The 125,829-nt window shown below is 36.8% G+C and overlaps 4 protein-coding genes and 1 long non-coding RNA gene across 7 annotated transcripts in view; 3 read left to right on the plus strand and 2 right to left on the minus strand.

The window, feature by feature from the left end:
- The window catches only part of LOC115920585, a 7,280-nt gene extending 4,619 nt beyond the window's left edge, over positions 1 to 2,661 (plus strand). Inside the window, exon 3 of the mRNA XM_030976629.1 lies at positions 1,958 to 2,661. Coding sequence (XP_030832489.1) covers positions 1,958 to 2,059 — 102 coding nt within the window. The 3' untranslated portion in view covers positions 2,060 to 2,661. The remainder of the gene's footprint in view (positions 1 to 1,957) is intronic.
- Positions 2,662 to 54,978: 52,317 nt separating this feature from the next.
- LOC115920619 lies at positions 54,979 to 60,920 on the minus strand. Its single transcript, XM_030976804.1, has 5 exons — positions 60,163 to 60,920; positions 58,946 to 59,088; positions 58,615 to 58,683; positions 57,894 to 57,989; positions 54,979 to 57,092 (listed from the first exon to the last, which is right to left on the minus strand). The coding sequence occupies exons 3-5, from the start codon at positions 58,671 to 58,673 to the stop codon at positions 56,828 to 56,830; spliced, it is 420 nt and encodes a 139-aa protein (XP_030832664.1). The 5' UTR covers positions 58,674 to 58,683; positions 58,946 to 59,088; positions 60,163 to 60,920; the 3' UTR covers positions 54,979 to 56,827.
- Positions 60,921 to 67,543: 6,623 nt separating this feature from the next.
- LOC574607 (amyloid-beta A4 precursor protein-binding family A member 1) lies at positions 67,544 to 108,334 on the plus strand. Of its 3 annotated transcripts, none has more exons than XM_030977363.1 (10): positions 67,544 to 68,960; positions 82,681 to 82,826; positions 89,923 to 89,949; positions 93,299 to 93,400; positions 94,636 to 94,830; positions 96,422 to 96,601; positions 99,303 to 99,515; positions 100,554 to 100,673; positions 102,192 to 102,332; positions 102,826 to 108,334. In XM_030977363.1, the coding sequence occupies exons 1-10, from the start codon at positions 68,723 to 68,725 to the stop codon at positions 102,895 to 102,897; spliced, it is 1,434 nt and encodes a 477-aa protein (XP_030833223.1). In that variant the 5' UTR covers positions 67,544 to 68,722; the 3' UTR covers positions 102,898 to 108,334. The 3 variants fall into 3 exon arrangements, with proteins under 3 accessions (XP_030833223.1, XP_030833224.1, XP_030833225.1); XM_030977365.1 differs by lacking the exon at positions 67,544 to 68,960 and adding an exon at positions 69,994 to 70,100; XM_030977364.1 differs by lacking the exon at positions 89,923 to 89,949 and having other exon boundaries at positions 67,545 to 68,960.
- A 1,628-nt stretch (positions 108,335 to 109,962) lies between these two features.
- LOC753210 (activated RNA polymerase II transcriptional coactivator p15) lies at positions 109,963 to 121,544 on the minus strand. Its single transcript, XM_001177085.3, has 4 exons — positions 121,307 to 121,544; positions 116,633 to 116,731; positions 112,944 to 113,052; positions 109,963 to 112,121 (listed from the first exon to the last, which is right to left on the minus strand). The coding sequence occupies exons 1-4, from the start codon at positions 121,361 to 121,363 to the stop codon at positions 112,039 to 112,041; spliced, it is 348 nt and encodes a 115-aa protein (XP_001177085.1). The 5' UTR covers positions 121,364 to 121,544; the 3' UTR covers positions 109,963 to 112,038.
- On the plus strand, positions 117,350 to 119,097 carry LOC115920610. The gene is made up of 2 exons (XR_004062427.1): positions 117,350 to 117,525; positions 118,640 to 119,097. It is a non-coding gene; the product is annotated as an uncharacterized LOC115920610 (long non-coding RNA).
- Positions 121,545 to 125,829: the final 4,285 nt, after the last annotated feature.

Below are 125,829 nucleotides of genomic sequence, written 5' to 3' on the forward strand. Positions count from 1 at the left end.
ATGGTTATCCGATATTTGCATTTGACAACAGTTGTTCCAGCTTGTTGTGTCAAAACTACAGGGTTAGTGTTAGGGTTGCTATTGGAATTTAGATTAGGGTTAGGGTTAAGTATAGGGTTGGGTTCAGGGTTGAAGTTGGGATTTCAATTAGTGTAGGAAATTATTGCAGGGCAACTGTTGGGAGGAGCATGTGTCGTACAACCAGTCATACCCAAACAAAGTCCAGGTGTTACAGGAACATGTGACATGTGCAACTTGAAATTAATCTCAACTCCTAGCTGTCCCTTATTAAGGTAAACAGTTGCGATTGATTTGAATCGATCGCCACTCTTTACAATACAGGGAACCGTTTTTATAGGAATATATTATGTGGGTAGTCATATTCATATCCTCTGATTCATTGTTCATCACCAGTGCAGAGTGCTAAATATTCTTCCCATTTGATCACTGCTGTACAATGTATTAACCAGAAACTTTTGTGATACAAACCTCACAATAATTTTATAAACAGCTTTTTTACGCCGCAAGAAACTTCTGTGAATTGCAAGAATCCAAATCTCTTGAAGGCATGAATCTTTCAAGGCTTATTGCATTTAAAATCTCTGGTTTACAGTCATCTGAGGGGCATTTACATCTTATTTTATTGTTCTCTTATTGTTCTGATTACATATTACATATTATACTGCATTTGAAAATGTCATGAGAGGTGTTCTAATGTTTTACAGCTTAGAAGAAACGTCCTTAATAACTCCCAGATATTTGGTACATGTAGGTTCTTTGTTGTATGCAGCTATTCTTTTTCATCCTGCTTGCCTTTCATTTATATTTTAAAAAAATTAAAAAAATGAGTTCTAGCGTTTTCCTTGTCATATGTGAACAACCCACAGGCCACCATTTTTTGGGACACTATCTGACTATTATGACATTGCCACCTTCTGTGAATTTAACATGTGTTTGGCTTTCACGATCGGGGAGCTCTTAATATAAAATTCATGGAATCCTGACCTTGAGCCTGCAGGATATGAAACCTATCTCTGTATAATTTCCTCGCATGTACATTGAATCATACACAAAGCTGAAATGCCAACTTTTCATATGATATGAATAATTGATTAGGCAATGATTCTAAAAGCATTTGTTTTGCAATGATATAATTTCAAGGGTATTTTGTTTCTAGATTCACGTGAGAGTTTGCATAGCCATTTGGTATTGTTAGACAGGAGTGCATCAACATGAGCTATATTTCATCATGTGATCCATTATCTGTTGATACTGTGTTATATTTTATTCGCAATGAAAAGGATCAATAAAGCATGGAATTAAAAAATATGATATTAATTTGTCTCAACGTCCATGTTGGAGAGGGGGGGGGGGGCTGGGGAATCACCCCCCCCCCACCAGCTGTGAGGTGGGCAAAACAACCTGTTTCCTTTTCAAAAGATTCTTGCAAAATGTTCCTCTCTAAAAGAAATTAAAATGGCATCTAATATCCAGTCATTTGGTACAGCTTATAATGATTTTTTTCTGACAAAGCGCAGGGGGGGGGGGTAGGGGGAGTGGCCCTGCATGAGCCGTGAGGTATCCAAAAACCTAGCTTCTATATGATGGAAAAGTGGAAACATGTTTCTATACAAAAAAAAATTAATGCTGATGTCTTTCCATCATTGCATATCCAGACATTTTATATTTCTGATTTCTCTTTTGATACATAAGCACCATTTCATATATCTTATCCTTATGTATATGATTATGTATGATCAGTTGACCATTATGAAACTGAACTGTTTAATGCCAAAATGTCAGGTCGATATGAATTGCAAGTCATTTCCTAACACGTCATCCTCAGATTATCTTGAGTTGACGTATGAACAGAAGTGGGGAATTGTAGGTGTTGTCAGAACGGATATTTATAATCTCTACTTTGACTATCTTTTCTATTTGTCTTTCCTTCTCAAAGGCTCCTGATTTGCCTCCCACGACGGGAAAAATAAGAGAAGGTAAGAGACGGATTCTTAATAATTCCAATATTACTCCCACGATGCTTCTATTATCAACATGAAAAATATGAACTTTACTGTTTATTGTGTCTGAAAAGCACCCTATTTGAGCATTCAATAATTCATTTTGTAATTCAGTTTGCTTTGATAATCCTCTGAATTTTCTAATTGACATGCATGTATTTGTGCGCTCTATTTTAGTTCCGCTGACTTTTAATATCTTTCTCCAAGAAAATGATATAGATTGAATATTATTTCATTATTGCTGTGTAGCATTTTCATCAACAAAAGAAACAAAAGATTCAATGTTTGTTTGTATTCACATTTGACATGAACAGACAGAATAATGTCAATTTTACATGCTATTTCCTTGTCGATTCGAATTTGTGAACATTGTCCAAGATATATTAGTTACATGTAAAGCCTGTATAGTGTCTTTCAATAGGTCTGTACTAGATATGTTCCTGAAAAATGTTAAAAATTTGAAGAAGGAAATAATTTGCATTAATTTTGTTTACATGTGTGAGAGAAATTATTTTTGTTTTGGTCAGATTTTGGTCACTTAAATCATGTCATTAGTGGCAATTCCTGAACTTTAAACCTACTTTACAGTTTGCATCACCTATTTATACATTTTAGGGATTTGAACCCAAAAAAGAATTTTGAATCACTGGAAGAAGACAAAAATGTCTATCTATCTATCTATGTCAGGACGCAGTAGCACATCAGCCACCCTCAATTTTGCACGACTTAAAAATTAAAATCATAAATTCTTGGCCTAATTAAATGAAATTTCACAAATGTCATGACTGATTGAATGAAGAATCGTGGGAATATGATTCAACAAACTGGACATGTCAAATCGTATTTCAACATTACCTTAATCTGCATTTTAGGAATGCATTTAAAACAACTGATTAAATGTGAAATAACAGTATTTGTCTTCATGCCAATTAAACAAATGCTAGTGTTGCAGTGCTTGTGTGAGTGAGTAGCCCCTCTGAATAGCACTGCATCTTGCATTTCAATAGTCACACTCTCTCTGGACCCAGCCTTTAGTGAATCCCCAACCTTTCCCCTTTTCAACAAATCCCCAACCCCATTCCCTCTTAAAAATAATGCAACTGTAAACATATTCACACATAGAAAGATGCATGTACATATATACACTAAAACTATCAATACTTCCGGTATGTCGGGAATATCACGTGAAGCATGAATGGGACAAGATTTATCATAATGTAACAAGTTAAATTTAACAATAAAATATAATTTCATGTTGATCTATTACTGTTAGAGATAATTGATTTGTGGAATTGAATTTTTTTTAAAATGATTTAATTCATAACTTTATGTCTAATTATTTTTAATATATTCATGTTTCCAAATTACCAAATGAGGCTGCAGTCACTGACAGTATGGTATCCTCAAAACATAATGACAATCAGTGTAAGGTTTTGGCCACTAGAGGGAGCTATGACATTACCACTGACAACCATCTACCAGTATGCACAGAGTTCGGCCAATTTGGTATTATTTGGTCACAACTTGGCAAATTTCTTTTGTTGTGTGCTTGCCACATGAAGCAATGTTTGCCATATTGTGCCCAACTCGAATCACATTGGCCCAACTCTGTATATAGTTGCCTTTGACCATGTGAATCATACATTACACCCAACACTTCATAATTACCAGTATCAATTTAATCGCAAAGGTTGAACACGGTTGAACACATGATACTGCATGACTAACCTTTGACATTTTGTCTGCAGTGATTGTTTGCATGTTTTGTATATCATTGCTCATTTTCAATTCCTTTTCCAAACATGTTCTCATATTAATCAAGTTTTGTTACACAAGTCGCAACATCATTCTTTGTAAGTAGTTTAAATAGCCTACATAGATGAAAGAATTTACATCCACTGAACAGCTGGAAAAAATGGAATATATGATATGATGCTGTACATCATTAAGGAAAAATAAATAATGTTATACAACAAATTTTGATAAAACAATAATTCTGTACAAAGTAAATAAAATAAAACAAGATGTAATTTATCCAATTCTATATGTACATGTACACATGTATATGTCGACAACTGAAATCTTCTACAATTTTAATCATTGTCATTCGTTCACTTGTAAAAATGATCCTCCCTTTCCCACTTCAATTTTTTATTAATTTCAAACAAATGGTGTAATGCTCCATCTTAATAGATTATTCGAATTTCTATTTAGTTTAAATCCCAACGTTTGAGTGTAAATTACTTTCAGAATGCTTGACTGTCAGTCTTAGCTGAATGCACAATGCACACTTTAACCATGAATTTTAATACTCCAAATGTTTTTATACATCTGAATTCAACTTGATCTTTCTTATAACGTTTCCTGACATTTTTGAAAGTTTGCCCGCCAGCCCAGAAGTATGAATGGTGCACCGCCCTGGCCGGGGCTAGAGAAACTTTCCCTTTTCCATCCATATTATCCCCCTCTGAAGGTACAGTGAATTGCACCACTTCAGTTCTTTCTTACCTGTATATATCTCTATATCTTTTACTTTTTACACCCTCGCTAAGTATCACTGAATAACTAAATCACATTGGCATGACTCCTGTACCATTCTTGTTTATTTTTCAGAAAGAAAAACATAGCTATTCTTAGCCGATATATGTAGTACACCATTGAACATTTTTTGGGTAGAATTGCCTCTCATGGCATGGAAAAGGTTAAGAACTGTTTTCTTTGATTTGGAAGTCTTGTATCCAACAATTTTTGGATTGAATGTATGTGTGCAAACCCAGGGAATTTTTTTTCTCAAAGTGCAATTATGTTTTGTAATCTTTATATGATTGATAACTTGCAGAAACTCTGTGTAAACATGAGATAATAGTTTGGCAGACCCATCGTGTTATGACAAGATTAATTGCCCATATATTTTACCGATGTCAAAATGAGGATCATTTCATGAACGATAAACATAGGTTTCCTTTTTTACAAATGTAGCTGTATATAAGCACATTATTTCTTTCCCTCTCTCATATTAATGTTTCCAGAAGTTACCGGTATGTATTTTTTTGTAAGGTGTAAAATCTGTCTTTTTAGCTCTTGCTTTAGAGATGTCTGTCCTGGATAAGTGTTTTTTATTTTTTATTTATTTTTTATTTTGTTTATTACTATTATTTAATTTAAATGCTTTTGCATATACGATGTATTCATAGGATTGATGTATTAGTCAATTTGTCAAATATACAGAGAGTTGTGTCAATGTGATTTGGTTTTTTTCATATTACAACACCTTTTTACACATTTCTTTTACACAGCTGTCACAACACAATATATTCCAGTCCTACTCTCTACACTTCAACTTTCAATGCCAGAATGGCATTATCCGTTCACTTTAGTTTCTTGTCCATTTTAAAGAAGAATTTTAAAGTGTAAGACCATTGTTATTTTATCCCGGCACATTGATAATACTTCTTTCATGTACATGTATTGTCTCCAATCAATTTGATGATTATGTCACAAATCTACACCAAAAGTGTTTTTAAAGTACCTCTGTATTTTCTTTCCTCTTTGTTAGTATCCCTTAAGTTTAGGTGAATTTGTTCAAAATTTAATAAAGTATACTTGAAAGGGAATTATTACTTTATTGATTGGATTAGGAATTTCTTCATATATCATATCAAAAATTCCAGTGCTGTTTTACCCAAGACACTCACAAAAATTGAAAAAAAATATAACTCCAACCACCTACCTAAACCTCAATATGTCAAACAGTTGTGTATGTTATGCTGCCCTCTTCAGTTCTGTACAATGTTAGCATTACTCTCTACACGCAATCTTTCTGCACTCACACTTGGTTTATCACTCTACATCATATACAATATTACACATTTTAATGAGATGTGATTTAAAAGATTATATGTAATGCTATACACCTGCAGCAAGAAACAAAACAAGCTCACATTTTCATTTTAGGTTTTGTTAAGTTCAAATGCAGATTGATAAAAATCTTGTATTTATTACATGTGTAGATGCAATCCAAAAAATATGAAGTAAAGAAGAGTCATTGGTTTATGATAGGAACATTAGGTCACAAACTGAAAGTACATGTAGCATTTTATATGTTTATATGTATACATGCAATGTTAAAAAGATATTTCACTATCCACTAAAGTATACTGATGTGAAGTAACACTTTTGTATTTATTTTCTTTACTTTTATCATGGAGAAATTATGATTTTTTTTTCCTCATTGTCGTTCTTCAGTCTTGGTTCATACATGTAGGTCACTTTTACTTGGTGTATGAGAGTGAATGTGAAGTAGCTGCATGCATGCATGCACGAGTACCCAAACCCTCCCCTTTCATTTCCAACTCTTTAGTGACCAACTTATGACGTGATTCCGAAAAGTAATGGCTTTAGAACCCCCCAGTATAAATCATACATAGACTTTGGAACTGTGATTGAATTTGAAGCACCATAAAAAGCACTACCGTTAGACCTGCACGCTACACTCTACACAAACTCCTACCTGCAAATGTCACCCTGAAAGAAATATGATAGAGTAAATAATGGTTTGTTACACGTTACACGTACACAGATGCAGAGATTAATTCCGTGCCAGCTGTTCAGTTTCACACAGCGCTTTTTTAGTATACATCCATCCACAGCTAATAATAATAAGCTGTAGCAGCAGCGAGGAAGAGAAAAGAAATACAGGGCCATAGACACCATATGATGTATGCTGTCCTGTATAGAAACAATACCACACGCTGCTGGCACCTGATAACAATGAAATTGAAATTAAATCTGTCTTGTGTGCTATTCGTCCGTCCATCTGTGCAATACATGTTGACATCACATTGAGATAAGGCCTAGCTGTCATGGAATATAGGAATACAAACCGACTGCCATATTTGCTTCCCGTGCTGCAGTAACGTCATGCATTGGATATGTTACAAACTCTCATGCATTAATTAACCATCTCATCATCTTTTTGATTTATTTATTTATCCGTTGACGAGCGAAGAACAGTCGTATTAATTTTGTCTGTGGTTCGTCTTTAACTGCTTACATTTTTTGTGCATATTTTACCCCCAATCTTGCCCCGTTCCTTTGCCATGTAAATGCCTGCGTGCATGGACTTACGTTCTATAATTGGTGAGTAACAAGACAAAGTTTGATTTCTAACCTTTTCAGTTTTGCAGAGAGCTATCTGTGTGCTTTGTAATCTTCTCTTTCATTTCTTTAATTATTTTTCTCATTATCACGATGTATTCAACCAGAACATTTAGTATGTCGCTAATACGTATTATAAAGCACTGCCTCTCATTGGTTTGGGCTTTTCTATCTTTTACCATTTTATGTTTCTGTTTTGAAATGTTTGTTGTTATGTATCGACTCACAAAGCTTGCTCAGTGAGTGTATTTGTACGTTTTTCTTGTAGCATAGAGAGATACATAAATATCACGCATATCATTACACGGTAGAATTTTCACCATTACGCAGCTTTTGTATACAAATTAGTGTAGACACAACAAGCTGTCACATACACACAATCACACTGTCAAAACCCCTCGTAAATCTCTGTACTTGTAATTTTCTAATGTGATACAATATAAAAACATGTAAATTCATTTACTAATTAGTAATTTTTGCATCAGGTCAGTTGAGTACCTGTTAGGAAATGAATTAAATCCCGATCAGATTACTGATTTCAACATGTATTGAATTTATATCATGAACACAATGATATATTCAACCTTGGAAATATTAGAATATTCATAAAAGGAAACAAAATTGTACTCTTCTTGTTCTGATTTTGTAATCATTTTTTAAACTGCCATATGGTACATCTCTGTCTAATTTTACATATAAACATCAGCATATTAAAAACACACCATGTTTTAACCAATATATATTTCTCCATCTGTCACTGTACACTTCTAACCAACTACCTCACCACCATTCAAGTATCTTTATTCAACACCGCCCTCTAGTGCCGAATCCTATATAGGCTCCAAGAGTTGATGGTGATCTGGTAGTAGTTTGATACACATGTTTAGGGATGACAGATAGACGAACACATGCCGACATCCTAACGCACAGCTTCATTGATCTTATGTGACTCTTGATAGTTTGACTGACGCTCGACCATGACTCATTAACATTCCCACTTGCTATTCTCCTCAAAGCATCCGTTGAAAATTCGCTTTCCAATCATCTTTTACATCTTGAGCTATATATTTATATATAGTTATATATACACTCGATGCAAGTATTTGTATATGTCGACCCATCTGGCTAGCACTTGGCGCTATATACCTTGGGATATATATATAGTTTGGATTTACTAACATTGTGTGTGATGTAGTAAGGTAGTGAATGTGGCGAATAGCCCAACTGCATTGTGGGATATGATCAAGTTCGTTGGACCAACTATCAGCGTGGATTATGACTTCAAGTTTACCATTGACAGTAAGTACAAATTTTTCTTGTTTTCCCAGTGTGTGTATGATACAGTGATGCCGCTGGTAGTGATGAAATATGGTGTTATATGAGGTGTACGTATGTCATTTTGTGTGTGTATATGGAGAATCTTCTCAAATGATGTAGAGACATCTTAAACATGTTTTTATCAGGAATGATGACATTTTGTGCATTGATAAATATATCTTCAAAATCATGATAGAATCTAGCTATATAGGTGTACATTTCACTATGTTCGCCTAACTTGGCAAACACAGTCTATTCATGTAGACTAATGTGAATGTAGTGATTCAAACGTATGTATATTAAAACAATTTGCAAGGAAAAGAAGTCATTTATAAAACATATACTGACAAGAATGAATAAGTGTGTTAACCACTTCAGGAGATAATTTTCTGCATTGGTTTAAGCTTTATTCTGCCACTCTTTAAAGGCTTTTATTATGGATTTGATTTGTAACAGGTTACAATATTCCATAATGAAATTTCAGAGTATTGTAACATAAAAACCATTAGAAGTCATTTCATTAGACAAATTTGTGATTTATAGGGCTTGAAATGACTTGATTATAAAGTTTATGATGTTGACTCTTCCCTCATGTTTCATATTAATCAAGGTTTATGGTTTACTCTTACGGCAGAGGTAATTGAGGATTGAAGCCATTAAAAACACTTTTTTCCATGAAATTGAATCCATCTACCGTACTTAAAAAAATAAAGAAAAAGGATTATGTCTGAAGACAAAACCCAAGATTTCTATTACAAATACTTAAGGATTTTGAGGAAAATACATTTCATTTATAAAAGCAACCAAGTGAGATTCCTACATGTACTGGATAATTGACGTCATATTACAGAAATGAGCAGCATTAGGAGATGAAGGATATATTTTTTTAAATCCATGACTGTCATAGTCCCAGGTATTTTATTATTTGTTTTGTTTTAACACTGTTGCTTCTGTTGTGTTGTGAATTGCAGGAGATATGATTATATAATCTAAAATCACCTCGTCGTGACATAGGACCGCTCGTATCCCAAACGAGAATCATACCATTAGACCGAGAGGTCCCGGGTTCAGCTCCCTGAGAGGCCCCAATATGTTGCAATGAGGTGATTTTAGATTATATAATCCAATCTTTCTGCACTTCTCAACACAATGGCAGCAACAGTATTAAAACAAACTAAATAATAAAATACATGTCACTATGACCATTGTGGGTTTTTAATAAAAATCCCCTTCACCTCCTCATGCTGCTCATGTGCATAATTAACATAAATTAATATGTATAAGGTTCATACAGCATGTACATTCAATTTCTTTTAACCTGTTTAACGCGTTGCAATAATATGAACCGGGAGTTTCCCCTCCAAGGTCCTTGATGAGAAAAACATATTTACAGAAGAATATTCCTGATAAAAAAGAACTAGTTAATATGTCATGGAATAATTGAACTATCATCCAGCGCATCTAGATGTACACGCATCTTGATGCAAAGGCTTGTAGAAAGATATTAGTCTATATCTTCATATATATGAGAAGCCGGCCGACCTTGATGCTGCCGCCTTTTGTGGGGGAAGAGCCGCTCAATAGTTCGGTGGATCACTTGCGGTTAACGTGATGGATTTGTTTGTACGGAAGCCCCTTTCATGCTGTCATAGCTAGCCAGATATTATTCAGTCGTACTACTCAGCGAGGAGAGACAACCCAAGTCCTTTTCATTAGTCGGCTTCTTGTATTCACTCCCCTACTCATTTCTTCTCTTACCCTGCTTAACGTATTTTGATATCTACGTCTGTATTTTAGTCTTCAGCGGTTTTTAAGGTCATATTTTTGCGATCTTTGTGTTCTGAAAGACCAGGATATTTGAAATCGTGTGAAGCAAAGGAAACGATTAACAGCAAATATCGTTTTGATTTTTTTCTTATTTATTTTAAGGTACTATGCTGTTTGAAATAGATGTATTAAAATCAGCCCAAAAGATTATGGGAAGTCTGATAATATGGGTGGAAAAAACCTCATGGCAGTCTTTAGAATAGCTTGTTGACTCAATTCAAAGAAATAGATTATCCTCTGGATACTTTGTATCCAATAAGTGCAGTGATCATTGCATTTTATTTATAGTTGTCATTCTGACAGCTTAATCCTCTAGTAATGACAAGTGAATACAGCCATTTTCTTGAATTTGTTATTTCTTCTCCATTTCATGTATGTGTTAATGATTTATTCATCATTTTTTTTTGTTTCGGTAAAAAAAAATTCATGCAGTAAATTTCCGTCAGCGGCTTTTTCTTTAACCGATGCCATCAGCAGCTCCTCCATGCTCCTATTGCATGTAATCAAATTTCACCAGCCTGATAGACCCATTATTGCAACTGCGCTGCTCCAGTAATTTCTTCTTCAGGGCTAAGTGATTTCATTTTGAGCCCATCTTATTTTGTCCCTTTCCCCCTAAATATTGGCTGCTTCCTAAACGCCCTAGCAAGGCTGTCAATTTGGTATTCGCTGATAGGAGTGCATTGCCTTCGGCGGGAAATCTTTAATTAATTTTCATGTGAGAGACCTACAACTTGGCATTGTCACACTGGAATGTAAACAATTATTCATTCTCAGCACAGCGTATTGAATTTGCGTTGAAAAGGATGAAATAAATTTGAAGCAGAAAAAAAAATTTGGGATGATGATAGAGAGAGAGAGAGAGAGAAGGGAGGAGGGAGGGGGAGGGGGCAAGACTGAATGAGAATACAGATTGAGGGGGGATGGAGAGATGGAGACAGAAGAGTAGGACGAAAGAGGAGAGATGAAAAGAGAGAGAGAGAGAGAGGGGGGGGGGGGGGAAGAGAAAAATGTCAGAGTGCTATCAGGTTAAGATATGAATATAGCCATGTAGTAATGACTGCATCCAACTTTCCCTATTGTGTTTTAAAAATGTTGCATTTCCGTAGTCCTTGTTTGCAGTAGTAAATCTGTGCTCTGTAAAGAGATAGAGAGAGAAAAAGAGAAAGAGAATGAGGGCAATTTTATATTCTTTGTTGAATGTGTGGGTTAGATGTTTATTGAACATGGAGAATATTGCTACCAAGATGTAGCAAAGCTAATTTGGAGATCTTGTGGGAGGATTGGTAATTGGAAAGTACAAAGAAAATGAGTACACAATATGAGGAAACTGGAAGTTTGCACGAGGCTTGTATATGTACCTTCTAAGGCTTGTATCAATAGCTACATTGGAAATGTAGCCATATCTTCTTGTATTAAAGCCGGAGCTAAACAAATGGTTTTACGCAAGCAAGTGATGAGATGAAAATGTCAGAGGGGTTTGCCGAATGACTCCCAAGGAAAGGTCACTACTCCAATCGTGATGAATGTTCAGGAAACTCCCGCGAAGCCGACATGAAGAAGGAGAAGCCTTTGCGCCGAAAATAGTCCAAGCGTAATAAGACGTAGCAGGAGAAAGGGTCCTATCGATTCCACCCACCCTATCAGAACAATCAACTGCCGGGTTCTCTGTTTGCCGGGCATCTGTCATCCACCATAATGCCAGCTTGACGGCAGAGGTTTTTTGTCTTTAATCTTTACAACACCAAACTAGAATACACCATGTGTAAACATGCTTTAAGGAAGATGTATATCACAATTGTTACGGTAGATTCTGCATGATCTGGTTTAAGTGAAAATTAATCTCACTACTATAATTAATCTCATGACATCACAAGAAAATGCTAGTACTCTGCTAATGCAAAGTATAGTAAGTACGATATTACTTATTTATTTTTCATCCATCAATTGAAATATGCTACAAAATGTTTAGTATGACAAAACCTGAGTGTATAATCAGCTCATTATACACAGATTAGTTTACAATTCATGAATGAATCCTTTAGTAAATCCCTTCTTCCACTTTTTTATCAACAGAATGCTTGCAAATGTTTTGATAATTCCTCAAAGCATAGTATGAATTTACTGGTATTTTAGGTTTGAAATCAAATAATACTTTGTTAGAGGTACTTCAGGACAGCAATGATAAGCAGTAGATGTAGAAAAAGATCTTTGAAGAGTCTGGATTGGCATGTAATGTATGCCTTACTTTGCGGCTGCATTTTGAGTTACAAATCGATGATGGCAAGGCAATTTCTAGGCTCAGAGACCTTCTGAAGCATGCAGTTATACCTTCATTTGTAAGCCCATCATTTGTCAAAGGCTTGTTTGGGTAATCTTCAAGTGATCAGAGAAAAACAAAATCTAGCAACTTTCCAGGGTTAGTGGCTGTCAGGAAGCATTTTGACTTGTTATCTGTTTCTCTAAAGACATTGGATTTGTTTCTCAAAATGAACCTGATGTTTTGAGAGATTCACTAGTCTGTTTACTGAACATTTTGTGGTATTTTTCATGGTTCTTGCTTGTGTAGACATCTGTGGAAGAAACTGATATCAGCCTCTTGTCGCTGCTATTTTGAATATTGATTTTCTTTCACCATGGTTTGTTTTGGGTAAACAAAGGAAAATTGTTTTATGTCAGTTGCACCTGACAAGTAAAAAATAAAAATTCAAAATTCGTAAATTTAAGTGACATTTGAGATTTCATTTTGCATCCTTAGATAAACGTTGTTGATTGGAATTGTCCTTATACTTATGATTTGAAGACAGAACTTTGAATCAAAATTTTTAAACAAACTTGTTTATTCTTTATTGCTTTTGCCATGCAGCATCAAGGGCTATTCCAAGACGTGCCATTTTATCTCATGAAACTAAGTTCCTCCTTTCTCATTTTACTTCTGACATATCTAGAATAATCCTTCTCTGTGTCAAAGGATGTGTCTAAAAATTCCACCCCTCTCAAATCCAGCCCCCACCCCTGCTTTAAGAAAACCTTTCCCCCTGTGGTTTGTGTACGCCGTCCAAGCTGTAACGTATGTATCTGGAATATTGAACGCCTAAGGACCCATTTCACTCGGCTCTAGGTAATTGAATTTAAAATCAATAAAGGCATATATTATATGAGGCCATAGGACCCGTCTTCAATTCTCACATTGGAATGGACAATATTTCAAATGAGAGAAAGAGACGGAGAGAAGAAAGAGAAAGAAGGATATATAAAGGAGAGTGCAAAGGGAGATGGATTTCGATTTTAGGATGTCGGATAGTTGTGTGGACTAATGTACAGTGGACCTGCAACTCAAAAGATATGTCCATGGGCTATAAACACCTTTCATGTTCCAGAGGCGAGGAAGACGTTCATACAGGTCGTGGATTTCTTCCTCTTTTTAACAAAGTTTAACATATAATTGGCTCTTTAATAAAAGAGGAGATCTTGAATTCCTCTTCTGGATGAGCATCGTAATGTACAAATCATACTTCTTCATTATTTTGTAGATTGAATTCATTATTATGAAAGAAGGTATCAGTTTACAATTATCATATCCCAGATCAAAGATTAGATACAAAAAGAATTACAATTCAATCTTTTGGATGAAAAGACTTTACAGAGGAAATGTCTTTCATTTGGAAATACTGTTTGTGTATTGAAATGGGAAAAAACGTAGAACCAATATATATGAAAATGTTTATGACTCACCTGCCCTATATCTTCTGACCTACTTGTATCTTTTAGTAACTTCTTAGAAATATGTTTGTGGTCATGGAATTGGGTAATGTGGGATAACTTTTGATACCATGGGCATTTTGAAATGTTATTTACAATGACCTTTAATTTCATCCCACCCCCTGGCTCTACAACCGTGTAATGACGTGACTCGCATGCGAGATGCCCATAAAACCTCGTCTTAAGTAGTCCTTACCCTCCAAATGGGCCTTGATTGTGTATGCTCTAATGCCGTGCCCGGGCAAATAAGCTGATGAGATTGTAACACGATGCCTTCATCCCATCATCATCATCTTGTCTGGGCCTTGGAGTTGACTCGATCTCTCCGGTGGAAAAACATCCGTAGGCAAACATGGTGTAAACCAGGCAGGAAGGAAGGGTCGGTGGATGAAGGATAGTGAGACCGCATCCTTCAAAGTCAATGATCAACATCTCTCTCTACCGGTGTGACCCTCCATCCATGATGCGGGGGGTCTCAGCAGGCCAGTTTGGTCAGGGCCTGATGAGGAGAGTCAATGACTAGGAAAAGAAGCGAGATGGATGACGTTGATGCATGGCTGGAGATGAGGAGATTCAGATCTTTGTCCCTATTCTATTTTGAAATCACACACTCCGAGACGACTGCTCGTCAAATCTTGATAGATTGATGATTTGTAATTATAGCAGTGGGGAGAATCTTACATGTTTGCTCTTTGTAGAATAGATATTTGTTATATTCAGACATCATGAGATTATTTATTTTTTCCACAAGGAACATCACATGAGGTAGACCATTGATTTCTTATAACATGGTAGCAATCTTTCCCTTGATACTTTAATCCCTCTAATTTTTTAAACTGACAAATATGAAGAAAAATAAATTGACTGTGAACAAATTTGATTGCATTGGATAATATTAGAAGTCTGTTCAAAAATTTGAATTTACCATTTCCACCATTTTTCATATCACATCGATAGGTTTTGAAATTGGAAATAATGAAAGAGATGAAAAGTGAAAGGGAAATCTGTGGGAGAAGTCCTCTAAAAAAATAGGAAGAAACCAAACCTTGAAATAGTAATCTTCCTTCCAATTCTGATGCAAATCCCATCATGACATACAATTTGTTTTGGTTGCCTGAGGTATTACCAGTTATGTGTTACCTTGAAAGCATTTGCTGGCCTCTTGCAGGAAGTCATTCTACAAAATCCTCTATTAACCTAGTCTTGAAGTCGGATATGTCAATAAAACAAACGGTGAAAACATAAGCAGTATCCTAGCTCTCACCCTTACCCTGTTCTAGTTTCCGTAGCATGTGTCTCTAGGTGTTAAATGCCTTTCCTGGAACTTATAAGATTTGAGCTGAATCCGCTTGCTTGATTTGGTGCTTAAGATTGACAGTACAAAGGACTCTTCACACAGTCTTCATTTAGTTGATTCTCATGAATTGCTGTAGAAATAGAGTTTGCCATCATTAGATATACCATATGTTTTGCTCACTTGGAAGCACTTGTAAAATCGTTCCAATGACTTGGTGGATGTTTTGTGGCAGTAGGAAGTGCCCTTTGATGCTGCAGGGCATGCAAGTGTCTTCTTCTCTAGAGTTGTCACCCTGCAAGAGAAAAGAAGAGGAGAAGAAACCCTCTGCTTTATGGCATTTTAATGTTATTTTTAGGTCACCGGAAAGTAATGGGAGCATTTGGTAAAAATATAGAGTTAACATCACATGTGTGTTTCCTATTGCTGAACAAGGGAGAAGATTTCATAGCCCCCCCCCCAAGAAAAATAACCCCTCTAGAGAATTCAGCAAAGAGTACCATTTGACCTGTATCTGAAGTCTGAAGTCTATTGCCTTCAACAGTCAACATTTGCTCCTCTTCTCTTCATAAATAATGCATAGATATATTGTTACCTTACGTTTCCTGTATGTAACCCTCTCAAATCCCACAACATTGTGCATTAATAACCTGCTGTAAGGGAAAGGAAAGCAAGATCTGTTTTTCTCTCTGCATGCCTCCAACCCCACAAGCATTCGATAGATCAGATTGCATGCATACTTTCCTCCTAAACCTCAAAATATTGCTCTCATTTCCTTTGCCCCATAAGAGATCTTCCAACCATGGTATTTCTTTTTAAAGAGGCATGAAAATGGAGCAAATGAGATTTATCAGTGCTCATCATTTGGCGCCGTACGCTTCTCACGTTTCATACAAAGCCTCGGGAGTGAATTAGCAAGATGGGATTAAACTTGGATTACCCCTTGTAATTTCTCTGCGTTGAGTGGACTTGGTGTAATCTAAGCACCTTTATCTGTAAGCTCATTTTACCTGAAATGAAATAATGAGATCAAAAGTTTGCCATTTAAGATGTTCTAGCTAGATAAATGGAGAGAAAAGTTGAGAGGGAAAGTTCAGGAGCTGTTGGTCTTGGTTTAAAAAAAAATGATTATATGTGTTTTCTTGCCTGTAGTTAAAAACATTTACTGGTGGTGCATTAATCTGGTCTTGGCAAAACACTGCTTTTCTCGCCCTCATTTTAGTGCGTAGATTAATTATAAATCTCTTTTATTTGCATGCATCCGGCGGTACACTACAAATACATTCCATTATTTACTGAGTCATACAGCATTTGACTTGTGCAAATCTTGATAATTGAGATTGTGTTGTGATGCTAAGATGATGCTTTGTTTATCTTCACTTTGCATTTCAAATCATACTTAATCGTACAATTCTCTACATCGCATCAATAATTCTCGACCATTATAGGTTGACAGAGTGATTTCACAATAATGGTGGCAAAATGTAGCCTTGAGGCATTACTCTCTCTCTCTCTCTCTTCTCTCTCCCTCTTTCTCTCTCTCTCTCTCTTTCTCTTTCTCTTTCTCTTTCTCTCCCTCTCCACTGGGAATTATTGATTGATTCCATTTCCGGTAGGATTTCATCAATGAAAGGAAAAAAATGGTATCTTTGGTAAGTGGTGCTATTTTGGTAACAGTTACAGATTTTCAATTACAATAATGATTGATTATTCAGGATTTTATCCCTTTTTTATATCAAAATATTGAATATAGTTTATGAAGGACCCCGGTAGTAAATCTCTTTGGTTAATGTGAGCTTTTTTCAAACTTAGATAATATTTTATCTAAAAACTAATTTGTTAATGTCGTTTTTGCCCTCTAGATATAATACATTGATCAGATTTCCTGTTTATGTGTAATGGCATAGTTGAAGATTGAATCCAAAATCTTCCATTTGTTAATTGCTAAATATCAAAACTCTGTGCTTTGTGAATTGCCAATGCAAATGATTCTTCAAACCAATGAAAATTGAACTTAAGTAACATATATTAGTGTTGAAACAGATTGAAATGTCTGTTTGAAGCCAGAAGGGCGTTGACTTGTGTCTTTCTTGTTCCAAACAGATAGTACAGAGTACACAATGTGTTCATATCTTCTTTAGATGAATATTACAATAGGAACACAGCTTTTTTCTTCAAAGCATGCCTAACAAAGAGTAAAGGAGAGAAAGAGAGAGAGAGAGAGAGAGAGAGAGAGAGAGAGAGAGAGAGAGAGAGAAAGTGGGAAAGAGGGGAAAAAGAAAACAAAAAGGAAGTACCAATTTTTTTTTGGCGAAAGCCTGGACTTCCAAGTATGTATCTTTAAATCGTCTGTTTTGAAGGAGAGGAAGACATGCCAGTTGACTCTTCATACTACCACTGTAGAATGTAGCAATGTGATACAAGCCTGCTCACTATATACGTGGTAAAGAAGATACCCAACCTCGTATAGAACATACAAGTAGATTTATAAGAGCACACCACCACTTAACAAACACTGCCCACACATTCCTCTACAAACACTGCCTATAATTGCTCCGCACAAATGACAATTTATGCTTTGCCTGCTTGGCGCTGACTTGAAATAATCCTGACCAACATTTGGGCATCGATTGCCATCTCGTTGAGGATTGACTAATCTCGTCCTTGATGTCGGTTTCGCTTTCCTGAGAGTGATGAGGGCGGGAGAGAGCAGGGGATATCAGATCAGCGCTTGTTAGGGAAGAGCATCTCGAGGAAGGCATTTCATCGTCTACCTCAAATTGGAAGTCGAGATCAGGAGATGAGAAGGAATAGAAACCTGAGTAGATTCAGAGATGGATTGAGTTTTATCTACCACCTTGCATGCTTTACTATGTACACTGGTAGAATTTGAAAATAATACAGGAATCACCAGAGAATACTGTATTCCAGAAATTGTGAAGAAACTTATGGACATTTGATACTTGAAACTTCAAATTGCTTGCAGATAGTCAGTTGTTCATGTGTACGGATGAAATATTACTTATAAAAGAGATTAAAATGTTGATGAACATTATTTAAGTTTGTATTTTTATACTTATTAGGTTCCAAGAACCAAATTAAAGCTTTGATTCTATTGTCTGTTGAGAGCACTCTCTGACAATGTGTATGAGTAAATGGAGTTCTGGCTGTCAGCAGATGATATACTGTATATTCCATACTTGTAAACATGCAGTATGGGAGAGTGTGTAGTTGAGCTATAAAATTTCTGGGAAATATTGGATTTGGATATTACATGAACGCTTAACTAAAGCTCTAGAGGAAAATGTCCCTCAATAAGTTCAAAATAAGATTGTATCAATCTTGGCATTTGGGTAGAGTGAGCTTTTATGACATTGAAATGAAATAGAGAAGATTCATTCTATATCTTTGGCTTTTAGCTTGAAGTGTCATTTGAGATAAATATTCAGGATCGTATCTTCACAATTTGATGCGTTTATGATGGGCTCCACGACCTTCTCCTGTCTTTCTGTGTCACTCTGCATGACTAAAGATTAGGTGAGTATTGTGACATCACAGGGTTTTTAGCACTCAATGCTTCTCTTGAAATCACATCTTGAAAACGCATCTTGATGTAAAATACAAACCGAAGAGTGATGCCTAGTGAGTAGTGAGCTCTCTATGCAGGAAAGTAAAGCTGTAAAAGAATGTTGTATAAATAATTTTGTCGTTGAACTATTCAAGGGAGCTAGAGAATAAGAATGAGAGTGGACTTCTTTGGTTCTTTGGAAAGATGAAAGAGAGAGTGAGAAAGAGAGAGAGATAGATAAAGAAAGAGAGAGACAGAGAGAGAGAGAGAGTACGCTACAGAGCTGAAGAGGAAAACATTAATAGATGAGTGAAGTTAGGCATGAATCTTCCAGCTCTATAGAGAGGGAAATTATGAAAAGTATGAAATATCTAGAAGCCATGCATTGTCACTGTCAGACGTGCTTTAGCTTGTCATCTCAGCTTGTAGCCTTCTTGAGGAATTTTAATTTGATTTGATGCTCGTGAATGTGTCGATGTGAATGGTTGAATGAGTGTGAATCAAAGCACGCATTCTTTCCTTCCCCCACTTCCCCTGAAGTCTCTCATCCGCACAGGTTTTTTTTATTCCGATAGCCTTTAGCGCCATCCACACTGCTAATACCATTTCTCATTACGTCACATTTCCTATCCCATCGATATTAAAAATGTATTTAGAGAACGTGGATGAGGCATCGCATAATGTATATCCACAATGAGATACAAGGTTGGATGCAGGCGAAGTAGGTCATGTGTACAAAGAATTTATGGAAATGGGGGAAAAGCCAGCATATATAAAGCTTATTTGCAGTAGTAAAGAGTAAGGGGTCATAGCACTGTAAAGAGGTTGTACACCAATGTGAAGAGGGTGTGCATGTGTACAAGGAGACTTTTAGGAAGTGGGAACGATGTCGCAAAGCTTGTTTTCGTTAATGAAGTGTGAGGGGGCTTAGCTGTAATCTTCAGAGAAAGTTTCCTCTCGTGGGAGGGAGTCTTCCAGATCCTGACTGCTGCCTCTCTCCCACATTCATATTTCCTGACGTGGATCGATTCCAGTCACGTCCCCACTCTCCGTGAGGCATCAATGTTTACACTCACTCTCTCATCAAGGCCCGAGACATTCACAGTAATGTGAACAATGCCTTTATAAATGATAGCAATCTGTTTTATATTCACGAAGACATTACCCATTTTTCAAATGTATACTTCGTGAGTTAGATACAAAATCAAATGAGGACTATGTTACTGTTTGATTTCTGTCATATGGCAACAATTTCAAGTGTGTTACCTCAAGTATTACTTCATGTAATTCACCCATTGGGGTATCTTATAATCAAGTCACTCTTTCAATTTCTTCATATAGTCTATGCATAATTTCTTTTTCGATACTTTTCTGATAGGTTGTAATAATAGTGATTTATTAGGTACAAAAGTACAAATAATATTTCTTTTAAAAAGTGTTTCAAATGTTTCATCATATTCTTTTCAGAAAGTATGTAATATCTTAGAATTGAAATGTGTTGGATAAAATAATTATTTTTAATAGGAATACATGACACATCAAAAGGTCTAGAGTTGAGAAGAGCACTAAAGTATAAACCATGTTAAACCGCTGCAAAAAAGGCGTTGTTTTGTTAAACGTGTAAATGAATGGCAAACGTCCTACACATATTCACTGAGTTCTCTGTTATAAGATACAAAAATATGAAGTGTATTACACTTGGAAGTCATAAACAAAAAAGCTGCGGTTTTGCCACAGAATATCTGAACGAGCTTTTAGGCATAAACTCGACAGATACAAGAGTAAACTATTCTAGCAAATCATACTACGGACAGTCTCAAGTGTTGTGAGATTTGCATTATTCATCCAAAACTTGCCACTAACGCAGGCACACATGAACACACGCACATAAACCACCACGGTTATTGATTTCCACCATGTTTCTATTTTCTTGAAGGCGATAATGAAAATCCATACCGGACTTCCGCTGTTGGTTGTATCACTGTAAAGACCACCTGCCCAAGTGGGATTTATATGAATGAAATATGGGTGTGAAACTTACACCCCTTTGGGCTCCAGAGGAAGGATTGCCCTACAGTACCTGTGTTGTGGTAAACCTCAAAACAAGTCATTGGAACAGGGTTTTCTCTCCCCTTTCTTTTCCACTTGTTTACTTCCCTCTTTATTGGAAAGAGAAGATGTTATGAAAAATCAGTGATAATATTACCTGTTCTGTTGATCAATTTCTCCATTTTTACATTTCTTTGAGTTCCCTGTTTGTTCCATTGTAACGTGTGTGTTTCTTAGACATTGTTGCTTTATTCATAATGCATATGGTGAGGGCCAGGTATGAACATCATTCAAGAAACTAGAGGAATTGATGAGATTTACATCTTTTTCACTTGTCTAGTTGTTACATTCTTGCGTGGACAAGACACAAGTGTAAAAATGCCTGACTTGTAGACTTGGTCTGTTTGCCAGAAGGTTGTTAACTCATATCATTTTACTCATGAGTTAACACCCTTCTGGCTCCAAACAGACGGCTTGTTAGGTGAGAAAACCCTGCACCGGGACTGTCCAAATGTCAACCTAAAAGTGTGGGATTTAAAGACTTCACACGCTGTCTAAAGTAGGTGACACCCACTCTTGCAAGATGCATGCCGTACGTACCTGTGAAAGATTCATACAAGGCACCTCTGTGGTAGACTCTGTCATAAGAGATGGTGTCTGTCCTCCATTTTAACCCTGTATGTGCCGTACTGGGCTCTCCTACCGGCAACCCAATCCATCACTGCCACATGACAGGAAAGTCTTGCCTATATGTACCTTTAAAAAATTCCGCCCACGCAAGTATGAAGAAGTAATTTAAAATTCAGAATCTGACCATTTGGAATGAGAAACAGATCAATTGATTTCAAATGTTAGAGGTTCGATTTATTCATAATCTGTGAAAGAGGGTCTTGTCCCTGCTGGAAAATTCCCAGCTATTTTTTTTCCAGCTGGTTTTAAAAGGAAATTGTTTGATTTTTTGTAAATACATTGATTTTTCTTATAAGAATTACAAATCTGAAGCAACCCTGGTATCTAAGTTTCCATAAAGTATCCACATATTATTCTTTTCAAGAGAAATATTCTTTGTTGCCTCCTGTCTGTAATACTTAAGAATGATGTGCAATTATTTCATTGGAAAGTCATAATGTTTCCTTTAAAGGTAAAGACCAGTTATGGTCATGCGATTGCATTGTGAACGAAACGTTGTGGAATCGATCAGAAAAGGTTGATCATCTAGCATTTAGCATCTGCAAGGTTCTGGAATCATCAAAATGATAAGAAATTTGGCCCATTCTTCGTAAAGTTACAAGCACTATACACAGAAAGATGTATATGGGACTACCCTATATCTCTCACAGACCATGAGAGAAACAAATTTACCAAATATATGAATTAGTAGGCGGTTTCCCGGCAAATTTTTTATCATCATGTATTAGTCAAAACATATTCTTTCACATGATTGGTAATGAGAGCTTCCATTTCATTTTTTGAAATTGGGGCGTTTCCAATACTGGTCTTTACCTTTAAAAGGGAGATGAAAAAGAGGCTTATTATCCTTATGATTGATTAAAATTACTCATTGGCTACCTATAGAAATGTGATACTAAAGAGAGTTATGTGCTTCTGTGTATGATATAGTATTAATGACTGCTTTGAGAGAAATAGTTGTTTTATTACGCTCAAGGGAAGGTTAGAATTGTGCTATTCCCCGAGGCTTGCCGAGGGGAATAGCCCAATTGTAACCTTCCCGAGAGCGTATGAAAACAACTATTTCTCGAATATTAAAGCAGTCATTAATACTTTTATATGCCAAAAAAAAATAGACTAAAAAATAAAAAATAAAAAATATTTTTCATTTTTGTCGAAGACGGGATTCGAACTCTTGCGTACAACAAGAGGTGTACCGAAAACCAACGCTTAGACCACTCGGCTATCGCGGCGACGTTAACATGCTTGGCAGTTTTCTCCAATATATACATTAAAATGGATTGAAAACGGCTCCGCGTGAGGGATGCTTCGCAAAAGCTCCATGAAACGGACCCTTCTTTTACTTTTGCAATGCATATTGGCACGAACTTAGATCAAGATCTATCGGCAGATGTTGTTTTTTTGTTTTTGAGAGTTAATTTTCGTCTTCATGTCAACAATGCAAGATAAAATTGTCGGTAAGATCGATCGAGATTCAATTGTATTGAAATTGCCGACCAATTTTTCGCACACGTATGGTATCCTCCATCGCTCAAACCATTTTTTAACATGTAAACCTATGGGGTAACCATGGAGACTGACCTATTTTTTTAATAACCATGGTTATTAAAAATATTGAAATGTTTTATGCATGGTTACCGGGAATTTTACAGGAACAGTTGAAGTTTATGAATGCAATTCGACCAATCAGATGGCTGGATTTCTTAAGTGAGGTATATAATGCATGATATTTTCACTTCACTTTTACATTTGAGATATTCCAAAAATGATTGTGATGGTGAAGGAACTGGGCCTTAATTGGATAAAAAAGTACCTGGAAAGATTGAATGTCAAGGCCACCACAGACTGAACAGATCTATAGGTTTAGCATGCTGTAAATGAGTTCTTAGCCTTTTAAGGCATCCCTGTGGTAAATAGTTGTTAAGTCGTTTGAGACAGCCCTGCTAATGCAGTGGCTAATACTGGTGGGAATCTGTTCTGTGTGCATGAGAGAACCCAACTGAGCTGTCGTAGATGAGACGAAGCCGCTAAAATGGGAGAAGAAAAATTAATAATGGATTTTGCGGCAAATTTGAGCCGGTTTTCATCAGTAAAAGAATCTGGTTAGGTCAGGCGACAATCACTTTGGCCCCTAGCTCCAGCAGATTGTCTTTCGTGTTCGGTGTACACGACCTGGTAGCACAGAGGGGGGTTAGATTTCTTTGTAACGATGCTGCGTAGTGAGCAGGATTGCAGGTGATTTCATGCCCATGCATACAAGTCGTACGTTATACTCAAGATGGCTTAAATGGATTGACATATTCAAGGTTGTTTTATCAAACGGTCCATGCTGTAATGATTTCTTTCTTTCTGGTTAGTTTAGGTACACTTGGGAGAAGCACAGGAGATCATAGGATTCTTTAAGGGTTGCTAATTCAAAACATTGGTATATCTCTACTTCCCCCGATTAATTTCTTTTTCAAATGTTGTATAGTTATTGAATGAAAAAAATTATAAAGATACATGTTTGAGGATGTGTAAATATCAATAATTTTACAACACACATCTTAAAGATACATTTGAATTATAAGGTACATTCCTCTTTCACAGAAAAATATGAAAAACAGTAATGTTGGTGAGAAACGGCTTGAACAAAAGATGTCAAAACAGTGGTGAATAGCATTATAATGACTAGCTACAAGGAAAAAGTGAGGAAGAGATTGTATGCAGAGACAGATGGGGAGCAATTCAGGAATTTTACACAGATTGGACTTCATAATGTGTAGGAGACAAATGAATTGAGGTTACTTAATTTCTAAATAGATAAACACAATGGCAAAAAAAAAAATCAGGTTGTCCGGAAGTTGCCTTCATCTAGGATATTAGATCTCTTATGAAAATTGTGTGAAAGTGTAGGCATTAATTCACTTAAAGCGATGACGTATATTTATGAGGAGTCGACATTCATTCACCTAAGTATTGACGTATAGGTATGCAATGTGTGCTTTCCTGTGTGTTGACACCATCTCACATCTTTTGTGATGAGCTTTTGAGAATGAATGCCATGGCAGATTTCCAGTCTCAGAAATGAAAGATGTTGTTTGTATTAACAATGTCTTGGAATGGTGTATGAAAGGAGAGATAGAGAAAACAGAATATGCAAGAGAAAAGGAGAGAGGGAGGGAGAGAGAGAGGGAGAGAGGGGGAGAGAGAGAGAGAGTTGGGAGAGAGAGAGAAGAAAAAAGGATAAAGAGAAAGAATTGTTGTATGCTTCCAGCCCAATGATTTGATTTAGAAGGAATAATTGACAATGCCCTAATAGTACTCAGTGCTAGAAATAATCTAATATGAGTATCATTGGAGAGATTGTTATGATTGTTCGTTAACTTAATTATGTAGTTGAAATGCACTCCTGTTATTTTTACCGTAGCTTTATTTGAGCTTTATGTCAGATCTTCTCTGTTCCAGTGCGTATGATGGAAAGGGGTCAAACCAAGAAATGATGCCAATAAATCAACAACTCCATCTTCTTTAGAAACCAAATGCATCACACTGGGAATAAACATCTCTCTCTCTCTCTCTCTCTCTCTCTGTCTCTCTCTATTTCTCACTCTCTCTCCTTCAGGGTGAAAGAAAACGGAGGTCTGATTGTCTGAGGAATTCAAAGGGTTGGATTAGAATATTTATTGGTAAACTCGGCCTTTCACACAGTGATATGTTGTCATTTAAGATATATAATGTTTTTGATATATGAACAGGACAATTTAGTCCAATTATTAAAGCAATGTGCCAAGATCACCCTTAAGTTAAGTCTTTTATGCACTTATCATTTCACATGTGTAGGTTTCAATTTATTTTTTATTTTTGGTTTTCTTAAGATGTAAAGTGAGATAATCATAACATGTTTTTCATGAAGGAGATTATTCCCACTCTTTCCAGAGGCAATGGCATTAAACATGTACATGTAAGGGAATGAACATTTTATTTCTCTTAGATACTGGGTACAATTTTATTTCATTGGAGTTTGAAATGTTTTTACTTGTGTGTGGAATGTCATGATGAATCATCGGGAAAACAATGCACTCGTCTACTATTGGTGACGGAAAGGTATAGTAAGTATCATTGGCAATGAGTGGAGCCGAATCCATTGAAATCATTTTCATGCAAGATTTGGGCCATTGCTTTAACGAAAATGAAAATACAGGCCATGTTCTTATTCCTTCAAAATGCATGTCAGTAACATTGATCGTTTTTTCTTGGCTTTTCTGAGCTATCGTCAGTAATCTAATTTGATTTCAGCTATGAAGTTATGCTTGCTGTTAAATTCTCTTAACTAAATGTATCGTGCCTTTTACAGAATAAAAATAATAACCTCTATTTTCTACATTATAATTCTCAAGTCATTTCCCCCTAGACATGCATGCATCCTGATTACCCCCTCTCTTTGAGGCGTTTACACAAAATCTGTATCAAGTATTTATAAGTATTAATAATGATATAGACTTTCTGATGGAAACCCAGATAATCAATAAAAGGAATGGCCATTTCAGTACTTATTCGCTCACTAGATCAATATGTCAAATTCTCAAGGAGAAGTTTAATGTACCATGCAAAGTGGCATTGCCAGAACTGAATTGTCAATTGATATCGGTTGATATTGCATGAGTATGATTCTCGAAAGAAAGTAATGGGTATCGTGCTCTTGGATTATTGATAGCTTTGCTCTGTTTTATGAATGCTGGCCAAGTCCTTGATGACTGACTCCCTCGTCAACAAGGCAGGGATTAGCTGTATATATATATATATACTCAATCCACGCGTTTGCATAACCTCATCAGCAATGGCTGCGTTTTACGCGAGGGAGGGAGAGAGAATAGTCAAATGAAGTTTTCTTCCGCCCATATTTGTCCCTCGCTTAACAGTATGATTGAAGAAGTATATCATATTGCTCCTACTGTGTGCTGCATGCCGAATGCATGTGAAATGTACCAGGTAGTTATGTTTGATTGGTAATTTGAGAAATTCAGACTGAAGGAATGTAACTTAATGTGAAAGATACAGAAAAAGAATTAGAATTCAAGATTTTTGTCACAAATACTTCATTTCGATTTATGCTGCGGACAAAGTGTGAACATCGATTTCAGGTATACCTCTACAGGTGGTTTTTCTCTTATTATTTTGTTATGAATTTCAACATTAAATAGTGTCTGCAGAAAAGATCAAAGGTTTAGTTAAAGTGATAATATTTGCTCTCTAGTAATCTCTTGCAAGCCGTTTAATATCCTGGCCTTCAAAATGTCCAAAACATTGCAAGGATGATATATTTATCATTGCTTCTGTACTAGCAGTTTAACATCTTCTTGAGATTACAGGGGGGTGTTTCACAAAGATCCTAAGTTGAACTTATCTGTAAGTTGGACTTAACATTTATGGAAAGCCGTTAGCATCTATGAAAATATTTTGTAAAAGTTTTTTTTTAAAGGCATAAAATGTTGATTCAATTCATTCATATTTTACATTATCAGGGAAATGTCATGTTCTTGATGTGGAATTTATTAAAAGTCTAAAATAGCAGAATTTTCGTTTTTGAATACATTTTATTTTAAGGCTACAAATGGCTCTCCATAATTTCTAAGTCCAACTTAGAGTTAAGTTTGACCTAGGATCTTTGTGAAACACCCCCAGACCGTGCAACTGTAAATATTACCACTTATACAAATTAACTGGTACTTATCCTTCAAGAAAATTGATTTTAGGTTGTATTCTCCATTATCATGAAAACTATCCAACTAGAATGAAGCAAAATTGATTTATCCACTCTGCCATCTACACATCATCTATGGTTCTATATATTAGAAACTCTGAGATGCAGGTGCGTGCAATAAAAACGTCCCAAAATGAACTCTCAACTACATTCAAACAAAATGTCCTCTCCAGAAAACATGACCATGGTTTAACCAATTTTCTGACATTATCTTGTCTTCACTTTGTTCTTTTGATATTTACTGAACATACTCAACATCAAAAGTCAATGACATGAGCTACTTTTATTAGTTTTTCTAAATAAAGACTCAGAAAATCAGCTCTGCAAGCAGTCATAAATTGGAAGATGATAACCTCCTGTCTCTCATCGTCATATTGGATTGATTATTTCAGCATCGTCTTTCTTCTTACTGCTTTATGTTGTCTCCGTCATAATACATTCACTGCCCCATGTTTCTGCTTATCAATCCAGGCTTTCAGTATTTCGCCTTAGATGGGGAAGATATATTAACATTTTCTGTCATCGAAGAAAGCAAAGCTTTATCTATGAATCAAGGAGAATGTTTCTCTACTGAATTTGTCTGTTGAGAGCCAGAAGGGCGTTTATTCTGGGTAAAAACGTATGAGTATTGATTAAACGCCCTTCTGGCTGTTAAAAGACAAACTCATTTCTTCTTTCTTGCATGTGGTCATAGACTTGTGAATGAGAATAATGAAATAACATTTGTAGATTCGTTGTGAGCATTGTGTTGATAAAGCAAATCGCTTCTCCTTAGCATGATATCTTTGTTTCGTCTTGCTCTCTGATTTGGATCACCAGCAATTGCTCTCATTTTCCATGATAATGTCAGCATTGGCATGCCATATTTATCCCTGAATTCTAAATACGTTCACTAATATCAACAACAGCCAACAGAGCGATTGAGGATGAACATCGTGATCGTGGTCAGAATATGTCAAATCAGAAATAGAATGTTCCGTTTCTGCCAGCAGCAGACAAGGAGCTGGATTAAGAGCCTAAAATCAGTGATGTGGACCATTTCTAATTCTTCCCCCAGGGCATAAGATAACGCTGCGATTAAAACACACTGTTGATGGCCGTTAGGTTGGAAGCGTGCATTCACATGGATAGTGGATCACAACCCGGGCAGAACAACGCGACTCCACTCCTGGCTCACCCGGGGCTCCTTCCTTTATGACGCAAATGGCTGACTAGTCTAACGATTTTATCGTTTTATTCTAGTCCTTCAATACTCTTATCTTGTTTGTTATGATTTTCCTCTTCTCTCTCCCTTTTTTTCTCTCTCTGTTTCTCTCTCTCTCTCTCTCTTTTTTTTTCTCTCTTTCTCTCTCTCTCTCTCTCTCTCTTTCTTATCTCTCTCTCCCTCTATTTCTCTCTTTTTTCTCTCTCTCTCTCTCCATCTCCCTCCCTCTCTCTCACTCCTCCCACTCTCTCTCTCTCTCTCCCTCCCCTCTCTCTCCCTCCCCTCTCTCTCCCTCCCCCTCTCTCTCTCCTTCCCCCTCTCTCTCTCTCCCTCTCCCTCCCCCTCTCTCTCACTCCTCCCACTCTCTCTCTCTCTCTCCCTCCCCTCTCTCTCCCTCCCCTCTCTCTCCCTCCCCCTCTCTCTCTCCTTCCCCCTCTCTCTCTCTCCCTCTCTCCTTCCCCCTCTCTCTCTCTCCCTCTCCCTCCCCCTCTCTCTCCCTCTCCCTCTCCCTCCCCCTCTCTCTATCTCTATCTTTTTCCCAGTTTTCATCCCCCCCCCCTGCCTAATTTTCTTCACCCTTATGTCAAGCTATTTCTATTTCCCTCTCTAAGTGCTCTATGATATTACAAAAACAATAATAACATGTATTTTCTCAGATTGAAGTATTGCGGAGATAGATTTCACGGTGATTTAATAACAGTAATTTCCCTAGGAAAATAAGTGTAGTCAAGAATACAGTTTGAACAGTTGTGAATATGTTTGGAAATTCTGCGAGTGATAGCATAGTTTGATAACAATTAGATGTAATGTATCCAGTCTTATTACAGTAGGGAAGCATTATTCGTGCCTGGAGGTATTTAATCGTATGTATTTTTAGAATTCATTTGAAATAAGATAAACTTGAGAAAATTGGGGTTTCGAATGTGCCTTTTTGCCTTTTCTTAGCTCTCAATGAATTATTGGGAATGAGAAGAAATAGAAGTAAAGGAAAGAGATTAGACCCAGTATCGATTTGTGCAGCAAGTGGAATTTAATTAAATGAGTAAACTTAGTGTGCCAGAAAGATTTAAACTTGTAGGATAGAAATGCATACACTCTTTCATAAAGCCACAGGAAAATTTTTAGTTGTAGGATATAAATCGTCCCTGTTTTCACGAAGTGACGGTAGTGAGGAAAGTCGTCACGCAAAGTGAATGCATTTTTTTTTCACTACCGTCACTTCGTGAAAACAGCGACGAAATGTCTATAAAGACACATTGGAAGAAATACTCATCAGATTTGATGTATTAAACTGCAACATTTGTTCCATAGCAAAAATAATTTAACATTATAGAAAATAATATCATAGTTATACTATTTTCATATCCCAGACATAATTGCTTTACTTTGCAACCGTTGAGCTGCGTAACTTGCTCCATAGCTAAAAGTGTAAATACAGATTTGTTGTAAAGGCTATTTTCAGTTTCTTATGTATTATAGTTTCCAAATGCTTCATTCGTTTAAATACTGATTTCAATCTTCCTGTACATCCCCGCCATCTTTATACAGTTGTTGTCAATCCCTCTTGACTTCTTCCTTCTACAGCCATCCCATCTTTCCTCTATGTCTACTGCTTTCATTCCTGCTCCCTTTTCCCCTCCTTTCTCAGGAGATCAAGCTTGATGGTGTAATAGCAAAGGTTCTGCATACCCTGTCTCTCTCTCGAGAGTCTTAGCACATACATACTATCAGTGTCCAGTATAACTATTGATTACTGATGGGGTTAGCTTAGGGTAGCAAATGAAGTCTGGCCTTGCAGGAGGTTTGAGGGTTAACACAATCGCAGGACAAAATGAAGATGGTCATTTTGTTTTAATATGCGTGACAGTCTGGTGAGAAGTTGCGTAGTTGGCAATGTTTTTTCTGTAATTTATATCGATGGGGAAAAGAGGGATTAACTTATATTTGACTACTGTTTGTGAGCGAAAATGCTATTTCTGGCTTAATAAGAATGCGCTGCAAAGGGTAGTGAATAACCGGCGATGCATGATTAAAATAAGTTGTTTGTTGACAACAAAAACCTGTCAACTCTTATACTTTGTACATAATTAACATCCATGGCTCTTTAAAAAACAGGAATAATTTAAAGTCTCCATGGAAAATATTTCATACCTTTTATTGCCAATCATTTTTTGGCTGTATTGGCAAGTTGATGAACATCTATGGTTATTTTTAGAGGAGGGCATGAAATATAATCTTCACTTAAAAGTCTTTTAAATCAGTAAGCCAGTCATTCGGAATAGTGCAGTGTTTTGTACTTGAAAGCTGAAATGCGATGGCAGTGACTTTTGAGAATCCTACCTAAGGCAATTTCTGTAGCCTTGTCAATCATGTATTGAATGTGCGCACACGTATGTTCTGTAATCCAAACATGGTTTCTGTGGGGTACATAAAAGAGTATTGGAATTGCCCTTGAGTTGATTTCTTAAGCAGCTCGTGATCATGTTGTGAATGAATGGATTCAGTCAGCATGGTTTCATTGACAGTGTCTTAATGCTAAAACCTGTCTTCCCACGTACCCCCGAGGGACCCCTATAAGAGGATGCTGCTTGCTACTCCAGTCATAAAAGTCAGCTTGTCTCTCTGTAGATAGACCTTGCGTCATAATGCCACCTTTCTTAAACAGACTCTTGCACGGATTTGCAGAAAAACAGCCGTTGACTGGAGAAAGTGCCTCTAAGGTTGAAATGAAAGAAACTGAAAATGAAAATGAAATGAGACTTTAGAAATTCTCCTGTGTTTTGAGGCACAATGAAGTTAAGGGGTAATGAATGACAAGATCACAATATAAAACAACAATTTAGTAAATTGTCTTTTTAAAAAGTTTGAATGAAATGCATTTACCACATGAAAGTACAAAACAAGTATCAAAGGGGCTAATTTCTCAGTCCACGTACAAAACATGAGAATGAGAAAGAGGACAAAAACAATATGAAATTTCAATTGTCACTGCTTAATATTTCATTGGAATAGCTTTGCAATGGATTCGATTCATGTGAGACCTAATATGATTGAATAATTGAAATCGAGATTGCCAATTATCGACAGCCCAGTTGTTTTGGGGTGTCCTTCATCCAGTGAGAAAGCTCATGTTAGCTTGCGTGTACTCCATTACCTCAGCTCAAGTATTTTCTATTGTGCACGTAATCGGAAATGGATGAATTTTACTATTTAATCAAGCATGCTATGATCTCTGCATGTTGCCAGGTTTATCGCCCTGAGACAAAGTTTCATGGTTATTCAAGAGTAGCTGTTCTCAGAAATGTTTGTACGAGAATTGTGTGGTAAGGTTTTTTGTTTACACTTCTGAGAAAAATAAATTAACCAGAGGGGGGAAGGAGGAGATGGAGAGGAAGATGAAGAGGGAGAAGGAGGAAGATGGGAGAGGGGTGATGAAATCAGGAAGAGGGAGAGGAGAAGAGAGAGGGAGAGAGAAAGAGAGAGAGAGAGGAAAAAGAAGAGGGAGACAGGGAGGGAGGGAGGGAGGGAACTAGAAAGAAACAGAAGAAGAAGAGAGGAAGATAGGAACTGGAAAGAGAAATAAGTAGATGAGGAAAGATTGAACATTAAGTCAACATTCCAAACAGTTCACCTTTACGATATACTCTATACTGATGCATGTTGAAAATTCAATTAACTTGTCTTGTCTCACACCCACTGCTTTTCCTATTGATTTTCCCAGCATACTTTCTTGGGGTAAGGTGTTTTCCCTTTTCAGAGCACACTGGGGTGTTTCCAAGGGGCGATTGGCTATGATTCTCTGTCTCTCCTGTACTTCTACCAAGTTAGCTTATCCTGTTTAAACTTCTCTAAGACATCTGAAAAAAGGAGAGAAGATTCCCTGTGGTTAAAAGAGGGCATTGAAGATTACTTAAGGCTATTTGTTCTGTCTGTTACAATACTTGGTTAAGAATGTGCATTTTGCATAAGAAGACATTATTCTTTTTGAAGAAAAAAGAAGAATCAGATACTTGCATTTTGGAATTTGTGTGACTAATTTGATTGCTCAATCTAAAAATGAAACAACTGATTTTAAGGTGAAACTTTTGTAAAATATTCAAAATAATTTTTGTGCACTAATTACACATAAGGACGAAGGACAAAGATTTTTACTTTAACATGCTATGTTCTTTGGACTTTTTCTTTTTCTTTTTCTTTCTAGAAGTGGTGGCATATGAACATCATTTTTTAACTTTTTGTTTCCGGTGGTATTTATCATCTTAAATCCAAGAAAGAGTTGTGTACTCCCAAGGGGTGAATAATCATTTTGCCAGGAATATGAGGTTTTCTGTGAAAAGAATGCTGCTGGGTATGCGCAGGAATTGTGGTGAGGTTTGGATATACCTGGTAATTTCCCTGTAACTGTAAGATTGTTCACTTTCAAGAATTTTGCATGCCTGCTGGGTACGTGAATGATGGATGAAATGCAATAATTGTATTCCTCGTAATTGTTGTGTACCATTCATGGTTGCTGGATAATGCAGGCTAAATTAGATTTTAAGCTCTCAATTTATTTTGAGTTTTCAGAAATGAGAAAAGAATCCTGCTCAGAAAAGATATTAGAATAATCTTACAAGAAAAAAAATATAAAAAAATAAGGCAGACTGTGGAATATCAGGGAATAATTTTCCTGGTATCGCATCGCAATTTGCTATGCATTTTTGCATGACTGCTATACAAAATATTGTTTGTGTAGCAGTTTTCTTCCATAGAAATGTACAGAATTTCATTTGAAATATTTATCCATCAGCTGAAATTGCTAATCAAAATATTTGAGGAAAATTATTCCCTGGAATATGGATAATGTTTTATTTTCAAAATGATTTGAACAGAGTGTAACAATTACGTTTATATTCAAATGACAACTATGTCTAAAAATATACATATTATATGATCTGTTATATGTGAAATATGAAAGATTTATTGACATGAGATTATGGTTTAAAGGAGTACCGCTAAGCATTGTTAGTAAATGTGGCAAGAACTAGCGACAATGTAAAAATTAGAGTAAATGTAAATCAGCAAATCTGTGTAATTGAATTGAGTTTCCTCCCTGTTTGAGCTGCGCATATGATGAATGCTGAGTAAAACAGCAGCAGTCTTAGAGCAGAAAAGAGCGTGTTAGTCATGCTTAAACGTCAAGTTGAAACCATGAGTGCACTCGATTGCACAATATCAGACTTGAAATCACCCTAGCCTCGTAAATTTAGAAGAGAAGGAGAGGATTTAAGTGTTTGTTTTCGATTCGCAAACAATTTATCTTCTCAAAGGAGGGACATGAGATGAATTTTATTACCTGCCCCGCTGCGGATTGCATTGCGGTCTGAATAAATCACATCATAGCACAATTTGGAGAAATATTGCTCCGCCAAAATGGCAACAGCTTGATACCCTCAAATTCATCATTGCTCCTTGGGTGTGGAATGTTGATGGCCATGGACAGACTTGTTTATTCGACAATCATTCACGGAGTGTAGAGAATAAATGATAGCCTGGCGTTACTATTAAAATGTCATTATGATTCTCATGTGTGGGGCTTTCAATTCCTGTCAATTAATTTCAAGCCCTCGCTCGCTCGCCAGGCTGCCCGACCGACCAGCCAAACGCGCTCGTGTCTAGTTCTCTAAATCAGGTCTAGGTCTTGTTTATTTGAATTAGTCTGAGTCAACAGGGGAGGGGAATTTGGCCACATTTGCGACCTCATGAGACTTCATGTCATCACGTTCTTGTTTTTAGCACACATGTTCAATTCCGTCATATGACACCTCCGTGTTTGTCTACTCTCATTTTGGAACTTATGGCTGCATAATATGATGGCGCGGGTCTGTGGGTTTGGCATGCTGAATGGTTTGTTTGGAGTGCCTGCCATTATGATGTCGCATTTTGCTGCAGTTAGTTTAAGCACACCTAGATTCAAGTTTGTAATAGACAAAAAGAAGAGGGTTAGGGAGCGTCCATACTTCATGGCTATGTTCACATCTTCACCTGATAGCACTCTGATATTTTATCTTTGCTTCTCTCTTTTTCTCCCCCCTCTCCACTCTCTCTCTCTTCCTATCTGCCGCCTCTCTCCTGCCTCTCTGCCGCCTCTCTCCTGCCTCTCTCCCCTTATATGCCTTTTATACAATTGTTACACCTCTTTTTTTCCTTCTAAATTGTTCTTTCACACTCCATTTTGCCATATTTTACCTTTTCCTCTTTCTCTCTATCTCTCTCTCTCTCTTTTTCTATCTTTCTCTCTTTCTCTCTTTTTCTCTCTCTGTCTCTGTCTCTCTCTCTCTCTCTCTCTCTCTCTCCCCCTCTCCATTTCTTAATTCCCTCTCTCTCTCTCCCTCTACCTCCCAGCCCACTTCCACTCTATTTGTTTTCCCCCATCAACCGTTATATCCTCACACTATTCAAAAGTGCAAGTTGAGGAAATTCTTACTATATTAGGACAGACATTTGCAGCACAGCTTTCATTCCAATTGTCTCTACATTGTAACAAGTGGAGTGAGAAAAATGCCTTTAGGCTACATCCCAAATCAAGTTAAGTAGCACAAAATACCCCCCTCTCTCTCTCCCTTGAAAAGGTTTTCCTCGCTCACTTCCCATCATGCATCACTTCCCTTTTGATTGCACCACACTCACAGTTTTCATCTTCCCTGATTTTGTTAGGAGAATTCCATTATTTAATCCTTAAATACCCACGTCTACCGTTGCTTTTCTTTCATTGAGCTTTTAAATTTGTCTTTATACTGTCGTCCCCGTTTCCCATTGAATTTGACGTAACGATTTCTGTGATTTCAGTTTAGCTCCCCTAAAGATCCCAACTTCTATTAGGACTCTGGTAAGGGAATTTTGGAAGTAACTCTTCTGATTGTGCTCTATAATCTTAACCCAATACTGGGTTTAATGCTCAGTCTAAAGTAGAGTTTAATTAAAAAAATTAGACTGAGGTCTAAGTTGTCCTTTTTATTAAACGTGACTTCCCAGCTCCGGAGTTAAATGGATTAGTAAAATCAGGGATGTTGTCACTGCAGCATGTGTCTTGTAAAAAAGGGACTTGCAACTTTGACACATATTCACATTGTACTGAAACGCAAATTAACTCATTTAATACCTTGCCGGAAATGACTCGGACTGGAGTCTGTGGAAACTATGTGTCGTACCAAAATCAAATCATACCCAGGGGGTGAAATAGAAATATTCTTGTACTATAGAACTACATCATGTCAAACACACAAGTCTTGTACTATTCACTACCTCTTTTGTCACGAGGTAATCTTTCCTAGTATTGAGTTACTCCTCTTTTTTAATATCAAAAGCTCAGTCAGAATCCTAGGATAATAGAATGCTTCCCATGGTATTGAATATGTGCACTTTGCCTTTAATCATGGTCGTGAGTTGGTTAACGTGGTTCTTTGCTCGGGAAAGGCTGTCACATGGGGGAAGTGCTTTCAGCAAGAGTGCTAATGTTTGCCGGGATGGGAAGCGAGCCCTCGGGCTATACCCTGCTGTCGCCGGCAAGCAAGGCACATCCATGTTCTTCTTCATTTGCTGAGTTGATAGGATTCAGCGCCTTTCAGAGAATTGATCTATCGGGGTTGGTATTCAGTGAAGAATAAAGAGGTCTCTGTGATGAAGTTACTCTGAGACCTGCAGTGGACATCAAACAGAATCACTGTGTGGACGATATTAAAAGATGCTCTTTGACAAGATAGTGAAACGAAGATGATGGCAAGGATGCCATTTTCCATATATTTTAAAGGAATCACTAATATTAAAGATAGTGGAAAGATGATGGTTGCAAGGAATCCATTTTGTATATATTTTAAAGGAATAGCTAACCTTAAAGATAGTGGATAGATGATGATCGCAAGGATGCCATTTTGTTTATATTTTAAAGGAATAGCTTACCTTAGAATATAGAATATGATTAACTAGTACAAGTCAAGCAAGCTTTTTAGGATAATAGGATTGTGTGTAATGTATTTAAGTTATTCACTGGTTATTGTTTAACCAATTCCTTTAAATAGTAACAAGGAACGAAAAATGTCAATGCACTCATATCGCGAAAGATATCTTATTGTAAAAATCTTTGACTTGTTATGTATCAAATTGGCAACTCCATGCTTTCAGGTGTCAGCACCCAGTATGAGATATTCTTAATCATGTGGTTAAAAATGTAGGGATATTAGTGTTTGGAATATGCGTATCTTCTAGCAGATAAATAAATATCTCCATTTGTGGGTGTATTTGGAGAAAAAAATAATTGAAAAACAAAAGATAATTTCAGAACAAGAAATTCAAATTTTCCTTTAATGTGAGCATGATCTTAAGTAAACTTTAGGTGGAAAGAGAACCATGTAACCTTGAACTGAAGAAGGACTTTGTTTAGATGCACTATGTGGAGTCTCCACTTCAGATGAGAGGTGAGATAAAACATTAGTAAGGTTCACACAAGAGTCTGTAAAGTTCAAGTTTTTTTAAAAATTGTAAACTGCAAGCGATCAACTACATGATTGGTGTTATTAAAAATTGAGAAATTCATCTTTCTATGGAAAGATGGCGAGCATGACATTTTGGATTCCGTAAAGATTGCCAAACAGCTGATAGAGGAGGAAAGAGAGACATTAGATGAGGTATTAAGTAAAAAGAGGTACTTTAGCTTGGGGGTGATTATTAGCAGAAATCAATCCTTTATCAATTTAAAAGGAAATTTGAGATGCTTTTGAGATAGTGTTGAGATAAGGAGTTGTATATCAGATCTGATTTCACATCACAGCACTTTAATGGAATAGATATGCAAAGATGATGGCAGATTAGATTAATTACAGTTTTTCAAATACAGTAACTATTTAAAAAAAAAACCAGCAATCAACAAATAGACAGAGGGAAAGAAATTGCCTATTTTGTTCTGGAGGGAAAGTAGGCAAGGAGAAAATAACATGGTGAAAATAGTAATGAATTACTGCATTTGACTCTTTAATGGACTAGACATAAATAATGATTATAATAGTTAAAAGAAAGGTATTTGGTAAGGATTTTTCATTTTCTGCCCTCAATAAGCTGTTATTAGACTTTTTACTTTTACTTTGTGGTGGAGCATGGTCATTGAGAGATAAACTAAAAACACACCTTGTTCCATCGTCAAGGATATTGATTAAGAAAGCGTAAATATCAGGGTGATAAGACGCCGCTCAAACGTAGATTTGCCTTGACCTTTATGTATGAAGCGCAGGCTCCCTAGTCTATAAATATGACCCGAGCCCATCTCTCCATCTCTCTCTGTTTTGGGCAATAATTTCAAGCTTGAGTTATTGTCTGTCCCATAGTATTCCTCATTAAGTTGACGGTCGGTCAGTTTCACTTAAGGAAGATGTCACTCTGAAAGAAGCCCCATATTGAAGACCTACTTTAACCCTTCTCATACCATACTTTAACCTTTCTCATATCATATCTTGTTTTTAAACAAAACAGGTCTGAGATTGGTAGTAGAGGTGAATTTCTTTATAGAGGTATACATCAAGAAACCTCAATATCCTCTTTTTTCAAGGCTGCTGGATCCAATGGAATATCAATATTTTCCAATAACACTAGCTCTTAAGGTCTTTAAATACGACAAGAGAAAATATACCAAAGGCTTAAAAATATGAACCAAGAATTTGTAATGCAGAATGGTCTACGATTCATTATTAAACGTCTTTTGGGGGAAAATGTCTAAAAAAATCAGCACATTAATTCAAGGATTATTTATTGAATTAAATTGGTAAACCCGCCATATTTTCCATAAACTTGACATATTTTCAATAAACTGATCCTGTCTGCTGAAGTTTCCATACATTTTTTGTTAAAAGATATATCTGAAGTATATAAGCAATTGAATTCCCAAAACGATTGTACAATTAAATTGACAAAACTTGTCCTATTGTGAATGAACCACCTTGTGAGATGCTCCTCTCTGCTGAACTGTCCCTCGTAAAGACAGCGATACATGATTTGTACTAAGTAGGCCTGTCCTCATTAGCACGACATTGTCAAATAACCCGCTATTTTAACTATCCTGATCACAAATTATCCAGTTAATTTGCGTCTTCATCAGCCCTAAGCTGCGATTAGCGGGATTATTGTTCGAGATAATCATTCCAAGATATCTTGGGCTAGTTCGCAAAATATCCTGCTATTTGGCAAATTATCCCGTTGTTTTTCAAGTGCGTCTTCACCAGCCTGACGACTCGCACTGTGCGCGAATGCTGAGCAACACATCTCGAGCTAATTTCTCAAGCTCAAGTTTTGAGTTTCAAGGTCAAGTCTCGAGCTGATGAAGACGCGATTTGTAACTTCGGACTTATTTCCCAAATCAAACTAGCGGGCTATTTGGCAATCTTGAGCTGATGAAGACATACCTAAGTGTAGATGCCATCCTCCCATGCTGCAATCTATCCTCCGAGGTCTGGAGTTTGGATTAAAAGCTCTGTTTAAGCTGAAATAAGAGCCACCTATAATGGGAGCGCTATTGATTGACTGTGTTATCAAACAGGTGAAACAACAAGCTGCTTGTCCTGCGCTCTTCTGCGTTTTTCCACGCTCACTAACTTTTTTGGTGCATTCGTTAACTTAGAAGTATTGTACATGTTACAGAAAACTGTGTGTCAGTTTGCAAGAATATTCTTCAAAATCACAGTCTCCTCATTCAGGATTTGCACTCTCTCTTTCTGTTTCTCTCCATCTGCTTATCTTATTCTCACCCTCCATCCTTCTATCTATCCTTTTTATGATTTGTCTTTTCTTCACACTCTCTTTCTCTTTCTTTTCAGTCCATCTTTGTGTTCCTTACTCCTTTTTTACCCATTTTTTTCTTTCACTATTCACTTCTCCCCCCCCCTCTCTCTCTCTCTCTCTCTCACTCTCTCTCTCTCTCTCTCTTTTTCTTTCTCTCCCTATCTCTGAACTATCCAATATAATTCATCATTGATATCTTTTATCTCTCATAATTTTGTGATAATACCTTTATTTTCTCAATGTATTGGATGTTTACCAGCTAGGCTGATGCTCCATGCCTCCAACAAACCATGTACACCCACTAGAGGAAATTCATCTGATATGATCCGGTCTCCCCTAATGCATGAATCATGTGGTAGCAATCAAAGATGGAACATCATCATACCATATTTTACCCAAACTTAAAAGCATCTTTCCTCCCCCTCTATTTAACCCCCCTCATCCTGAACATTTTCACTGAATCGGTGAACTTTGACATTATCTCAAAGCTGTTTGTCAGGAAGATGTAAACGAGAATAGATTGTAACGTCATGAAACATGTAGCAAGCAAAGGTTCTTTTTATGAACCCAACTACTCACAGAGAGAGAGAGGAGGAGAGAGAGAGAGAGAGAGAGAGAGAGAGAGAGAGAGAGAGAGAGAGAGAGAAAGGGGGGGGGGGGTATATAAGGTCTTAAGTGACTTCTTGTAGAGTGCATTATATGTTGAGAAAAGAGGAGCCTAGTCCATCGATAAATCAGCAAGGCAAATTAACAAACAACAGACTGACATTTAAGGCAATGCCTTAAATCCCTCTCCTGTAACAGTGCCCAAAGGTGTAAAATGAAAACGTGTGATTTACTTGTGAGGGGCTTGAACGAAAATGGAAGATGTCTAGAGTATGACGTGATAGATGTACAATTCCACAGGCATGGGACATTAGTGCCAGTGGGTGACTTCAAGAATGAATCCCTGCTGTTTAGTATTGTGGACGGTTAACGATGGTTTCTATATAGGGGAGAATTCTAATTCAATATTCAACGCTATCAGATTGGAAAATTACGTTAGCCGGGTCCCGAATTGTAACTTTGACTGATTGCATATTCCATTGGAGAGGGTACACTAGAATGTGGTCAGATGTGAAGAAACACTTGCTTTCTAAAAGTCAGAATAGATTGATGTTCTAGCATAGTGTGAATAATGAAACGTGGGAGAAAGTGAAGCATCATTTTACCTTTTTTCTATTTTTGCGGAGACCATTACATTGCATTTGTCACGGTAGATCGTCAGCGTGGGATCTGGTTAGCTTGTGGTCGGAATAGGAATGAGGAGATTAAATGAGAGAGAAATTGGAGTAGATCGTTAAAGGTGAGAGAAATGTCATGCTACTGAGAGAGCCATAGAGAGCCGGATCAAGACGAGATGAAGACGAAGATTCTCGGTATACTGCAATTTGGGAGAAGGTTCAATTTGGGAAGGCATCCCGAGGATGACATGTTATCATCCATCGGAAATTGGGGTTTGAACGGGAGTAATAATGGAATAATTGCCTCCTGCCATGCCACTTCACGTCTTGGGCTTGTAAAGATGTCTCCCTTCAGAGGGATACTACCAAGTGACATCATATTAAGCAGCCAGTCAAGAGAGCAGTGCTAGTGGTAGCTCATCCAAATCTTGTTCTGATAATTATTATAATAAAAAGTTTCTTTTATAGCGCTATATCCAATGTAGAACTGATCAAAGTACTTAACCAAACAAATGAATCAATGAATTCAATTAAATATTTTTGCTGCAATAACTGTGTGTAACAAAAAAGAGGCAAATACAGATTTTGTTCACAATCCAACACACTTTCTCTCTCTCTCTCTCTCTCTCTCTCTCTTTCTTTCTGATCATTATGATAGAGTATGGAACAGAAATAAAGACACTTTTTTAAACCTGACATTTCCGTTTTGAGTGGGGTAAAAATATTTTTGCTGCAATAACTGTAAAAAAAAGGAGGAAAATGCAGATTTTGTTCACAACCCAACACACTTTCTCTCTCTCTCTCTCTCTCTCTCTCTCTCTCTCTGTCTCTCTCTCTTTCTGTAAAGCTCATCTGTGAAAAATAGTGCAATCACATCACATTTAATCACACTAGCGCCTTTTGGACAAAATCATATTCGTGTTAAGTAATTATTTATCAATATTTAAATAGTGAAAAATAACTCTCCATTCATAACTAGGGCAAAAATCAGAAATAGTAGCGCCCATTGCTCGGTTAACCTATTAATTAACCTAGTTTGAAATGACGTTCTGCTACATTCCATTTTCAAAGTTTTGTCGCAAATAATAACAATAATTATAAATGGTTCATTTATATTGCCAATCATTCTATATGAATATACTCTACTGCGCTGAATACAAAGTATTATACATGGGTAATGATTTTGGAATTATCCAGATAGAGTGCTACGAATGTACATGCTTGTATGTTTGCTTGGGAATGTTTGAAACACCGTTATAAAGAAATTCATTATCAAATGCCAAGGAATAGCTCAAAAGGAAAAGCTAGCAGATATAGGTACAATTATTCTATTTACAATAAAAGAGCAACTAGTAAGAGGGATTTTCTACAGAGTTTAAGAGTAGGGTCATTTATTATTTAGGGTCACATTCCATTTGAATACAATTACAAGGTATATGAAAACTTAAGAGGATATGAAGTTTTTTTCCTATTTGTGGAACAGAACAGAATACAGACAATTTATATAAATATGTACATATTGTAAGTGGCAAATGTCAAGATTAAAGATTTAATGTTCGATTGAACTGAAACCAAAGTCACAGTTTTGTTTTGATATCATATTTATTTATTTCTCCATCGACAGAAGTGATTTGAACATAAACCTGTCACCTTCTGCATGCATTTCCCATACGGCAATGGTCATCATCTCTAGTGGCTCAAAATAAATTCTCTTAGAAGTGAATGGTCATTGCGAGGTTTACACACTACGTTCTCCCTACTGGCTATATCCCATTGATGTGCAGGGTCTTGAACAAGTATCCTTCTCTTTCCATTGACCTGTTTGTGCTGCAAGTATCCACAGGTCACGACATCGAGAGAGAGAGACCAATCGATGGTTGGTTTGGGCTGCAGGGTGCCTGCGTCGATAGTGCTTTCGACCACATTCATTTTGGGTATAGACTGCATGAATAAACACCCTCCAATGAATTTTTATGAAACGGAGCCCGGTGTTAATGGAGTGGATGTGTTAGGGTACATCTAAGATGTGGCGTAGCCGCAGGGTAGATTGAACCCTTGGTCTCTCTAGGAGAGAATCGTGACTAGACATAGACCTGAGTGTGATGTAATCAATGGGTAGGATGTAGAGTTGTCACTCATACCCAACATGTAGTCTTCTATATTTTGATTATTCAATATTATTAGGCAGAAAAAAATGTCATTCTTTTTGTGTGTTAGAGAAGATGGTAAAGTGATAGGATTCACATTTCTGGGAGGGGGGGGGGGGGGGGTGGGATGGGGGAGGGATGGGTTATAGAGAGGCACATAGAAACAAAATATAGGGTAGGGAAATGGATGTACAGTCTCGTAACATAAAGAGAAGAGAAATTTATGAAGGAGGTATGTTAAAATGAAACTAGATGCAATGAATGGAAGTAGAGAAGTCTACAAGCTCTAAAGATAAATGAGAAAGTCAAATATATGAGATAGTAGCTGTTCTTTTCATTTGCAGAGATGATCACTCCACAGGGGAATGCTTAAAACATGAATGTCCTTTTCTGAGAACATTTGCTTGCAGCGATTAAAAGGTTAAGTGCCTAGGAAGATTGATCCTTGAAGTTACATTCTGTATGTGAAATTAAGGTATCATTCTGTCTTAGATTACAGCCACAAGGAGAATTATCAGATAATTTCTAGTACTAGCTTGAATATGATGTGGCACTCTTTGTGGGAAGCAAATCAGGAAATATACATCCATTTCATATCGCAAACGTTGGGGGGAAATCCCAACCTTCACAAAGGCAGGAGGCATGCATGCCACACTGCAATATAAGAAATCATATTTTGCTTTAACTGACGTATGCCTTTGAGTTACGGTAATGAAAATGTGGATGAGGGAGGAGAAAGAAATGCAAGAATTCGGTACTCGACGTCAAGAGCCCTTTGTCGCCCTCAATGAGTATGCATAGAATTTGCCTGCGGAGATGAGAGTGCACAATTGAAATTTTGAAATATCATCTTGAGAATTCTGTATGATTTCATAATGCTGTACTACACTATAGATTGCCCTCAAGCTATTTCCATAGAAATGCCATACTATACAAATTATTCCTTGTATACTTCTGACTCAAATATCAGTTTCACACTACTATATATTTTATTTCCTAACAGGAAATTATGACTGAAAAATAGATGAACTCTTCCTTTTGTAATTTTAACCTTGATATTTTTATGCAAGTTTGAAAGTAAGATGTTCTTGCAGTAATCTTACGTGGTTGTTCTTATTAACATTCCCTGGAAAAGAAAGTTCATATTTTGGACCCTAGTCAAAACCCAAATTTGTTATACGTCTGAAGAAGAAAAAAATGTGATTACTAGTGAGGTTCTGAAATAACTATAATATTTTGGGTTAATTTTTTAGGTAAGCATTGTACATGTGAACATCAATGTTTTCCATCCCATCATGCATTACACTTTGGGTATGCATTTGTTTGCTATTACGCCCTTTGTGTGTATTCGGGCAGTCAGTGATCTCGCAAACGATTAACATTGAGGTTTTTAGCTTGTGTGAATGCCTGCTAACCCATCGCTGTTTGCACGAACCGCGGTTCAAATCCTGCTTTTAATGAGGTTTTCTTTCATCACGTTTGATATAAAATTCAAACATTGACCTTTGGACCACGCGTCCAAACCTCAACTTTTCTCTACGTGTGAACATACCTATTACTGCATCTTTTATATCAAAGAAATGTCTTTCAAATACAGATCTTTCAAATACAGATCTATTTATATCAGGCTTAAATCACCATAGCAACACTGAACAGCTCCATATGGACTTTGTGAATTATAATTAAAAGATTTATAGAATTGCAACAAAATGAAAACTTGCGGGTGTGTGGGTGTTAACTGAATAATATATGGTGAATGTAGTCAATTCTAAACATTTTGAAATGATATTGACAAAATTCAGTCATTTCTTTCTTTGTCCACCCTCACTATTGGACTGAATGTTGGAGAGGAGAAAAAAAGGGTCAAGAGGTTGCTTGGATCAATGATGGCTTTTACTTTTTCTCTTGTGGCGTAAGGTTTAAAAGCTTGCTTTCAACCCTTTCCTTCAACTTTCAAAGAAAGAGAGCTTGCTATTGTTGTCGACATATGAGCCTAGAATCCTATTGAAAAATCATGGTCAAAGCTTTCGCTATGGAAGGGAGAAAAGGGCTATTCAAAACTGTGTTATTTTTCGCGGAAGAAGTAATGCGTTCATCCAGACATAATTAGCTTTTGCAATTTATTTTCCTCACATCTGGAGTGGATGTATGATTTTTGCAGGGAGCTCTAGTTGAATCATCTGTACATTCAATTTGATACAAATTTAGTATATGATATTATTATTATTATTATTATGTTGTAAGTAATACTATCCCCCCCCCCAATTTATGGACAATCTGTAATTGCCCCCTCCCCTTCCCTCCTCTCTCCTCTCTTCCTCCCAAACCTATCATAAATTAAATGCCTGTCTAGCGTCTTAATGTATGTTTTACTATCCCCATGTTCTTCTCTTACTTGCTGTCATCTCTAGTATGGCCCTCCCCTCCATCTCTCTCTCTCTCTCTCTCTCTCTCTCTCTCTCTCACACACACACACCCCCTCACTTGTCTGTCTGTCTCTCTGCCTCTCTCTCTTCTGCATGTTATCCATGTGAATGAACACATTTATTTTCATATGATGCGTTTGAGAGACATCACTGGATGAAGGGTTCTCATAACAGGTGCAACGTGCCGAACGTGCCCCGGTACGCCTGCCAACGTAGCATCTCTGGGACCGTGAATATGCACGGCACGTGCGTGCCGGAACGCCGCAGGACAAAATGGTCCTTTTCTGCGGATGATACCGGCAGCTGAGGCACACGTCCCTGGGGCCTCATAGAGAAAATTGAGAGGAGCGAGACAGGGGGGCGATAAAAAGAAGAGATTTCGGCTATGAATTTTAATTTTGAATTTGGAGTAATATTGATCAGAGTAAGCGATGGCTTGTCAGCTACGTATGGTATGGATGATATCAATTTCACTTCAAGAGAGTGGGTTTGTTGATTGAAACTTGATTGAAATGTAGACTATGCTCGTTTTGGAGAGGGATTACAAACATGAACTATGATTGGGTTAATGTGATAAGATAGAACAGACTTTTATTAAATTGACTCTGTTTAAGTTGGATACTAAATGAAAATAACCTGATATTGTCTCGAATGGAAAACAAACCATAGAACAGCATAACTAGTGCCACACACTAAAAGAAGTATGGTTGATTCATGATTCAAATGTCATTTTTATTGTGCCTTTTCACAAATTGCGAGTGATTTTTTTTCTCTTTTCCACTGACCACCCTTGCAAAGCAGATTTTGCAGGATTAAAAAATATTAATAGATGCACTTTTTTTTGCTCTTTGAATCTTAAGCCAAATCTTAGCCATATATAGTTTACTTTCATACATGAAAAAAAAGTGAAATAAGACGAAAAGATATTCTTACAAAATGTGTAATTGTCACTAATATCTCTGTCTGTTAATTGTTGTACAATTTTTGCGGAGTACTACATATAAATCAGAAATTGTCTGAAAGAACCATAAATATCTTTTAAAAATTGTGCTTTTATTGGAGTGCCCTTCTACTGCATTCAAATCACTTCTATTTTCATTGCTATTCATCATCATTTAAAAGAAACCAACCCCTAATTTACATGGTAGAGAATCTGCTTCATTTTCTCTACAGTATTAACCTCCAGATTATAGAAACCGTACAGTTGACTCTGATATTTTCTCTAAAGGGGAAGAACAGCCAACAGACAGGTCAAACCCAATGTTAGCTCAGCTTCTTTTCTTGTCTGCTGCCCTCTTGTGGCAATACTCAATCCTCCCATCCCCAATCCTCCTATCCCCAACCTGTAGGGGTGAAGTCTTATGTATCACCCGCATAGAAGTGTTCGTCATTTGAGAACATTGAAGTACTCCCGAATATTTTACAATCACAGAAGTTTATCTAACCTATGTTGGACTATGCATGTTATCAAACGACACATACAGGTATACTCATGTATTGTAATGAGGCTTGGAGCCAGAGTGCGAAATGTAGACAGGATAACATTCATGTATTCTTTTATTCTGCATTGGAGACAGACTCTAGTAAATCACATGAAAGTTGTAGCTCTCATCAACTTGATGTGAATTCGATAGGCACAACCTTTTTCATTTCAGTGAAATACAGATGGTAGTACAGAGAAGATTGATGTACCGGTATTGGTTTGAAAGAGATTGGAGTAGTCAAACTTTCATCAAACAGCAAAATGCCAATATAAATAATGGTATTTATTCAATAATCATCACCGCAGCTCGAGAGCTGAATTACAAATAATTTTACAATAAAAAGTGCATGAACTTAATTAAATACAAATTGTGTAAAACATAAACGAAATATTATTATTGGAGAAGCTCGCGCCTTTGAATGTTTTTTGAAACAGATATATGGTGCCATACAAATGCTGTTCATCATCATCATCATCTATCCCAAATTAGGCTTGAACTAAAGTGATCTGACAAACCATAAAAAGTGCATAATTTTGTGGTCTATTCTGAGATTGAATGGAGAGAGGGGGTGGGGGTAGAATGAGATGAAACAGAGTGAAATTTTTCAGTCAGTTTAAGCATAGGTCCATGGTTTAAGGATTTGATGTTTTAGCATGAATCGTCAATCTTAATTGCCAAGATAGCCATCGTTCTCTTCTGTTGTCCTTAGTGCACAGACTAAAACCAATTAACAAATGGTTGTTGTATGGTAGGACCGCATCTGATCCATTATGTGATTAGATCATTTTATCTGCTGCCAGCCAAAAGGGAGTTAAATCCTTTCCGATTACTATTATTACTCTGAGTTACGCCCCTTTAGTTCTCAACAGATGATAGTAATTGATCAGCCTTTATCAGCGGCGTAGATTGGGAAGTAAAACTTGTTTGGTTTATTTTTGCAGCTTTAAATTTATTTCCCCTGTAGGCTACATTCCTTTATACCCCATCAGCATATTTTATACATCTATTCTGATATTTTTAACATTTCCTTTGTGCAGAATGTAGATAATTTTTTTGCTTGTAACTTCAAATTTCCCCTTCTCTTTTACATCTTCTGCGTCCTAGTTCTAATTTGATTCTTTTATTCTTGCTTCCTTCACTTTCTGAAAACAATCTAACATTGTTTTTTTTTCTTGCATACATATTTTCGTTATTCTTGCCGCGATGTACGAATGTGTGGTTATAATAGGCTCCAGAGAATTCAAATCAATCTCAGATCAATGTTTGTGTGCCTGGATTTATGAGAAGATATTGATTATGACGTTAGTTGTCTGCTGTGTTGGCTTAACTATTCTGATAGAATTTTTGTTTGGTTGCACTGCTTTCCATCATCTTGTCTTATCATTTCATCCCTTTCATCATTATTTTATTCCTTTCCCTATCTGTGACAGTGGACATGGCCCTTTGCATTATTTTAGAACTTACTTTAGAACTATTTTTTATCATAATTACAATCCTCATGGGTTTAAATTCACCATCATCATCATAAAATTCATCACAATCGTCATTGTCATCATGATCATCATCACCATCATCACCTTCACCATCACTCATCACTATCATCACCATGCTCATGATCACTCTCATAGTCATCCTCTTCATCCTCATCATCATCACCACCATCTCTGCCATCATCATCTCACCGTCTTCCAAACATAATGAGCTCCTTCGGTGGAGATACATACTTCCTACAGCTTCACAGTTCAGATTTTTCAAATCATCCGGTAACACCGTCCCTAGTGGTCGTCATACCCCTTTCAGGCAGGCATCACCCCTAGCAACCTGTCTTGCTCCTGTCATCAAACTCCCATCTTCCTCCCGTAATGGTCTACCAGCTGCCTCTTCTGATCGAAGAATGCGATTCTGTTTCATCCATGGTCCCTAAAACTTCAATCTCCCCAGATCCTCACCGGAGATCATACTACGATGGTCTTCATTTCTCTTGGGGAAAAAAAATTGTATTGATTTTGGGCCTGGAAAGTAACCCGAGACGAGGGAAAAGTTTCATACAAGATGAAACATTATGCTGCACGTGCAAGGTGAAACATACTCAAGCCCTATTTTGTCAACGCAGGTTCCTATCTTCTGACTCTCAGATCCAGTTTCTAAACACATGTATATTCATAAATACTCCTGCAGAATGCAATTTAAAATTTAAAAGACAAGGTGGTTTTAATATGAGCATCTTAAATGGAGCACAGTTAAGCTGCCAGTCTGTTGCCAGTGACTGTGAAAGTTTGTCTGTCTTGTCCATTAGACAGAAAAAGAAGGGGAGAATTCGCAACTTGTGACATTTTTTGTCAGCCCCTTTACACATTAGAATAATTTAAAAGGGTTGTGAACATTACTTATCAAAAACACAATTTACATATTTGATCTTGTAGACAAGACAAGTTTTCTAAGTATGAAGAGGAGGGTTGAGGCAAAAGTGTGTTCTTGCGACTTCTTTACCTATTTTTCTGAAAGCAAAGGCTACTAATTTTATTTTATTTGAGAAATGTGGTAAAAAAGCAACAAATAGTCACCCTCCTGCTTTAATCCTGTCAGTTGATTTATTCTTAGACTTCAGTGAAGTAGAAGTTTCTGCTCAGCCGAGCTCGGTCAAGCTTCGGCATGAATATTTGCGGTCTCTCGCTCTGTTGGCATCGTATTTGAGGCTTGACCTCCCCCTCCACTGCTCTGCATGTATTTGTCAAGGAATTGAATTACAACTTCTGAGAGTCGCAATGTTCATCAGAACTCGTACAGATCCCAAGTGTTTCTAAGTATAAGTAAACGAGGTGTGAATTAAACAAGGTGAACAAAAGAGTGACATGAACCGTCTTTTGCAGCATGTTGTTCGTAATGGTTGGTGAGAGCAGAAGGACACTGTATAACAGGCACAGCCTTCTGCCTCGCTATAGATTGTATGTATAATAGTCAACACTGAAGAGGTATGAGACATCAAGTTTCTTTCCTTATGGACTGAACCATAGCTTAAAGCCTGTCTGCACTAGTTTGACCAGGAGGGATTAGACCTTCCTTTTCTGGTCACTGACAGGTGGTTATCTCATCAAATCAGCTCTCAATTAACATAAGAAAAAGTGGATCATGGGGGACCATCGGGTACCGCTAAGGCATTGTTTACTAGAGGGCGCAAGTAGCTACAAGTAGTGCAGCCCCGCTTTAGTATAAATATTGATAGCCCATAAGGTGGTAATTATACGCAGCTGCACCAGTATTAAAATATTGGGCTTATAAGCCTTGGCAGAATTAGAATGGATCTAAGATTATATAGGTAGAAAAGAAACATGATAGGGGTATCCCTGGTTCCTCTCTGAGGCATATAAATAATATTTGATCTATGAAAAATATTGTGTAAAGAGGAGGTCATTTGAAGCATCAATCCTCTAGAGATGTTAATTTGATTCAATCTATAATTCTCATACTTCATATCAATCTAATTGTTTTTGTTATATACCAGTGATCCATCACAGCATCTGTTGTTGTTTTGTCGGTTCATCCCGACTGCAGATGAATTACCATCCTTCTCATAAAATCCTGTTTGATGATTGATCACAATCATCCAATCATGGGTGTAACTTAGCCCTCATGTGATCATAAGAGGGCCTCCTCTATCCCACCTCGATCAAATCATTTGGAAAGCGATACCGGTAATGACAAGTTAGGTTACGAAACCCTGGTAAAAGTAACAGGAGGAGAAGGCGCATTAAAGTGTCACTAGGTATGTTTTCATCAGCTCGAGATTGCCAAATATAGCCCGCTACTTCTGATTAGGAAAAAATCGCAAAGTTACAAATCGCGTCTTCATCAGCTCGAGATTTGACCTCGAGAAATTAGCTCGAGATATATTTTGCTCAGAATTCGTGCATAGTGTTAGTCATCGGGCTGGTGAAGATGCACCGGACAAATAGCAGGATATTTTGCAAACTAGCCGAGATATCTTGGGATGATTCCAAATAACCCGCTAATTGCAACTGCGGGCTGATAAGGACGCAAATTAGCTGGATAATTTGCGATCAGGATAGTTAAAATAGCGAGATATTGGGCAATCTCGAGCTGATGAAGACAGGCCTATTGAAGTGCCACTGTTTGAATGCGTAGGTTAGGAATGCCTCCTCATGAAGCTAATTATAATTCTCTGTCTTGGCACCGGGAGAAGTTCCTGTACCTCCCTTGTATCAGCGCCCCGGGGATGCGGAATAAGTCTGATTGCTACTTGTACCCCACAGCCAAGATCAATAGAGCTAGATTAAAGAAGGTGACATTTATATCCTCTATTCATTGGTAAGTACGCATCATACGAACCTGCCCTAGCCTGGGGTTCAGAAACGTTTACCATTTTTCTCCCCTGACGTTGTGATAATTATGATACTATTTCATCATAGTTGCAGTAATAACTGCTCATTTGTTATGTCTTGCAGTGGGGGGGGGGGGGGGGGGGATAGATGGTTGTATCTAGGTCTGTATTCGTTGAGTTGTAATGATTGAGAAGTAGAAATGATGTTTGAGAGAGTGGATAGCCTGGAAGCGAGGCTGAAGATGGATGTGGCGCCACAAATAAATAAACCTCTTATTGCACTTTGATTGCCTTCAAGCGAAGGAGTGCGGAAAGAAGATAATGAAAGGTGAATAGGGGATCACATACACAACAAGAGGGTTAAGGGAAATTCTAGGATAGGAGAGAAATGGGAAAAATTGTGTTGATATATTAGTGTTTAAAAAAAATAATCCATCTTAGCTTTTTTCAAAAGTAAGCAAGCTGAATTTTTTAATGTTTTATTTTTTATCTCAAAATGTAAGATCGATCATTTGAGAGCTTTGTTAAAAAAATAATAATATAGTTTTTCAGAACTTGGTGTCCATGTATGTATTCCTTGCCTAAATTTGGTGATATTAGAATTTGTGTGAAAAAGTTGCATTGTATCTATAGTCAAATACATCAAGAATGATGTGGTTTGTAGCAAAGGATTTAGTATCCAAGAGGTTAAGATAGTGACTCTCATCAACACCTCTGTAAATTAGAGAGCTCAGCCGCTGAAGTAATTTTCAGCCCATCCTTGATCCGTTTAAGGAGAAAATTGGATAACAAACTTTGAGCTGCATATGGTTTGGGGTCAGGACATTCAAGGAGTAGACATTATCAGAATAACACGCAGTTATTGAACTTAGTTGGTATATGTACATATGAGACAATTTGGAAGAAAACCCTATCTTTTGGGGAAGACTATTTTGAACAGACAATGGTTTAGATCTAAGCCAATTTCTAAATCAAGTAAAATGAGGAATGGTGCTTAATATGAATTCTGCTAGGAGGAGTTAAGTTAAAGGAATAGTTGAGTGTTGGTCAATACTCACATTAGCGAACGAAACTATGATCTAAACATAAAAAACATACAATAAATGTCTAAGAATGCATCATTGAAGATATAAATCCGAAATATTACATTAGAGTGAATTTATATGCAAAAAACCTGTTCGACTGCAAATGATTTTATTTATCAAAAATTTTACTTTCGAGGCGTGTTCAGTGTAATTGTATAGCGCCACCTCTCGGTCAAGCGGCAGCACACCGTGAATTTTCGCCAAGACGACGATCGGATATGGGCGTGCAAGTAATATCCGAACCATGTCTATAGCGCGCTGACTGATTTATATTGTACACATTATGGTATGCGAGGCCTGCACATAATTGCATGGTCTGTGGTACTGGTAGCGCTATTGTTTTTGAGCGCGATATGCGAATACTGTATGTGTATGTAGTGCGAGTACGCTCGACCTAGTAGTAGTGTATGTGTATGTATTGTACGTCGTATGACCCAGTTGATTACTTCTACAGTGTAAAGAAAGTGGCTTACTCTATCTATCAACCAATATGTGAGACAACGCAAGGGCATTTTTGTATTTCGTTTGTAGGAACAAAGCTGTGGAATGATCTCCCAGATGAAATTAGATTAAAAACATCGAGGTTATCTGTCCACCTACCTTCTATGTAAATGACGTGGGCCTTCGTTTTTCCTTTTATATTACTTGTCTTCATTTTATAATATGTGAAGAGTTTCATTCCAAAAGGAGCCAAATCCACTTTGGGTACTTCTGAGTAAATTGCCTTTTTTATTTCTCCACTTTCCCTTTAGCCGTCACCCTGCATGGACCTGATTATCTGCCAATAATGATAAGAAAAAATCTTCCCTTCGGCTTTTCTGATGTTTACTAAATTTTTTGATTTTTATTTTCGTGGATTTAGCTCCTTTTGGAATGAAACATGTTATTGTACCTAAAAAAATAAAAAAATAAATCATATTTTCTCAATAAAGTCACTGAAATTTTATTCAAATTTAGCAGCAAACCTTTCCTTTTAAATAATAATAGTGAAATCACACATAAATATAACCTTTCGAAAAGAAAGTAAACAACATTATTACAGTTTCATTCCAAAAGGAGCTAAATCCATTCAATTCCAAAAGAAGCTAAATCCATGTTTCATTCAAAAAGGAATTACTAAATCCACATTTTTTTTTTGGCACATATCGCACGACAACCAAATGCCCTAAGATGTTGATACCCACTTTGATAGAAAAATAAGGTTTTACAAAATGGAAAAATACTAGAAGAGAAAAGGTAAGAAAGAGTAAAGACGGATTGAGGACGGTAAACCCCAAACAAGAGACTCAAAAGATCTACCCCAGAATCCTCTCACCGGCACCAGAGTTGCCTAGGCCAATGATGGCCGAGAAGATTGCGCAATGTACCGCGCCGGTCTGGCAGGAAGGTGCCAATTGCGGTGAGGGGTTTTCATGGACCAGTAGATCTGAGATTATATTATCCAAAAAAAAGAGATGAATATGAATTGACAAATAGTACCAAAAATAGAAGAAAAAAAAGAAATAAAGTGAAAGGCGTAAATATTCTAAAAAAGAATGAAACGCCGATAATACCAAACAACAACAACAACACAAAATCTAAAAATTTGATAGAAATCAGAAATAACTGGTGGATTTTTTGTCTTATCATATGTTATAGGTCCAGAGCGACACCTTTAACATATATAACAACATGAAGGTACATGGCTAAAGGGAAAGTGGAGAAATAAAAAGAAATAAATTTAAAAAAATATTAAAAATTGTTGTATCAGTATACTATAATGAATAACAGTAGTGAATTAATTTAACATCTTACTTGATTCATACTTGTCCATAATGCAGTGTTTTTCAGTATTCTTATTTTGGTACTGCATGCAATTGTAAAGTTTAAAAAAAAGAGTGATTGTAACTTCTTGTAAATAAGTTGTGTTCTACAGTGCCTGTGTATTGCATGACCTACGTCAGTACGTGATAACTCGTAAATGTGTAAAGACATAAGATTTTAATATAATTATAGTAATGCTAAAATGAAGATACATAACATATTTTTATGGTGTACATTGAAAGCTTTATTCGGCCATAACTAACAGTTAAATTTACACAACATTATTCAGATGAATACAAATTATACTTGCTGTACTGAAGGCAATATTTAAACGTGATGTTGATTCCAACCATTGCGTACAAACAGATCATGTGTATTAAAAAAGGCACATTTTTATTTAGCATCTATCGCTATGACAACTTTAACCGTCGTCATTAAGAAGGAGCAATATACTTTATTTGTATACCACCATGTCTTGTTACTTATTAGTTACTGCTTATTTATATACATCTTATCTTGTGTCTTTCATAAAAACTTGACATTCTCTATAGGCAATGTGTAGATAAGTTTACCAAAGAAAAGTATCTATAACAGTAATGTTTCTACGCGCTTGACAAATATACTATTACCCCGGTCATTTGATTCAGTGCTTGCCCGCACACAATGTTTTGACTAGTACGTGATCATACAAATTTTGCCGAGAAACTGCCTACTAATTGATATATTTGGTAAATTATTATATCTATTTGGACTTGATAGATATAACGCATGTGTCGCGCACTTGTGCGTAGTCCCATATACATCTTTCTGTGTACAGTGCTTGTAACTTTACCAAGACTGGGCCAATTTTTTTCGATGATTCTAGAACCTTGCAGTACACACCAAGACTTATATGCTAGATGATCAACCTTTTCTGATCGATTCCACAACAATCCTTTCACAATGCAGTCGCATGATCATAACTGGTTTTATCTTTTAAGTTTCACATCTTACTTTATATATAAATGCTTTAAAAATTGTCTGAGTGATTCTTTTCCTTAATGTGTACGAGTATACATGTATACATACTCCATATCGATCTCAAATCCTGAATCATATCAGTTTCAGCACAAAATTAAGTATAGTTAGGTACATACATGTCTTTCATCTTCCCTAATGCTCGACTATGAATATCACTTCAAGTGATTAACATCCAACATAAGGTTTTTCAAAAAAATAGCACAGACATTTCAAAACTGGTCATGTCCTATACGCACACAAAAGACAATTCTGCGTTGTGTGTACTGAGTTTCATATGAATCGATCAAACTACTTCCAATAGTTTGCTCACATACTTATTTTACACACTGCACATGCATTGAGTTTTATACTGTTATTATAATGCCTCATCAAAGATACCAAAACTATAAAATTGCTAAAACTTGGAAAGAATATGCTCCACAAGATTATTAAAACAAAATTGTATTCTTTGTGCAAAGCTTGGTTACCATGGAGGTACCTTAACAGACAGACACAACAAATGTGTCTTGCACACCCTCGGGTCAATCGGTATACCAAGTTTTATTACAATTTGCAAAAAAATTGGGAAAAATTTGACCCAGTTTTTTACAATAGACCAACAGAAAGACTCGCCTGCCCAACTGTATCCTTATTCCTTTATACACCCTTTCAAACTACAAAGTAGTTACAGGCAGCATATCTCTTGATGGTATAACCTTGAACCGCAATACTTTGGCGTTGAGCTGATTCACGTTCATTGATTCAAATGATGCATGAAACCAACTGTTTTGCTGTCTTGTGATCATTTCTCTTTTTCGCTTGCATTATTTTAGTCACATTGATTGCATTAAACAACAAATGAAGACTATTTACAATAAGATATTCTACAAATCTTTCTTCTGTCCATGTTGATTTTCAACAGGTTCCGAAGTATAGTCTTTTTCATGATCGACTGTCACCTCAGTTACATGCACAGTCACTAAAACCAAACACATTGTTGACTCATGGTTTGACCTCTTGGCTGTAAATTTTATAATTACTACCGTAACTTCTTCAAGGAATATACATGTAGGTTGCCAAATAGATACAAATTGAAATATCCACCATTTCCACATGAGCAAGCACTGATTTTATCACAAATTATGAATTGTATAAATCACATAGAGCTTTTATACACTGATGTCACAATTTGTCTTTTATATTCCTACATTTCTTCCATTTGTAAACTTGCCAACCTCTTATTGTAATACAATATACAAGTGCCAAGCATGGTGGCTAATCTAGCAACAATAATTTATTTCTGGTACATGTATATCATGTGTTATGTGATTTTTTTTCTCCAGATAACCACATCCCCATGATCCCCAGGGACACTCTAGTATCAAGTTTGGTGGTATTTTGTCAAAGGGTCTCTGACATATCAAGAATACATGCTCGTAATGCTAAGCCATGCAATCTTTCACCTCCGGACCACAAAATCATTAGCAACCAAATGAGTCCAAAATGTTAAGTTCCAACCAATCCTCAAGATAGCCTAAAAACATGCCACATGGACAAATTAAATCGAGGCGATTAAGAGTCTTGCATGCAATCATGCAACAATGAACCTCATTTGACCTTTGACCTACTTATGTGACCTTCAACTCCAGAATATCATGGAGGCCAATAAAGGGCATCTACCAATCAAGTATGGTTACAAACAGATGCAGGGTTGGAAAGTTAGCAACCCTAATTGATTTTTGCAGGTAAGATTTCACATTAGACTTCATTCAAATTTGTGTACAGTCACGGAGGATGGACGGAAGGACGCCATTTGGATCCCTTAGTCTCTGCTCGAAAAAAAGCAGTTCTCAAGTCAGACAATCCCAAATGTTCACTACAGAGGATTACATGGATTTCTCTAATCGGCCTAGTCTCCTGGCTAGGATCACATCAACTTGTGGTGGAGGAAATGGTGCAAGCCGGGGCCTTGTGTGTCTAGGGTCATCAGGGAGCAGAACAGCCTTCGAGAACAGTGGTCCTTGGTCCTGTTCTCTGCGTTCCAGTATCGCACCGATGAGTCCTTGTACATACATGTAGGGGTAGGTCTTGGGGACCTTCTCCTTCCGGGCCACGTAGTTGTTGGCACGCTTTGACCATACTGCAACATATCTGTATCATAAAATAAAAGAACATGCAAAATGTAACAAGTTGCATTATATGCACACTCATTCTTGTCAATTGGAAATGATTCATATCTCTTAAAGATAAACTTGAGTTCTGGTAAAAAAAGAAAATGAATTCTCACAGAATCTAACGAAACTTACACTGAATGTTCAAGATTACAAATAAATGTCATGTGCCAAACAATTTTGGAAGAAAATGTATACTGGCTGAGTAATGAGCATAGAAAGATAAGGAAATCAGGGTAGTACTAGCCCCGACAGGCCGACACCATGTGTGTTGTCCCATATACCTTTTTTCTGTGTAAGTGATTGTTACTTTACCAAAACTCTGCCAAATTTATGATGATTTTGATGACTCCAGAACCTTGCATTACACACCAAGTATATTATTACACTGAATCCAAGTCCGCATTTAGGGTCCAAAATCAGCAGCATGATTGACAAACCATCAGCTTACAGTCCGTCATCTACATAATTTAGATGTGCGTCGTGTACAGGGACAACTTCTTTAGATGACGTCATATTTTGGCGATTTAAAAGGGGCGTTCCCAGGAAGGACAATTAGATATTTAATAATTTCCCCAAAATTGATAAATTTCATGGGAAAGAACTGCCAATTCGGATTGCCCTGTCCAACTACACAGGGAAAACAAAAAATCATGTTTTTTTTTTTTACTCCACCCACTTTGGATTGCCTTGTCCATCTAAAAAAAAATGTACAAATAAAAATAGGAAAAACAAGAAAGAAAAGAAAACCTTTTTTTCTTTCTTTCTAATTTCCACTCACTTTGTATTGCCTTGTTCATCAATCTGGTCGGGCCTGTCCTTGTGTGCCATGTAGTCGATGACCGCAAGCAAATTCCTTACCCGGTTTGCTGGGTAGCTGGATGGATAAGACAAACAATTGGTATTACCACTACCATGATGAATGAATAGTAAATGCTTTAGACAAATCTCAGACTCATTGGCCCGTAGTCACAAAGGAGGTTTGTAGGAGGTTTGTACAAACCATGGTTTGACGATGGTTTACATCTATGGAATGCTGCTCGCATACCGTAAATTGTAAATTAACATTGTTAACAAGTATGGAGTTTACATTCCTTCTCCATCAGTTTACAAATGGCATTCCATAGATGTAAACCTTGGCCAAACCATGGTTTGTACAAACCTCCTTTGTGAATACGAGCCATTCACTTCAGTTCTGGATTTGTGTTGTAAATTATTGACTCTTAATTAAAGGTAGTTACATTTCCCTGCTACAACCACTCCAACTTGACTTAACATCAGGTACCGACACAAGTACGATACAAAGTCTGCTGTTTCAAGACTCTGCATGCATCCAAAAGTGATTTCAGCATTTATATAGATGTCATTCATAATTTCTCATTAACTTTGCTATTTGCTTCAAAATATGATATTGTAACTGTAACCGTACTGTAATGATATGTTTCAACTTTTCCACAGACAATCTTACTTCAAACATACAAAATGATACTAAAAATACTTACTCAAAGGAATACCGCTTGGAAGCATACATCAGTATATGGTTGTGGAAACACTCGAGCATGCTGGTGTGCCTAAGGAATTATGAAAACAAAATAAAAACTGATATAAATGATAGGGCATTTCATTATTTTCATACCACAAAATCAATATTGAAAATCCCATGTCATACACATGAGCAAATAAGATGCATTATCTTGACCTGCTGATATGTCCCAATTTTATAGGTCATAACCGAAAAAGAGCTCAATCTTGCAAACATGTACGTAATGAACGCATTCTCATTAAATTCCTCTCAATTTACAGAGCCTTTCGTACATGTATACAGAATCCTACCTGAAGCGAGCAAATCAGCAGAGTAGGCCAAGTTCTCCATGAATTTGCGGTCAAAGGTGACTTGTACTATTCACCTGCTAATTCCCCTACTGCTGCTTGGAATTTCTTCGCTGGGGATGGATTGTGTTGTCTGTTCTTCATATCTGTAAAAAGTGAAGAAACGAAAGTCATTCACAAAGTAAAAAACATTCAGATTTTAAATCACCAAAAGAAATTATTTTGAAGATGGCACTCTAATAATTATCACAGCTAGCCAGATTTGGAATTTGCATGACTAATAACTGATGCATTGGTTCTCTGTTATGTATGTGAAGTTGAGACACTCTTTGGTAGAGATAAATATAGATGAGACAGTCACATCTCAAGCAAGCTATAGTATAACCTTGTCGACTTTTAAAAAGAGCAGGATGTTTACCCGGTTGACTAGCCCTGCACGTCATCATTACAAAGAAAACTGCAGTTGTAACGAGGGACATTAAAGGTAGGGTCTATTACAAAGTTTTGGGAAATTTTGAAAATTGGGTGGATAGTGATTCTTTACAATTTTGATATATTTGGATGCCCCTGTGGAAGTATTATAAGCACTAGAAAATTTAGCTCCTAAAACACTTCTGCTTTCGAAAAAAATTGAATATAAAAATTTACCGGTGCTCCCGGTAAATTTTGATAAATTTAAAATAGCGCCTACGGTCGTACAACGGTAGCTGCTACCATAAAAATCCCGGAATATGTAGTTGTGATATATAATTTCAAAAAGGTAATAGCCAATCGGTCAATTGTAGCTTGTTGTAGACCCTATAGCTGAATTAATATATTGACCTTGAGAGAGAGTTATAGTATACCCCATAAAGAGATTATTATTTACAATTTCATCACTTTAGACTCGATTTCAACGCGACGTTCACTGAATATTGTAGGATCGCATATGCTTCCAATATTTTCATTTGAACCAAATTCATCCGGAGGTCTAGTGGAGCCAGACGTAGTCTCAGTGGAACAACCGACGATATAGAGACTGAAGCTTTCGGTCTACTGTAGACCTAGGCTAGACTATCAATATCATATGATTCATGAAATCTGAATTAAAAATCCAAGGCAAGAGATAACAAAACGTAATTTCTTAAATTTGCCGATTCCATGCATCTAGTCTCTAGACTAGATCAAATTAAAACGGTAGGCCTACCCAATGCAGTGGGGCGTATATCATTTCAACTTACCTCTCAGTGAGCTGGCATGTCTATTGCATCCTCTAGACTCGGCAACGAGAAGGCCGCCTGCAGCTCGCGAAGTTTCTCCGCCGTACCCTGGCCTTGTTCACAGCCACTCCCGCGCCTCCTCTGGGCCGGATGGTCGAGCTGCCATTGCTTGTTTCTCTCCTTCCTCTTACCGTCTTACTTAGTCTTATTCCGATTTAGCGTAGCCTTAGCCTTGTCCTTAGGCTTAGCACTAGCTGAGTCCGAGTCGGCCATCGTCCGTGACCTCGAGCTCCTTTTCCAATCTCGATCTCGTTATCGTATTTCAATCAAAGCTTGTCTGTAGCTGTCTAGCGTTCGATCGGCGCCGGTGATAATCTGATATGAGCTGTGTGTGTTATACTTTACGTGAAAGCAGCGTATTGGAATTGATCAGCTATTACTAGCGCGCGGTCGGATACCCGCCTGCTAGCTACCTGTAGTACTGTACGTACCAACGAACTCAAACACTCGTTGTAAATACGCTGGTTGTTAAATGACATAGAGGGAGCTAAACACGTAAATTCAAAAAATAAACCGTCGAAAGTCAAAAGTGATGTCCGGACGTCAAACACTTTTATATAATGTTTTGAAAGCAAATTGCACAACAATTAGAGCATTTGATTTGGAATTATTATCATCTCCCATGTTTTTTTCGATGATCTTTCATATGGTACTGAAATAAACCAAATTTGTTTTGGAGGGGCACTTTGGAAATTACCAATACTCAACTATACCTTTAAGATAAAAAGAATTCAACAATACGTGAGTCATAGAAAGTTGCGATGAACTTACAACAATATCAAGTGACTCATGGAAAGATAACTGATAACATTATTTAGTAAACTTTGCAAAGCACAACTGATAATATGTGGATCACAAGAACTATGAAGAAGTCAGAATAATATGATCTGAGGAAGATGCAACAAGACTAAGATTCTCCCATGGTCTATACTCAGTCAGTCAGCAAAGGAGGTGAATTCCCCTGGAGTGGGGTACATACGTGGTACCTGTCTGTGGTTACGGCTGATACTCGCAGGTGGGCTGCTTTGTGGGATACTTTAATCGCATTTAGAATTCCCTCTGTGGCTTATATCATCGTCACTGTAGGCCACCATGGAGCAACCAGGCATCCACTTTTCTCTCTAAGACAATTTTCCTTGTAAGATTTTATATTTTTATTGGTGGCGACGTGGTGAGATGTACGTGCCTTGTACCGCCTCGATGTCACAACCGTTGGAATACCTCGGCTCACAGGGATATGTGGGATTTACCAAGTGGTTTCTGATCACGTTAGAGCATTTCCTGTCTCCGTTCGATCTGCCTCTCCTCACTTTGATTTAAAACTGTGTATCTTTGGTGGAACCCTGATGCAGTGAGATGAGAAGAGATTATTCCAAATTTCACTGATATTTATTTTGGGAGATAGCATCTCGGAAGAAGCGGTGCATCATCCTTTTCCTTGTAGGTTTTTTCTTCTTGCTTTCTGTGGACTGTGAGTTGATTCTGATGGTAATCCAGAGGGGGGGAGGGAACTTTTACTGTTGATCAGCAGTATCTTATGTGACCTTTCTTTTCTGCTGACTGTCTTTTAGTGTCTAGGATATGATCTGGTTGCATTTAGGATCATTTGATTGTTCAATTCCTTATCCACTCTTTGGAGAAATCTAATCTTTCTCTCTTACGTATTGTTTAATCTCTTCATCGCCGCATATTGCTAGAGTATATTTTCTGGAACTGGTACAGAGTAATTATTCCATATTTAGTTCAGTGTTCATTTTTTAATCATTCTGGTTGATGATGAATCTTTGAAGCCACATTTTCCTTTGGTTCTGGGATGGTAGGCCAATACATGCCCCCTTTGATTAATAAAGCACTGTTTTTAGAAACCCAAAGCGTTGTGTTTTAAAGCCTGTCTGTACTAGTTTGGCCAGGAGGGATTAGACTACCCAGCGTGGTCACTGACAGGTGGCTATCTTAACAACTCAGCTCTCAATTATCATAAGAAAAAGAGGATCATGGGGGACCGACAGGCACCGATTAGGCATTATTTGCTATACAGAGGGTGCAAGTAGATATAAGTAGTGCAGTGGGGCTTTAAGCATCAACTATTCAGAAGTTAATACATGTACAGTGTTTAAAAGTCACTCCTGCACAAGTTCATTCAGTGGGCACCTCAGGATCTGATCAAGATAAGAGGACCCGGGAGAAAGAAAGGGTTATTTAATATTCTATGACTCACCATGAGTTGTTGTATAAGCAGATCATTCTGTAGCGGATTTATTCAACGATTTGTCATTCAGTCCCGGATCAAATGCACCCGCGCGTGCTTGTCTTAAATGTCTTTTAAACCCCTGGGAGAAAATAGCAAAGATTTGAGATTCTTAAACCTATGTTGATACGAGCACTCTGTTTAGCATAATTATGATTTATTATGGCTGTATCATCAGATTATCCTTGGCTAAATTCTGCCTTCAATCCGAGGAATGCACACAATTGAAGTCCCCCCCCCCCCCTCCCTCAGCAAAAGAGAAAATGAATAAATTTCAAATTTGATCAACATTTTATTGTCATTCAAAGTGTTGTTTTCTTGTATAGTGCATGTTTTAAGGATTATTTTTTTCTAGAACCAGAGCTCTGTGTAAGGGGGTGGGGGGGGGGGGGGGGGGGTCGGCTAGGCATACCAATTTGCAAAGAAATTTGCTGAAGATGATTTAAAAAATATATACAATGTATTCATGTATTTTCCATTTTTTTTTTGCAAACTATTTATATGAATTATTTACGTCACAACATCTACTTTCTTGTTCAAGCCAAGCAATGCACTGACCAAACACGATTTTGTTTGCAAACCAGGGGCATTCTATAGCGAGGGAAGGCTTGATGTAAAGGTTGACTGATTTCGTCTCTGAGTGTATTCTTGCGGCTTTCAGGGACTTCAATGTCATGCATGTTCTCCCCTTAGGTTGTGGTCCTGCCGGTTGTTATTGCACCGACTTTATTTGGATGGTAAACTTACGGCTCAGTGCTTAACGTGCTCTGTGGTAGATTTCTAGCACCAATAATATGTCAAATTGTTGACCATCTTGGGATGAAACTTGGCCTTTGTGGAAAGGTGCAGGCATCACTTTGTTCAATTCTATTGTGCATGAATGAACAGTTACCAAAGCATAACAAGCTTAGTTTCATCTTGCAGGAAGTCATTCATAAATCATGTTTTTTATGCAGTTATGCCATGTGAGATATGTATTTTGTTGCTGTAGTTGAAAAAATACATCTTTAATTGAACTTTCATTTCATGATTTTTGTTTTCTTTCTGCGAATGTCAAAATCTATTCAGTAATAATAATTAGAACAGGCAAAAGTCTAGTGTTGAAAAAGACATCATCATTGTGGTAGTGTACAAAACACAGAATGAGAGTGCAATATTTCCTTCATTTTAAGATAAAAGTAGCATTGTTTCCTTTAAATGACATCAACGTGACCTGTCTGTTATGTCTGCAGTCTCTCTTTATGGTTGTCTGGTATTGCACTTTAGCTGCAGTACATGAGACAAATTAGCCCGTCTTCCCAGTGGCATAGCTACAGGGGGTACAGGGGGGGGGGGGGGGGGGGGGGGAGAAAGAAAAAAGAAGCGAGAAAGAGAAAAAGGGAAAAGGAAAGGAAAAAAAGAAGAGGATGCCTGGATCATCAGCACCCTCCCCCAATCAGAAGCCTTGTAGAATTGCTTTTTATTTTCCAAAATCAGACCAATGCCCCCCCCCCCCCTCCAAAATCATTCCAGTGCTGCCTCAGTGAAAGGACTCATGCATGCTGAACTGCCTCTCCCGGAGTTCATTTTAAAGGTGATGGGAAATCCTGACCCTCTCTAAAGGTCAATCAAAAGCAGAGAAGAATCTTGTCTTGGGCCTGGATGAATGCGTGCGTTCCCACAGCCAGTGAAAGTCATCTTCCTACTCTGCTTATGTAACGCACACCCCCTTAACGGCATCTTGTAGCGTAACTTTGGAGCAGCAATTGTTTCTATACTATGTCCCTTTTGCAGCCAACATCAAATTCTGTAGAACTTTGCAGGAATTATGAATATGTCATGTATGTCCTATCTGTGAAATTTAAACGTTAGCAGTGGCCTAATATTCAAATTATGCAAAGAAACCTGTTTACTTGCTAGGCTTCACTGTCAGACACTATTGAGTGACTGACTGGTCTTTTTTCATTTTTGGTAATATCATACATAAAATGAGCTGTAAAGGGTACAAGAGCATTTGTCTACATCAATAACCCACTTCTTGTAATGGCCAAAATTAAACTGATTGAATCTTTGCGCAGCATAAAACAAACAACCATTCGGTACAATGGCGTAAAAATCAGACTATTACTTACTGGCTCAATAGCTCCTAAGTCGATTCGACAACTAATAGTTGTTACTTTCCCACTTAAAGACATTTTCAAGCCCCCGTTTTTTAGGGAAGTTCTAAATTAGTATTGTCATTCAAATGCCTTTGGAATTTAACCTTTTAATTTTTTGGGCCTGCAAATGGGGCATAGTACCTTTAAATAATGCTTTCCTAAGTAAATTGCATTAGATTTCTGATACTTCTACTAGTTAAATATGGAAGATGTTCTTGGGCTGCTGACATGGTCCCAACATTAAAGAAAAAGGCACAACAAACTAGATGCAATCTTCCCATGGTTTGTTATTTAAGATGGCATCGTTAGTGCCTACTCATTAGATGCCCCGCCCCCTTAAATTGGGGTCCTTATTTATAGAAAGAAGATACAATATACAAACGCTTTTATGGTCGAGGACATTAAAGTGGAAGTCTTGAGAGACCAATGCTTCCGAGCTTGTTGCTCTTATAACAATTGGAGTGCCTGGCATTTAATGCCTCCTTCAATGATCGTTCAACATATACAAAGCTGCTATTTGGGAGTGAATGTGCGACAGGATTTATGGCCTTGGAGATACATCATAGCTGCAGAATTATTTGGAGACATTACACACTTTTAGTAATGAGAGTGGTGTTGTAATGTTCAGGCAGCAATTAGACGAATTGATTTATAGGCATATATATCTTTCTTATATTACTTATTAGCTCATCAACTACTGTATTTTCTCATTCATATAGACTTTAACACAGGAGCCACCCAGCTCTGGTATGCATTGGGTTAAATAGTAGCAGGTTCTTTCGTTCAGGTTAACAGCATTTAAAATTAGAATAAAATATCAATCTCGTGGGAAATAAGGAAGGAGTGCCAGTGGGGCTTTACATCCTCATTTTTCCTTTTATTGCAAAGAAAAGTTTGTTTTGAAATGTGGTATCAAGTAAATGAGGATGGTGATGTTAGAAATAACCTTACCGTTGGATGGATGGAGCATTTTGTAGCAGATCGATGCAGCAGTGCTCATCACTGAAATTAATCTGCAGACTCTTGGGAATCATTTCATGATGATAGTGATGATGATGGAGAGATGCAAGATAGTCTGAGGCTGCAGAACATGAAGGTCAGGGGCCAGTTTCTCGAAATCGTCATAAGTCTAAGTTTGTGGACATCCCATAGAAACGTGTTTTAATTCTATAACACACGTTGGGATGTTTCAGAAGTTAGACTTATGACGGTTTTGAGAAACGGCCCCCTGATAGACATACCTATCTTTTAGTACACAACAACTTCTTGGCATTGTATCTTCTTTTGAAGTATGATACAAGCTTGCAAACCCCTTAGAGGATAAACAAGGAATGGGAACATTTATTTCATCAGGATGACATCTTAACTTGTCATCAGATCACTGTCTTCTGATACATCTGTCATTCCTGCGCCAGATGGGTCTGTTGGTATTTTGTCTTGAGTGCCACCGCCGCCGCCGCCGTATCAGATCAGGCATGTTTTCATGTTACACAAATAAACGTAACGCACTGGCTGTCTAGCCTTGGTATGAACTTGAGAGGAAGATTTGGGAGATGTCTTCATTGTTTATCAAGAGTGTCCTGAAGCGGTCTATTAAGAGTCATTATTCCTTGATTCAAAATTCCTGCAGCGATTGCTTTTCAATGATTGCTTTTATGATACAGGAATCCGCTCTCAGCAAAGTGATGAAGAGAGCAATCAAAAATGTAATGTAAATTGTAAACATTACTTTGATTTATGGCTTGGAGAAACAATTATCAAATTGAAATTATTGTGCTGTTCTTTTGATCCTACTGTGAGGCATTGAAGTCTGTTGTCAGTCAAGGGCTTCTGTTTTGGGTGAAAGAGCAGTTGTCCCATTATCCCCAAATGAATTGAGATTCATGTATCCAATGGATGATGGCTACTGATCTATCCAATTCTCCCCCTCCGCCCCCTCCCCCTCCCCCTTCATCCCTGCCCCCGTCCCTTGGCCCCCTTCGCTCCTGCCTTCCACCTCCCCCATCATCCTGAAATTGTATCGATATGATGCCCTTGTTTGTTGATGGACAAATAGAAATTCAGATATAAACAGATACAATGTTAGATGGAAGAATGTACTTCAACTTTTCAGAGGGATGAAGTGGTGATGATATTGGTATGAAATAAGATATTTTACAGAGTTGGGTCATATGAAGTTCAACAATGACTATGTTGATTGCCTGTTGCTGGAAGCAGCATCTTGTGTGGAAGTTATATTACTAAGTAAGAAAGTTATTAGGCCTTTCATGTAATCATATAAAGCGAGGAAATTGTTAGACCTGTAATATGTATTTATATTTCTAGTGCCCATTATCCCCCAATCAATCCCTTATTACCTTACCCCAAGTAATGTTAAAGTTCGATAGGTCAGCCATTACCAGAAATGTAATCATTAAAGCAGAATTGATCATCTGCACTCCTGTGTCTCCTGCTCTCCATGTTACATCTAACCTAGATCATACCCAGACAAGCTTTACCTCTACCCCCAGCCCTGTCTGCCATTTTGAGCAGAGTTGATGAAAGGTTCACTCGTACTTTGTGAAACGAGGTTGAAAACAGTGGTTCGGCTGGAGTGAAAGCCCCTCCGTGATCAATGGTTCCCTTTGAAGTCTGATATGGCATTGTTGGAGGAGGAAACTCATTATTTGCGCTTTCTTTTGAACTCCCTAAATTGATTGATTATGCTGCATTATTGCCCAAATGATGGTGGATTATATCACATTGGAAAGTCATTGATTTTTGGTTGGTTGACATCTATTGTTTCTAGATTGTCACATTGTCGGCCCATCAGGCTTCGAAATGAGTTGCATCAGCTCTCATTAATATCTGGGTGAAATTTTTATTAGTGGATGGAGGTATATTAAAGCAGTTTGCAACTAATCCATGTATACTGTGCTCGATGCTTGTCAATTGGGTCGTGCTAATGCTTTTCTGGAAATATTGATTAGAGTTTTCTTTTATTATTAAACTTGATTGGAAACCATTTTGAGTAATATTGCAGGAAGTAAATGCGAGGAGATGGGGATGCTGAAATAGTCGGCCAATTTCCAGGATACAGTAAAGTGATTTTCGGGTGAGCAGATATTAGCTCCGTCCTTCCTGCCTAATGCATTGCATTTTTCATCTTCCTCTGCTGGTACAGCTGTATTATTCATCAGTGACATTGCTAGGTACTCTGTAGCAATATGTCGCGATGCTCTTGGGCGGAGGCCAGAGCGATCGCGACCGGGAGGACAAATCTTGGGATGCAGTGCGTACGTTTGTGTGTGTGTCGGGGGAGAGTGTGTGAGTGAGTGTGGATGGGGGAACTCGTGTTGGGATTGGATAATGTGTTTGCTTAGCCATCTCAGTGCCGAAAGGGAAGGGGAGCACGATAGCTGGAGTGGAGCATCACTGCCGCCTTTACTCTCTCTCTCTCTCTGTGGAATGAGAAAGTGTCAATGCCTCCTTCTTTCTCCTACTGTTTTGGAATAGTCCTGGAGATATATTGGAAAGGATACTGTAACCAGCTTTGTTGCAATTTAGCTCGGATTCAAGGAGATTAGGTTCTTGGCGTGGATTCTTACCCCATAGCGGAGGTGATGGCAAAGGGAGTTTGCATAATATATAATGGAAGATATTCAACTGCAGCGATTTCAGCAGAAGTCATATTAGTTAAATAATTGAACATTACTCACTTTGCATTTGTGATGTTGCAGATTATGTTCACAAGGCTTTCTACTTAGTCAATCTAGCTCTTAATCTAGCTTTTGCCAGGCTCTTAGTTGGTATCATATTATTGTAGAGACGGAAGCTACCTCTGGATTTGCAAAGACCTGCACATGGAATTCAAGGAATTACTATTTGTGGTGCATCCATGCCAGGAGTAAGATGGATTTGAGGCATCAAGAAACTTTAAGATACCATCTGAATGCATCGATGTAAATAGATAAGCCATATGAAAGGAGAGATGATGCATGATTTCAACACAACCAGACCAAGGTGGCGTGAATGAGCAATGCACCAGCCACACTCAAACAATCAGAAGTAGAAAACCTCTTAGTGGAACCACCATCATCCATTGAAACTGCTGCCATAGCTATACAAAGTGGCAGCAACACAAAGTGGCAGCAACATGCCTGTGACAAGTATTGCCAGTACTCCTATGAGGGAGCTCCACAACAATAACAAGATGCGGCACATGCCCGACAAGGATGGGCCACAGGACGGGGAGAAGGACGGAGCGAAGAAGGTGGCCATGGAGGAGGATCAATACAGACCCTTTACTTGGCAGAAACCAGTGCCTTCCAAGGCTCTGAGGACTTCAGAGAACTACATGCTGAGGTACAAGTGCAGGAAACGGCCAGGGGGAGGTAAGGAATGATGTTTTTCAGAAGATGTTCGCCTGTATATCGTGAAATGTTTCAACAAGAATAGTTTGTGAAGAACATTATTACTTTTAATGACCTGAACTTTAAACCTAAGACCTACATGTATTGATAATAATAATATTGGATATTAATATAGTGCACATATCCACCCGGCGAAAGTATTCTAAAAAAGAATGAAACGCTGATAATACCAGACAACAACAACCCTGCAAGGTGCTCAAAGCTCTCCAATATTACCCCAGCTCTGCTAGGCTCACAGCATTAAAGGAATTTCTTCCTACCGGTTTATTGTATTCTTTTGCCAGTAAAGGGGTGATTAGATGTAATACTACAGCATGAAGATTAGCTCAGTATTGCAAATTCAAAGAGTAGCTTTGAACATAGAGGTACTGAAGCTGATCATTTGTTGAGAGCTTTTCTCAGATAAGTGCAAGATGAAAAACTTTAATGTCTTCGTTCAAAGCAATTCTAATCTTCTTTTAGTATCATGTCAATCTACAGTGCATTACAAGGATAAGAACAATGTCAACAAAAGTTCATATTCTTTGCTTACATTGAGTCCTGTCAACTTGTCAAGAACATTTACTTCATTTATATTACATAATTGGTAAGGGAGTATTGGGAAAGTGCTTTAGCTTGCCAAAGTAAACCCCAAGAATGCTTGCGTCAAGACTAAACAGGAATAACTATGAAAGGTCATTGCAAAGACAATCACATTCACTTCCTGTGTCAAATACAATTCATATAACCATTATAGTCTACTGTGTATTACAGAACCTTGGCAAGATACACAAGTGTTTACCACGTACGTAGAGATTAATTGTACTAGTGTAGAGTTGTGGCCTGATTTCTACAATCATATTTCCTCTTTATAGGCGTTTCCTGTGGAAAGGACAGGAAGTTCTCATAATCTCATAAATGAAGGGAGTTTTTCAACATTTCATGGCATGTTCTACATGTGTTTCTCGTTAAAGCAACAACTATAATAACGCCTTCGTATGAAGTCAACATGATATGTGTGATTAAAGATTGTGAACTTGTTTAGTCGGTATTCCAAAATGTTGAAAACAAGTGATAACTACACACTGAAGTACAAGACTAGAAAGAGGCCTGGAGGAAGAGGTAATGCTTTTAAAGGTTTTTTCTGTTCATTCGTGGGTGGATTGTAAGATTTATTGCTTCCCCAGCTGGTTGCCAGTCATCAAAGTCATTGTCAAATAAAACCAGTCAACATCTTGCCTGTCAACATACTGTACATAAGTTCAGTGGAAAACAGCTCCCCCGTTTTTTCAAGCCACTGTGTACACGAGCGCAGTTTGGAAGCGCAGTCAACATATTATATTTCACTGCATAGGGAGTGAGATTGTACTTCTATATAAATACGGGGATTGTCCCTTGTGAAATGTAGACCATGTTTAAATTATGGTTTGATCTAGTTTGATGATGTGAGGTTTTAATAAATGGTGGAGATTGTGAAACTGAAAGCTGGCCAGCCCGCTATATAAAGCCGGTCCTTTCTAAAGCTTATGGTAGTGAAAAAACACTTTTTAACTGGGTTTTACAGAAACTGATAGTTGATTTTCAGTAAATACAAGAAGAAATGTTTAAATCGGGGGAAAAAATCACTGATTTATATTAAATAGTCTCCATGTTCAGATGACGGAACTAACGACAACCCAAAATGCTATTTCTCTCTGCCCAATCTTCACACCAGCAGTAGAATTTAATCAACATGAAATGGCACCACTCAGACAGCTAGCTAGGCTACTATTTTGGGCCTGCATCTTGCAGCTGAGTTTGCCCTTTGAAAACAGGAAAGAGATTTTCCACTCCACGAGTTATCGTGGTATTCCAGCAAATAAATGTTATTCCATTCTCGCTTTTGGCCCTCCCAACATGCAGGTGACAGGCTTCCTGTTTGGCAGTGGGCTTTAATACAAACTTCACACATGCACCCAGACAAACTGTTGCCAATGTGGGGCAAACATATTTTAATCTCGCGAAGAGCATTGTATGCTTGCAAATTGAGTGGCCAGACTGCCAAGGAAAAATGTTATCCTTGCACACGCACAAAAAATGTCCTTCCCTGCAATGTTTTCTCAAATGTTAATTATAGGCATGTATAGTTTACTGCCTTATTCCTATAATGTACTGTCAGATTTCACACATCGCTGGGTGTAAGAAGGGCGCTAACTCGGTGTAAATTCATAGAAATTCACACCCTTCTGGCACTCGGCCGACCACTTTTATTGATTGAGCAATTTCCTGAGCAAGCTGTGAAGACACGTCCACGAACATCATGATCAATTATGTTAGTGACAAATTATTCTACATTTTAATATTTTGCACTGTACAGCTGTTTCTATAGATAATGAATGTTGTAGGCAAATGCATTTAGAGGTTATTGATTAATTTCAGATTGATACTTGATAGTTGATTATTTCTTTAAGTACCAAAAATAAATTGATTTATATCTCTGTGAATGAATTGAGAACATTATTACAAAAAAGAAGATCAGATGAATAATTACTGAGCATAACACAGACACAGATAAAGCTTGTCAGTTGTACGTGACAAAAAAGGATTTTTTTTTTCCTGGTGTGTGTAATTTTCAGTAGGATATCTGTATAGAAATCAACAGTATCATTAATAGCCCTCCTAAATAACCTGGCGTAATTACTATCCTTGTCCTTGCATGACCATATTCAAAGGCTTTGCATAATTAGATGTTAAAACCCATCTATGGTAATTGTATTTGGAATTGATATGTGCTATAATAGTAGACCATCATTTATTCAAGGCTTGGTCTCGGCTGGCTTATTGTCTGTCTGTCTTATGGGTTAATTAAATGAAATAATTGGTAGCACGAACATGAGGCTTTTGATATTTGTTTTATCTCTTCCAGTCTTTTGCCCTACTTCTTGAAATGAACAGGGTTAGTCTCTATTCCTTCATTATTTCATCCTAAGAGTCATATTAGAGTCTCAATATTCTTTGAGCATTTTCATGTTCGTCATATTGATATCCCTCATGATATTATTAAGAAAAAGTTAACTGATAAGTTTGAAAAATTCATTGAATATACAATATTACTATCATTATTCTTTTAGGCTCTTGCAGGACTCCATAATTGTAACCAGTGCTCCATGTGAAGTCATTCTCTGAAAGTATAGAGAGATGGTGCAGAGGAAATTTACAAGACTACAAATTCATTGTTTAATAACCAACATTGCTGCCCTTGTACTTACATTGAAGAAAATCCCAGGACATAATTTTCAGTTAATCTCATATCAATCATGATTCATATTTGGTGGAAGTTTTGAAATAGGGAAAAACATGAGCTTGATGAAAATGATGGTTCAGAAGGGATGAGAAGTAACATTCAATGAACCAATTACACAATGTCAGAGCAGTTAAATATTCCAACAGTATTGGAGAACATAGGAAAAACAGTTGCTCTGACCCTTATACAATATGATGATTCAGACTTGGATGAGTATTAACATTTAATGCATCCATTAAACAAATTACACAAGGGCAATTAACCTTCAAAATATGCAAGCCATAGGTTAAGGCTATATGGCGGCATACGTATGATACTATATGTCATAGTCAGGAATGTTTATTGTAATTGGTAGCATTAACGATGAGGCCAATAGGGAGATAAAATATCTCTCACCAAGCTAATTTAGGTAATGAAACATAGTTCCTTTGTACCGCATGATGCTTGATCATCTCAAGGAGGAATCGAAAATGACATTTCAGTATTCTTGATCACTTCAAAACTTTGAAATAAATGTTTGGAAGACAGTTCTAGCAACCTTTGCCAATTATACAATTATTACAAAAAATTACACACCCCTTCCCCTGTCTTCATGAGAGAGGAGTGGGAGATGGGAGACCTTCTCAAGATTTCTCTGAATGTCTTCCCATTCTCTTTATTTGTAGTAGAAGAAAAGGGAGAGAAGTCTGAAAGGAGGTCAATGGAGAGAAGATGAAATGGGCGGAAGACTGCAAGTCACATAGTATTTACTTTCACAAAGCCAAAGCCGTGTTTTGCCAAGGCCCATTACTATCATTTGTCTTGCGAGTTGCATATTAACAGCGCCCCGCTTTCCCTAATGGCAAACCCAAGTCGGTGCTCGGATCGTGAGCTGAATGAACTAGTAGTTGGTGCAGTTCTGTTGCTGTAGGGAAGGGGAGAAATTAGTCCTAATTTTATGGGTGCTCTAAGCGAGAATGTTACAGCATCAACAATCCTTTCCCTCGGAGCAGGAATGTTTATGAAGTAGCATTTTTCAGATGACATCTTGTACGGCAGATGACGGCGTATAGTCATAAATCTGACATTATATCAGTATGAATATGATGGGGTACCAAGACGAGACTTTTTAAGTAATGATTCAGAGAAATGTTTGCTAATGATGAACCTCTCATGGTTAGAATTTCCATCTTATGGTAATGTATCTGTATGAATATGATGGGGGTACCAACACGAGACTTTTAAAGTAATGATTCAGAGAAATGTTTGCTAATGATGAACCTCTCATGGTTAGAATTTCCATCTTATGGTAATGTATCTGTATGAATATAATGGGGTACCAAGACAAGACTTTAAGTAATGATTCAGAGAAATGTTTGCTAATGATGAACCTCTCATGGTTAGAATTTCCATCTTATGGTAATGTATCAGTATGAATATAATGGGGTACCAAGACAAGACTTTAAGTAATGATTTTGAGAAATATTTGCTAATGATGAATCTTTGTCAGTTTGCATGAGGTTCATCTCATAGTCACAATTTCTATCTAACGACAAGGATGATCTCAAGTAAACTAAAAAAGAATGTAAAATCATCTATATGTATGCTTTGTATTCAGTAGAATGAATCTTTCAGGTTGCATTAACATGCTGAGTTTATAGTAAATGTTAGATGTACTGTATATTCAACATGTGACAGTATTTGATACAGTCAAACTTGCTTTAGCGACCATCTGTATAGAAAGACCGCGTGTCTATAAATACCACATTCTTTGTTTCCTTTGAATATGCTTTCTAATTAAAACATGAACTAAAGGAAGCTGTACATAAAGACCACTTTTCTTATCTCCCTGGATTGGTCTTTGTATACAGGTTATACTGTATTCTTTTATTTGAGATAGTTATGAGCTCACATCACCAATGTAGCGTATTAACCTGTTAGTTCATAGACCTAGATGACCCTTGCAGGAGTCTATGATGAATTGACCCCTCTAGCTTTGTATTTAAATCTTCAAATCCTTCTTGAATGATGTTCACTGTGAATCTTTTGAAAAATATTCTAGCGCTCATCTTGCATATTTAGGAGCTGTTTTGGACTGTTACGGGGGAATCCCCTTAAAAGTACCAAAATTGAATCATGGATGATGGGTTAAGGTTTTGCTATGATTCACTCAAAAGTATTGGCTTAAACCTCTCCAGCTTTGTATCTAAATCTTCAAACCCTCCGTGAATGATGTGTGAATCTTTTTAAACGTAATTCAAGCGCTCATTTTGCACATTTAGGAGATGTTTTGGACTGTTAAGTGCCATATGATAGTGCGGTTTGAGCATGGAGCTGGAAACCCCAGGCATTGAGCAAACACCAGGATACAGGGGGCCATCAGGGTGCAGATAGAATTAGTACCGGTAGGCATCGATGCACCCGTATTCAAGGTGGTACGGTAGGGGGGAAGAAGGAGGAGACTGCATCTTATGTATGGATGAAATTAGGCTTTCATGTGTGTCATAAAGACTTGTAGGTATTTATACATGTACATTGTTGTAGAAAATTTGAAGAGACAGTACATGGCCGAATATATGAGTAGATGCATGATTGTAAACTAGGTAAATTTCTAAATGGAAAAGCACTCAATCTTACAAATTATCCCAAGCTTGAAACATGCTTTGCAAACTTTTGTTCGAGCTTAGATATATTTTTTGCACATACGTATTCCAATTTCAAGTTGTTTTTATACAAATTGAGATAAAAAGATTTAAAAACTAGGGTGGCCGCCTCCTCAAATGATATCAGCTGAAGCTCTCCCCAGCGCGGCAAGTCTAGCTTATGAAAGCACGAAAGGGCAAATCAGTACATGGGCAATGAATTGAGAGCTTGATTGGCAGTTTAATTACATTTAATTTGATGTTTCTTTAGCTGTGTCTGCAGGCTCTTCGTCTGGATTATGCACCCATGTTTACCCAGCGTGTGTAAGGAGGTAGGGGCCTGCTTCAACATCCCAATAAGAATGTACAAGGCGAGCTGAAAGGGCTTAGAAATGGGATATGAGATCAATAATCTGTCCTGATAAATGATCATCATGCAAGAAGATGATTGGGCTTTTGAAAATCAGAGAGGCCTTACAATGTACCTCATATACTTTAATAAACACAGAGTTAGCGCTCTTCTTGCCCTTGCATACATTTAATTGAATGGTCGAGTTAACCAACTTTGTGAATGAATTGTCGGGCAAAGTTGGTTTCTGGTTGGTTTATGCTGATATCTCTTTGAAGAGAAGTATAGCTCTTTGGAAAAGAATGATACATTTTTACATGGAACTGATTGAGGAGAGCTAAAAGATGTTTATATTGTAGAATCTATCTATAGATTATGCAAACCGGGAGATTTATCCGCCGTGAAATATAAGCTTGTTTTGAAATCACGTTTAGAAGTGTTGGCCATATCTAAGCCATTTGATCTGATATGTTATACCAAAATAAAGTGATCTATCATCAAAATTATACGGAATTATGTTTCTTTCATGCAGAATGGTCTAAAAAAAAAATTCCCATTTTCTGTCAAATCAGAGAAAAATGGTAATGGATACCGAATTGGACAGATTGGTAACATGAGAATTTAACATTTTAATTCCTTGCTTAAAGTTGCGGTAATTGTGGCGGTGGATGGTTTTGAAATTGAATTATTTTTGGCATCAAACCCTCATCACACTGAAATGTAATTGGTCTTTTGTAATTGGTTATTTGATTTCTCTTTGAGTGGGGAAGGAGAGAGTTAGAGGACACCTGATGTCCTTCCGATCAACAGCTCAAGCCGACATCCAAGAACTTCCTTGAGCCTCGTTCAGACACGATGGGTTAGACCGCCTCAAGACACCATGGTGGTGTGGGAAACCATCTTAAGGTCTATTAAAAATGAATGGAAAGCGTGGTGAAAAACGTAGCTGTGTGTAACAAGGCCCCGAAGCGTAATCAATCATCTGTGGTTTGTAAGATATGTCAGGCAAACTGTGCTTGCATGATTTTATTTTGGGTCGACCAATGACTGTTTCAGAGGTGATTAACCATGTCATATGTGAATGAGGCATTTTTCTTGACAGTCCTCTTCTTAAAAGGAGGGTTCTTGTTGATGATGATGCCTCGGGCTATTGGAAGGTCATGTTTGGAAGGATTTCCATGGAAAATATACCCACTTCAGATGGAGAGGGTAGGAGGAAGCCTCTCCTGGAACCGATCTTAGGGTACAGGAGGGCAATACAGACGTACATCTTGGTGACATTCATACAGACTCTCCGGGAACTTGAGCTTCATCCCAAGCCCATTGTCACGGTTTGTTCTGTATCACTGTCTGACATGTGATAATGTTCTGCCCTCTTTCTCGGCTCCCAGCGGCCCCGAGCGGCCCCGCATTGAAAGACTCCCAGGCAAACATCCCTGCTTTCAGAGAGGGCCAATTATGAGAATTTGCTCAAGTGGTAACTGGTTCGTGATCGCCGGGATAGCACCAAGCTTTTACATATCTCGCGGGCCTGCCAGGCCGTGCCATACTGCCAAAATGGATGTTTTGTCGCAGGAGAAGGCTAATGTCTTAAGCAATACAATTCTTAGAGACTCTGGTCTTTCCATCTTAAAGGTTATCTCTCTCCATCTCTCTCCTCTCTTTCTCTGTCTTCTATTTACTCTTTCTTTTACAATGTGTCTTCTCAGAAATCCAAGTCTTTTTTTTCTTCCACTAATGGGTATCTCTTGGTGTACTTTTAGATCAGAGCTGAAGATTTGCATTGGGTCCAGTTGACTTGCACATTACGGTGGTGGCGTAGAGAGTTGTAAATTTTGATCAAGGAAATACATCAAATACATACATCATAGCCTTTACATATATGTGACAAAGTGTCAGTAAATTGTTAATATAACAATGAATTTTTTTTTTAGTTGTAAATTATTTTTTGAAAGAAATTCTAAATCTAAGGAGTTGGATTTCAGAATTTGTTTGTTAAGAGCCAGAAGTGCATTAACTCATATCATTTTTGCACAGAGTTAATGCCTTTATGGCTCTAAACAGACAAATTAACCGATGACCTGTGTAGTATCCTATGTTGATTGCAAATCAATTACTTGATATCTACAGTAGATTTGACCTTTACACACTCTCAACATGCCTCTTAGGAGCTCTAATTTGTGAAGGTATTTCAACAGAAACTGTTTATATATAATTCAATACATGAAAAAGATAGTTGGCGTCTAAGTGTCCGTAACCCTTTTTCAATCTGTTTTAAAGATTCAACAATCTGGCATGTTACTTGTGCTGCACAGACGTTCTAAGGAACATTGGAATATACCACACTTTGGGAAGATGCTATTGATAATGTATGGATTTTAAATAGGTTGGCAGCAGAAGTTCTAAGGAACATTGGAATATACCACACTTTGGGAAGATGCGATTGATAATGTATGGATTCTAAATAGGTTGGCAGCAGAAGTTCTAAGGAACATCGGAATAATACCACACTTTGGGAAGATGCTATTGATAATGTATAGATTCTAAATAGGTTGGCAGAAGAAGTTCTAAGGAACATCGGAATATACCACACTTTGGGAAGATGCTATTGATAATGTATGGATTCTAAATCGGTTGGCAGCAGGAGGGTTAAGGTATGGTTTGTAATTGATGTCTTGATCTTCAGCTTATAACGCTCGCTCGATCGGCATGGTCACTCCTATCGAGTGCAGGCCCTAGGGAAACAGGAAAGCTCTGAACGTGATAAGAAATGATTTAACGCTAAAGAGGCATCTGCATTCTATTTTCCATCCTCCAGGGATGCCGCCAGTATTGCATGGAGTTTTTCTCATCGTTTATGGCTCATCTTCGCTTCCGTCTCCTCTTTCCCTCCTTCTCAGTCCTCCATTCCCAGTCCTTCTTTCCCAGTCTTTCGTAGACTTACTCTCAGTCCTTCACTCCTAGTTTGATTAAATCTTATTCTCATTGTATGTCTGGCTGTCACTTTATTTAATTACTTTTGCAAGTTACACAGATTTGCCATCAGCTGAAAATACTCATTGCAAGGAATTATCACCTAAAAGTGCTAAAACTTCAATTTTAGAAAATGTCGAGCCCACTCATGTGAAATGAATTTTTACCTTTAGTGAGAGAAACCTGTAGGTAGTAATTGTCTTTTCTTGTGAAGACGGTCTCCACTGTGTACTAATATTAGGGTAAAATTGCTGAGAGTTTGAATGTGAATAATGCTCAAAATCCACTCTCTTACACTATTTTGGTATGTTCTTTGAGCAAGAGTTTGAGCTTGAATTTGTGAAATTATAACTGAATACTAAACTGAAACTGAATACTAAGGTGAAACTGATACTAAGAGACTATTAAAGATGTGAAGGGAGGGAATACTGAATTATTAATCTCTATCAACTCACAGTGTACTGATCTAGAGCAAATCATATATTATTAGGGAATAGCTAGCGCTTATGAGTCGAGCCTATATCCCTCCCCTATGGATACACCCACACCTTCCTAACTCTCAATGGATATTAAAAGAGGCTTTGAGAACAGTGATGGAAGCACATCTTCAATTCTTGAAGGGACGAACCATCTTAAAATATATCACAGGAGTATCTTCAAATCTATCACCTGTACTTTTTTTTCAAGGATTGCGGAGGCATCGCTCCTCCAATCTCTCACCTCCTCTCGTCAAATCCTACCCCTGACATTTCATAAGTGCCTCCGTTATCCCGGTAACCGGTCTCTCTTTATATCCCCAAATGGTCTGGCTGTGAGAAGAGATACAGATGTGCAGATTAACCCTCTTCCTTCTCATGATTCATGTATGATGGAATGTACAGTACAATTGATAGCTTTGTTTGTGTCTTTGATTGGTGAGAGGAGAAAGACTGAGAGAGAAAGAGAGGAAGAGGTGGAGACAAACACACAAGACATATTGGCAGAGAGAAAGAGGGTCAAAGAGAGAGAGGGAAAGAGAGAGAGAGAGAGAGAGAGAGAGAGAGAGAGAGAGAGAGAGAGGATATTCAGAAAAGAAGAAACATTTCACGTCAGAATCTGAATTGTGTCTGCTGATGTGTACCAAATGCTATAAAATTGTATTAAAAGGCATTTCATTATATTACAGATCTTAATTCTAGTGAGATGAAATCCTTACATATATAGTGAAGGTCTGAGTTATGCTAATGGGTAATATATTATTCTGGAATGGAAACACCTTACTTCTCACCCCAAGGTAGGTTCAATTTAATGTTTAATTACATAGTGTGTGATGTGTGTATACCAAGATGATGTTGATGTTGAGTACTGTGTACACCACACAGGTATAGGTCTTATGTTGGTCTGCACAGTAACCTCTCAATTCACTGCAGATAGAAAGACATTTGACTGTATGTATGCATCAACATTAATGGTATTATGAGGATGAAACTGGACTCAAGTAGAATTACAATTTACCAAATTTTCAACGCTGGACTGATGTGCAAGGTAGGTGATGAAGAAAGTTTATCATGGATTTCAATTCAAATCTACTCATTCTCATTGTAGCCGAGTTTTTATTTTCTCATTATTGTTTTACATCTACCATAGATAGCAGGTGCAACGAACAGATAACACTGCTCTACTAATTGACTCTGACGCATACTACTCCTGGGGTGTGTTTCACAAAGAACCTTCGTCGAACTTAACTCTAAGTTGGACTTAAAAGTTATGGAGAGCCATTTGTAGGCTTAAAATAAAATGTACTCAAAAGCAAAATCTCAAGTATTTTTGACTTTTCATAAATTCCACATCAAGAACATAAAATCTCCTTGATAATAGAAAATATGAATGATTTGAATCAATGTTTTATGCCATTCAAAATATTTTCAAAGATGCTAATGGCTTTCCATAATTGAACTTACAATTAAGTTTGACTTAGGATCTTTGTGAAACACCCCCCCCCCCTTATCTAGCATCAGTATCTAACCTTGCCATTTAATGTATTTTCTGATGGACATTCAGATTGACGTATCTAGTCTTCTAATGATTGCTACATTCTCTTATCTTTCTATCTCCCTTGAGGTATCGTACAGCAGTGTTACATAGCATTCCAAAAATGTACACAGTGACTATTCAAATGCTGAAAGAAAACCATCTACATGTAAATGACACAGAATACGCCTCAATTATTTGCATTTTGCAATCAACTTATGAACTTTCGATATACACATTTAAAGCTTTTAAAATTTATTTTAGACACCATTACACATTTTAGATATTTATTGATCTTTTTCTTGGCCATAGGGAAATCCAATCCTGTATCCTATTATCTAAACAGAATTGAACTGCTAAATGACATTGCAGGCTTCATAAAGATTTTCCAAACCCGTCACATCATGATTGCTTTTGACAAACACTTGAAACCCCTTCGTCACCTTGCGTGTACTGTGTGCCTGATGAAGTCCAAGTCCTACCCCCCGCGACCTGCCAGTTTTCTGCATCGCGGCACAATTTCATATCCTTCACGTCATTCTCACACCCCCCAGCGGAGAATGAAAACCTTGTGCCAATATTTCCCCTGACGGTATTCACAGCCTGAGAGAAAATTTATGAAAAATCAATAAAAATGCATCAAAGTGCAAATGCATAACCCAGGATTTCTACTTTTTTTTTCTTGTCTCCTCCGACTCCATTATGTACCCTGTACATGCCTATACTGTGTGCTCAGGCTTTTAATATGTCATCACATTGAGAAAACATAGTACACCTTGGATCCTTGTGTATTCCCAAGGGCATTATCACCTTGTGCATATCAAATCAAGTTTAACAAACTGAAAACCTTCGTCATGAATTATGTCCACTTGCTTTCTTCCTTCCATCTATCTCATTTCAGTTTATTTGGGTTTGTTTAATACTTTCTGTTATCTTTTGTTATGCAATGTTTGATTTTTCTTTGTTTCTTTTCATCTCTGGTTATTGGTTTATTTACAATTCTCTTGTATGATTTCTTTTTGCATATTTGTCATATTAATTGCTTTGTTATTGTGTTCATATTTTGGTGCAGTGTTTATCTGTTTTGTATTTTTGATTTTGACATGAAACATATTCATGCTGTTCCATTTCATCTTTCAGTGCTCCATATTATATTTTTCGTATCATTTCTTGCCCTTTCAATTGTAAAATTGATATATTTTCCTCTATTTTGGCAATGATGTATGATTTTTTTTCTTTCCGTTTTTTGTTTCATCATTAGAGTGATAGAGTAGCAACAGAACGAATTATCTTCCTCTAGCTTGTTTATATATTGATTTCTTCTTTCTATCAATCATGTCTCAGTGTACTTTACTATATTTTGCTTTATGAATATGAAAGATAATACACAAATCATATATACAAGGATGATACTATAGGCCTATGTCATATTTAAATACAAAGTTAGCAATAGTAATCAGATCCAGGTGAATACTGCTTTTCTATCCCCGTATTTTGAGGAAAGACTCCAAATTGTAAAAAGTTGTGCATTAAAAAAAATTAAAAAAATCATCTTTGCTGCGTCTCTCAAAACATGACAACCAATGACGTTCATTTTCCTGGAGCGTTTTGATGCAACTAGATCTTCATCTTAGAAAAAAATGATATAATATCTGGAATATAGATTTAATGGATTGCTAAAAATGAGGCCGAGCACCTGTCACTGTTAATTGAGGATAGAACCCTGGACAGGTCATTGTTATAATTATCTGAAATGCTTTGTCTTTCTTCTGCAGTATTTAAAGGAGTAAAGTAAAATTTGCTTCAGAGATTGACGGCCCTATATACATTTCCTCATTTTTTGATTGCCAAAAGCATGCCAAATATGCTTCATTATTTGTATTTGGAAGAAGTTTTAATGAATCAAATTAACAAATTTGAATGAGTTCCTCTTCAATATGCAAAACAAGGTTTTCATCGTGCATAATGAGCTAAGAATCTAAACTCCCAGTTCTTTATATTATTGAAAATGAAAAAGTTATGGTATCTAAAGATAAAAATGGACAATTTTAGTCATTCAAGAATGTTTATCTTTCTAGTGTAGATTGGTAGTACATGTGATATCTTCTTTAAGAATGAATACCCAAATATATCTGTAGTGTGCTAATGGTCATCGATATTATAGATTTTTGTTATGCATGAGTTGGTTGCAGTGAAATGTCTCACTTTCACTGTGAGTTTCTTAAAGTGTTCATTCACTTACAATCACTACCTCATCACTACCTTTTCAGGGTATTTCCCTTTCTTGGTACAAGGGACTTCCCCTGATGATTATCTTGAGGACACACCCCCTTCAGCCACACCTACTTCAGCTTTCCCATCTATCCTGTACACCAAATCCACCTTCAAGTCTTACGTTGTCCCATATCTATCTGAGCTTGATGATTTATGGTCCCTCTCTCTCCATTTTGTTCTTCTTATCTGCAGCCCGTGGTCCTCACGATGAAACAGCTCTTGGACGAGGTATCATCTACCCGGCGGCGTATCTGGGTTCCACGCAGCTCGTCACCACCAAACAACCCACCAAGAAGGTCCGCATGCAACAGGCCCAAGAGGCTGTCAACAGGATTAAGGTATACACCTACTCTCTCTCCATCTCTTTAACCCTTTATTTGCTAGCACTGTCATACTAACACAGTCGCGTGCTTAACATGAGTGCCGATTAGCACAAATTAATATGAACCAGTTGGCACAAGTTCTCTGTGCATCATAAAAACTTTTCAAAATTAAAATTTACTGTCTTGGTTAGCTTTATGATGAGCCTTTTTATGAGCACCTGTATACATCGGTTTTGTAATTGAAATATCAAGAAGTTGTTGGTAAATCTATCCCATGAGAAATCTAGTTTAGCAGAGGGAGACTCTTTGAGTGAGTATTAAAGTTTAACCTCATGAATTGGCTAAAAAAAAGCCTGATGATTAGGTTCCATTAAACCACAGTTACACAATCATACTGACTCCAGACTGAGCAATAACTGACAAAATCTTGAAAAATTAAAAGTCATGTCATTTTTTTATTCAATTAATTGTTGGTCTGGTGTTAGTCATATGGGTGTGCCTAGGGCATTAGGATCAAAAGGATACAATATGCACTCAGAAAACACAATTAGAAAAAGCAAATTTTCCTTCTTACAAAATAAGTGGTAACCCGTAACTTCCAAATTTGCTGTTTAAAGTAGTTTGAAAAAGATTCATTTATAATTCAACCTCTTTTATTCCATTTCCTCAAAACCTTGATAGTATCTGTAGATTAAAAAATTAGCATAATGTACCAGGTTCAATTTGTGATGGTAATCTAAGAACCATTTACGCAAACTGCTAATGCATGTTATGCAATCCAAGGCAAGTTTTTAATGGAAACCCTGATTTGGATCAAATGTACTTTGTGGGTGTCTATCAAGAGACCGTACGTGTTGCCAATTGTTGTATAACGCTCTTGCAGGGATCCAAAACAAATGTCATTATTCATCTATTCCTGTTGCACAATAAGATAGTACAGTAAGAGAGCAAATTGATCAAGCTTAACCATCTGTAATGCAGCTAACCTAACCTAGGAGTAACCTGCTTTGTTAATCATGAAATGCAAGATTGGACAGAAAGGCTACCTCTTAATAAAGTCAGTTCTGAAAAGAAGGTCATGTCAAAGTCTGTATATTTTCCATGCTAACTTCTAATATCCACCCCATTCCTAGTATACAAAGTTTACCAGCAAAATTGCAATTTTTTTTTTTTAGATTCAGAAGGTTACTAAATCTTGTGATAAAGTTTATGATTTAATCTTCTGGCTCCAAACAGACGATATTATACAAAATAAAGTAGTTAATTATTAATCCTTGAGGTCATATTATTTCAGCAGTCTTAGCATGTAAACTTGTTAAGAATTACATCATATGTTTGAGTCACTTGTGTGGTTTCTTAAAGCCATCAGTCTTTTGACTAGAATGTCCTCGGCAGTCTACAGTATTACTGAAAGAGAATATAGATACAATCGCTCCAAATCAATTCTATCCAGAATAACACTTTATGGCAAAAAATAGGGGTCACTTATAGGGCATCGTGACCGTACAGACGCCAGCCTGTGTCTTAAAATTGAAGTGGGGGGGGGGGGGGGGGAGTTCATTGCGATTTTCGAAAGGTTTGACATTTGTAGAAGAGTAACCACTCTACGTTTTAATCATGCATGTACTAACTCCTTTTTTCACATTTGTCACAAGCTTAGATCGACAGAGTAGAAGTTCATAAATTAAACATTTCCTTTTCTTGATGCATTAGTGGGACTGTATACACCAGTGATCTTGAATAGAGTATTTTATTAGTGGCTCCTTTCTGGCTTATCACCAAGATCGCCTTAACATAGCATAAGTAAAGTAGAATCATTAACATCAGTGTTTCTATAACTCTGTTTCTTGCACTCCTTTTTCAAGATTGTTCATCAGTAGGGCAAAAAATTATATTTCCATGAGAAATAACATGAGCTTCTCAAATAGTTCATTACTTTATATACATGTAAACGTTTCTTTTTAAATGCATTAGTTGGACTATGCAAAACAGATCTTAATTGTTTCCTATTATTATCTGTTTGGAGCTCTAAATTTGTTTAAATAAATATACTAACACATTATGGCTTCAAACAGATGAATTATACTTATCAGTGCTTTAGTCAATATTTCCCTACTTCTTTTTCTAAAGCTCCTTGTTCAAGATTGTTCATTATAAAGCTAATAAAAGAAGCCAAGAGCGTAAGCCCTCTGTATTAGTCTTGAGAGTAAGGATGATTATGAGGGTAGAGGAAAGGAAGGAATGTTTTGTCATGCCATGCCCCCGTGTCGAGTACAGTCACCCATCGTTGAGTTTAATTCATCAACGTCGTGCGTAGTGACATCACATATCACTCATCCTTGTCCCATATATGTTGCAATGCTTAACACGTCTAGCGTTGATTGCACAGCCATATATGCTTCCATCTTGGGGTACTTGCATGGTGAGATGAAAATACTAGGCATTATGAGGGAGGGATAGTTTAATGTAGTGTAGGGAGGATTAATAATAGGAGATAGAGAGAGTGAGGGATAGTTTAATGTGTAAGGTAGGATTAATAATAGGAGAGAGTGAGGCATGTATGAAAGCTAATTTGGAGGTAATATAGAAGATGACAAAATTCAGAGGTTGATGGTTCATTCTTTTACCTAGCTGGCTGCTAAGAAAGCATTATGCTTGTAAGTAAGCAACAAGAGGACCAACGGCTTTAAGTCCTCTCCTCGGGACTTGGTAATGAGGATTAATGCCTTAACACAGGACACGAGCACATTTACTTGGTTACGAACCAGGGACCTCTCGGTTTCGAGATGACTGCTCTACCACTGAGCCATTGCGCCTCCTCGTAGGAAAACTATACAAACATAGATGAAACAAACGAGAAGAGCGGGATTCGTAGAGACTAATTATTGGTATGGACAGGAGTTCAGTTTCTGAAGGACAGGCCTGAGATTAGCAGGAGTTTCTGCTTTTAGATGAAAATGGAAAGAATAAGATACAGAGATATTAAAGATGAAAGGCAAAACGAAATGATATGGGTAGGACGGTGACAGAAAGTTAATACTTAGGAGTTGATAAGGAAGAGATGGTAATGATGGAAATGATATGATACAAATATATAGAGAGAAAGGAAATAAGAAATAGATACTTATACAGGCAAAGAGTAGGCTTGATAGACAATAGCAAATACATAACAACATATGGAAGGTTTTAATGAATTGTCTCATTTTGACAAAAGGTCAGAAAATATTATTTCAGTATAGATGCTAAGGAAAGAAAGTGAAAAAGAAAAATCAATTGAGTGATTGACCTTGTGCATAAGATGTAATTGAGGGGAGGGGAGTTGGGTTGAGAGATTCAGTTTGCCTGATTACCAATCAATTCTCATTAGGTAGAATTCTATTACTCTATCTCAATCCAAATCTCCTCTACAATTGGAAGTGGATTGAGATGAGCTAATGTACATTGGAATGGATTGCTCCTCATCAAGAAAAAGCTGTTCACATTATTGCATAATGTAGAAATGCTCACTGTAATGCGAACGTGACGACAAATGATTTCAAGAATTCACCCTGGGGCCACTATCAATACTCTGTTAAAAATGTCCATAGAAATAATGTTTGAATTATACATGAGGCCATCGTAATTTTCACACGTATGGATCGAGAAGAACAAATGTTTATTGGAATGGATCGTTCCTCATCAAGAAAAAGCTGTCCACATTGCTAGAAACCAAACTATGATGTGAACATGATCATAACTACTTTCAAGAAATCCCCCTAGGCCACTGTCAATACTCCAGTGGATTTCCAGTAGAAATGATGGACGTTTAGATTATTTAAGAAGTTGGAGTAAATCCTCACATTTGCTCTTGTAATTTGATGAAGCTATTGACAATGTCCTTGCATTAATTAATTGATTTCAAGTAGGTATTTTAATTTGTGTTCACTTGTAACACAATTTGATGTATTGATAAACCCCCTTATAATAATAATATACCATACTTATAAAGCGCATATCACAATATGTCTCTATGCGCTGTAAGATAGACTAAGGAAAGGTGGACAGAGTAACATAAGCATTATTTTAATTGCATTCAACTTTTTGTGTAATATGTTTGTATCTCTTTGGGATTCTTGGGGAAAGAAGTGTGGACGGCTCTAGTAATTGCTAATTCCATGGGACCTGGCAAGCAATGTTGATTTATGTGTTTGGTTTTCATGTGTGGTAATTTAGAATAAATTGGCAGTAAATCATATTGGGATTGTGATTTGAAGAAGAAATAAAAAATCAATAATACCAGGGCTGGTTTTTGTTGGAAACTACTCGAGCATATACATGTATATATTTAGGATACTGTAATATGTTCGTCCTGATCAAGATGTCATAATATATGACAGGGCTTTCCCTGAAGGGACTATTTAATCAAATTTGGAGCATAATAGGGGTCCCTCTTGTACAGCAGAAAGGACATCAGCTGAATTTCATTATAATGCTCCTGCGCTGTTTGCGATGTCGTGGAGAAGATATTATAATGATACATAATGCCGGAATACATACAATGTTACAAGCGAAGATGACGATTTAAGCCCCTGTTTCGACTCTTGAGACCTCGCGGGAGAAAGGCAACAAAAACAAGTGAAAATCAGTGCATGTATCCCAAGTTTCCTAACTACGTGTAACCTAATGCTACCCTAGTCTATGGCCCTTGAAGGAAGCGCTCTGGCATATGGTCTTTAGTGTAAGAAGAGATCATCCTTTAAACCTAGGTCATAGTAAAGGAAAAGAGAAAGATTGAAGACATAATTACTTCAGTATTACCTTCAGCCAGTATTGAATAACCCAAGCCTCTAGACTCCCAAGCTATAGTTTCCACCCTATTATTCTCTTATCAAAATGTTGAAGGTTGTCATTGTTTGTCTCCCCCCCCCCCCCCCCCCCTCCCCCACCACCAAACACATTGTGTGATAGATTCATATTAAAATACAAGTAAAGATGAGGTGTAATGGTAGATAGGCTTATCATAATAATATCATCTGTTGTGAGCCAGAAGGGCATTAATTAATTCTGTGCCAAAGCATTTGAGTAAACGCCCTTCCAGAGCTGCCAACTAGTACGGATTTCCCGTAATTGTTACGGAAATTAACGACCATTACGGAATGTTGTCTCAAATTACGGATTTAAAAAAAAAAAAAAAGATTTATTTTTTTTATTTTTTTTATTTTTTTTAATAATTTTTTTTTTTTAAATAAATTTAATATGATTTATCGTAGCGAGTGCTGTGAATAGAAGCCATTTTTCATGATAAACTGTGTTGTGATCACCTGAAATTCAATATTTAACATCTTTGTGTGAGTAAAATCACCAAATATTTCAGATAATCATGCGTCCGCGCAGTGTTGGCGTGCCGTTTTTTTAGATTCATAGCGCCGCATAAGAAATTACTGATTTATACCCCAAATTACTGATTTTGAGCCTTGTGATTACTGATTTTCTGTTCTGGAGGTTGGCAGCTCTGCCCTTCTGGCTCCAAACAGATAAAATACATGTAATAAATATATTGCTTGGAATATCAAAAGCGACCCAACTGTATACAATTTGAAATCTGTTTTCTTCTCTATGTAATAAATAGACTATGACAAATGTTACACTGCATTTGTTTAGGCAGTAGCTTTATTGTTTACGTCAGTGGCATTTCTGTGCCATAGATCATTATCTTTTAGCCTTGTTCTCATAATGGTGCCTTCCAAATGCATCTCAATTAAGTCGATGTGATGGAATAGACTCGCCAATGACAAGGCCCCATCAATTTAGGAAAATTGTTAGATTTAGATCGTATGAGCTAGGTCTTTTGGCTTGTAGCCCTGTAGTGGAGTGAGTTTCAAGAGCAAGTTGATTAGATGTCCTGACTCATCAATTTACCGGTAATCTATGATACCAGCAGTCATGTCATAGGGTTTAATCTGGCAGTTGGATCGAATGCCTTCTGGGCATCTTCTGGGCATCTTCGGGCCGTGTTCATTTCTCAGTTTGCCCATTTAGCTGCGCCGTCTTGTCAAACACAGTAATTAATTATTTCCTTAGATAATATAATAAAGAGCAGTTTTTTCCATCTACCTCTTTGACATTGCTGCTTTTTTACAATACTTGTCAATGATAAGAAAGTAAACACAATCAGGACCCCGTCTTACAAAGAGTTGATATCACAACTTATTGATGTCCATCGCAACTATGTACATAAGAGATAGGAGACTACAAACTTGTGATTGATTGGAGGATTTATGATTGATTTGGATCAATCGTAACTCTTTGTAAGACGGGGCCCAGCTAGGGCGTGGTCTTGGTATATGTCTTGGTTTGTGAGGATGCATGCATGTTGCACATTGAAATGCTGACATGCATTATGTAAAGCATGGTCATAGATCTTCTTTCAATTTCTACAGGAGATCGATACTCATTATCCTCCATCTAATCATACTCAAGTTGTCTTGTCCAAAATTATTATGTAGTCCATGGTGCGGCAATGTTGTGAGCTAGCTATCTTCGCATCATGAGAGTTCAAGATCTAAAACAAGGAATATTAATATCTTGAGTTTAAAGCGTAACTATTGTGAACAAACCTTGAATCCTTATGTTTTAATCTACTTCATTGAATTGAACATCGCAACATTTTCTGGATAAATAATTTGGGAACTTTCTGTTAATTAATGAAATGAAACATATAAGCATTTATATTACAATCATTTTTGTGTGAATACCGACACATTTTTTGAAGATACCGACACATTTTTGGAAGATTTCATATTTCAGTAACTGGTTTTATTATGATGAGGTGCTTGTAATATCCCTTTTGTAGTAAATCTTTATCACAGTAAATAATTTTATCATGGGTAAAAAGGGATATTAATGGTATAACACAAAGTGCAGGACTGCAGATAAATACCACTCTTATCAATATCCAGTTATGAAGAAAATAGTTACCAACAGAATATTGATCTATTGACAATGAAAGCATGATGTTTCTTGAACCATGCCATGCCATGCATGGACATCTTTGTTTTGTTTTTCATAATAGTATGGTATTCCTCTTCTTTTTTTTCCTCCTCCCTTTTTCTCCCATACCCTGCATCATTAGACACGACTTAGGAAGCGCTGGTATAAGGTTGGCATTGCATTTTTGAGCTATCATAACCTCTATCTTCTCATGTATCTTTTTGATATTCACATTGTTTGATGCGTCTTGTCTTGGGCAGAAAGGGCGTAACTCCACTTTTTCTCCATTTCAGCACAACCACAACTTGTTTATTATTATATTAGTGTGTTTATACAAAAGTCTTTCTTGCTATGTAGCTGTGTGTCATGACCGAAATGAGCTTTTTATATCTGCAGCCATTTTCGTCATCTGCTTGACAGCCAGAAGGGTGCTTACTCTCACAGGATATGAGTTAGTGCCCTTCCTGCTCTCAGCGGATGTTATATATGTATGACAACAGTATCACATGGAGAAGCCAGGGTTACCATCTAATCACATGTATTTTGTTTCACTCTTATGTAACAGTCACTTAAGTCCTTTACGCACTCAATGTATCCTTCAATATTTCTTCTAATACATGTACTTTGTAATATCCACCAGAGTATCTATCCTACAAAAAAATTAAACCATTCATAAAATAGTCTATTTAGAGCGAGAAGGGTATAGACTCTTTCAACACAGAGTTAACGCCCTTTTAGCGCTGAGTAGACAACATATTCAATTCAGCACCAGATCAAGTGTGTGTGTTCTTTGTTTATTATATCTCTCTTTCTTTCTATCTTCCTGTCTCTCATTTTTCATCTTTCCGCTATGAAGGAGCGGCCTCCACCAAAAGTACATAAACCAAAGAGAAACGTATGCTCTCTCTTTCTCTATCTATCTCAATATATCTTCATGTTCATCATGTATTTCTTCTCTCCTTTGTCATTAATGTGGTGACACCATTTTCTTTTTGGTCAGTCTTGTGATTAGCATGTAAATTAAAACTCTGCATGCATCCATATCTCTTTTTATTGATTATCTCCTCGTCTTATGAACATCATTATTACATCAAGTCTCCCTTGTAGAGTTTCTTTCTATACATGCTCAGGCAGTGTGCCGCAATCAGCCTGTTTTGATCCCCTGAAAAATTGTGCATCCACTTAAGTGTACCTTATACAGGGTTATTTTTTCTCTCCATTAGGTTGCTATTCTTATAAATGTACGAAGAAGACTCTTGGTTAAATAAAGTCAGATAAAGAGTAAATAAATTCAATTATTTTTGCTTGGAGTAAGTAAAAAAAAAAAAGAGTGAACTTCTCTATAAAAGTTCACCACAGAAAGAGAGGGAAAAGTATAAAGAATGCCAGAAATAACAATTTGCTCAAAATCACATTTTCATATCTTTTTCTTGTATAAAAAGTCCAATAGTGGGGAAATGGAAGCCAAATTCTCTTTGCATGTTATATTATTTCACCTCTTCATTGTATTTATATCTTGTGATAGTCTCTTTTGTTCCTTGTGATGTGTCTATTCACAGTGTCTGTCTGATCACATTGATTATTAAAATCAACAGGAAAAAAAAACACTAACCCTGTTATATAGTCCTTCCCCATTTTCATACTCTGATGGATATTAAGCATGCAAAATAATTTCAATTTCCATCACAAACTAGAGGTGGCAAATCAATCACTTCATTTTGTGTGTGATAAGATGGTATTAACTATGGCTTCATCGTGTATATACTCTTCGTCATACTATATAACACATGTAATATTCCCATTGACCCACCGTCATTGTAACTTTGTGAAATTACTTTTACCTTTATATTGAGTCTTGATGTGTAAAGTTTTGTGTTTTTTGTATTTTTGATGTTTGACTTTTTGTATTCTCCCGATTGTAATATTTGTGTATGGTGCAGATATAGACCTACTAAATATTGGACCCCCCCCCCCCCCCCTCACACATTGTATGAAGCATATATTTCAAACTCTTTTTAATCATCATGATATATTAGTGAACCAATACCTATACATATATATGTTGCTCCTGTGCCCTGCCTATGGAATTGACTCTCCTCATGAATTAGATGAGTGGTACTAGAATTGGCAGGATATATTGTTCAGTTGTATAAATTAGTGATTTTTGTTTACTCAAACATCTTTTGAACATTGGGAAAATAATTTATTTGCCATGAATTCTGTGAATCCAGATGAATAATTAAATAGAACATCACTTGATTGAGGACTTCAAAAAAAATTTCCTCTACAAGATTTTCGCAAATTTTTGTTTCTGTTTTTAGAAGTCTATAGCTTTAGATTGTGATATGTTTTCATTTGTCAGAGTACACAGTGTATGCATGTAAAGTACCAGTGTATTGTATACAAATATACACTGTCTTCAGAGGTTCTGGTTAAAACTATGGGAGTCACCGAGGCCCATAGTTTTAACCAGTACCTCGAAAAGAAGGCAGGGTATACATGTATTTGTAAAAGAAAATGTAAGGAAATATAGATCTACTTGAATGTTCATATACTTCACAAGTCTGCAAGAGATCACTATTGCAGATGTGTTTATAGCATTTTACTCTTAAATGATATTTTTCTTGGTGAGAATATGTTGCTGCATTATGTTTTTATTTTGCTGACTTTGCTTACAGTGGATAATCATTTGCAATATTTATCATTTTGCCAAACACCTTTAAAAATAGAATAATGATGACTTATAATTTGTGAGCAGTGCGTATCTTATTAATTAAGTCCTCTTCCCTGTTTAAATTAATGTGTATGTAAAGATCAAAGATGGTGTACTTCCTACATCAAGATTATTATAATATTATATTGACACACAGCATTAAGCAGTAATCAATCATTCATAGTGTTAAATGTTATATATTTTTAGTTACAGTGAATGATAAGCCATTAATTTTCTAGTGAACATCTGTTAGATTTTTGATTTTTTTGATTTTTTTTAAAATTGCTTAATTTCTTTGCAACAGCTGTCTGTGAGTGTCTGTGTTATATTACAGCTGTGTCACTCTGTGCTTGCCCACTTTCTAATGATATTTTATATGGATTTGTAACTAACAGGAAATTGGATTTCTTGTTTTTCATTTGCCTTGGGAGAGAGGTATTACCAGTGTCTAATAGGATGTATTGCACTTTCGGGTGAAAATACTTCAAGCAAAATTTTACCATGGTTTTATAGCCACACTCTGATTGAAGTGATCGCTATTCTTCCCACAAAATGTATGCCATATGTATTTCACCTCCTATGTTAAATAACTGTTGTCATATTGGTGTATTCTAATAGTGGTTGAAGCTATTTCCCCAGTATACCTGTGTATTAAGAGCAGATTGATATAAGTAGTTATTTTTGACAGGCGATGACAGATGATGAGAAATGATGATAGGTGATGATGGTAGATGATGTTGTTACTATGGTGATAATATAGATGAATTAGTAACCATGGTGATAATGTTTGATTTGTTTTTGACAGTCCCCTGATGGGGAGGAGCAGCCTAGTACAGAGGTAGACCTCGCCATCTCCAATGAACGCATCAGGGTACTCAACGCTGACAACCAAGTCAGCAACATGCAGGTAAAACATTATACCCTCTTGCCTCCAAGTTCCTTTAAAGCCCCACAGCACTACTTGTAGCTACTTGCACCCTCTATATAGCAAACAATACCTAATCGGTGACTATTGGTCCCCCATGGTCCCCTTTTTCTTATGTTAATTGAGAGGTTACTGGTATTTGATGAGATTACCACCTGTTCAGTGACCATGCAGGGAGGTCTAATCCCTCCTAGTGAGGTGGGGCTTAAAGCCATACTGTACTGAAAGCATTACCTCAAAATCCCCTCTAGCTCCATCTCAGGTTAGCTGTAGCAGTATGGTCCCGTAACTTGCTGCTTCCCTAGCTGCGCTGATGGTTCTCTCATCAAGTTCTCTGTCTGCGAAGTAGGAGTTAGTGACTGGGTTACGCACTGTTGGCAAGTTGACCATAAGAGGGGGCTGTGCAATAAACAGTACGCTTGGGCAGAAAGCTCATCCGTTAAGTATCGCTTTAAAACACAGTGTACTATCCAGGCCCCAACCTCTGATGTGATATATTTGAATATCAGAGAATGATTTGTGATTGTACCTTTCATTTGAGTTCGATTTCTTGTGGCAGAATTATTGAAAAAAAATCAATGGTATATGTAGCATATTTTCAACCTGTTATATGTCTCCTGAGGAAGTTTGGGGTGAGAATCGTTAGAAATTCATATAGAATGAAAAATAAAATGCCCCTAATAGATGAAGTACGTAAGTTGTTGCATTTAATGTTCCACTGAGAGATGGTACAAATCGTTTCAAGAGGATGGCCAGACAGTAAAATATGAAAAATAAAGTACACACTTTGAAAATATTGAATGTTTGTTATGACATTTAATTGTGTAGGCTTGTTTCTCTTTCCATAACCAACAAGCAAAATGCACATTCTGTGTGCCCAGTATTGCCATTTTTTTCTGAACGATAATCAAAAGTTCTGAGTATAACCTTGATCAATATATTGAGTCAAAATTGTTCAGAAAAAGATACTACTTCATAATCAAAAATTCACCACAACAAAATGCTTGAGAGCTTACAAAAAGTTAATCTGGATGGTAAGAACATACATCGCGTATCTAAACTTTACTGGGAGCAGACAACTGCCATCAAAATTACCAATGAAATTACAGGTTACACAAAAATCAAAAGAGGAGTATGCAGGGATACGTAATGTCCCCATCTCTGTTCAACTTGTGAATTTCATCTTCTTCATTTCGATCTTGAACCTCTTCCCCCAGGAAACCATGATGGACCATCCCCTGAAGACCATCTCCTACATCGCCGACATCGGTAACATCGTCGTGATCATGGCTCGACGTCGCCAGATCACCAGGACGCTGGACGAAGCCATGGAGGAGAGCGGAGTCATGCTGGATGCTGAAGGACGAAGGCAACCAAGGAAAATCATCTGCCATGTTTTTGAGACAGAAGATGTAAGTAGTGTCAGGGGATGATGGAGTCAATACGGGAGAGAGTGACTTGTGCAAATAGTTTGGTTTGTTTTAAAAATGGCAGGAATGTCAGCTTGAGTTTTGATAATATAGTTGCTTGTCCTTACTTTCTCTGACATCCACTCTCAGATTGCAATATATTTCTCCCTTTCTTTCATTTCTACATTTTAAATTTTGTCTTTGTCTGTTTGACTCAGTTTGAATATTTTCTTTCTTCTCTCCTACTTCCTATCCATTATGTCAGTATATTTTCACTGTACCTCTCTCTCTTTCTTTCTGTATTTGCTGGTGTTATACCACTCTTCTCACTCTTCATCTCTCATTAAATGTCTGTACTCCCTCTTCTATTATCACCTCTGCCTGTATCATATCTATTTCTCTTTCTTTTTCTTCTCTCTATGTCTCTCTGTTTTCTCACTCTTCTTCTCTCCTTCAGTCATTTTTTGCTTGTGTCATAGACTCATATACATTATATATGTATATACATGTACACCTCTCTCTCTCTCTCTCTCTCTCTCTCTCCCTCTCTCTCTCTCCCTCTCTCCCTTTCTCTCTCTCTACTCTGTCTCTCTCTGCCTCTCTACCCGCTGTCTCCCACTCTAACTACCCACTCCGACTTTCCTTCACTCTCCCACTGTAAATATCCCCATTTCTTGCTCTCTGTAATCCATCCCCAAGCAAGCGAGAGTAAGTCTACAAGGGGCAAACTTCAGGGATATCAAGCCTGATATTGATGAAAGCTCTAGCCCTAGATAGAGGGCCATGAGCAAACACAAGTCAAATGTTATGTCTACCTTTCCATGTTCACCGCTAGCTTTCACTCGCATCACAAAACAATGTTTGTCGGGGCTACTCTTATAACATGCATTATAATTAGGGCAGCAGGGGTTGTAACCAGGTAATAATTTGCAAGGCTCTTTAGAAAGGCATGGAGGTTTCATATACATTATGAAACAAGAATAGAATATTTTCTTTTATGACTATGATACATGTAAGTATAGGAAGTATTATACTTGTATTGGTCTCGCGAAGTACATGCTCTCTTTTATAGGTGGCAAAATCAGCGGTTAAGAATATAGATTTATTGAGTACACACACTCGACCTTTACATTGCAGTTCTATGCCTATTTTTATAACCATTTCATTTTGGGAAGAAATTGTATTCAATATTAGTGAGAGTGATGCTTTTTAATATAGAGAAAAGAGGTTTGCATTTTTTTTTTTTAATCGCTGCCTATCGAAAAGGTTTGTTTAAATCACAACAGAAAGGAAAAATCTTTTTCTTTTGTTAATTTTGTGATTAATTTAGTTTACATCACTGACTTATAAATTGCAATGAAAATTATTTTAAAAAGACCTACATGTATGACAAGTTGACAACCACACAGTGCAGTAGAAAATTGGGTTTTCAGGTATTAGATTACATTTCCTTCCAAATGCAGTTTACAACCGGCAGTTATGTGGAGTTTAAAATACCAATTTTTAGCCTAATGACTTCCCTGGAGCAGTGTCTACGAAACATTATTCATGTTAAATGTCCTCCTCATGATCTCATTCCCATCTCTTTCCATAGGCACAACTCATAGCACAGACGATAGGCCAGGCCTTTGCACTAGCCTACCTGGAGTTCTTGAAAGCCAATGGTATCGAAGACCCACACGCCCAGGAGATCGACTATCACGATGTGCTCAACTCTCAGGAGATCTACGGCGATGATCTCATGCTCTTCTCAAACAAGGAATGCGAGAAAGAGGTAATGGTAGCCACAAATTTAATTTGATTAATTTTATTTCTGCATTTTTCCAAATATAATATAACTGAATAACAAAGAACATATAAATATTTGATATAATACAACATATACAAATAATAATTACTTCATGTCAAAATGTTTTGATTTTGATTTTTTTTAATTTTACATATGTACATATAATAACGAAAATTAAGATTTCCTTAACAAATTATCATAAATTTAAAGTATTATCTGAACTATCTGTTTAAAAAGTGCAGGAGACCGCAATCATAAGCGATGCTCGACTAGGATGGCGGCCTCATGACAAATTATGTAGAACAAATTCTATATTTAAAACATATATACAGGGCTTGATTTGAAATGGAATAGGATATCTCATGATTTCCAAATGAAATCATTTTAAAAAAAGACATGTACATGTAATGTAAAGAAGGGGTATACTAATCTGCAGTTTTGTAGCATAGATTTTTGAACATTTTAAAGATTTGTTTTGACAAACATTTCATGGGCCAAAGAGACAGTATTGAAAAAAGGGTATTGGGTAAAAAATGTTATGTTGGCTTGAAGTTAAGATTATCTTGTGATTTTGCCTTAACAGACTTCATATGGCATTATGTCAAATTCACATTATATTTGTCTATATTCCAGCCATTTAACAGGGTAGCATTTTGTTATTGCTCCATTCCCTTTATATCTGAAATGGTCTGACTGGCAACTAGTGAAGCAGAGTTGATATGGTGTGATATGAAACAGACAATACAGAGTATAAGATATAAACCCCATGACAGTACTAGCTATCTATAGCGGTGATACGCTTGATGAAACATATCTCTTTCATATCATCAGATAGTACTTGGTGTAAATGAGAGTGGGGATCATTCCCTTCGGTTAATTACCTGGGAGACTAGTTGGTGACCGGGCATGAAATGCGTTAATGGGGAATTCATAATCTTCATTAATATTGATGCAAGTTCTACCCCGTGTGTAGAGGATGCGACTTGTGTGTCTTTATGAGCGTATCAAGTAATTAGGAATTGGATAACGAGCTTTAACGCTCTGAAACCGGAGATGGAATGTACTTAAGTTTTAACCACACTATTTTGTTTGTGCTACAAATTATAAATGGAGAGGTGTAAATGGAACCTCTCGAGAGAAATTCACATCATTTTTTGTTTTGTTTCTGTACATACATATCCTGCAATGAAATTTGGGTGCTACATATAAGTACATAATCTGCGTTCCAAAATAGCAGACTTCTACATTGTAATCATTTGTAATACTATGAAGATGCTCATAATGTATTAAAATCACCATCTGTTGTGGCTGTAGTTTCGCAGAATTTTGACTATGGCAGGTAGAGGTGTTGTAGTCTAGTGGTTTAATCACTTATTGGCACTTTTGTTCTTAAGCAAGGCATTTTATCTACTTTGCCCCTCTCCACCCAGGTATTGATTGGGTAGGAGCCGAATGGCATTGTGGTTAGATTAGCACTTGCATGCTCACAATAAAGCGATTAGCTGGAATGCTCCCGAGGGGAGTGGAGAATGTGCACTATAATGTGCAGAATAGTACATGAAGTTATTGAATCCAGTGACCGGGTAATAATTAATCCTGTAAGGGCTTTAATCAGAAAATGGTGGAGTGATATATTTAGGGAAAAAATGTATTATAATTATAAATGCATCCCCCTATAAATTATGCTATCAATAATACGCATAAAATATATGTCTAAGTGATACATGAGTGTAGCTGAAATCAGCCCAAATGCCCCAGTATAGCGAACTGGTACAATGATCACCAATGCAATGCATTTCTAAGCATTTGCATTTGCATTGCTTGTGGGCTGGGAATTCATCCTAAGGCACCAGCAAGAAGGGGATGAAGATCCTTTTTTTTTGTTGCTCAGTATCAGTCATTCAACTTGATCTCGGGTTCCTCTCACACACTGTAAGAAAGTGCATGCTCATGGGTCAGTTACAAACAGATACTTACCCAGTGGAAGTGCACAGAAGATGAATAAGGAAACCATCTCCAAAGGATGAAATATGACAGTGTACATTGACATGTCCATTTGCGATGGGTCATCGTATCCATGTGTTAATGTTTTGCATTGATTTGCATTTTCAAATCAAGCCACAGCTCCATATCATTACAAAATCATACACCGCAGCTGCGTGTTGAAAAAACTGCTTTATATATAATTGGGAGTCTCTTTAAATTGTGTTTTATAGGCCATGTTGATTGCTTTTGGGAACAAAAAAGGGGGAAAAAAGGGAGAAAAAGAAAGAAAGAAATACAGATTCAATTTGAAATGTTGAATGGCAGGAATATATCATGAGATTGATTCTGCTAGTATGATACAGCAGCTGTTTTCACATATATGCAGTCCTAGTTTCATATGAGCGAGCTAATGACAGGTGCAACATTGATATTCACCCATCAGGTTTTCATTATGTAGGGGGCAAATAATTCTATTTTGCCTTCAATTTTTTACCTTTTAAAAATATTTTCAGAAAATTAGTGATAAATAGTCTTATCAATCATACATCATGACTCAATTTTCAAAGGAAGATGATATTAGAAGAGGGAATAATGTAGAAAATTCACTACTGAATTAAAAGTGAATTTTCTCATTCGCACAGGCGTCACCTGGTTCCCCTAGGCAATGGGTTAACACATATATTTGTTTCTTTTATGACAGGTGTTGGTTGAGAAGGAGAGGGGTGAGATCATGGGCATGGTGGTGGTAGAATCAGGGTGGGGCTCGCTCATCCCCACCGTGGTCATAGCAAACATGTCTCCGTTTGGTGCTGCTGCTAGGTCGGGCAAGCTCAACATCGGTGATCAGGTGATGTCCATTAACGGCACCAGCCTTGTAGGGCTTCCATTACAACAATGCCAACAAACGATAAAGGTGAGTTGCAGCACACACCATATAGTCGATACATTTCCTCTAGTCCTATAGCTAGTCTGCAAGCACAAACCCTGGTCAGTCGTAAAAGTGAGTCTACACTATAAGACTACTATAGGCCATGTACTGTAGCTGCTCCTGACACAACCAGTAAGTAGCTGGGCTAGACTTCTCTCAAGGCACAATGATTTGTTGATAAAGTGTCAAATTAGGGTCTGTGCTTGCAGACTATCCTATAGCTGCCAACCATTCCTATTTTGAAGGAATGATTCCTATCCTGTAGCCTTCAAGCTATTGTTTTGAAACCTAGATTCCTCTCTTTTCTGAAATATTCTGTGTGAAATGTATCCAAAAATAGGATGTTTTCCTAATTTTGCCTTGAGAGATTTCTCATCTTTGCTATGAAAGGTTGGCAGGTATGTATAAAAAATAAGGCCTTTTGAAGGGCATTGGAGCACTCTGTTTCTGGGTGACGACTATGTGTAAGATGATTTTGATTTCACACTATTTGAAATTAGTGTTGAATAAGGATGGAAACTTAAATGGATGAAATTAATCTGTTGCAGTTGAGTATGAAACAAATAAAAATAAAATCAACTACAAGCAAATAATCTTTCATGAAATGTGGTTATAAGAGGTTATCTGAATGTAGACAGAAATAGTATCATCCTTTGGAATCTCCTTGTATTCGAGAATGTGGAGATCTGGATGATTCATTTCAGTGATTCGAACATTTAAAATTGTATATTTATCTTACATTTTTTGTACAAAGAGAACCTTGTTTTTCTTCTTGATATTCAAAGTGAGCTCATAATGTGTGAAGTTAGATCCCATGAAACAATTTTTGTATCAAGATAGATGATCAAAAAGTTACTGTGATAAAAAAAAAAATGATCACAACTGTTTTGTATTTAATTTTTTTTTCTTCAAAATTTATTTATTTATTTTTGTACTTTTGTTTATGGAAATGACTTATTATAGTCAAGTGTCACACACATACAATAAAGTGATGACGATTTTATTTTTAATTTTGTCTTGCAGGGATTGAAGAGTCAGTGTCTTGTAAAGTTCAATGTTGTATCATGTCCGCCTGTTACTCAAGTCCTCATCAAAAGACCAGATACAAAGTACCAGCTTGGCTTCAGTGTTCAAAACGGAATCGTAAGTAGGACAACTTCGCTACAATCTAAATCTCTCACTGTAATAGGAATGTGTGATTTGAATTTTTAAATGCAATTGTACAGTGCGTCCCAAAAAAAATGAAACCGAGAAGTATCGATGTTTTATCATAACTTAATCACAACCATAATTAATGAATGATACATATTTGGAAAGCTTAGAGTCTCCTCTTTCAGTTGATGCTACTCACGTGATGCATATTTTACGCATGAGTGATTAACAGCAATTTGAAGGAAGGAAACCGAAAAGTAATTTGGCGGGCGGTATCTGAATTTCAAAGAAAAATTCATATTTCCAGAAAGTTCATTTTCTGCTCTTTCATATGATACCTTAATCAAGAAAAATGAGCGAGGAATAACAAAGTTCTGTTTATTTAAAGTAGCCCTTACATTTTCATAATTTTAACAAATGAATTTTGTTAATTTTGTTTATTAATATGACAGGCAGCCAGTGAAAACGAATTCGTTTATGGAAATGCAAGCACTACTTTAAACAAACAGAACTTTGTCATTCCTCGCTCATTTTTCCTGATTGAGGTGTCATATGAAAGGGCAGAAACTCAACTTTCTAGAAATATGAATTTTTCTTCGAAATTCAGATACGGCCCGCCAAATGTCTTTTTGGTTTCCTTCCTTCAAATTGCTTTTAATCACTCATGCCTGAAATATGCATCATCTGAGTAGCATCAACTGAAAGAGGAGACTCTAAGCTTTCCAAATATGTATCATTCATTAATTATAGTTTTGATTAAGTTATGATAGAACATTGATACTTCTCGGTTTCGTTTTTTCTGGGACGCACTGCATAATATCCCTTTTCAATCATTATTATTTTTTGCCATTTGTTCTCCCTTTCTTTATATCTTTCTCCCTGACTCTCACCCTTTCTTGTACTCTTTCTCTTGTTTAACTTTTCTCTTCCTTTTCTTGTCAAACGATGCATTTCTCTCAAAGAAACTTGCGTATTACGTAAGGCACAAGGAATAAATTTACATGTCTCTTTTGCATTATTATTGTAGTATTATACCAGGGTTATTGCATTAATGCAGTATGAGTTCCACATGCCCAAGTGACTAGTATGAAATGATTATGTAGGTATTAATACAGTAGAATTATTGAGAAGAGAAGAACTTATAATGGTAACAAATTATGTAGGCATTAGAGTGATGTCTCGACATGAATTTATGGAGCAATCCATGTACACATGTTAATGTCTCAAAGGTGCCAACCATTCTTATTTTGGAGGAATGATTCCTATTTTGGGGGAATTCAGACTAATCTTACAAACCATAGATTCCTCTCTTTTTCTGAAAACCTATGTGTAAAAGGTATACAAAATTACTCTATTCCTAATTTTGCCTTCGGAAATTCCTAATTTTTGCTTTGAAAGGTTGGCACCTGGGTAGAGAACTTACAGTTGATTACAAAATCTCAGTAATTGTGCTGCAGAGTCATGTCATAAACTTAATTTGAATCTGTCTTTTCTTTGTTTTTGTATTAGATATGCAGTCTAATGCGAGGTGGCATTGCTGAGAGAGGAGGTGTTAGGGTGGGGCATAGGATAATAGAGATCAACGGAAGCAGCGTCGTGGCAACGGCTCATGAGAAGATCGTTGAGATGCTTTCAACATCAGTAGGAGAGGTATGTACATAAATGTGGGAGGTCAGGTATCCCTCATAAAATAAATAGTTTTATATTGGAAGCATTTAAGCCTTCCTTTTCAGACGTTTAATGCTGGGGGTAGTAATGCTTTAACATTAGTATTTAGCGCTATAATAAATATTACTACTACTACTACTATTATTATTAGTTATTGCACCTTGAGTTCATTAGTACTTGTAGTAGTAGTAGCAGTAGCGGCAGAAGTAATATGTGTAGTAGTAGTACCGGTAGTAGTAGCAGTAGTAGAAGTAGAAGAAGTAGTATTAGTAGTCGCCGTTGTTGTAGTTGTAGTCATCGTAGTAGTCGCCATAATCATAGTAGTCGTAGTCGTAGTACTATTAGTAGCTGTAGGCGTAGTAGTACACACGTTCACATCATTCCCCTCTAAGCTTGAGTATTATTATTTTTGTTTGCCTCATAACAAACTTTTGTCCTTCATTAATATGCTCTTCCTTCTCATGATTGTTTTTAGATCCGTATGAAGACGATGCCCCTTTCCATGTACAAGCTCCTCACAGGGCAAGAGCAACCAGTCTACATATAAACAAAACTAATCAACTGATCTCTTAAACATTAACAAGTTCCTGTGATACTGGAGAATGAAAGTATGATGAGTATTCATCTTGGGTAGCACTGATCAGCCCTCTTACCAAGGCGCTGATCAAGAGAGGGAGACAGCAATGAAGAGAAAGGAGCAACAGAGAGAATGCAAGATTAATCAACAGCAAGTAAAGGATCATGATAACACATCCTAGAGGCTTTTCCATTCCAGAGGATTGGATGAAGGTCACTGGATGCAGCAATCATGTTACCATGGCAACAAGCATCTCAGAATGAAACGTGTACCTCAAGCTCACAAAGGAAAGATGGATGCGGAGTCAGGAGTAGATGTATAAAGAGAGTTCTTCAAGGATAGTATATTGGATGAGAATGAACAGCTGCCAAATGATTGAAGTGTTACAGAGGTTTTAACCATTTTGGGATGTGATTGTATAATGAGAAGGTCTATAATGAGGTAACACATAGTTTCGCATATTAAGAATGCTTTGGCTTCTTCCAAAAATAGGTCATTACAAAGACAGCAGGGCATTACAAGGAGATATTGATACAGCGATGTCAGATTCATCAAATATTAAAGCTCGGAAGAAAGAGATGGATGTCAAATTTTTAACTCAATTTTTTTTTTAAAGATAAAAGCTGGTCAGTACAACTTGGTGTTTGAAGATAACTTAACGGCATCTGATTATTATTGCACAAGCTGATGAATATGTGGAATCGCCGGCTGATAATGCGTGGACAGATGTTGTTGAAGGACTAAGATACACAGAGGTAATCCTTCATCGGCAAGTTTCGAGTGCTACCAAGATTTCCATATGACGCAAGCAAGGTACGATGGAAGATGTCATGCATCCCAGCATGGCTTTTTAGAGAGTGAACATTGAGAAAAGAGATTTGTGTTTCTATGAAGTAAAACCCAGCTTTCTGAAGCACACACATGGTCGTTATAATAATGACATTTCCTTCTGTGAGTCGACGAAGTGAACTCCGGTAATTTAGCAATTCAGGCGTCAGAATCAGGGCGTCGACAAACTCTGTACATTCAGTCACTGAATTGAGGCCTTTTTCTTGTAAATAATAGCTTGAAAGATTGTAGCCAGAAGACTGCGAGAATCAGAGAATGTCGATATATTAGAGAAAGAGAGATAACAAAAGTATAAAAGTAATATATTAAAGATGTTTGTGCACAGTGTATGTTTCAACAATGGAAAAAAGTATAGATATATGTCAAGACCAGTTATGACAGTGTATTAGGGATATGACCCTGTGGTATTATAAGTAGTCTTTTGTTCTAATATGTGCATACACCTACTACATGAAAATTCAATTCATTGGAGGGAAATAGTCATAGGATTTATGATTACGGTAATCACATTGAATGTAGACTATTTTCAACATCAATGTACTCATCTTGAAAAGAATAACAAAATAATTAGTTTTGTCAACTTAAACATGTGGGGAATTGAACCTACTGGTACCCCATTTGTAAATTTTATTAGCTGCATTGATACCTTAATATTTTACATTTGCTCTATCTATAATCCATGAAGTATAACATTCCTTATTTTGTGTTTTAGAGATCTCATGAATCATTTGTGATCCTTAAATTTGCGTGGTACCACTGCCAAAGAAAATACTTTGTGATGTAGTTGAGAGTATAATTTTCATTTCATATAGAATCTACGCTAGCTTACAAAAAACATAGATGACAATTGATGAATCTCTTTGTATTATTTTTAGTAGATGTAGTGACGATTCAGGTTTCAGCATTCAACATGTATGTACTGACTCGCCCTAAGTTTTTTATGAGTAGTCTTATATCTCTTTCTTTTGTTTCCTGCAAATTCCAGGTAGTCCCTATGTATGCCATAATAAGTAATGCTTGCTGTAGATCCTTAGACAGTTTGCACTGTTCGTTTTCTCTCTGATGAACATATTCAATACACAAAATGACTTTTTTTGTTTATTAACAATGGATAGGTATTTCATTTCGTAATTGAGGAAATCTACTATGTTTCTTTATACCAAAGCCAAATGCACGTTACAATTACATGTATATGGAGTATAGATTATTGAAGGTTATGGATTGTATATTATTTGTGATTTTTTTTTTCCCCCTGAAAAAGGCTTTCCATTCATTCATTATATATTTACTTGAATGTCAAGAATTGATGAATGTGGAGTATGAGAGTTTATTTTGTCAAACAGAACTGTTAAAAGATACAAGTTACCTATGTAGTGGAATGATATCACGAAAGTGCACAGACAGCTCATTTTAGTATAAAATGTTATGCAGCTCATCCTTTGTACATTACCAGTCATACAGACACAAGTTATTCAAGTTTGTGAAAGAAGAGAAAATACCTCATAGCAACTTTTCAATCATGTGGCACATTATTAGTTCTTAACTTGTGACTTCATTCCTCATATCATAACAGAAAGCGTTGGTTCAATGAACAGCAAATTGACTCTATATTTGTTTGTAATATTTTGGAGATGTTATCACCAAATTTTTCCAGTCACAGAGTTACAGTCACATTGCACACTCACTGAATTCTATTGACGTTTGTTATCATGTACCAATGGTTATTGGGTAGTCACACTGGAGGATATGACTATATAGTTTTAGGTAGTCACGGTATAGATCAAATATATTTGTTTATTTATAGTATTAATAACCTGTGCATATTCATGTTAAAGATTAATTAATTTATCATTTTTAATTATGTTTGGGGTTTGACTGGTTATGGGCAAATAATTTTCTGATACATGTTAAAATATAAAAATTACATTTATTTCAGATGAAACAATTTTCTTTCGGGAAAAGATTTCATTGTAATGTTTCTTTGTACATGTTTTACTTCTCCCTTATTAAACTCATACTACATCACAAACAAAGACATGCATGTAGGTTTCACTCTAACTATCATCATATGTATTATTCTTCCTCTATTTTCATTATAATTTCTGTAAAGTATTCTAACATTTGTTTCTTTAGAAGGAAAAAAAAAGGGTAGTTAGGGTACCCAATCCTAGTAGACGTATTGTAATCTTCCTGTATATTTGAATAATTTTTAACTGAATACCAACTTTTTTTTTGTTTATTGATTCTGTGAGAGAGAAAAAATGGTGCTTTTGTAAAGATGACAGATTATGTATTTAAACAATGAGTAGTTAAGTAGCAGCAAGTAATATTGGCTGTCTTTTAATGTATTCAATTATTATGTTATATATATACCGGTATATGTATGAAGGCCAGCCACAATTTAGGACCCAACTGTGAACTGAGTTTGGAAGAAATTGCAATAGTATGAGATACAAATGTAAATTCTTCTTCATAAGTCTGAATGATCATATGCATCATCATATTAATATTGCTGGATGAGAGGAAAGACCTGATCGGTTCTGAATGATAGTCGAGTCGATAGCCGCATGACTGCCTACAGATTTATAGCCCTTTTTTCCCCAATCTTAAAGGCTTATGAAATACTCTGCATTTTCAGTGTTCAGTGTCTCAAAGGGCATCTGGGATCTGTATTCAGAAGAAGTTATATTCTTTAGACTTTCCATCCTTTTGCAATTTCTTTAAGAATCTAGTTTCGTTTTGGTCATAAGGTGTGTTGGTCTCTCTAATAATTCCAATCTCCAATTATTTATGTTTAGTGTTCATCTACGGACACACTGTACAAAAAAACAATTATATCATATAGGGCTTCTCACCATGGTCATTGTTTATCATCTCACCAACAGTAGAGTTTAGCCATCAGAATTATGCCTTGTATATTATTTTGGAAAGTATAATGTCCTCATTATAAATATACCATGCTCTATTTTAGTTATGTCGTGCATATTTTTGCCAATGATAATAATAATAATAATGGGTTCTTGTATAGCGCTTATGTCAGTCAGATTTGACCCTTCTGGCGCTCCTGATTATTATTATTATTATGACTATCACCATGTTGTACATGTATGAAGAAAGAATCTGTCATTTTTATACACCTCCAATTTTTATTATCATTTTTATTATGATCTTTAAAAAAAAACTTTTCTAAGTTTCTCTGTAGCTATAATAAAATTGTGTATGTTTGTTGTTTCATTTTGATCAGGAATGATGAGGATGAACTATTTTATACTTGGTCGTTTGAATACATGTCAATGTCTCGTATAACATAGTGTATCGCCGTATACATCTGTAATGACTAGTCCTGAGAATTAGGCACTGATAATTTTCCAAATTGCTGCAAATGGACAGAAGTACAGATATAGCCGATGATTGTGATTCTAGAAAACTTCCAATTATTCATATTTTTCTTTTGGTTATTTTCAGTTTTGCTCTCTCTGTAGGTCAAATTACTATAATTACTTTGCGGAGTAATAGATCCTCTGCAGTTTTGATTTCCTTATGTTTAATACTATAATCTGAATGCACAGAATATTCAAGCAGTGCAGTTATAATTAGAGCTGCTATGAGTTAATATTTAATGAAAAATTATTATTTTTAACCTGATCCAATTTTGGCAGATTATTTGAGCTAGAGCTGTAGTCCAGGCAAAAACTATTGAGTTTACATTGTATATTTTGCATTTCAACACCATATACGTTCTAGATCAAAAAAGACAGCAATTATAGAAGATGATTTTTAAAAAGATATTAAGAAGATGTTTTGATATGTACACAGTTTACTACTTATATCCAATACCTGTTAAAGTAAGCCAGTCTGAATACATTTTGATGAAAACTAATGCTATGAATGATGATGATAATGTTGATGATGATAGTGGTGGTGATGATGGTGATGATGATTATGATAGGGATGTTATTGGTGATTTAAATGATCCACACTTGTTTTGTCAAACAAACTCTGCTTTCTTATAAATTGATTCATATGAGCAAGAGATGACAGTGGGAGATTCAACAGAAAAATAATTTTTATATTTCTTATTTTAAGTCCAGGCATGTGATTGTATAAACACTAAATAGTCAAATACATTTTTCTTGTGGGGATAAATTTACTGTTTGTCATGGAAGGTGGTTTTCAGTAGATTGATGTATCTTGTTGGAAAAACTATATAAATATTGTCTTGATAAAATTTGTATTTCCTGTCAAGGAATATATACATGTATGCATTGGATTCTCAAGTCTCCACTTAAAATTCCATAGCCTTATACGTTGCTTAGATTTGAAAATACAAATGATTTCCTCTCGATTCAACTATTTTCTTTATTAATGTAAGAATTTATCCCATATGAAGTAAGCTCATTTATTGATTATGTACGAGGTATGATGAGATACAATGTGATGAGACTAGGATACTAAACGCCACTGTGTTGATATATATCATGTACACTACTCTGATTGCATATTACAATTATGAAGATATCATGCATATTAAAAACAAAAAAATATTGATGAACATTTACAAACCTGTCTGCAAGTTTCTTTTGTGTGATGTAAATAATTTATTATTGTAATTTTGTATTATTGGTTGCCTCTTGCTGTAAATTGGTGATTAAACACAATCCAAACTCAAATGCAACTTTTAAAGGGGAAGTCCATCCTGATGTTGAGTTGGTTTTAATAGAAGCAGAAAAGTGAGAGGAACAGGTCAGTGAAAGATTGGGCAAATTCTGATTAAAAATAAGATAGTTATGATTTGTTGAAGTTTTGATTAATCAAACACAAATTGGCAACTCAGTGACATATCTTGCAAGGTCCCCTCTCATTTGCACTGTACTAAAAAAAATTGATCAGAAATTCTCATTTTCCCTAAAGAAAACTTTCAATCATAAATGCACCCTGAATATAATTATTGAAGTCCACCCTGATATTTCTATACCATCCATGTATGGAAGAAATCTATTCCGTCATCAATAATGAAGAAAATGAAAGTTGATGTAAAGAGCAAATGGGAGGGGAAATTTGCCTGCTGCTACAAAAACCGACTTATTTCCGGGTGGACTTCCCCTTTATTTATGTGAAATTGGTGGAGATTTCAATTTGGGACTGTGTTTCACTAAAACGTATATCCATTAGAGACCAGGACAGCGTCTCATGAAATCATCACAAGTACAATTTTGCAGACAACCCATTGAAACGTTTGGTGGCCCCTTGGTATAAGCCCTGCTTTCTCCGGGGTCACCAAACCATCATTGTGTTCTGCTAAATTTTTGATGTAATTTATTTTGATTGTATATATATTTTGATGGTTTGATAAATAAATGAATTAAATGATTTGAATTGAAACATGTGTATCAAATCTAGCATGCGTTTCAAAAGGACATTGGTGAAATAGTACTTATACAACGGTTTTGTGAAACGATGCCCCATTTGTCAAATGTTTCAAATATCCCCCTTCTTGGTGTCAATAAAAGAATGAATCTATCATATACAAGGAATATACCAGTAAAAAATACAGTCCATTCATATATATACAGGGTATAGATATGACTAAAAGACAAAGAAAATGAATTTCTGTACAAAACAAATGGAGAGCTGCTTACAAGGGAAATCATCAGTATGATAAATCACAACTGAAAAAATTAATAAATTTGCCTTTTGCTGTAGATTGTTCTCTGATTTTCATCGATCTGTTGCTCTTATTTTTTTCTTTTATTAAAACATACATTATGTGAGGGCAGGACTTCATGGCAACTAGTTTATAACACAATAGGCCATTTTCATAATGTAATCAAATTGAATGCACAAATCTTCGTTAAGTGCCCAGTTACAAATCACCTGTTACAAAATTATTGTATTTCAACTGTCGGAATGTGATTTGCACACATGACATCACATGTTGTTAGGTAGGAGAAGCCATAATGTTTGTCCTACCTAGCAACACTTAATGTTTGCAAGTCACATGTTGATATTGAAGTACTATTAATCATAACACGTGAATGAAATATTTGTTTAAAAAACAAAGATTCACGCATTAAATTTGATTACATTACAAAAATGGTCTATTGCCTTCTCTCATATTACCAATCAACATCCATCTCTCACTCATAGTATTCAAAATTACAGATCAGACTGCTGATACTTCAAAACTTACTACATCGCTATCTTTTTATTATTTGAAGTACGAATGAGCCTGGTATATTAAATATTCTTCTCTACATATTACAATTTTTAAATATTAATAGTGAAAACAAAAAGCCCCTGAATAGACAATCAATGCTTACTCTTACAAAAAAAGTACAGATAATAATACTTGTAATATAATTTGTCAGCTCCATCAGATTATACAAGACGGAACAATTCAGTTGCCTGGGAAACTGTGCATCATAGAATGTAACTTTGATGCATATATGAGTAATGATTAAATAACGTTCACAAACATTTATCCAGGATTTTTCTCGATGGGTTTTAAAGTTTTGTAAAAATGACTTTTATCTACCCATGCATAGATTGTATCTCTCAAATGGCTTATAACAAAAGGTTGCCACTTGCTACTGAATTTTTTTTCTTCTTCTGAAACAAGGCCCAGATGTTATTTTAATTTTTATTTCAAAGCAAGTTGCTATTTACATCAAATAAAATGAATCGTGAATTTGGGGGGGGGGGGGGGGGAGATGGGGGATGACTATGAAATTAACAAGTTGGATTCAGATTAAATCTGAGAGAGACAATTCTTGGGAAGGGGGAAAACTCAACATCTAATGTCAATCATCGTTTTTCTTGACATTTTTTAATTATGTATTTCCATTTGTGAAGATGTTGTAATATTTAACCAACTATGGACGAAATATTATTTATAGCAGAACTGTTCAGGTACACTTTGGAGACTTACGGTATTAATTACAAATACAAATTTTAGAATAGCCAAGTTAATAGACCACAAAACACATATGTTTATCATAGAAAAGATGCACCTTACGATAATTAAAAAAGAAAAACAGTGCAAATTAGAAAAAAGGTATCAAATCTACTCATTATAAAACAATCAGAGAAATTCTGATTTAATGATTGATGAAATATGATGGTTAAATTTATACAAGAGATAGATATACATGATATGAAGTATAACTACATCACAGAGAACACAAAGGATAAAATATTTAAAGTGCGGATGGACTCCATTTATAATACATGTATTTATAATACTTTTGTGTATTTTTGGGTGTATTACAGATCTGTCTAGTACATACACTGTACTGTACTTCATGTTTTGGCAAAAGTGAGGCAAAGTGTCATAACAATACTTATCCAGGTGATTGGACCAAGAAAACCACCTGATGGATTGACCCTATGATTATTCAGGTACTCAGGTATTCTGATACAATTTATTGCACTTAAATAAGGAAATTAGTCGCTGCATAACTGAATTTATTTTTGGTACAAATCAAGACATTTTTAGTTTTTGCTTTTTACTTCAAAGATTCTGTTGATAATTCAAGAAATCATATTGTAGGGAATTCAATCTAGGAATTGGCTAGAAGCTATTATCGGGTCTCCCAACTTGTCCACAATTGGTCTCTTTGGCTTTGGGAAAAAGAAAATCAAATATAGGGCATCCTTGCTTAGGAAAATCTACTCTACATGAGGCTGAAACTATATTCAAAATGACAATCTACGACCTATATTTGTAATGCAGGTCTATATTAAAGCAAATGCACTTTAAAATGAGAAAAACTCTCAATGAAAAACCAAATGATGACATGATAAAAGTGATGTGAAAAGCTTAAAGCTAAATATTTTGAAACTTAATGAAGAAAAAAATGATTTTGATAATCAATAGCTGCATGAAAATGTACATCAAAATCGCCTACAGCTGCATTGTTACAGTAAATTCAATATCTTCATTACTCTTAAATAGCACATTACATTACATAAATATTACAAGCTGATAAAAAAAATTAGCAGGAAGACTTGCTAACAGTCTTCATTATGTACTTAGTGTGGTAGACTTTTTCGGGGGAGAAATTAGTGATCTTTAATATCGATGGTGCAACACACTCTGCTTTTAATGATAAATCTTAGGTCAATGCTTAAAATACTACAATAGTTTAGTGTCTATTGCGACAGACATTGTAAGATATTTAATTTATTACAGACTTGATAATTGTGGCCATTAATTAGATATTCTACATAGTAAGACGACGAAAGAAACCCGCTAAGGAGAACTCAAGCCATCTCTTCAATCCTGGAGTCGATATCATCAACCTGGCTGACTAGCTTCCTCCATTGATCCACCGTCAAACTGATTCCTGGAGAAAAACAAACACAAATGAAACAGACATCTGATTAAGAAGAGAAGGCCATTAAAAACAAACCAAAAAAGGACCTCCTGTCAACTACTGCTTTATGACCTGGAAGCATTAATGCAATCTTAACAGAAGCCACCACAACAATAAATATCCATGCTTGAATAAGAAAAATAAATCATATTGTTTAGCAAAAGGTTTGCCTACCCAAAATAATAAATATACAAATCACTAACATTACCTCCAACAATAGGCCATTTTCGTAATGTAACCAAATTTAATACATACGTCTTTGTGAAGTGCCTCGATACAAATTATTTCATTTACCCGTTAGAAAAATAATATAGTCTCAATAGCCAGAATGCGAATCGCATAGGGTATTTGTTGCTAGGTAGGACAAACATTATGGCTTGCCCTACCTAACAACACATAATATATGTCGTTTGCATTCTGACTATTGACATGTAATATTTTTTAAAGGTGAATGATTGTATTGAGGGACTTCACAAAGACGTATGCATTAAGTTTGGTTACTTTATGAAAATGGGCTGTTCTTATAGAATTTTACTACTGAAGGACTTGTAATTACTTTTATTATTGATTTAAAATTTAAAATTATGACAAAATACATCCTATGTTTAATATCTAAAAGCTTGATAAAGCAAATACCACAAAAAGCTGAGCAATAGACATTCCCTTAACTAAAAATATGTTGAAATATTCAAATACGGTTACACATGATTCTTTGCATTCATAATGCACTTGTTGCACAACAAATAATTTGCCCTTTCCACAGAGGCATTTCATCTTCAAAATCATAATAACCTTTCTTTCCGGGGAGAAGATCGCCAACCTCTTTTTCATAGTACTCTCTGATATCAATCAAGACTTTTCCTCGGAACTCTCTCACATTAACAAATCGCTGTCTGGATAGCTGAAAAGACAAAGTTTGTTCATTAATAAATATCAGGGTTTTTTTCTTTAACATAAAGATAATATAATTAAATGTAACTATGGCAAATGGAGCAGAAGAGTGAGTGTAAATAATTGTCATGATTTTTTAGGAACACTTGAACGTCTAGAAGCATTCATTTTTTTTTGGTCATTATCCAAACTCAAGATCTGTATCTGTATGATTTGGTCAGCAAAATGTCCTTTCCAGACACATCCACGCTAACGTATTTGTAGACAGAGCACGCTGTGTGTGGGTTGACTCTAATCAAATTATTGGGTATGTTTAAGTAAATTGTTCTTAAAAGTGGTTAATGATGGGCTGTTTACTATGGAAGTTGGGAGGTTATTCCAGTCCTTGATGGTTGACACAAAAAAGGAGTCCTGGTAGGCTCTAGCTTTGTGGCGAAGTTGTAGGAACTTCTGGTTGTTCCCCCTGGTTTCCCTGGGATTCAGTTGTACATAGTCATACAAAGGAATGTCGACCAGTCCATTCTTCATTTTGTATAACATGCTGAGTCTCTGGTTTCTCCTTCTAGTTTGAAGCGATTCCCATCCTAGGTCTTTTAGCGCCTTGGTGACTGTGCCTTCTTCTCTACTGTAGTTGCTAGTACAGAATCTGGCTGCTTGTCGTTGGACACGTTCTAGGGACTTGATATTCTGCTTGGTAGAGGGATCCCAAGCTGACGATGCATACTCGAGAAGCGGTCTTACTAACGCCAGGTACGCAGTTGATTTCACCTTCTTGTTGCAACTCCACAAGTTCCTGCGGACTACATTCTGTATTCTCTGGGCTTTCTTGGTAGCTGCCTGAGTATGAGTATTCCAGCTCAATGTATTCGATATGTGAACACCCAGGTATGGATGAGAAGACACACTCTCGAGACTATGGTTACAAAAGTTATACTTGTGATGAGGGGGGTTTCTCTTACCAATGGTCATGGTACAGCACTTGGTTGGGTTGAAGTTCATCAGCCATGTGTCTTGCCAGCTTTCCAGTTGTCTAAGATCTTTCTGCAGTACGCTGGTATCTTGATCAGCTGATACGGCTGTATACAGCAAACAGTCGTCTGCGAACAATCTGGTTGTGCAGGCCATGTTGTTTGGTAGATCGTTAATGTACAACAAGAACCATAGTGGGCCGGTCACTGTACCCTGCGGTACGCCAGATGTAACAGATGCAGGTAGAGATGAATGACCATTGATGACAACTCGTTGTGTGCGGCCCATCAGAAAACTTCTCACCCAAGAAGTGATTTCTCCCTCAAGACCATAATATTGTAGTTTAGAGATTAGGCGACGATGAGGGACCTTGTCGAAAGCTTTTGTAAAATCAAGCACTGCCATGTCGACTAACTTATTTCTATCCAGTTCTTGGCTAATATCATTGATTGTGAGAATTAGCTGCGTTTCAGTAGATCTTTTAGCACGAAACCCATGTTGGAAGTCTGATAGGATATGTTGATTTTCTAGGTGTTTCATTACGTGGCTATGTATGATGTGTTCCATGACTTTACTCAGTACTGATGTCAACGAGACAGGTCTGTAGTTTGCAGCACTCTTCCTGCTCCCCTTCTTGAAGATGGCGGCTACGTTGGCGTCTCTCCATTCTTGCGGTACTATTCCAGTGTTGATGGAAGATTGGAACAGGTCTTGCAAAGGTGCAGATAGCTGCTCAGCTCCGATCTTCAGGAACCACGGTGGAATGCCGTCCGGCCCTTGTGCTTTGTTGGTCTTCAGCGTGCTGAGCAGCTTTTCGACCCCTTTCCTAGTAATGTTGAGATGTCCAATCTTCTGGTAAGGGCTGTTGCCAAGGGACTGTGCTAATCCAGGAGGCTCGTTGGTGAAAACGCTCCGGAATTGTTCATTCAAAACGTTTGCCTTGTCTGTGTCGTTGCTTACAGTCTTCTCCCCTTGCTGGAGATCTGCTACTCCCGAGTTTTCTTGTTTCAGTTGCTTAATGTAAGACCAAAACCTTTTTGGCTCTTCTAGAATTGCCGATTCAAGAGTGTCCCTAACATATAAAGAACGGGCTTCTTTAATGAGCTTGTGGGTGCTTTTCCTAAAGGCCTTGAACGATTCCCAGTCATCCGGCTTTCCTGTCCTAACTGCCTTGTTGTATAATCTCTGTTTCTTCTTAATCGTACGACGTAGTGATCTATTGAACCATGGTAAGTTAAATCGGCTAGTGGAAAACTTGTGCGGGACATGTTTTTCCATTGTGTGTAGTATTGCACTTCTAATTTGTTCCCATTTGTCCTCTACACTTTTGTCTTGGTTCGTTTGGAAATAAGTATCTGAAAAGTCTTGAAGTGTCTCCTTGATACCCTGAGTATCTGCTTTACCCCTGAGGTAGATTTTCCTTCTTATCGGACGCTTCCTAGTAGGAGCTACTCTTAAGTCCACTATCACTGAGCTGTGGTCAGCAATGCCATCTGTAACAGATATCTTGTCCACTATTTCAGGGTTATTGGAGAAGATCAAGTCCAAGATGTTTTCTGTGTTTCCCTGAATTCTTGTAGGTTGGGTGACATGCTGATTAAGTCCCAATTCTTCCACTAGAGTGACAAGCTTATCAGCTGCTCTGGTGCTGTATCCACTCCTGCTGGAGACAACATGATCATCCCACGAGATGTTGGGTAGATTAAAATCCCCTGTGAGGATGACATTGTGAGAATTGATCTTATTTCCTAACCTTGTAAAGGATTGCGCCAGGTGGTCGATTGCTTCACCATTGCTGTCATTCGGTGGACGGTAGAAGACTCCCACAAGCAAGGGTCTACACCCCTTTATTTTTGTTTCAGTCCATAATATTTCACAATCAGAGTTAAGTTCACTGCAGTGCGTTGTAATCAAATCCCCCTTCACTGCTTGGAAGACTCCACCTCCAGTCTTTAGCTGTTCACGATCTTTCCTGAAGATAGAGTGGTTGTCTGGGAAGATTTCACTGCTATTAACCTCTGGGTCAAGCCACGATTCTGTTCCACAGATGAAGTCTGGTTTAACGGAGTCGATGAGCACTTCGATATCCCCAGCTTTGGATCTTACACTCTGGCAATTAGTCAATATCAATTTAACTTTGTCTCTCTTCTTGGCATTACACTTTCTATTCTCTTTATTATGTCTCTTATTTCTTTTACTGTTGGGCTTGGGCTGCGATGCACCCACATCCTTCTGGCTTGCCGGCTGGGAGCAGACATTAGATTACCTTGAAATTCTCTGTTCTTTTTCAACAATTAGGCCTCATTCAGATATGATGCAGCAAAACCACAGCGGTTTTTCTATGATGCATTTCTGTGTTTTTTATAAACACAGAGCTCTGTGAATATGGCAAGTCATTTGTTGCGTGCGGTTGCCATTCATAAACACGTAAAACAAACATGGCAGCTTTTTTTCAAAGGCGGTTTACTGCGGAATTTCTGAACAAGCCTTTACAATTAAATTTCAAATGAATTTCAATCAGGTGGATTTCCAATTAGGATCCATCTTTCACAAAGACCTACCATCATATTATTTTTTAAAAGTGTACCATTTTTAGACCATTAAGGAAAGAGGTAACTTACAGAAAACATTTCTGAGGTGTCGTTTTCATCGGATGATTTCTTTACAGGTTTCTTTGCAGCAGGCTTTGCAGCTGGCTTCTTTGATCGCTTTGGAGTAGGCTGTTAATGAGAGAGAGTGGGAAAAGAAAAATACAATAAAAACCTAATTATAATTTACAAAGTAGTCAAGTCTTCATAGTCTAATTCTAGATTGCAATTAAATGTGGAAAATAATACAAGTGCATAACAAATAGTAAAATTCATAAACAAATCTTTTGATGTATTGCATTTGCAATAAGTTCCCCTCAAAACTTTCACAGATTCAAAATTTATTTGTATTTTACATTTTAAGTGTGAACAGATGGTCAATTTTTCATCATCTAAAGAAACCATACATGATAGAGGCATAGATCTAGACCACAGAATCCTGTGAGAAAGTGTAGGCCTATATTATAAGTCTTCGTTTTTTTAAAGGCAAAATGCTCCAAAAAAGATAAGAAAATTGACACGAAACAGGTAAGAAACAACAACTTTTGAATCATGACCATTATTGGAACAATTGATGAAGATTTAGTTGATTTTTGGTATGTTTTTATCAAAAATTAAAGCCAGAGTTATGTGTCAAAGTATGGATACGATTCCGAATTAGTGCCAAGTAATGCGTTAAGGCTCACTTTCTCTCTCACTCTCTCATTCACTCTAAATTTGTAATTCTCCAACAGCCTACTAGTACAGTCAGACCGCAGCGTGCGCGATAATGAGGCTGTGCGGCAATTTTTATTCAGATTCCCGTTCGGTGAAAAGCTCGCTTACAACGCTCTCGTAAAACACGAGAGCAGCCACGGGATTTTGGTAGCATCATTTTCTCGCCCTCGTATGGCTTACAGTGCAATTCATCATGGCGGAATCGTGGGGTAAGTCAATCTCTGAAATTTTCGCCGTTCTTTGACACCAAATTTGCCAAAATTAGTTACATTTTGGGCTTACTTTTATCGCAAACAAAAAGAGCGTTTTTTAGTCCTCGGAAATTAACTACTCATTACATAGTGTCGTATTTTGCTTGTTCCTGACTGGTATTGATAATATTATTTCGAATTTTTGCATCCTACGTCGTCTTTGATAACCAGTCCATCATTTGATGTTGAAAACACGTAGATGCAAGTAATGTTTGAATAAGAAATATGCCCAGATTATTGGACTATATTTTGGAAATCTACCGGAAGTAGACGGAAAATGATTAGAAATCGCGGGGAATTGCTATGGCTACGGCCTTTTAGTCAGGAATGGCGGGGTTGCTTGTGTGTCGCTGCACGCTGTGCCATTGTGTGGCGCATACAGCAGGAATTTATGTAGTCCCATGTGTATATATTTTTGTCAGCTTTTTAGTTTTTGTTGTCGCAAATCGACAGCAATGTAAATAAATCGACTGCTTATTAGTCATTGCTATTCATTGCTATTCATTATAAATCTAGATCAAATGATATGTTTTAAATGTATATTTACAAGGGTTTAAACATGTTTAGACAAGTAATGAAGGGGTTTGATAACTGATCGAATTGTACTGGAATCCTGAGCTGAGCGAGTGAGCTGAGTTGAGCTGAGCTGGATATTAGTTATTAGAATGACAAATTACTTACAGGATAATTAATTATATTAATTTGGAATTCTCAAACTTTGGTTCTGCCTTCTGCTTAACTCAAACCTTACAGCCAGCCACAGAAATGAGCAGCATTTCCTTGTGCGAGTTGTAGACCTATTAATATTATGATTATGAACAGAGCAGAATTAAAACAAAAAGCCAAAGGTAAATACTTACATTTTAGAACTTGTGCACATCTTGAAAAATGAAGGGAAAACTTCATGAATCTGACACCTGTAATTTGTTTTCATTTAAAAAAAAAAATTTGAAAGCAAGCCAGTTTTGTCTACCATAAATGGCTAGCTACTTTGATAAGATCTTTTCAAATCCCCATACATTGAACTAAGACATTTTATTCTTCTTATCATTTGTTGTTGTTTTTCTGACAGACGCACTCAACCATCGAAGCTTGCGGGACATTGACAGACATCACACATCAGTCTCCATTGCATTCCTGGATCAACATTTACTGGACTCCATGCCTTTGTTCGTTTTAATGGTTATTTATTTGAAGACTCAACCGCAGTTTTGCTTCACGTTGGAACAAACAATCTTGAACGGGGAGTTTGGGAGAAGGACGAGAAGGATTTTGTTCACCTTATTCCTTTCAATAAAACAAAAATCTCTGATACTTCCAAAGTTCCAAGGTGGGATTCTGGAGCTTCACACGAACAATGCATTTATTATATTAATAGAAAACTGACTGAACTGTCACCTTTATACAATTTAACAATATTTAACTCTAATAATACTTTTATTCTCAGCGACACATTTTATGCGTGTGATGGTCTCAACATAAATGTCAAAGTCAGTTTATAAATAAAATATAAATATTAGAAAATGCAAATTTTATTCCTAGTCCTATCGCATTTATTATTTGTAGTAGTGTTAAATAATACATTTTTTTGTCCATTTACTAGGCTATTCAGAAGAAACCAGACCTGGTTTTCTCTTGGGTTAGTTGGCATGAATTTTGATTTAGAAATGTGAATTACACAGACCTGTTAAATAATAGCCCCCCCCCCCCCCACAAAAGAAAAACAATCTTTTTAAAAGATATATTTTGCAGATTTGTATTTCATCCCAAAATAGTACCTACACAGGGTAAACATAATATAAATAGTCAAGCATTGACATATTTTGATATGTTGGTGATGATTGTGATGGTGGTGATGGCGACGGTGGAGATGATGGCTATGGTGATGATGATAATGATGACGGTGATTATGATGATGGCAGTGGTGATGATGTCGGTGGTGATGGCGATCATGATGACGGTGATTATGATGGCTATGGTGATGATGATAATGATGACAGTGATCATGATGACGATGATTATCTTGATGGCAATGCTGATGGTGGTGATGATTGATGAGGGTGATTATGATGGCAATGCTGGTCGTTAACGTGATGGTGATGATGGCAATTAATGGCGATGTCGGTGGTGCATGGTGATGATCATGATGACGGTGATTATGATGATGATTGTGATGCAATGCTAATGGTGGTGATGATGATGTAGGTGGTGACGGCGATGATGGCTATGGTGATGATGATAATGATAATGATTGTGATGGCGATGACGATTGTGATTGTGATAATGATGTTGAAGATGAAAATTAGAATTCTACAAGTTTTATTTGAGCCCTTCAGCCCACCGCACACTTATATTTCTATCCAAGGGTCATATTACACACAAACAAACCCCGAAAATAAATTTCCAGATATATATATATTCCGCGGGTCACTTTAAAACAAAATCAAACAGAAAAGAGAATAAGGGAAAGAATTTTGTAATATTTTATTTCCAGGAATACACATGAACTGGAGTAACGCAATTGACAAAAGAATTATGAAATAAAATATTACCATCATCGAATGTCTGGGAATTACCAAAAGAAATTCCTGTTTAAGGCTCTTCTAATTAGGCCATGGTTTACAAATATAAAAACACATTTCAGAACTTTTACAACCATGAAATTAATAGCAGGGATGGGAACAATCATATTTTCAATTTTCAATAACATTGCCCCCCCCCCCCTGAAAGTTTGTATTTACACAAACATACATTTCCTAACGAATAATGTGTCTTCTTTGTTAAAATGATATCAAAGCCTGGCCAAAAATAGCCTTTATAGACACTTAAATCCCCTCTTCTGTCCCTAGAGCTGGAATTCTATATTGTACTTGTGTGCGTATCCGTATCCAACTTTGTACTTTCCGTTCACTTCTATAATTATGTAGCGCATGAGTATCGTACACAATAATAAGTATGTGGGGCAATACAAAAGCCTCTACGACCGGGGGTTACGCACACGAGAGTAATTCATGAATATCCCTAATCTCCGTCTATTTTCTGTGCGTGTTCACGTATAGCGCGCAGACTGGTTGGACCGCGAATAGACGCAGAGCTATATATAACGTGGTATCCCCCGGTTGATCTCGATGCGAAACGCTCGTCGATCGGCCATGTCTTATTTTCCGCCGGAGTCTATTATGCATCAGCTACTACTTTGCTTGTTCCTGACTGGTATTGAGACAGACATTCACAGGAAGTATATTATTATGTTAGGAAAATATCTACATTATGTGGTAAGCCAAAATTCAGCGAGATGCACCCCCGATAAAAATGGTTATTTAACGTGTATATCCGACTCTTCAAATATTTTTTTTTGCAAGTTTTTTTTGGTGTTTTTTTCACATTTTGAAACTTCACTCACTATTTATTGAATAGTACATTATAATGTTTATAGTTCTGGCTCAATATTCATGACGAATTTAATGTCATTAAATGAATCCTGAGCATAGCAGAAAGATGAGAACTGTGCCATGTTTTTGCTTATTACGTATTCATGAGGAGCAAATTCGTGCATACGATATGAATAAATGGAAGCGAATTCGCGCACGCTGCGGTCTGACTGTAGTAGTACTACTACTGGTAGTATTGCTCTCTACCACAAACAGAGTGGGACACATTACATGCATGGCTCGACTCTACGAGTACCGCGTCTCCTTCTCCAACCAATGCACATGATGCAAAAGCAACGTTTGCTTACCTCGTCTTCTGAGCTGCTTGAAGCTTGAAGGGTCTCTTTACTCTTGTGTTTAGGCATGTTGTTAGTGACTATTAGTATATGACCTCTTGAAATTTGAAGATTGGGTGTGAATTTGATGAACGACCTGCAGAGAAATGAGTCTCGATGTTTCAATTATAGGCGCGGGCCACGTGTACTGAACATACATGTAAAATGTAAAGGGTACGCGCACGTCTTGTGAACTTTGTATCGGAGCGTTTATTCTCGCAGCTTCTTTTCAGACCTTCTAAATAATTAAGTTTGATTTAATCTATCAAATCGATCATTAAAAAGTACTTCTGTTTAATTTATATCTACTTCATATATTCAATTGAATAAATTTATTATCTGAAGTATCTTTTGGGCATTGATTTTAACATAATAGGTAAAAACATGCAATATATAAACAAGTATTTGTTTGAGTAAAGAATATGTAGAACGAGGTTACGCTCTTTAGGGGAATCCCCGTGTTCATTGTACTCGCGCTTCACATGACGCCGCTTTTATAGGCCCTGTCATGAACAAAACTGGATTAATTATTAAAAAAATTAGAGAGTAAATTCATATAAATATTTTGGAATCGTCAACTACATCATATATTGTTTTTTTCGTATTGAATTGAAGTCTAATAAATTTAGGCCTATCATTTTGACCTGGAAGTACATGCCTTGAAAAACCAGAGACAAGCCATCAATCATGGATACAAAATGTCCAAGGGCCGATCCGGCATTTACTAAACGGGTTGAGGCAGTGGCGGATCCAGGGGGAGGGGGGCCGGCCCCTTTCCCTGGCAAAATACGATAAAAACACGTTAATTTTACTCTTTTTTTTAATACAAAACGAAGACGGGCCCCCTCCCCTGGCAAAAAGAAAAAGAAAAAAGGGGGATGCTGTTGAGTAAAAAAAAAAAAATAGTGGGCACTATCCATCCTTCCCCCTCGTTGAGCACACACACCTAAAAAAAAAAGAAAAAAAAGTTAACTACACACATACACACAACAACAACACAAAAGTTAACTAGCCCCCCCCCCCCCCCCCCCGCCCCAGGTAGCGATTTTCAAACTTTGCGGGGGAATATAGTCCGCGACCCCTGGAGACCCCATGGACAAACTCTTTCTAGGCCAATTATGTTTTTTGCAAGTTTGCACAACTCTTTTATAGGGACTTGTCTGCCTCTTTGACTTTACATTCTATCCATGTAATCCTCTACCTTCCCTTTTTTCCTTTTACCCTGCACTTTTCTCAAGTGACTTCCGAATTTCCAACTTTTGTAAGTGTACCATAATATGCTGCACTTAATATATAACAGGGAAAAATTAAGAAAACTGCTTCTCCAGCGAAAAAAAGTGCCCCTCCTGCGTGTGAAATGAAAAATCATCCGTTGCGACAAAAGGGAAAATGTACGTCACCTCCCGTAGCAGAGTCTCTCCAGGGGGGTGTTTCACTAAAGCCCTAAAATCGATTTAAAATCGATTTGATCGATTTTAAGGGCCTAAAATTGATTTTTAAAATCGAAATCGATTTTAGTTGATGAAACACCCCCCTGGTGTAAAGTTTTATTCCTTTAATATCTGATGTTCCCAATGGTTACATAATTATATTCTTTACGAAAACATAACATTTTTCTTAATAATTATATAGGAAGGCCCATATATCAAATTCTGTTTATGCGTGCCTGTGACATATCTGGGGATCACAGGGGGGGGGGGGGGGGACTCGTACCCCGGTCGGCACTTGAAGGGGCGAGCCCAAAATAGAGAAGAAGAAAGAAAACAAAAATGGAGAAAAATTGTTGGTATATAATTATGGATTGCGCTCTTTATATAAAGCAAAGTACATAAGAATTAGATATTGTAAACACAACATTTTCTAAAGCTTTGTCGCCTTGCTGGCTCGTGTATTCATGTTCTCTAGATCTCGTAATTTTGAGACCTGAACATATAAGGTATGATGGATAAATATTATTTATAAAGGGTTTAAAAGTTGGAAGAAAAAAATATACTGAATTGCTCCCTATAAAATTAATCACGATCTTATTTTGACTTTGCTCTTCTCAAAGACATTTCCAATTGCTTTGTTTTCTAGAATATATTTCTTCAGGAGTTTTCGTTAATTGTACACCCCTAATGTAGGGAAAAGAAGATAGAGTAAGGTTTTTCAAATATGAGAAAGAGACTTTAACGTTACCTGTATAGGTTGATGTGTTTTCTTTCAAATCATAATCATGCATTAGACACTGCATTTTTAAGGGGTAAAATGAAGGGGGAATCTTCCGCCTGGTCTCAATACTGAATTCCTCCTTATAAAAATTAATCAGGATCTTATTTTGATTTTGCGCTTCCCAAAGAAGTTTTCAATTGGCCTTGTTTTCTCATTTCTCCAGGGCTTTTCGTCAATGTTGCACCCCGAAGAAAAATATAAAGTAAGGTTTTCCAAATATGAGAAAGAAACCTTTAACTTCACCTGTAGATTGATGTACTCTCTTTCAAAGCATAATTATGCGTTAAAAACTGCATTTTTAAGGAGTAATATGAAAAAGGAAAAAATCCGCTTGGTCGCTTTATCTCTCACTTGTATTAGATGTTTATCACTTTTTGGACTACCATTTCCGGGATACGAGCATTGAAATCACACCAAACGAGTGATTTTAACCAGAAGTCGCCCTTCTCTTTAACGTTTCATTACTTAAGAAAAGTAGGAATCCTTTCCCATTTGTACAGCATTTGTCATGCATATTATTATTTTAAGTTTACATGTAGATTCAATGAATCCTTATTTCATTTGGCATTACTTTCAAATATGTTATTGGTCAAACAACAAACAAACAAAACAAAAAATGAACAAAAATAGTCGGAAATAAAAACAACATTCCACTAGCTCCAATTAATCATTTGGGTAAAAAAAAGCATTGGTCCTAAAACTTCTGAATAATACAGGACCATCAACAGAAGATTTAAAAAACATATTTTTGTAAATCAACAGAGAGGTCACAGGACTGTCAGCCAAACTCACGAGTACATATTGATGATAATACATCCTCGATTACATTAAAAAAAGAGTAAATCATACACACACAGTGGCGTAGACAGGTTTGTACACCTGGGGGGGATGACTCAGGGGCGGATCTAGCTTTTTGCTAAGGGGGGGGGGGGTTGACCAAAATAATGACGATGCGGAGCATCGTCCACGAGCCGCGAAGCGGCGACCCGATTTTTTGGGGGGTGTTTATTTGAACCCCGTAAGTGATGTTTTCCTGGCATCTATTAACACAATGGAGACCATAAAAAGCAGTGCATGATAACGTCTTTTTAAATCAAGTAACAGTTAAATACACAGTTATATCCAGAGTTATCATGTGTTTGGTTAAGTTACCAGATGAGTTGAATATCTTCTCACAATATTTGCACTTGAAAGGGTTTCTCTCCAGCGTGCGTTCTTTTTTCTTTTTTTTTTTTTTTTTTTTTTTTTGGGGGGGGGGGGGGCCGCCCAAGGGGGGGGGGGGTTTAAACCCCCTAACCCCCCCGTAGATCCGCGCCTGTTTAATCTTGTGGTTATCTTGTGGTTTCCAAACCACAAGATAACCACAAAATACTTGTAAGATTTTCTTTTTTTTTACCGTCTGAATTGGCTTTCACCGTGTGAATGCGGCTAATAACAATAAACACAATTACAATAATGATGAGGATTATTATTATCATCATCATAATTATTATTATTATTAATATTATAATTGTTATCATTATTATTAATACTATTATTATCATTATTGTGACTTATTAAGTAAGCAAATATCATTCCCCAAAACCTGGGGGGGGGGGGATGATTGTACATGCCACCCCCCCCCCACCTTGTGAGGTGGGGGGGATGCATCCCCCTCATCCCCCCGGTTGTCTACGCCCCTGTACACACACACAAAGTTTTATGAGTATATCCCCAATTTTTCGTATTGGTGCCTTTCAATTGGATGAACCCTCACTTTAAAAAAATTCCGCGTCCCAGACGAGAGGTTTTTTGTAAATGAAAAATAAAAAACACACCAAAGTTCTTTTAATTATAGCTTTTGGTAGAGAGGAAGCAATCTTAAAAAAATTAAAGGAAGTGCTGAAAGGCAAAGAAAAACAACAATTATACATACGACCCCCCCCCCCACAAACATACAATAATTAAAGTCATCAGGATACACATTTTATGACAAGCAAAATATAAAGAAAGAAAGAAGAAAGAATAATGTCATCACCACCAAACGGGGCACATTATTATTATTATTATTATTATTATTATTATTTTTTTTTTTTTTTTTTTTTTTTTTTTTGGGGGGGGGGGGGGGGACTTGGATTTGGGGGCATACGCCGGTTGTGCCCTTGAACCTCACAACCTTCAGGGGATCACACCTTAAAATTGTATTATTTCATTCTTTGGCCAATGAAACATAATGAATAGGCCTACTTATCACTTGATGATTTTTTTTTTTCTCGGTATGTCGCCCCTCCACGCTTCCATCAAAG

The sequence above is a fragment of the Strongylocentrotus purpuratus genome, unplaced genomic scaffold (assembly GCF_000002235.5).
Source record: "Strongylocentrotus purpuratus isolate Spur 01 unplaced genomic scaffold, Spur_5.0 spur5_scaffold_9, whole genome shotgun sequence".
NCBI classification, from domain to species: Eukaryota; Metazoa; Echinodermata; class Echinoidea; order Camarodonta; family Strongylocentrotidae; genus Strongylocentrotus; species Strongylocentrotus purpuratus.

Excerpts from the sequence above, each read along its gene's own strand:
- LOC753210 (XM_001177085.3), bottom strand. The coding sequence starts at position 121,363 with ATGCCTAAACACAAGAGTAAAGAGACCCTTCAAGCTTCAAGCAGCTCA. Across the intron at positions 113,053-116,632 it reads ACACCTCAGAAATGTTTTCT|CTATCCAGACAGCGATTTGT; the intron begins GTAAGTTACCTC and ends TTGTCTTTTCAG. Across the intron at positions 112,122-112,943 it reads TCTTCTCCCCGGAAAGAAAG|GAATCAGTTTGACGGTGGAT; the intron begins GTTATTATGATT and ends GTTTTTCTCCAG.
- LOC574607 (XM_030977363.1), top strand. The coding sequence starts at position 68,723 with ATGCCTGTGACAAGTATTGCCAGTACTCCTATGAGGGAGCTCCACAAC. Across the intron at positions 94,831-96,421 it reads ATGTTTTTGAGACAGAAGAT|GCACAACTCATAGCACAGAC; the intron begins GTAAGTAGTGTC and ends CTCTTTCCATAG. Across the intron at positions 100,674-102,191 it reads TCAGTGTTCAAAACGGAATC|ATATGCAGTCTAATGCGAGG; the intron begins GTAAGTAGGACA and ends TTTTTGTATTAG.
- LOC115920619 (XM_030976804.1), bottom strand. The coding sequence starts at position 58,673 with ATGCTCGAGTGTTTCCACAACCATATACTGATGTATGCTTCCAAGCGG. Across the intron at positions 57,990-58,614 it reads TCCAAGCGGTATTCCTTTGA|CTACCCAGCAAACCGGGTAA; the intron begins GTAAGTATTTTT and ends TTATCCATCCAG. Across the intron at positions 57,093-57,893 it reads GATGAACAAGGCAATACAAA|ATATGTTGCAGTATGGTCAA; the intron begins GTGAGTGGAAAT and ends TTTATGATACAG.